This window comes from Lissotriton vulgaris, chromosome 1_2 (genome assembly GCF_964263255.1).
Source record: "Lissotriton vulgaris chromosome 1_2, aLisVul1.2, whole genome shotgun sequence".
NCBI lineage: Eukaryota > Metazoa > Chordata > Amphibia > Caudata > Salamandridae > Lissotriton > Lissotriton vulgaris.
Genome location: NC_141686.1, coordinates 366,597,870 through 366,742,048, shown reverse-complemented (window position 1 = coordinate 366,742,048; position 144,179 = coordinate 366,597,870). Strand labels below are relative to the sequence as shown.

The 144,179-nt window shown below is 46.7% G+C and overlaps 1 protein-coding gene across 1 annotated transcript; it reads right to left on the bottom strand.

Moving 5' to 3' along the window:
• Positions 1–27,397: 27,397 nt before the first annotated feature.
• LOC147736903 (uncharacterized) lies at positions 27,398–90,562 on the bottom strand. The gene is given in 4 exon segments (XM_086952721.1): positions 27,398–27,439; positions 33,352–34,182; positions 52,199–53,121; positions 88,942–90,562. Coding segments are annotated over 4 exon segments (3,417 nt in total).
• Positions 90,563–144,179: the final 53,617 nt, after the last annotated feature.

Here is a 144,179-nt window from a genome sequence, read left to right as displayed (position 1 = left end):
GGAGTCATCGAGCCCTCCGACAGCCCCTGGGCCAGCCCAGTCGTACTGGTCCCCAAAGCTGCTGCCCCGGGCACCACCCCGGAGCTACGGTTCTGTGTAGACTATCGGGGTCTGAACGCTGTCACCCGAACCGACGCTTACCCCATTCCCCGGGCAGATGAACTAGTTGACCGTATGGGGGCTGCCCGCTACCTAAGCATCTTCGATCTGACAGCGGGCTACTGGCAGATCGGCCTCACCCCCAGAGCTCAAGAACGATCCGCCTTCTCGACCCCGGATGGCCACTACCATTTCAAAGTGATGCCATTCGGCATGAAAAACGCTCCAGCCACTTTTCAACGACTCGTGAACCAGGTGTTGGCGGGCCTCGAAGAGTTCAGCGCCGCCTACCTAGACGACATCGCTGTATACAGCCGTCACTGGGCAGACCACCTCCACCACCTCCGAGAAGTCCTGCAAGCACTCCAACAGGCTGGCCTTACCATCAAGGCCAGCAAATGCCAGATTGGCCAGGGGTCCGTGACCTACCTCGGACACCAAGTGGGGAGCGGTCTGGTGGCCCCCCTCCAGCTCAAGATCGCTGCCATCCAGTCCTGGCAGCCCCCCGTCACCCAAACCGAGGTCCGAGCCTTCTTGGGGCTCACCGGATACTACCGACGGTTTGTGAAGGACTATGGCAGCATTGTGGGGCCCCTCACAGAACTCACATCCAAGAAGAACCCCAAAACAGTCAACTGGACCCTGGACTGTCAAGCGGCCTTCGAGAAGCTGAAGGCCGCCATGTGCACTGCCCCGGTGCTCCAGGCCCCCGACTACAGCCGGGAATTCATCGTCCAGACGGATGCCTCAGATCAGGGCATTGGGGCGGTCCTCTCCCAACTCAACGCCGAGGGAGTTGACCAGCCAGTGGCTTTCATCAGCCGACGCCTGCTGCCCCGTGAACAACGCTGGAGCACCATCGAGCGGGAGGCCTTCGCCGTAGTGTGGGCCCTCAAAAAGCTCCGGCCCTACCTCTTCGGCACCCATTTCCGGGTACAAACAGATCATAGGCCCCTGCAATGGTTGATGCAGATGCGGGGGGAAATCCAAAACTACTGCGATGGTCCATCTCCCTGCAGGGGATGGGCTTCACTGTGGAGCATCGTCCAGGCCAGGACCACGCCAACGCGGACGGCCTGTCCCGCTTTTTCCGCCTCGACAAGGATAGTACCCAAGAGGATGGGTGACTCTCCCCGCCTTCAGCTGGGGAGGACGCATGTTGGACAGGCCTCGGTGAAGGCCCACTCCCCCCCCGCATGACAGGGCGCGGACACCGGCTCTTCCGATGTCACCAGAAGAACTACACCGTCAACCCGCAGAAACCAACCGCAATCCGTCCCCCCACGGGACGATTGCTCCCGAACATCCCAATATTGGCTGACCTGAACCACCGTCAGCACCATTGCCCAGGGCCAGCCGCCATCTTGGACACTGCACCACGAGGCCGCGTGGCCTCAACTCGACCCCAACCCTGGGCCTGGCCAGGCCCCGACATCGAGGCACCACCATCCACCCAGGAGGTGAACGGACCACTTGGCAGGTCAATGGGAGAGAGGAGTGTCGATGGCTCTCCCCCGCCAGGTGCCGATCGCCCCCAGCCTCCCCGGGCGCTGGCTCCACCCCCCTGCTGGGTGTCTGGACTCCCTCATCCCGGACCTCCCGACCTCCAAGTGCGAGGGTCCGGACATCAAAGGGCGCCAGACCTATAACTGGGGCAGCTCCAGAGCAGGAAGGCAGTTGTATCCTGGAGTCGAGAGACACCTTGAAGAACTCATCCTTGACGGACTGCTGGCGCTGCCGCAGCCCTGCCTTGTGAACCGTCGTATTGCCTGCTGGCGCTGCCGCGGCTTTCTGCAACCTACATCCTCGTCGGGACCTGCTGGCGCTGCCGCAGCCCTCTGCAACCTACATCCTCGTCGGGACCTGCTGGCGCTGCCGCGGCCCTCTGCAACCTACATCTTCGTCGGGACCTGCTGGCGCTGCCGCGGCCCTCTGCAATCTACGGCCTCATCGGGACCTGCTGGCGCTGCCGCGGCCCTCTGCAACCTACATTTTCGTCGGGACCTGCTGGCGCTGCCGCGGCCCTCTGCAATCTACGGCCTCATCGGGACCTGCTGGCGCTGCCGCGGCCCTCTGCAACCTACAGCCTCATCGGGACCTGCTGGCGCTGCCGCGGCCCTTCCTTGTGTGAACTACCATCCGAGCCGCTGGCGCTGCTGCGGCCCACCCTCCCAGAACTTCGAGCTCGAGGATTGTGAGCTATCCATCCTACCACCTCCGTACCGGATCGGTACTAAGACTGTCCCGCTACCCCTCGTGTCCCGATCTCACTGTATCGTTGATATCCTTGCCTCAAGAATCGTATATAAAGAGTGTTGACCTCATCCTTGTGTGGTGCCCATCTGTGGGGGGGAAGTTACTTGTCTGTACGATCGCTGGAGACGGCCCTCTCTGGAGGCCTCTCCCCTTGTCCTCGGCCGACCCTCCAGGTCCCCGTCTAACATCAGGTCCGTGGAATTTTTTTTTAGCCCAAGATCCGCCGAGGCGGGGAATTGAACCCTGGTATCGGGCTAGATCTCTGCATCAGGGTCTGCCGCTCTAACCATGCAATTCAAACAGGATTGCTACAGGGCCCTGGTAACTGATGAGGCCAAAGAGGCGGGGAGAGACACGTTGGGCAGAATCTACGATTAAGGAGACAAAGCTGGGAAACTGATTGCTTGGCTCAACAAACAAAAACTGGCAAATAGACTGATTCCAGAGCTAATAGATAAAGACGAACACATAATTACAGACCTCCAAGACATAGCAAACACATTTGCCCTACACTTCCAGGAGATATATGCTTCCCACAACCCATACTCAATGCCGCACTCTATTTACCTTCTACGAGACGTAACAATTCCTAAACTCTCAGAGTCAGAGCTTGAGTATCTGGAGGGGGCACTCACACTAGATGAGGTAGCGTCAGCAATCAGAGGTCTCAACTTAGGGAAAGCTTTGGGGCCCAACGGGCTACCGATTGAACTCTATAAACTTGGGACAGATATTGTCGCCCCCCACCTCTGCAATATGTTCAAGGAGAGTAGGGAAATAGGGGAACGGCCAAGGGACCAAAGACTAGCCACTCTGGTGATGATCCACAAAGAAGGTAAAAGCCGGACAGATTGCTCCTCCTATAGGCCGATCTCCCTATTGAACGCCGAACCAAAGATCCTAGCAAAACTCCTTCCTAAAAGGTTAAATAAGGTCATCAATAACCTCGTTCACCCAGATCAATCGGGCTTCATGCCTCAGCGCAACACAGCGCTGAATTTGAGCAGGGTACACGGAGCAATGGGGAGGGCGACTACAATCCAAGAAGGGGCAGACCTGGTCTCGCTGGAAGCCTCTATGGCGTTCGACATGCTTGAATGGAAATACCTATTTGCAGTGCTAGAGAAAATGGGGTTTGGACCCCAATTCATCCAGTAGGTACGACTCCTTTACACTAAACCACTAGCCCAGATAGTGGTAAACAATAAAAAATCGGACGTGTTTGAACTAGGCAGAGGCACGAGGCAGGGTTGCCCGCTCTCCCCCCTCCTGTTCGCCTTAGCCCTGGAGCCCCTGGCATCCTGGATACGGAGGGATCCGATGATCCGCGGATTCAGATGGGCAGAATCCTGGGAGGACCGCATCTCCCTCTTTGCGGACGACATACTGCTGTTCCGAACTTCTCTGAAGGTCTCGCTCATGGCAGTACTTGACATCTTTGCCACCTTTGGCAGATACTCAGGGTACACCATAAACTGGCTCAAGTCAGTTCTATATGTCCTCAAGGGACCCCTCACAGGCTTACCCAGGGGCTGCTCGATACAAATCACCACTCAAGGCTTCAAATACTTTAGCATCTATATCACCGTTAACCCTGCGGAAAGATTCACGAGGAATCTGCTCCCACCTCTACTGCGACTTGAAAGAGACTCTCACTCTCACTGCTAGGTAGAGCCTCCCTGTTCAAAATGAGGTCCCTGACCCGATTCATATATGTCCTACAAAACCTGCTAGATTTGGTTCCCACCAGCTATTTTAAGGAGATCGAAACCCTACAACACTGTCTGCTATGGAATGGGAAACCGCTCATTGCGCTATCCAAACTCAATCTCACCTGATACGACAGAGGGATCGCTCTCCCTGATCTCAAGAAGTACTATTGGGCTGCCCATCTGGCAGCTATCAACCATGGCACCTCTAGGCAAGCCGGCGACCCGGGCTATTCAATGGATCGCTGGATACCACCGGGAGGGAACTATAACCGGGCGCTTTATTCAAAGACCGAGGGGCACCTTCTAACCGGGCCGACTAAACAATCAGTACAGGTGTGGAAGGAAGCCTCCAGGAGCATGGGATGGGACAATAAAGTAACCCTTGCAACGCCACTCTGGGACTCCGAAAGACTGGGGAACCTATGGTCTACTAAAGGCTTTGACAAATGGGACCTCATAGGCATATCGAGAGTAGGCGACCTATGTGTGAAAGGGGAGGTCAAGTCCTTTTCCACGTTACAACGAGAGTATGAGCTTGCCTCCACAGAACATTTTAGGTATATGCAAGTCCGCCATGCCCTGTACTCCTGTCTTCAGAGGGGAGATGCCCCTCCTGACGCGGCACCCCTCGAAGATAGGCTCCTTGATGGATACTTACTGACAAAGGCAATCTCGCTCACATACAAATAGCTTGTGAATCACACAGGAGACCCCTTAGTGAAATTGCAAGAGAAATGGGAAGGGAATGGCATAATTCTAGATGATGAGGACTGGGTGGCGGCAGTGTCTTCGCCATGAGAGGTAGCCATCGCAGCAAAGTTGAGGCTAGTACAACTTAAAATATTGCACTGCATCTATATCACGGGACCTGGGCTGGTGCTCATGGGTAGGGCAGCTGATGGTAAATGCAGAAGGGGTTGTGGAGGTGAAGGTACGTTACTTCATATACTATGGGACTGCCTGTACGCCCAGAGGTACTGGAAGTCAATATAGGAGACTGAGTGAAGTGTTAGATCAGACACTGGAGGCCAAGAGATGTCTCTTGAACATGTGGGAACCGACAGACCTCAACAACTCTCGTGTCACCTGGGTTACATTGGGGCTTAGGATCGCTAAACGTAACATAGCCCAGAAGTGGGGGGCAGCGCGGACACCGGCTGTGGGTGATTAGAAAAAGGATATGGACTGGTGCATGTTTCGTGAGAAATATGTCTATGTGGCCAGGGGATGTCCCAGGAAGTGGTCCAGAATCTGTGAGGGCTGGAATGAATATAGGGGGAATCTCTGTACCCCGCCGCTGGTGCCAGCTCAAGATGAACCATTGTAGATATGACATGTATCACCAATAACTACATTGGGTATTTGTATACTGCCTTGTGATTGATTCCTATGGTTAATAAAAATAATTTTTAAAAAAACGCTCTACGTATGTGTTGTTATGTACCTTGCTTATTTATTGGGGTGCAGGATAATAACTTGCAATAGTAATATAGGACCCTGGGGCCTTGAGTTTAGGCCCTGGTGGATGCTTGTATGTATTATCATTTTTATGCACTTGCGTTTTTATGGTCTATTGACCACAATAAAGTATTTGAATGGAATAGAATATCAAGTTTCTACTAATTCGCCAAAGTTTCACCAACATTCTGTTTTTCTTGCCTGAAAATATATTGCTCATAATAAAAAATGTGGCATTGGATTGAATTTTATATTGAGCCCCTCTTTGATTTGATGGTAAGAAGCCTCGTTCGCTTGTAATATTTTCTTTATCAGTTGCTTCACTCCTTCACCTGCAAGGTTCTTGAAGTATTTGATTATATTTTTGCTATCTACTTCTTCCAGCGCATCAATGAGATTATCAAACGTTTCAATGCAGGCAGTCCACAATTAGCCAATATTTTGTTTCTTTGCTGTATGAAATGAGGATAAACTAATAATAAACATTGAGTTTGGAGGTAGACGGAAATGGAACCAAGATGATGAAAACAGTCAAAATGACAATGTCTGGTCGTGGTTACCAAACAACTTAAATGGACACACACATGAAAAGGCTGACAAGCTTCCTTTTTAGCAACAGCTCCACTATCGTCTCGTGGAACATAGCGAGTTTAAACCTTGATAAAATATCTCGGTTGCTAGTTATCCAACCTTCAATAGTATGCCTACAGGAAACTTGGTTAGTCGATAATTTTGACCAAAAAAATTACTTTGTCTTCAAAACTCCAGCCATAAGGACCAGACAAGGACATGCAAAGGGAGGCCGGGCTATCCTGTTATCAGAAGAATTAAGCTGGGACAAAGAAATAATTCACCTAACTAGCCCTTATGTACAATGTCTTAACCTAAAGCACTTAGATAAAAATGTTCGTACTAAGTCAATATTTCTGTTTAACATTTTTGTTCCTCCTGGGTTTGAACATGATACAATACTCAAACGGAGTTGGCCTAACGGCTAGGGCGCTCGACCTCGGACCTGGGGATCTGGGTTCGAGTCTCGGTAACAATGCCAAAAACCTCCTGTGATTCTGGGCAAATCACTTAATCTCCCAGTGCCTAAAAATGAATGTGTGTCCGTCCTCATGTAACGTAACTGGTGCTATGTAAAGCGCTCTGATACCTGATTCGGTTCGGGTCTAGTTCGCGCTATATAAAACTCTGAAAAAAAAAACGTATTCAACCAAATAAATATCACCCTAGGTTCAAATGAAAATGCACAGATACTCCTAACGGGTGATTTTAAGGCAAAATTTCTAATTCTTTACTGCATGCATTTCGGAATTCCGCCTGCTCTATTCCAGTGGCAGTTTTCCTAGACGATATCAAAACTAATAAAAGAAGGAAAATCATATTGGAACGAATCAATGAAATCAACAGGATAATTTTAAACAGAAGAACGAGAGGAGATGTGCTAGGTTCATATATGCGGAAGGGTCCATCAGGGCTATCCAGATTGGACTATATTGTCAGCAGTTACGACTTATTCAATACATTTTGCAGTTTATCAACACATTTTGTCCAAAGCAGTGACCACGCAATACTTCGTCTGGAAATAGACCTCTGTCTTCAGACAGTTTCTACATGGTCTCTATCACATGGTAAAGGAGAGGTATTATTTAAAGCCAGCCCGAATATTTTGGAGAAGCAAGAATTTGAACCAAATTAACAAAGACATGAGTAGGATAATTGAGTTCCTGTCGCTTGAGCAAACCAACGAGAGAGCCAATCAACCTCCTAGTTTGAAAGCACTAAAATCTTGATATCGATTACTGTGCAGAGGAAGTCTATTCCCATTAAAAATAGTCCCTTAAAAAAGAAAGGCTCGATAATAAACCTCCTTTCTAGGAAAGTAAATAAGCTAACCAGGCTGCAATTTACAAATTTCTCTCCGGCTAGGAAGGCCAAAATTTCCACCCTGAAGGAAAGACGAAAAAGGCTCTGCATGAAAGAAAATAGGTAGAAGAATGGACAGATACTGGGTAGACCTGCAAGATGCCTTTTAACGTAACATAACTTACGCCTCCCTCTCCGAGTAGGGGTGGTAGTGGAGGTGACTCGGGTATTTGAGGGCAGGTTCACGGCTCTGAGTCTGAAAGGGCTTTCTTCGGTCTGCCAGGTCCAAGCCAATTCTAGGGTGTCAAAGAAATACGTATTATCCTGAAAGACAATGCGTAGCCACGCCGAGATGAGCCGTCAATATTGTAGGTTAAGAGTGCACAACTTTTGCTTGACTTCCATGTACGAACGTCTTTGGGTCTGTGTTGGACTTGGCCCTTCTTGCAGGTTCACCCCTAAACTTTTTGCTTTTGGTATGAGACCTGGTGTTAGTGATTTTTGGTTTCTGCACACTTTACCACTGTGTCCAAGTGTAAAGTGAGATTGGCCTGCCCTCCCATAGGAATGCATGGGGAATGTATGTGTCCATGTTAGTTCCTGATGCGCGGGGAGTGCAGGCTCGAGTTTGGTATGTGCGGACTCGTGTGATTAAATGCTGCGCGATGATGTGTGCGGCGTTATTTTGTCTAGTGTGGAAGTGCCACTTCTAGAAGTTGGCATGTCTGTGTAATTTATGTGAATTGGCTGTCTGGCTTGTGATTGGCTGGAGCTGGCTGGTGTGCCTGGCTCCAGTAGTCAGGATGGGTCTGCCCCGGTGGTGAGTGGAGAGATCTGCATGATTGATGTGAGGGAGGGGTGCACCTGGGACCTGAATAGGGCTGGGCTTTCCCACACAATGCTCGCTCCGCCCCCTGTGGTGCGACTGATGTCCCTAGCCTGGCCAGTGAATGAGAAGAGTGGCTGGGCACAACAAAGTGCTCCAAAACCAGTTGCATCTGGTTTTTCCCCCACCCTACAGACACAGACAAAGGCTTTCTGTGTATCAAAAGAGGCTGTGACCTCTTGTAAAATGTTCTCTTGCTGATCCTAACTTGGAGGGGGCCTGCTGCTGCTGGGCAGAGGACCCTGTGAGCTGGCCCCTGAGCCCAGCCTTTGCCCCCCCCCCCCACCTCCTACAAGAGTTTCCTGGACTTCCTTCTGCCCCTAGCGCCTGGAGCGCTTTGCTTTTCATCCTAGGAGGATTTGGGTGGCCTGCCAGTGCTGGCCTCCCCCTCAAAACAGCGCGTTGCGCCGCTGGGGCAGAGAGCCCTACATCGAGGGATGTAAATGTAAATGTGAATGTAAATGTGTTGTATTTGTATAGCGCGAACAGTAACCCGTAAGCATCCCGGCGCTTGTACTCCTACCACAAGGGAACCCCTCCTGGCTTTTCCTTGTGAGGTGTCCACTCCTGGGCATCCCATGGTGAAACCAGGCATCCCTTGTGTATCGGGGGCCGTTGTGGAGACTAAGCAAGCTATTGCCCAGAGTTGCAGCGTGGGGCCCATGCTTAGATTCGGCGCTGAGGCGAGAATATCCGGTCAGAGGAATTTAAGCCCGATCCCGCCGAGGCGGGAATCGAACCCTGGTCCCTGGCCAGCGCTCTGCATCAAGGTCTGCCGCTCTAACCATTGAGCCACACTTCTCCACTCCCCCGTGGGGATCCCCCCTATTCTTGCTTTATCTCCGAGCAGGTGCCCACCCTGCCGGATTGCTGCTGTTTCGATATCTGGGAGGCCCGGGAGCCACCCCCGCCAGGAATTTTCTATTTTTATTATAACGGGAGCCTACCCCGTGTTAAAATCATCCCCGAGGCCGAGTCCTCCCCGGAGAAAGCAGCCGCCGGCGTCACCCTAAGGCCGCGCTGGGATTGGTCCCAACCGGCCGATCCTCCTACTGCGTCATTGGTGGGAGCCCAGTGATTGGTCCGCCCCCGGGAGGGCTAACCCACATTCCCAACCCGGAAGCCCAGCCAGGGAGAAGCTGTGCTGAGCCTTGCAGGCTCACTAGGTAAAGTCCCGGTCCCAGGAGAGGGACCGGTGAAGGCGCTGGTGCAGTAGCATGAGGCGGCTGTTCGGCGGTGCTCCCGTGGTCAAGGGAGCGCCCCGTGCGCCGCCCAGAACCCCGCCGAGAAGCAGTACGGAAGAGGAATGTTTTTTTATGCATCATGTGTGAAGCTTCTGCTTGTTCTATGTTCTAAGTGCTAGTTCTACCAAGTGCTTATTCCTGACAGTGGACCAGGTGGCCCTGTCCTATTTGTACATAATCCCCTGTACATTCTGCCCGTGCCAGTGGCACAGTGTAAATTGTGTGTTACTTCTCTAATGTGTTTTGTATAATACAAAGGCTATTTTTATATAACCTTGTGTGGAGTTCCTTTTGTGGGGGTCCTGGGATGTTATTGTTGGTGGATGCGTAAGCAAATACTTAACTTACATTGCCTCCGGGATAAGCCTTACTGCAGTTGTCACGTTACCAAGGGGGTACACAGTGTTGTAATTTAACAGCGATTAGATTGAGCATTAGTGAAAGACATCTTAGTTCTGGCCGTTATCTTGACATTTAGCGGACTCCATTTTGTATTCACGGCAGCCATTTTGTCTGCTACATGCTGCGTCGTGTCGACCATGTGCTTTGTCCTATCTTCCTGTTCATGGTGCTTGAATCTGCCCAGCAACAGGCTATTATTAGCGTCCCCTACTTTGCTGCTGACCGTTAGGGTTCACATCTGGTAGTGATTAGCTCTAGATTGGAATGTGTTTGTCAAGCCCCCAAGACTGTTAGCTCCTCCCACTGATCGATTGCGCCTCTCGATATTACCTTATATGTACATTAAATGTGCTCTTGTGCTTTGTACCGCCTTCTTTTGAGCCCCTGTGCGGGTATAAATAAACCATGCATTCTTAGCTCGTGGTGCTACTTCTTGCAATGATGAAGGGTACTATTTGAACCATAGCACCACCTCATGAGGTTTAATAAATGTTACGTTTTCTATTTCCAGTTTCTGTGCCAACTTCTTTCTATTTGGTCTGAGGACTTCGTGCAGAGAAGGGCAAACCCCTTGCACTAGCGGGTCTGGCTGAGGCCTGCACGACAAATTGGCGCCCGACACGTGGGGCTCATTGGCGACTCGGATGCCCGAAGGATTGCTCGTGATGAAGGTTTGGAACCTCGCTGAGGACGCAATCGCTACCAGAAGAGACCCGAGTCTTGGCACCCAAGGCGTTTCTTCCCTTCTTTCTGATCTGACCATCCAGGCGGCGCCGGTCTTCGACTGAGATCCTTCTGTTGGTTCGGCGTGCTGTGACCGTTTGGTCGAATTTAGAACTTGGCAGTTGGAATCTGGACACCCTATGATTGGTAAGAGCCGTTTTGCGGGTTTCGGATGCCCTTGTATGGTAAGGTAGTTTTAGGAACACTTACTGTGGCATATTTGTATTTGGAAAAGACTAGTCTAATTTATATTTGAAATTTGGTATATATATGTGTTGCAACCCATTTAGGCAGGCAATGTGAATATTTTTCTTCAATTATTTGATTTGAACGGCGCAACGTACTAAAGGTACTTTAAGTGCTATTTTGTGTATAATACTGCATATTTTGCATTATTTCTGGCATGCCTGTTTTTAGCGCACTTCGAAAGTTGTGTTGCTTTTGTAATGGTACCAGTCTGCGACTTGAGGAATCGCAGCTGGCTCCCACAGAGGGGACGCCTAATAGAGACATGTACATAAAATGTGGTCTTTCTGCCATAATGTACAGCACGTTGTGGCATAAATATACCAAAAAGGATCCTGAGTTACGTTGGCCAATGCATGGGTCATTTGATGCACGGAAGATTAAGTATGTGGAGCGATGTATGTTTAAGCGGATGTCTAGACGTGATATGTTTGAATGCGTGTGTATGTGGGAGAAAGAAGTACGACAACAAGAGGAGCGTGAGCAAGCGTTGATTGAGAAAGAACAGCGAAAGAATGTGTATGATAAAGCGCTGGAATTGAGAAAGAAAGAAGTGAAGGAGTTAAAAGAGAGAGAGGAGAAAGAACATAGGTTGCAGGTATTTGGTCAATATCATGTTCGACAGCCTCTCTATCCTGTCCTTAATAAACCGCAAGATGATTTTTTGTTACTAGATCGACCTCCACCTCCGTATGCCGTTCCGTCCGCTCCGGCCGAAGGCGACGAGGATTCTGACACAGAGCAACACAAAGCGCGGGACACTCGATCCATGTTGTCTGCTGAGCGTGCATCCCAAATCAGACAAGCTGCTCATAAAGCATTACAAAGTACTGATTCTGCTTCCGATCTTTTAGCTAGTATACAGGGATGGTCGGAAAAGGAGCAGCTATATTTCACTGTGACATTTGCTACAGAAGTTGTAGAATATTTTGGAAAATTCTCTCCAATAATAGAACCTGATGATGTAGCAGCTGATTGTAAATCCATGCATGATGGTCTTTTTCTTTTCTCTCAGGTGCCTGACACGATTAGACGGTTGGTTAAATTACGAACTGACGTGTTTCATTTGAAGGAGAAGAAAAAGCTTGCGGATGCAGCTATGCAGCCCAATCCGTCTGGAGTGTCGCAGTCTCCTATCTTCGGAACAGATAAGATAATACCAGTCAATATGAGGCCTATGAGGGAAGCCGCGCCCTTGTATGTTCCTCCTAAAGGAGCGGGTGACAGCGATGATAAAAATTCTACTGATGCTAAAGGATATTTTGTTTATAATTGAGTGTACACTCCTTGGAATAGAGCAGATGTAATGGCGCTTAAAGCAGCATTACCCGATCCGCGTAAAAATCCAGCTGCTTTCTATGAGGAAGATGAAGGCGCTTTAAATTCCTGTACTATGACCCTATGTGATATAGATTTATTTTTCGGCCTAATCTTACCGCCAGATATGTGGCGGAATGTTCGTAAAATCGATGATCGGGCTATTCTTGGTGCCGAATGGAAGGATTTAGAACAATTAGATTTGGATAGGGAGCCCGCTAAAAAGCCACATCGGTTAATATTAGATCTCCCCGCAGCAATTTTAACTAAGCTTAAAACAGTTATTCCCCCTAAAAAGATAGATTGGACTGTTTTAGCATTGTGTAAACAAAAGGTAGATGAATCGGTTTCTGATTTCTTTACACGATTTGCGGAAGCTTTTCATGATTTTAGCGGTCAGTCTTTGACGGATGATACAGGCAGACATTTGTTTGTCGATAAATATGTTACGAATCTGTTGCCAGGGATAGCTAGCCGCTTAAAAGCCAGTGAAAGTTCTTGGACTACATCCTCTCCAGCATATGTTTTAACGTTGGCTCAATATTATGAGCGTTAAGAATTAGAAGCAAAAGGTAATGAAGAAAAAAAATCTAAAGATTTGAAAACGAAAGTCATGTTAGCGCAAGTCTATGGTCCACCCTCTACAGGCTATGATAGAGGCTACGATAGAAGTTACGATAGAGGCGGACGTGGATCTTTCAATACCCCCTATACTCGTATGAATCTGTCTATCAATAAATGTGCGTATTGTAAGCAATTTGGTCATTGGATGGCTGATTGCCCAGTGTTGCTTGCCCAACAGAATTCACGAGGGCGGGGACAAATGAGAAATCGTTCAGGTTTTTCAGGGCCTAGGGGAAATACGAATGATCGTGCTCGATTTGATACTAATGTACGAGCACAGAATGGACCAAATGCTTTTGATAGACGAAATCAATATCAAATGTCTGATTATGTTCAGCCTGACCTTTACGATTCTGTTCATGCATAGGATTGCCTAGGATGGGGTAAGGAATCAGTTGAAGTTCCAGTAGATCAGACGGGTCCTTATGTTACAGCACATGTTTTGGGTTCTAATGATCGGTTTCTGGTTGATACAGGAGCTACTCGTAGCGCTTTGTCTAAACAATTGGTTCAGAGGGCTCCAAAACCACTTGCATTTCATGTCGATAAATTTAGTGCTCCATGTCCATTTGTTCTTTCCCCAAAACACACCAGATGATATTGTGGGTCTTGATATGCTGAAGTATTTCAGAGCCACAATACAATGTTCTCCTGAAGGAGTGCGTGTCATTTTGAATGATAATCATTCTGAGCCTGAAAGAGTTTGTCTTGTTAAAGAAGATATTGCATTAGCTTCGCTTCCTAAAACTTTGTGGGCTACCTCAGACACTGATGTGGGTCAAATGGTTATCCCGCCAGTGCACATTAGTGTCAAGGAGGGGGCTGTGTTACCACGCTTGTCACAATATAGGATTTCACAGGAGGGTGAAGAAGCACTCATACGAATTGTACAAGATCTTATTCGAGTTGGGGTTGTTGAGGAAGTTCCATATAATGTTTGTAACAGCCCGATTCTTCCAATTCTGAAAAGAGACACTGACACTCGAGTTAACAGATTCATCATAGACTTGAGGGTGGTAAACAAGATTGTTGTACCGCAGTATCCTGTGGTTTCTGACATCACAACACTTCTTACTTTGGTCCCTCCGACTGCTACTACGTTTTCTGTAATAGACTTGAAGAATGCTTTCTTTTCGATCCCTATTCATCCTGACAGCCGATACTTGTTTGGTTTCACTTTGAATAATCGATCGTATAGAGTTTGTTGAGTTCCTCAAGGCTATACTGAGAGTCCGAGTATTTACAGTCAAGCATTAAAAAGAGAACTTGATTCTTTTGCGTTGCCCGAAGGTGTGGCTCTCATATGGTATGTTTATGACATCTTGCTGGCAGCCGACACCCCAGAACAGTGTGAATAGTGTACTTTGTCTTTGCTTTCTTTTCTTGCTTCACATCATCGCTAGTGTCGAGAAAGAAGCTGCAATGTTGTATACAAAAGGTAACCTACTTAGGTCACCTTTTGTCTAAGAGGGATGTGCATTGACATCAGATCGTATACAAGCAATTTTAGACACGCCAGTACCTACTACACAGAAAGGAGTACGTGCATTTCTGGGTCTTACTTCCTTTTGCAGTCAATTGATTTTGGGGTTTTCACATATTGTTAAGCCTTTGTTAGCACTTTTGACGAAAGACACTCCCGTACCCCTTCCATGGACAGATGAATGTGAAAATGCTTTTCGACAGTTACGACAAGCCCTTTGTTCAGCACCAGTGTTAGGTACACCAGATTACACAAAGCTTTTTACACTTTACGTGCACGAGAAAGATGGATGTGCATTGTTGGTTTTAGTCCAGTTACATGACGATAAGCAACGTCCTTGTGCTTATTTTTCAGCAGTTCTTGATCCTGTTGCTAGAGCATTACTTGGGTGTTTTCGCTCAGTAGCAGAAACAGCTGTGTCAATACGACAGAGTGAGGGAATAGTTTTGGCACATTAGCTATTAGTGTTGGTACCCCATGCGGTTGATGCCCTTTTGAATCAAAGACGCAGCACTTAACTAGCGCTCGTCTGACAGGATATGAACTGACATTGCTAGCTCCTCACATTACATTGAAGAGATGTGCAACTTTGAACCCAGCTACTTTGTTGCCGTATCCAGTGACTCAGCCTCAGTCACAAGAAACGCATGATTGTATATTCCTGACTGAGGAACAGACAAAGGGTCACATTGATTTGCAAGATACGCCCCTTCCAGAAGTGGATGGTCAATTGTGGGTTGACGGGTCTTGTTTGAAATTACCAGATGGTACGACCTCAGCCGGATATGCAATCACCACGCTTGAAACAATAGTGGAGACAGCTCGCATACCACAGAAATCAGCTCAAGCAGTAGGCCTGGGCGAAGCACTACGCTACGCTCGTGGAGTTTGCGAAGTTTGCGCAACTTCGCACTACGCGAGCTGCACGTAGCACAGTGCGAACACGCGTAGTGCAGCGTAGCGTAGTGCAGTGCTCATTTTTTGCTTGTTCGCGGTCCTGAACGTCAAGTTCGCGACCGCGAGCAAGCAAAATGACATTCCGACGAGATTCTCAACGCGGGAAGGTAAGGTTTCTCATTGTGAGTGGTTGCGCATGCTCGCGACCGCTCTCAATGAGAAACTACCAGTTCACGTTGAGAAAGCTGCAGCTCGAGTAATAATCTACTCGAGCAGCAGAAAACTACAGCTCGCACTGTGCAAGATGCCGTTTTCAATGATTGCACAGTGCCGGATGCTTGTCCGCACTGTGCAATCATTGAAAACACATCTTGCACAGTGCGAACATGCTACTACGCAGCTCGCGTAGTGGTACTTCGCGTAGCTTCGCGTAGCGCTACTTCGCGAACTACGCCCACCCTTATCAAGCAGCTGAATTGATAGCTTTAACGCGAGCATGTGAGCTTAGTACTGATTTGTGTGTGAACGTTTACACAGATAGCCGCTATGCTTTTGGAGTAGCGCATGATTTTGGCCTACTCTGGAAGGAAAGAGGCTTTCTTACATCTCACGGAATGCAAATAATGCACGGAGAATTAGTGCATAATCTTTTGATTGCATTGACATGCCCAGAGAAAGTAGCCATAGCGAAGTGTAGTGCGCACATGAAAGTGACAGATAAGATTGGACAAGGTAATGCCTTTGCAGATCGTGTGGCACGTGAAACTGCGACGCAAAGAAACACTACTCCCATGTATGTAGTGAAGTCACAAGCTGAGAGATGGCATGATGCTAGGCAAGAAGTACGAGAGATACAGAGGACAGTCTCTGACAAAGAACGTGAACAATGGTCTAAAGAAGGAGAGTTAGATGATGAAGGTTGTTGGCGGAATAAGCAGATGGATAGATGGAAGCTGCCTATAGCTTTCGTACAACCTATGGTTCAGATGGCATATGGGCTAGCACATGTTGGAGCTTCCGCAATAACGAAAATGCTTACGCAAGTTTGGGAGCATCCAGAGATTGCTAGCACAGCTAAGAGAGTAGTACAGTCTTGCTTGATCTGTTTACAATATAATCCTGGAAAAGGAACGCGAGTTCCATCTGGAGGTTTTGCTACACCAACTGCACCTTTCGAAGTCTTGCAAATAGATTACATCCAACTTGAGCGTTGTAATAACTTAAAGTATGTTCTAGTGGTGGTTTGTGCCTTCAGTAAATGGATTGAGGCATACCCCACAAAGGACAATACTGCTATTACTAATGCTAAGGTGTTACTGAAGGAATTCTTCCCGAGGTTTGGTGTTTGCAGATTCCTATGGAATGATAACGGACCTCATTTTGTTGGGGAAGTTATCAAGTATGTCTTGCAGTGTTCCATCCACAATCAGCAGGATTGGTGGAAAGGTATAATGCTTCTCTGAAGCTGAAAATTGCGAAAATTCAAGCTTCTATACACTTGACCTGGCCAGATGCGTTGCCATTGGCATTGTTGTCCATCAGATCAGTACCACATTCTAGAACGGGTCTCACCCCGTACGAAGTGGTATTTGGATGGCCTATGAATATTTGGGGAGTTCCAAAACCGAGTTCTGTGTATGATGTACCATGTGTTATGTTATGTTATGTTAATATATATTTATTAAGCGCTCGTACGCCCAGGGGCTTCATGGCGCTATCGAAAAGGAACACAACACAGATATAAAGTAAAATACAACTCAGCAGTAGGCCTGCATGAACAACCAGGTTTTAAGAGAGTGTCTGAAGCTGAGAAGGTCTCCACTCAATTTCAATTGTAAAGGAAGCGAATTCCAGAAGGTGGCTGCAAGATTGTCAAAGCAGCAGCCACCAAGACGTTTCTTTTTGAAAGATGGAACAATCAATAAAGATTTTTGAGCAGAACGAAGATTTAATGATGGGTTGTATCTAGAAACAAGGTCTTTTATAAACTTCGGGGCCGTGTTTTGTAAGGTTTTAAAAATAATACACCCAGTTTTAAATGCAATTCGCTGCGCAACAGGTAACCAATGCAATTGTTTCAGACCAGGTCTAATAGATTGCCACTTTGTAAGTCCAAGAATAAGTCTAGCGGCTTGATTCTGGACCAGCTGAAGTCTTTTTTGCATGCCCGCTGGGAGTCCCAAATAGAGACTATTTGAGAAATCCAGTCGAGACAGAACAAGGGCGATGATGACCTTAGTGAGGGCGGCCTGTGTAAGAAAATGAGCTATTTTCCTTATTATTTTAAGTTGAAAAAAACTGGCCGACACTACAGTACCTACTTGTCTTTTCAAAGAAAGATCCTCACTTAATGTTACACCTAGGCTTTTAACCGAGGACGATCTCGTAGGTGGAGCCCCCATGCTAGAAGGCCAGAAGCATGGACTCCAACTTAATTCACTTTGCCCAGGCAAGACCAATTCAGTCTTGCCTGGGTTAAGTTTCAGATGATTAAGACTCATCCATCCCTGAATGTGAGTCATGGTGTTATAAAATTCTACCACGGAGTCCTTGGTGTTCAGAGGAAAGATGAGTTGTAGATTGTCCGCGTAGTTATAGATGGTAACTTTAGCATTCCTTAGGGAGTACAGTAGTGGGCGGAGGTACAAATTAAAAAGTAAAGGTGATAAAGATGAGCCTTAGGGTACTCCACATGTGGTGGGAATAGTGGGAGCTGTAAAAGGGCCCAATCTTACTGATTGCCTACGGCCTGTGATAAAGGAACTAATCCAGCTCAAAGCGGGCCCCCTAAGGCCCGATTGTTCGACACGGTTGACCAGAATGGAATAGTCAACCGTGTCGAATGCTGCCGAAAGATCGAGAAGTACCAGGGCCTGGTGGATGCCTTTATCAGCATTCCGCCTTAAAGTATTTTGTACCGCCAATATTACAGCTTCCGTTGAATCACGAACGGAAGCCTGCCTGATTGGGTTCAAGATATTCCGTTTGTTCTATGAAGTTAGACACGTTTGCACAGACGTAGGCTTCCAGTAATTTAGATGTATAAGGAAACAATGATATAGGCTTATAGTTTAACGGATCAAGCGGATCTGCTCCTACTTTCTTGATCAGAGGGATAAGCAAGGCCTTCTTAAGGCAGCTAGGGACTTTACCCTGTGAAACTGATCAATTTAGCAGAGGAAGCACGCCCTTAGGAAAGGATGTCCCCACCTCTCTCAGGATGTGCGGAGGGCAGGTATCATCAGGTGAGCCAGATTTAACCCTTGCGAAAATGTCAGACAAAATCTTTTCATCAATAGGGGGGAAGGTTTCTAATGTGTGAGGATTATAGTAAGCATCATCCAAAGGAGGGGGAGGTAGGGAATTTAAGATGCTCTGTTTTATAGTGCAAATTTTGTTGAAGAAAAAAGCATTCAGTGAGTTACAGAGATCCTGGGTGGGGGTGACCGATGGAGCGGTTCTGTCACTACTGCTAAGATCATTCACAATATTGAACAGATCTTTCGTCTTATTTTGAGAGTTCAGTATTTTTTCAGAAAAATAGTCAGTTTTTTGTTTTAGAACAAGTTTTTGGTAATCTTTACGGGCCTTGCAATAATTGACTTTATCTTGTGTTAAATACCCAATTCTCCACTTCCTCTCTTTTTGATGCACTTCCAACCACTTATGTGCGTCATTAGGGCGGGAGCGGGGAAAGTTTATGCAAGGAGCGTAGACGTCAGCTGCCTGACGTAACCAATTAGAGTAGGCTTCTTCAGTGGCATCGATGTCTTTGGCCATGGGAGGGAGGGACAAAGCCTAAGTGTCCAAAAAGGCTGATGTGTCTATGTCCTTCCATTTTCTAATTTTCCCACCTGTTTGCTTTTTGCCCTTCTCAACGATAAGTGTAAAATGTATAAGAAAATGGTCTGACCAGATACAAGGAGTTATAGAGGAGATGGAGAGAGGGATATTCTGGGACCATATTTGGTCTAGGCTGTGCCCTTTTTCATGAGTAGGCTTGTGTGTCTTGATGAATGACTATTTGGCACAGTTAACCGCAGTTTGGTTTCTATTCATCAACAGGTTCGAGAAGCACTTCCAGACAGATCTACAGGTGAAGGCCATGAACTCTGCCCTGGTGACCTTGTGATGGTTAAAGCGTTTGAGAGGTTAAGCAGCTTGGAGCCGAGATGGCGTGGACCAGAACAGGTGCTCCTTGCCACGAGAACAGTGGGTCGAGTCACCAACAAGAAAAACTGGGTGCATAGTACCCATTGTCGGAAAGTATCGTCGACCTTGGTGGAACCTGCTGTGCTGACTGATCATCGAGAGATCTTGACCACAGAAAAAGGCCCTGCTGTATCACCTGACGAATGTGCGGAGTTCTTCCCGGACCAGACGATTTCTGGAGCAACGCAATACAACTTGAGACCGAGGAAAGAGTCTTAAGTTTTTTGAGAGAGACAGGTTGAGCAACCGCCCTGGGTAGTGGAAATGGAATGCCGATATGACAAGGGAGGGGGACCAGCCCTGCGTAGTGTAGTGACACCTGTCTTGATCTGCGGTGAAGAAAACAACGTCCACCCACGGGAGAAGAGCTCCTACGAAAATTTTTGTTTTGTTGTTTTGTTCTGTTTTTTGAGAAAGTTGATTTTGTTGCTATGATGAACAATAAGAAAAAGTTATTAGGAGTTATAGGTGTTTTTGCTGCTCTGACAATTATAGTAGTTATCACCTGGTCTATTGAAATGATGGCTCCTGTTCATGAGTTTTTTGTGGTTACTACTCCAGTTCCAGAAGAACACCAGCATTTCACTCTTCCGTATCATGAGCAGAAGCATCGAGAATCTTATCTTAATAATATGTTTGTCTAGGCTTGCAGCATGCCGAGCTAGAAGTGCAGCCCGGGAGCTCCCGGCCGACGAATTCATAATCCGACTCTTATATGCTAAACACACACTCGAGAACATCGGAAAACGTGTACGGGCCCGCCAGAGCGATCGGAACCGTGGAAACGAAGTTTGTCTGACCGGCCGGCGAGAGAACAAAGGGAGCAAGATGGCGGCACCGGCGCGGATCTAGGGCCGGACGGGCAGCAAGGAACCTAGAGGGACCCGCGACAGCGGGATTGGACATTGGCGGACACCGAGAGGCATCAGGGCAGTTGTGGTGAGCCCGGTAACCCGATCCCCAGGCGCGGGCGGTTCCGACACCCGGCCGCACTTCGGCAAGACGGCGGCGTGAGGCGGACGGAGCAGTCAGGAGCCAGAAACAGGGAGGCGAGGACACGACGTGAAGCGGATCCCGTATGGAGCCTGAGATCCCTTGAGACAGCCGCCCGGATGGGCCCAGGACCGGAGGTGAGAGTACCCCAAATTCAGGCCAACCTTCACCAAGATGGCGGCATAATCTATCGGTGGACCTCGGGGGTCGATTAGAGGACCCCGTCTGGAGCAGGAGGGAGAGCGCGGCCCAGGGGGGAACCCGCACTGCCACTGGGGAGCCTGCGGAGTGGGGAGCGGCCACTGGAACAGTACACACCCAGCCGCCCTTTACCAACATGGCGGCGGGGTGAAGAGGGTCCGCTACAGTAGGCGGAAAGTACGCGACGGAGCCTGGGCGCCCGAGAGGGCAGGGTGGGGCGCCACCAACAGTGGCTAAAGCTGGGAACCGGGAGCAGAGGATCCTGCGGGTGCTTGTAAGATCGTGGCACTGAGCATCCAACAGGAGGAAGGTGACCGCATCCGAACAGGCTGAGAAGTCGGGTGAGGGTGGACCAAATAGCGGCGGCTGCAGGGAGTCCCAGCGGTGTGTGAGCAGCAGACACGGACTCGAGGTGGCACTCGTGGTTGGGACAGCAGGCGGGTTGCTAAGGGAAACTCACCCTGATCCCTGGCATAGATGATCAACAGATGCCGCGTCCCTGACTACACAAACCTAACAGTGCAATTAGCGAGAGGCTGAGTTCTGACGAACTACAGCACATGGGGGTGGCCCCCTGCTAGAACATTACCCGGAGATCGGCCAGACCACCTGGGAGCATTTGTGACCACAGACTGGGGATTCAGGCTGGCAGTGGGCGCACCACGGAGCGGCGACGACACACGGTAAAAGGCCAGCACCGCGGCGGCGTCATTGATACTTGGCAGTCCTAAGGGAGACGGAGGTTGGCAGCTAGAGGATGCACCAGGCTGAGCAACGGTCGCGACTGATGGTGGAGAATACAGTAAAGCGGCACTTGAACAGAACTGACCTGAAACGGCCAATCATGGGGAAGAAAGATGCATTACCCAAACCTCTGAAACAAGGCTCAATGGATAACTTTGCGACATCTCGCCCAGGCAGAGAGAACCCCAACACAGCGCAGGAGGGGCCAATAGACACTGGTAGGCTTCTAGCAGCTATTCAAGCCTCAAGATCGGACATTCAGGAATCCCGAGCGGCCCTAGAGGTCAAAATCGGAGAGGTGGGGTCGGAGGTCACTCTCCTGCGACAAGACTTCAGGAACCTGTCGGCAAGAGTCACAGAGACGGAAACGCGAATCGGGGAGGCAGAAGACTCGCTCACCATGCTCCTGCTGGTGGAACTCCAAGCCTCGCATAGACAACTATTGTGGAAGGTGGACGATGCAGAAAACAGGGCACGCCGCAACAACCTGCGCTTTGTGGGGTTTAGAGAAGGAATCGAGGGGAATGACATGGCGGCGTTCCTTCGCACATGGCTGTCTGCTACTTTCCCAACGGCACACTTCTCTGCGTGCTTTATCATTGAAAGAGCACATAGAGCACTGCTAGCAAAACCCCCGGAAGGTGCGAGACCTAGGCCGGTGATTGCACGCTTTCTGAACTTTGCGGACAGGGACCTGATATTACGGGAAGTAAGGAAACTGGGAGAGATTCGATTAGAGAACACGAACATCATGATCTTCCCGGATTACAGCCAGGAGGTGCAGAAACAGAGACGCTCCTTCGACACGGTGAAGGCGAAACTCAGGGCAATGAAGATCACCTACATGCTGCTCTTCCCGGCAAAACTTAAAGTCATATACAAAGAAAAATCAATATTCTTTAACCACCCTGAAGACGCATGGCAGTGGCTCGAAGAGAGACCGATCCTAAATAGCAGAGAAGCGGCAGGCGCCAGGAAGTAGACAGGTCCCTAAGGGAGAAGGCACAGTGGGGGCTTCCGAAACCCCAAAGACGGAAATCTAGAAGGCTACATTCCCGCACGCCTGGCACACCATACCAGGCACTCACTTCCGCTGGTGTAAGGAGAGGGCGATCGGAGTCGCCAGCTGAATCATCCACAGCGGGCTCCAGAAGACAGGTTCTTCGTCAGCCAGTACGGTCAGAAGGAGAGGAAGAAGACCACGCAGACGATGGAGTTTCAGACCCCGAGGAGGATGAGCAGGGAGAGGAACAGAACTCAATGCATCCATTGGTGAAGGAGATTCGCCATCTAGAACAGGACTCCTCCGACAAGAATAGCGGGACTGACTCAGCTACACAAGATTCACATTCATGAACAATGATTGAGTGGATTACCAGAGATGACGGCCGGGGTGACCGGAGACACGCAAGTTGACACTACCCCTTGTTATTTATCTTCTAAATAGTTTGTGTGTTTCTTTGAGTTGGGTTGGTTGTTCGACTAGGCGCGGAACTTGGCCTAGTAACCTCACAGCATTCCACTTTGGGGGGAAGGGTGAGGGGAAGCTAAACAAGGGGAGGGCAAGGGTGGGCGACAAACCGGCTCCCGCTGAAAGCTCTGTCCTATACTGGGATGAGTCTGGAAGGGGAGGGTGGTGGGGAGGCGGGGGGAGCAAGGGGGTGCAGCGTTACAACAAGTTGGGGAGGGGGGGAGCGAAGTTGGGGTGGAACAGTAGGGGGAGAGTCACAAACATACACTTTGACACACCGGCCCATGCATCCACCACCGGTACCGACGGTAGATGAGAATCGGTCCACACAATGGCAGGTACATTAGCCGCACCGCAAAGGGAGGACATGGGAGCCTCCATTTTAACGTGGAATGTGAATGGCCTGGGGTCCAAAATTAAACGGGGATTAGTAAATGCGTACCTTAAGAGAACAGCACGGACATCATTCTGTTGCAAGAAACACACCTTAGAGGGGATAAGTGTACATTCATAGCGAGAGGTCGACACAAGGGTTTGGCTCATGCTGGGTACACCTCAGACTCCAGAGGAGTAGCGGTCCTAATTAAAAAGTCGTTCCCATTCTGTACCACACGCACATGGAGTGACCCTCAAGGGACGTATGTGGGAGTGCAAGGGACGTGGAGGAGGCATAGATACACTATAATATCGGTCTATGCACCACCGAAGCTCCAAGCACGCACGCTCAAGGCAATCACGTCCATTCTCTTAGACACAGCGGATACCATACAAATAGTGGGGGGCGATTTCAATGATGTGATGTCCGACGAACTAGACCCTACGGGGCAAACACGTAGAGGGGGAGCGCAGACAGCTCTGTCACAACTGATGACTACTATAGGACTCACAGACATATGGCGATGGCGACATCCTACACAAACTGCTTACTCCTTCTACTCCGGGGCACATAAGGTCTTTTCCAGACTCGACTATATTTTCGTAGCGAGGCAACACCTAACGGCAGATGATGTGGTAGAATACAAAGCGAGGGGAATTTCGGACCACTCACCCCTATATGCAAAAATAGGAAATGTGAGGGGGAGGAGAGGTGCTGAATGGCGCCTGGCGGCATGGGATCTCCAGACACCGGAGATCGCACGCGGCATTAGGGCTGACATTAAGGTGTATGTAGCGGAGAATGAAGGATCAATCTCTTCTGGGATAATCTTCTGGGAGGCGATGAAACCGGTGCTACGGGATAGAATACAGAGGAGGCTGGGGGAGGAGAGACTGAAACAACGAGCGGAGGTGGCAGACTTGGAGGCCACTATCTTGAAACTGGAGGAGGAATATCAAGCACACAAGGGTCCAGACACTCTGCGACAACTGCTCGATACTCAACAGAAATATAGAGAGGTGGTCTCGAATGAGGCGAGGACACAATCCCTGGCAACGCTCCATCGTCTATACGATGTGGGGGATAAATCGGGTAGGCTCCTGGCTTGGCTGAGTAGGAAAGAAAAGGCGGCAAGTTGGTTGGAACAAATTAAGTCGGAGGACGGGGGAATGGTGAGCAATGATGAGGAGATAGCAGAGGCATTCGCGACCCACTACGAACGCTTCTATGAAACCAAAGCCTTGGGAGACTCCGACGTGGCGCTACAGTATATGGAACAGACGGAGATACCAGCACTGTCTTCCGAAACCTTTACGGCGCTGGAAACGGATATCACGTTAGACGAGATATCGGAAGCCATAGCCAAATTGAAAACGGGTAAGACGCTGGGTCCAAACGGGTTCCCAGCGGAATACTTTAAAAAGGCTGCCGATCTTCTGACGCGACACCTTAAAACCCTCTTTACTGAATCGTACCAGGAGGGGACTCTGTCACCAGACCTCGCACTGGCCACCATTGTGCCCATATAAAACGAGGGCTAACCTAAAGATGAATGTGCCTCCTACCGCCCCATCTCTCTCCTTAATATGGAGGTGAAGATTATTGCGACTATCTTAGCAAATCGCCTGAGATCGGTAATCCCAGACCTCGTCCATTTGGACGAGTCGGGGTTTCTCCCGGATAGAGCTACCAAATTAAACCTCAGGCGCACACACAACTGGTTGCAGGAAGTCAAGGGGAGGGGTGAACCACACTGGTTCCTTTCACTCGACGCCGAAAAAGCGTTCGATGCGGTGCATTGGCCCTTTCTCATGGCGGCGCTTCAAAGGTTTGGCCTCGGCCCAAAACTGCGGGGCTGGATACAGCTCCTATACACTGCCCGAGAGCGCGAGTGAGAGTGAATGGGAGACTATCCCGTGAATTCCAAGTTGAAAGGGGTACACGCCAGGGATGCCCGTTATCCCCCCTCCTATTCACACTTACCATCGAAATCTTGGCACTAAGGATAAGACGGAACCCGGGTATTCAGGGCTTTTCGCGAGAACCCTCAGTGGCAGTGCAGGAAAAAATATCACTCTATGCCGACGATGTCCTGCTGTACATCACTAAACCCGACAGTACGGTGCCGGAGTTATTTAGGGAACTAGACAGTTTTGGAGCGAGAGCAGGCCATACCATAAACTGGCACAAGTCGGTTCTATATGATTCACAGGGGAGGGAGCAGTGGGGGAACGTGCCTGAGCGCCTAGTCACTACCTCCACAGGCTTCCAGTATCTGGGCATATATATTACCCTAGACAGGAAAAATATAGAACGGATCATGGGGGACGCAGTACTGGACATGAACAGATGGAAGCAGTTGCCGTACAAAATGATTACCTTACCTAAGTTCCTCTACGCGCTTCAAAATGAATATTACCCACTCCCGACCACTACGATACCGAAGATATATGCGGATTTTCGCACCTTTCTATGGCTAGGAAAGCAACCGCGGATAGCCCCTCAGACACTCCAAAGACACCAATACAATGGGGGGATCTCTCTACCCAACCTAGAGGCCTACTATTGGGCGGAACATTTGACCCTGTTAAATGACTTGATCCATGTCCCGGCGAACCACCCGACATATGCACTCGAAAGGTACAAAATGTCACCCAATAACATACTATACTATCTATACGGTGGTAAGGCGAGGAAGTCGCTCCTACCGGCGACGGTAATCACACTGAGAGAGTGGCTTAATGCTATGAAACGTATGGGATGGGAAGGGAAACCTACCAGACAAACGCCGTTATGGCACTGCCAATGGCTAAAAGAACTCTGTAAGCTGCGGGGCTTTCAAAGGTGGGACGACATCGGTATATCGAACATAGGTGACGTGATCTCCAGGGGAGAACTGAAGTCATTCCAGGCACTTCGGACGGAGTTTGGGCTACACCACCCACAAATGTTCAAATACACACAGCTGAGACATGCTATGAGGGCACAAAATATCACGCTCACGGAAATGCCAGAATACGCGCCACTGGAGGGCAGACTCCTCCAGGAACAGATAATGGGCAAGGCGGTCTCCCTCACATACAAAACGCTGACTAATAACATGCTAGGTGACTTGACAAAACTTAGGGGCATATGGGAGGCAGATGTGGGGGTGATGGAAGACCTGGACTGGGAGATCATCCTCATGCACCCCCGAGAAGTAGCGATCAAATCTAGGCTACGTCTCATTCAGTTAAACGTGCTCCACAGGATGTATTTCGATAGAATACGACTCCTTAAAATGGGGAAAATAAGCGACCCGGCATGCATTCGGTGCCGCCAACAACAAGGGGACTTCTACCATACCATATGGGCGTGCACAAACATACAAACCTACTGGTCACACATTTTCACTGAACTGGGGGAAGTCTTAGGGGTGGAATTAACACTGGAGCCTAAGTTGGCCCTACTGGGCATGGCGAATGAGGTGGACCTGCCACACCCACTGCTCATCTTCTTGGTGCTAGCGTTGGTAGTTGCCAAAAGAGATATAGCGAAATACTGGGGGGCCACAGAGACGCCTGACATTGAGGAATGGAGAAGGGGGCTAGATCTTTATATGGCAGCAGAAAGGGTGACCTATAAGGCGAGAGGCTGCCCCAAAAAAATCCGCAGAGTGTGGGCCAAGTGGAGACAGTATCATGGATTGGAAGGGGGGCAGTAAAAGAGCACACCAGAGGGGAGGGGGGAGCGAAACCGCAAATATAATCTGGAATGGAACTGTAAGGACTATAAAGCCTTATGCAAAATCCTTCGAGGACTGGAGAGCGGGACGAGGAACAGAGAATCTGAAGAATAAGGTTATGTGTTGGGGGGGTGGACGGGGGAAGACGGGCTGCACATTAGTATGCATATATATCCGGAGGAAATATCACGAACGCAGCCTAAAGTGTAGGATGTGGCTCAGCACATGATTGTAGCACTCGTTGCAGTCAAGTTGAACAGTTTGGGGAGGGGGGGAGTTGGGGTTAAGAGGAACAAAAAAGGAAAAAATGCAGATGATCAATAAGACTTTGAATGCCTACACTAGTTCTGATGGTGTGCCTTCAGCGTGCGATACACAAATGCCGCCCGACCTCCGGGGTATGGGCTGAATGGCCTTGTGACACTATACTATTCATTATGACTCTTCCTAATATGGGTCAGCTGAAGTATGCCTTGCAAGCTGGTGTTTTTCTATGTCTCTGCAATAAAAATATTTAACAAAAAAATTTTAAAAAAATTATACGTTTGTCCAGATGCTTCACTACACCCATAATGCAACGAACACCACTAATTGTTGGATATGTGGTATGCTTCCAGCACATCAAAAGAAAGGAGGAACCCCTTTTATTCCACTTCCTTTCTCGCATAATGGTTCTTGTCGAGCCTGGTACACTCTTTTGTTTGCAACTAGGAAACCTACAGTAGGTGGACTTCTTTTTCATTTGAATAAAGAGTGTTATCAAGACAAACTTGGGTATCCTCAAGCAAATGGAACTATATGGGAATGGGAGGAATACCGACCGGACAATGCTTCTACGCCATATGTTTTCACCCACACAAGAGACTTTACCACAGGCAACCAATCTGTAATTACTGTTACAAGGACTAAAGCAGACTTGTGTGTACAGAGTACTGAACGAATCCCAGTTGGAATTAGTGATTGTGTTACTGTATTAAATATAGATGGAATAAATAAGAGCTCGTTGTTCGCTTCACATAACACATATCTAGTATGTGGAAGTCATGGATATCATAAACTACCAGTAGGGTGGTCAGGTGTTTCTTTTCTTTTCTATTGCCTCCTGTTTTCCTAGCACCTGCTTCATACCACCGAGATTTTAAACTGTTTAGGAATATTTCAATGAATAGTTATAAGAGGACAATAAGTACTGATGATGTGGATCAGACAGAAACTAGTCTGCAGCAATATGTTGATTTTAATTTGGGCCCGTTTCCTTTAGTGGGCGCTGCATTAAATAGCTGAAAAGTGCGACGATTGACTAGAGTTGTGGAAGCTGTCACTAATCAAACTGCTATAGCTCTTGGAAATATTACTGAGGAGTTACAAATTGCTAGAATTGTAGCTCTCCATAACAGAATGATGTTAGATGTTTTTTTTTTAAAAACCTTTATTTCAACAAAGTAGTACAAATACAGACCTACAACCACCGGGGCCGGCCAGCAGCAGTGGATATAGAAATCAAAAAATAATACACAGCTCATCAGCTGACAACCCGGGGGTTCGGCAGCGATACAGTATGCCCATGCGGCGTTCTTGTGATGATGGGAGGATAAATGAAAGGTTTCACATTTTATATTTTTAAAAGAAAAAACTAAACATAACAACACAATTCCGAGGTGACATTTATAATGTATGTGGCTGTCTCAGATAGCAGGGGGAGTGACCCAGTTAATGGCAGATGTAAAAAGGATATGGAAACACGAGGAGGGAATGTAGGGGCCAGGAGCAAACAAGCAAGTAAAGGACAATAGGATAAAGGCATATAGGATGTCCGGTCATGGGGACAGAGGAATATCATTGGTTTCTACAAATGGGGGGGGGTGCAAATCTCTCCACGATATGAGTTCCATTGACCCCATATCATCCCCCATTTCTTAGGTCTTCCACGGGTGATGTATACAGTTTTTTCTCTGAACATGCACCAATCCATGTTTTCCTCCCAGGTGGAAACCAAAGGTGCCCTTTGAGACCCCCACAGCTGGGCTATGTCTGGTTTCGCAATCATGTTGCCGAGGGTGGCCCATTGAGTCTGCGCTACACTATAATCGTTCGGCTCCCACACGTTCAACAGACACCTTCTGGCCTTAGGCAATAACGAAACACCCGTAACCTCTTCCATAACCTCATGCACTTGTCTCCAATACACCACCACGTCCGGACATGCCGACAAAATATGAAGAAAAGTGGCAAGCATACCACAGCCGCGCCTACACAGCCCATCCATAGAGTAACCCATGCGCATCAGGCGTGGACCCGTGACATACACACAGTGTAAAACCTTCAATTGTACCAGCCGGAGACGCGCCGGAATCGCGACTTCCTAAGGGGATGATATCGCGGCCTGCCAATCTTCGTCATCCAGCTCTAGCCCGTCACCGGTCCAGGCTCCACGAAGTTGTACAAGAAGATCCGAGCGGTCATTGATGAGCTTTTTATAAATGAGGGAGATGGTACTATCAGGGACATACCCGTCAAGCACCCTGTCTTCCAAGGGAGAGGACTCTGGGATAGCGGTACCGATCTGGAAGACGGATTCAAGTGCATGGCGAACCTGCAGATACCGGAAGTGCTCTCTATCGCCCAATTTATACTCTTGTTAAAGTTCCATGAAGGATTTGATCCTATCCTTGACCCAGAGGTCTCCTACCCTACTAATGCCAATAAGATCCCATTTGTCAAATCCCTTCGTCGTCCAAAGACAGCCCAGTCTTTCCGCCGCATAAAGCGGAGTGGCTCTGGTCAGCCTGTCTGTCCATCACGTGGCAGCAGTCGCAGCGCCCCACACTTGTACCGCAACCACAGTGGGACCAGTAAGATTTTTCCCCGCCGATCTAGAATAGAGCGCCCTATTGTAGTCCCCTCCCGGCAGCTGCCATTTATCCATCTCGAATGCCGGATTCGGGACCGGACCATTCATTGCGTGGTTGATAGCACTCAGTTGCGACGCCCAATAGTACCGTTTTATATCGGGCAACGCTATCCCGCCGTCGTACCAGGGCAGAGTCAATTTCGCCAGCGCAATGCGAGGTCGCCCACCCCATACCACCTTTCTCTGGGGGCCCTCGATCTCCTGGAAATAACTAGCAGGCACCAAGTCAAGCGTGTTTTGGAGGGCGTACACAAATCAAGGGAGGGACATCATCTTAAACAGGGCCGCTCTCCCAACCGGGGACAGCGGCAAACCGCACCACGCTGTGACGTCGGACCGAAGCCGGCGGAGTGGCGGAAGCAGATTCCTCTCATACCGTATGGCCGAGTCCAAGGAAATATAAATCCCTAAGTATTTAAAGCCGTCGCGCGATACCGGTATTGGACAGACACGAGCCAACAGTGGCATTTCCGCAGTGAGCGGGTAAATGCAGGACTTAGACCAATTGATGGCCAAACCCGAGTTCCTCCCAAAGGAGCGTAACACGTCAAACAACACTCCTAGTGACTTACGAGGGGAAGTATAACAGAATATCATCGGCGTACAACGATATACGGTCCTCGAAGTCGGAGGACCAACTAATCCCCTTAAGCGACGGCTCCCACCTAAGCCATGCAGCAAGGGGCTCAAGAGCAAGCACGAAGAGGAGCGGTGATAACGGACAGCCCTGTCGCGTGCCTCTTCCTAGGACGAAAGGCTCCGAAGCCCTACCATTGACAACCACTTGGGCCATTGGTTGTTCATAAAGAAGTCTGACCCATCCAATAAAATTAGGACCAAAACCGAATTTTGCGAGGGCCGCCCACAAATATGGCCATTCTATTGTGTCGAAGGCCATCAAAGCATCTAATGAAACCATAACGGCCGACTCACGAAGTGACCCCGCCCTTGCCAGTACACCATGAAGGCGGCAAAGATTGAGAGCCGTATTCCGATGAGGAATGAACCCTGACTGGTCAGGGTGTATCAAATCACCGATAACCATGATCAAACGATTCGCCAAGAGTTTCGCCAAACTTTTGGGCTCAACATTCAGAAGTGAGATCGGCCTATATGAAGAACATTGATTACGAGGCTTCCCATCTTTGTGAATGGCAACAATGGACGCCAATCTCTGATCTCAGGTAAGAACCCCGAGATTTCGCAATTCCAAAAACATTTGACGATGGTGTGGCGCCATCTTGTCTGGACACAATTTGTACAGTTCTATCGGGATACCATTGGGGCCGGAGGCCTTCCCTGAGCGAAGGGAGCGGATAGCAAGCGCTATTTCATCAGTAGAAAAATCCACCTCCATAAGCTCCCTATCTGACTCCGAAAGGCTAGGCAGCGCGATATCCCTGAGTAGCAAATGTGAATCCTCCTCTGGCCTGTCCGAGACCGGCGCGTAGACCTTCTGAAAGTGCTGTGCGAACACCGCGACTATCTCATCTGGGTCCACAACCCGCTCACTGTCCTCTCTTACCACAACAGGCACCACACGATTCAACCTTTCTCTCTTATCCAGCCACGCAATCAACTTCCCGGCCTTATCACCAACATCATACAAACGCCCCTGCTGCTCACGACTCATCATCCTCGTCGCATCCGTCACCAGCGCTTTGTAATCGGCCTGCTTAAGGGCCAAAACATGCAACCCCTCGGGTGTGACCCCAGATTCCAGCTCTTCTTCCAGAGACGTGATTTCAGTCTCCAATCTCACCACTTCCTCATTCTTGCTTTTCCTCGCGCTAGCGATCAGGGAAAGGGCCTGACCCCGGATAACTGTCTTAAAGGCCTCCCACAGGGAAACAGAAGAAGACACAGACCCAACATTCTCCACAAAGTAGTGGTCCACACATTTAACCACCTCAGCCCTGGTTTTCGGATGACGTAGGTGCCAGGGGTTAATTGGGGCAACCCGGCCCGCGGCTTCCAGTTGGACATCAATCGTGAGCCAGAGAGGAGAGTGGTCCGAGATCCCCCGAGCAAGGTGTCGAATTTCCCTCACAGAGACCATCTGCACCGCTGGCACCAGGATATAATCGAGCCTCGAGAGACTACCATGTGCTCCCGAATGGAAGGTATATTGTGCCTGCCCAGGGTACAGGTGCCTCCAGCAATCCACTAAACCCAGCGCATCCAGGAAGTTGCTCATCCATAACTGTGACCTCAAGAGAGTCCGGAGGGGGGTGACGATCCTCACTACCACAAACAACTGAGTAAAATCCCCCCAACCACCAACATGCCCAGAGGGAAGTTCAGCACCGCTCTACCCAAATCAGAAAATGTGACGGACTGTAAACCCGGTGGGACATACACAGAACGAACAGAGATCGTCTTCCCCTCCCAGCGACCAGTAATGGCCACGTACCGGCCTCTATCATCTAACACAGTACCATCTATCTCCAAGGGGAGGGAACTCCTGACCAGGACACCCACCCCCCTCGACCCAGTAGTGAATCCTGAATGTGCCACCAAACGGTATCCCCTTCTATTCAGTGCATGGCAAGCATTTCCTATCAAATGTGTCTCCTGCAGTAACACTATATCAGGCGAAAGACGTTTAAGATACTGTAAAACAATCCCCCGCTTGATCCTATCGCCCAGACCATTGACATTCCAACTCAGCACCCGCAGCCCCCTACCCCCCATTCCAAGAACATGAGCTGTGCTCCCCCCATAGAGAAACAGGCACAGTGGTTAAAGCGTGTAACAAAATAGAACCTCTGGATGAATAAAGAAACGAAAAGCCCCCCCTCCACCCACAGGAAAACCCATGAAACACCCCCACCCACCCTGCACCCCTGCGTTAGACCCGAGAGCCACCCCAACGTGCAGTGTGCCTGTCGCCCCATTAAACTAATCTACGAAAAGAGAGAAAAAGACCCCTTAGAGGAGGAAGAATCCCGAGCCCTCCCACCCCCGGGTAATCAACAGGTCATGCACATAGTAATAGTCAAACCCCTGCTGCAAGTCCGTATAGGTGGCACGCCGGTAGGGACTCACTCCGCCCGTTCCTCCGGGCCACCCTCAGCTCGCATCGATTGTTCCTGTCGATCACGGTGTGCCGGCAAAGTATCGATCCAGTCACTGGCAACCTCCGGGCGATCAAAGAAGAGCACACACTCCTCGTATTCGATCCTCAAGCGAGCCGGGAACAGCATGGCGTACTTTAGTCCCTTGTTTCTTAGACGCCTTTTCACACCAGTGAAGCCCATGCATTGTTTTTGCACCGCTTGCGTAAAGTCTGGGTAAAAACTGACCGACGCATTGTCAAATTTAGTGGGTCCATTGGTGCGTGATGCTTGCAGGATAGCGTCTCTGTCTCGAAAATTAAAAATCCTGGCAATTATAGGTCTTGGTGCGGCGCCCAGTTTAGGCCTACCACCTGGGACTCTGTGGGCACGCTCCATGGTAAAAAAGTTGCTGAGTCCCTTAGGTGCAAGATGATGCAGCACAAGATCCTCCACCAAAAGATCGGTGGAGAGCTCCGAGGAACTTTCCGGAACACCGATGATGCGGACGTTGTTGCGCCTAGCCCGGCTTTCAAAGTCGTCCAGCTGACGGGCGAACAAGTCATTTGATGATCGAAGATTACGAACCTCCGCCTGTAGATCAGAGACATCCGTTGTGAGGCTTGCGGTCTTAATGTCCAGCGACTTGACCCGCTCGTTAGTCTTTGCGAGGTCCTTTCTGATAAGGTTGACTTCAATCGCAACCGTGTCTATTTTTGAAACCAGGGTCTCATACTGCTGACCCATCGAGGTCTTAACACCGGCAATGACGCCCATGACATCCCGCAATGTCAAGTCTTCCGTCACAGGAGAGCCATCTCCAGTCTCATCCAAAACTTTACCCGCTCCACCAGGGGATCCCTTCGGACGGGCGAAGCGATCAATAGTGTTGGATTGGGCAACACCCCCTCGGAATGCACCCCTGGCGGCTCTCTTCTCACTATCCGACCTGCCCGCCATTTTGGGTAGCGAGCCCAGTCGGGCCGTTCGAGATCTGGTGAGAATGGCTCCCCGCAGAACCGACCAGTAAAGACAGGGATGAGGGCGAAAGAAGAAGAGGTGCAGGGCCAGCAGCAGGTCAAGGCCAGCAGTCGCAGCAGACAGCGAGACACAGTAGATGATGACCAAAAACGAAACCGAAAGTACCCCAGGGGTGGCAGAATGGTCCCAGTGACCGTTGTTGTTTAATTGCCACCCGGGTACTTCATAGACTCGAGGCTGCGGAGATTCGTCGGTGTAGGCCACAAAGTTCCAAGATGCAGAGAGTCCGGTTCCCTGCGGCCAAATCAATTTCTGAAAAGAGATATCATGCCAGCAGGGCGTCAGCTAATAGAACCCGTCGTCCAAATCAGGATATGTGGCAGGATAGATGGGGGAGGTGGAAAGAGTCTCGGGAGCCCTGTGCTCACGCGTCCATCTTGGATCCGCGCGTAGCTCCTCCAAGATGTTTTTTTGAATTTTTTTATTTATTTTTTATTTCCACAGTTGTACCAAGTGACAGTACCTATTAAATTCATTCAATTAATACAATTACATACAAAGAAAAAAGTATTGATTCAGGAATTAATTAACATTTAAATAACAGATGATAATTCACTCATCACTCCGCCATATGGTCTTTGATGACGCCCCAAATTAACATGCCTAGATGTTTTTTTCCGACAGCCTTCAATGCATACAAACTCCATTCCGTTTCATATATATTATAGAGCTTGGCTCTCCAAAATTCAAATGTAGGTGCCTCCGGTTGGAGCCATTGAGTTGCGATACATAAACGCGCTACGGTCATAGCCATAAATAAGAAATATTTATACTTAAATAATACATTATCATTTCCAAGATTTTGCCCTCCTCCTAATAACATGAGCGCAGGCGAAATTCTAAATGGATTGTGTAAAACGTTTGTAATAACATTTTCTATACTAGTCAAAAAATGTATTAGCTTAGGGCAATTAAAGAATATATGCAGAATATCTGCATCTGCCCCACCACAGCGGAAGCATTTACCATCATATTGTGTGCCCCAGGTTGCCATCCGTTTTGGAGTATAATATAACCTGAACACTGTCTTGTATACTTGAGCCTTTAGATTAGCAGACAAGCATACCTCTTTAGCCATCACTATAGTTTTTTGAATGTCAAGTTCTGATTCCCCAAACTGATTCTGCCATTACGAGTTATATTTCTGTAAATCATCATTTCTATACTCCACCAAAATCTGATATAACGTACCAATCCTTTTCCTTAAGCGAATACCTTACACTAATTTATTAGGGGCGGGTTTGATTTGCTTCCTTAAATAAAAATCGCGAATTTGGAGATATTTAAAAAAAGAGGATTGGGGCAACTTATATTTAGCAACTAAATTTCCGTAGGTAGCGAATATCACATCAGTTTCATATAAGTCCCCTATTTTACCTAAACCTTCCTTTGACCACTCCTTTGCCCCTCTATCCCAGAACACAGAAGGAAGTAATTTATTAGCACTAAAGGGGGTATAATATGTGATTCTATCAAGCTTTATACATTTCTGTACCCTTCTCTATACTTTAAAGGCAGAATCTAATACCTTAAAGCGTGTATGTTTGTAATAATTCACCTCTAGCTCCTTTCATAAACAACCCTTTGCATGCTCCCCTAATAACAAAAAAAATATCGATGGAGCTTCCGCTTCTTCCTCAATTGTCTCCCCTGTCACCATAAATCTCATTCTTTGCAAAAAGTAAACATAATAATAAAATACAAAGTCCGGTATCCCTCGCCCGCCCCGTTCCTCTGGTAGTGTTAGCTATTTCATTGCACGCCTGATTTTCCCCAGAGCCCAAAAACATTTCGAGCATAGATACTGAAGTTGTTGTATATATTTCTATGGAAATTCCAGTGGGACACTGCGAAATAGATATAGTATCTTGGCCAAAACATTCATTTTAATGATATTCCCTCTGCCAATTATGGATAGCTGCAAGCGCCCCACCTCTCAAGTGCTTGCTTTACTTGTTGGGTTGTCTCTTGCCAATTAATGTCGATTATCTCTTGCATTTGGGTTCTGATTTTTATGCCTAAATATATTACTTCAGCAGTTACCATTGGGTCGTTGAATTGTATAGTATCTGTGCACAGCACTTTAGTCTTTTCTGAATTATTATAGCCAGAGATTGCACCAAAATCGCTGGCTAATTGCTCAATCTCCGCTATTGCCCCCCCAGGATCAATTGTAGTAATGGCAATATCATCAGCATAGGCAAATACTGAATGAGCAATATTTTTGACCATGAATGGTTTGTAATGAGGTGAGTTTAGCAAATTAGTAATAAAAGGATTTATAAATAAAGCAAAAAGCAATGGGGAGCACGGACACCCTTGTCGTGTCCCTCTAGTTATTATGATCTTTTCAGATCTCTTACCCATGGCCACTATTCTTGCATTTGGTGACTTATATAAGACCTGAATTGTTGTCAAAAAATCCTTTCCAAATCCCATCCTTGTCATCACTTCCCATAGATATTGCCACTCAACGCGATCGAACGCCTTCTCGGCGTCAAGCACTATAAGCGCCAGATCTCTTTTTTCCGCTTCTGCTATATCAAATAAGGTGATAACCTTATTGATATGTGTGACCGTGCCCCTGTTTGGAATAAACCCATGTTGATTTATTGAGACAAGCGGTGTAATAACTTTAGATAAACGGTTCGCTATCATTTTGGAATATGGAGCGGATGGTGTTAGATGTTGTGTTAGCAGAGAGAGGAGGTGCATGTAAAGTTATCGGTAGTAGTTGCTGCGTTTTTATCCCTGATAATTCGCCCTCAGTGTATGATGCAATTCTTAAACTGCATAAGATAGCTGCAGATATTCATTCTAAAAATGGCAGTTGGACTTTTGCTGGTTGGTTTTGGGCTCTAGTTTCTGCTTGGGGTTGGAAATTACTGACTGTTCTCTGTATTGCAATTGCAGCAATTTTCACCTGCTGTATGTGTATCCACTGTGGCCCAATGATATGTTCTATGTGCATAACTGCTTGTATACCATCCAAGAAGATACTGTGAATGTAAAAGCACAACATACATTAGATAAAGAAGTAGCTGATATAATGCGTATAGATATACAGGATGAATGTTTAGAATATCCCAAAAGAGCATATGTCTTTAGCTAATGCTAAAAGGGTCGTCTGTTGTAATTTAACAGCGATTAGATTGAGCATTAGTGAAAGACATCTTAGTTCTGGCCGTTATCTTGACATTTACCGGACTCCATTTTGTATTCACGGCAGCCATTTTGTCTGCTACATGCTGCCTCGTGTCGACCATGTGCTTTGTCCTATCTTCCTGTTCATGGTGCTTGAATCTGCCCAGCAACAGGCTATTATTAGCATCCCCTACTTTGCCGCTGACCGTTAGGGTTCACATCTAGTAGTGATTAGCTCTAGATTGCAATGTGTTTGTCAAGCCCCCAAGACTGTTAGCTCCTCCCACTGATCGATTGTGCTTCTTGATATTACCTTATATGTACATAAAATGTGCTCTTGTGCTTTGTACCGCCTTCTTTTGAGCCGCTGTGCGGGTATAAATAAACCATGCATTCTTAGCTCATGGTGCTACTTCTTGCAATGCCGAAGGGTACTGTTTGAACTGTAGCACCACCTCATGAGGTGTAATAAATGTTACGTTTTCTGTTTCCAGTTTCTGTGCCAACTTCTTTCTATTTGGTCTGAGGACTTCGTGCAGAGAAGGGCGAACCCCTTGCACTAGCTGGTCTGGCAGAGGCCTGCACGACAGCAGGGGTTATCTTGGCGTGTAACTCCCTTGCCCTGACTAGAGTGGTGGTTTCTGCCTGGTTTTGGTGCCAGCCTTAGCCAACCAGAAATCCCACACTCTGGACCTCCCTTTTGTAGTCTGGGAATATCATAATAGTATGGTTTTGGTAGGATAGGGTTTTCTGAATGCGGGTCTGTCGTAAGATCGAGTGTCTGTCTCTGAAATTTAGGCTCCTGGCAATGATGGGCCAGTGCAGGGCACCCGGAGGGGTTTGATGCCAGGGAACGGTGGGCCCGTTCTACTACAAACTAAGATGATAAAGCGTCTTTGGGCATTAATGAGGTGATCAATTGCTGAACAAAGGACTCCACAGGGCCTTGTTCTTAGCCCTCTGGAAATCCCATCAGGTGCAGATTGTTGCATCCAGATCTGTTCTCAGCCCGTTTATGTAGTTCCTTGGCTTCGGTTTGTAGTTGGGTCATCTGTTTTTCAGTCTCTGGGTGTAGTCTTCAACCGAGGAGATGCGGGATTCAGTTTCAGTAATGCGGGCCGTCGCATTGCGGTGATCCTGTCGTGCTGTCGGAGCAGGACCTTATCTACCTGAACCTCCCCGATCTTATTGCCAACCGAGGCCTCGGTGGCACTAATGGCTTACAGGATCGTATTAAGTTCGTATCCTGCCGGAGCGGGCCTTCCGGCGGTCCCGGACAGGGGCCTAGCATCGTTGCCAGTGTATTGGTCGATTTTGGTCTGTGTTGCAGGAGGTTTTGGACCGCAGTCTTTCCCCATGGTTCGCGGAAAAGAAGAGCAGGCAATGGATATTGTTGAGGCTACTTAGAGTCGGGTGGTCTTTACAGTGATTCCTGTGGTTGGTTTTGTCCAGGCATCTTGTGGGTTCACGTGAGTCCTTGCTGGACTTTCGGGCGGTGGGGGGGGGTCCCGGTATTGCCCAGGTGGGGCCGCGTGGTGGTGCTGAGATAGGTCCCAACGTCAGGCAGAGCGGGTCCTCACTGTCGATGCCACAATAAGGATGGAGGTAGGCAAGTCCTTGGGATATGGCAACTTCATCCCGAAGTTTCACTAGATTCTCCGATACTTGAAGTGCAAGGCTGATTGGGTTGGCTGGGGAAAGACAAAGTCCTGGAAGAGCTTGTGCCAGGGGTTGCCGCCGTCGTCATTGTGTGCGTTTCTCTTCAGGGCTGAGCTGCCAGTGGCCGGGCCCGAGGGGCATCGCCAGGGGTGGTGGTGGGGGGAATTGGACCAATTTCATTCAATATCGGACCTTCCCCACTCAGCACCCCGTGCCTCCCCCCACCGCCAGCAGTCAGGGCGGTCCAGATCAGTCTGGTGACAGCTGCACACCCGGCACAGGATGCGGTTTCTGGAGGCCAGGTGCTCCCAGGGCCAAGTCAGGGGTTCGCCCCCCAGTCTGCTCTGCTGGTGTCTGCTGCCTGTAGGATGCGGGTGTAAGGGGTAAGGTCCTCAGCCTGTAGGGCGCAGAAGGGATGTACTCTGTTCCCCTCGGGTATCCAGAGTTGGGTTGGGGTTTTCCGGTTGGAATAATGGAGGGGATAGTGAGCATTAGCTAGGTGAGAATGCCAGAATGCAGAATCTTGGGAGGTTGAGGGGGGGGGTTCCGGCCCTGTTGCTCAATGGGGAAGGGAGGGGAGACAGAGGTCCACCGCTGCATGAGCTAGCAGCCGATCTCCCATACCTGGAGGCAGTCAGGTGTCATCCTGCGTCGCTGCACAGTAGGATGACGAGGCCAGCTCTTCTCCTCTGGCGGTGTCGAAGCACTGGCTCTCCAACCTAGGGCTCACCAGCCCCTCAGGCCCAGGGCGAGTGCCCCCTCCCAGGAGGACCCCCAGTCAAGGAAGAGGGGCTCCCATCAGGATCCGAGCTTCCCAGAGCAGGAGGCGGCAGCAGCCGAGGAGTCCCAAGGAGATTCGACAGTCAGGAGAGATAGAGGGGGGTGTCTCCACCTGAGGCCTGACTGCGCTACCACCGCAGCCGATCCTTGGCCTTCAATAGGTGCGGGTGGGTAAGTCTTCAGTCCCAATCTCCCTCAGGGTCAGCTCCGGCGCACGATCGGGCACCAAGGGTTTGGAGGCAGGCGGTCTATACGGATCCTCAGATGTGATCGCTCCAGTCATGACAAGCTCCGGCCAGCAGAGCCCCTTCTCCGGAATGTGTGTAGGGCCCCATCACTCACAGGTCCGTAAGAGAGTTGGCGCCAGGTGAGGGGCTCCTGCGTCGCACCAGACCGGGACCAGGACACGGGCATGCCCGCGGGGCAGAGCGCGCTTCTGGGCCCACCTCGCGGGTCGGAGGACTTAATTTGTATTTTTTGTATTTGTATTTGTTTTTATATCGCGCATAGTTCACCCGTTAGGTCTCGTAGCGCTGACAGATGGATAAAGACAAAACAGAACCAGTATGTATGGGAAGTGGATGACTAAGGTTTGAAGAGCAGAGTTTTTAGGTTCTTACGAAAAATGATCAGGTTAGGTTCTGCTCTCAGATCTAAGGGAAGTGAGTTCCAGAAAGAGGGACCGATTTTTGAGAAGCATCTGTCCCCGTTCCTCACTGTGCGGACTCTAGGCGTCTTTAGCAGTAGTTGGTTGGAGGAGCGAAGATTTCTCATTGGGCTGTATCGGTGCAATTTGTCTTTGATATATGCTGGTCCATGTCCGTTTAAGGATTTGTGGACTAGGCAGCAGACCTTGAATTTTATGCGTCTGTTGACTGGTAGCCAGTGTAATTGATTCAGACAGGGGGCAGACGGGGTTCTTGGTGTGAGACCCAATGCTAGCCTGGCTAGCATTGGGTTGTGCCCCAGGTACTCCCGGGCCTCCGATTGCTGCTTATGTTTGATGCGGGGCCTGAGGAATGTGTTGGGCCACATCTACGTCGCTGTGAGGCGGGAGGGTGATCTCTGGCGTTTATGATTTGGTGTGGTGAGTGCCAGCCGCCATTTTGTCAGGGGTGCAGTCGTGAGGCCCGGGGCAGATCCGACTGCTGCACCTCGAGTTTCTTGGGTCTGCTCCATGCCAATATCCACTCCTCATCATCCACATCAAGAATAATAATTCAAGATAGGGTATTGCTACTTATTCGCAGTTTTATTTTATAGAAATTCAACGTTCATTACATAATTTATCTTTTCATAAAAAAGAGAAGCATTAGAAAAATCCAGGACACATCATACTACATTCGATAGAAACTTCAATCATCCCAAAACCTCAATCATGTCACAGTCAAAAGCATTCAACCCATTCATACCTGAATGACATCACACATACCACATACTGATACTACAGTGAAAAAGAAATACAAACTGGATCTGCAGAAGTTATACACTAATTCAGTACAAATATTTGAAAACAGTACAATCCAATGAATCTGTCGAATTTTGCACCATTCATTTGAGATTAATACAATGATAGGTAATGTACAAGAAATAATAAGGGATCCAGGAGTGGTAATAGCTCCTAGATGCTCAAGCAGACCAGTGAAGACATGGCCTACGCGTTTCGAATCCCCATGTATTTGTGAGGGATTCTCATCAGGGCCTCAAACACTGCAAAAGTGAAGAGAGAAAAAACATAAAGAGAATTTTTAGAACAGAAAAAGTGAAGTATTACTACTGTGTGAAAAGTGGTTGATTCTGAGAACACATCAGGAGTCTCACTTAATAGCAATACACTTGTAATAGGCTGGCGCTGAACTATGATTGTAACTATGTGGTAGAGTGGTCTACAGAAAACCCTACTAAGAACCAGATGGTTTATAGTGCTGGGGGGGTTAACTTTCCTTGTCAAAGATTGCATGAAAAGGGCAAGATGGACCCCTCGAGAAACACTCTTGGAGCAAAAAAAGAAACCAGAAAAAAAACTTAAGGTCTGTGTAACCAATTTTTGTCCTACTGCCAATCAGTTGAAACGCATTATCGGGCATAATTGGCACTTGGTGAAGAATCTAGACGAAAGTCTCAGAGACCCACCATTGTTTGCATTTAAAAGAGAGAACAGTGTTGCAAACCATTTGGTGAGAGCCGCCATGCCAACGCAAATCCAACCATCCCTCCGCCAGATGATGGGATTGGCTCCTATATTGGGGCACCACAAATGTGGCACATGCCTTTGTTGCGAAACCACCATACAGGGCAATGTTTTCCAGCATAAGGGCATCTCTTGGAAGCACGAGGTATTTAGTAACTGTAAATCCAAATTTGTAGTCTATGGGATTAAGTGCCCGTGCGACCGCTTGTACATTGGCAAAACCGAGCAAGAAGTGCGCCAACGCATATCACAGCATAAGTCCAGACTGAAAAGAAACGTTGAGAATGCTCCGTTGGTAAACCACTGGACTAGGATGCGACACGGGCTCAATGAGTTTAAATGGACAGTCATCTCCAGGATAGAAAAAGATCCACGGGGGGCGACTTGAGCCTCAAACTATCCAAAAGGGAGGCACTTTTGATTGTTAAGTTTGACACGGCTGTGTCAGGCCTGAATGAACTATCAGAGATATTCAAACTATGACCACTGGTAGTGGAGGTGCCATATTTTATGGCACACAGGGATAGAGCAATTCTTTTTACTTGACACGTGCTTTTTCCACTGTTTATTTTATTCATACTGATTTTTTTGAAGTATCGATTTGTCCCTGGTATAAGTGATCCATCACGTATCCCACTCGAGCCCAGTGCCTTGAATTGGAAGTCGCTCTAGTGCGTCTTCCCACTTTAGAGGTAGTGGTTCGGCATTGCGCATGCTCCATTGAATAGCATCGGGAGTACAACACTCTCCTCTACGATGCCGATAACAAAACCCTCCCTCCCCTCCTCCGCCTTTTAGACCTATTAGATCAGGTAGCAGCCCTCGGACCGCCCCAAACTACGAGGCATCAGTCGAATCTCCTTGTTATAAAGGAGAGAGCTGGACGGCAGGGGAACGCGCCTGCGCGGGAAGCTAGTGCCAAGTGAGACGCTGACGAACCCAAGCCTGCTGGTAAGAAGTGCTGCCGGGGGACCCCCTGGTTTAAGCTTTTGTCTTGGCCCCTTTTATGTTTTTATAATGTCCCCAGTTCTGGCTCCTACCAAGTAGAATTGCGAGTAATCGCGCCTTTCTCTGTCATCTTTTCTCAGCACTCGCGAAGAAGCAGGATGTGCTGACGCTGCCCAACCTGGTATTCCTACGGAGATAATTCCCGTTCAAACTTCTATGCCAAAAAACCTCTATTTAAAGGTGATGCAAGCACGTGACCGCTTTTTCGATTTTTTCACATTAATTTTAACATTACTTTGGGGCCCCGTGCTATTGGCTCATTAATAGGGTACCAAGCTTTTCATTCTTCTCCCCCATTGCAGGAAAACCTCGCTTTTTCGCCCAGCGCTGCACTCGGTCCATAAAGAAAATTGCCAGATACGTTCCGCTGTGGGATTTATTCCACATGAGGTATTTCACTTCTATTCATTAATTTTTTCACTCAGTTAGTTCGAACCCCGTGTAGCGTCGTAGACTAATTTGCCTCATATTAAGGGTCTTCTCATTCCAATCCTCTGTGTAGGTGCATCCATTATTCGTTCAGCGTCACCAGCTGATTCCCTCGAGCCACTTACGTTTACATTTTTCCCTTCAGTGGTAAGACCTTTTGCTTTTATCAGCCATGCAAATTGCTTAGTTTTCACCTCAGATGCCAGAGTCAATCCTGTCAATTTTTTATTTCCAGGCTTTGTTATTCCAGAGAAGCCTATCCCTACCTGACCCCCCTGTGACCAATTTTTTCATCAATTGGGTGGTAAGTATTTGGTAAAATCTAGTGTCAAATTTAGGTACTGTCTCTATCCCGAGGAATCTAGATCTAGGAAAGTTAACCCCCCTAGCACTGTAAACCATCTGGTTCTTAGTAGGGTTTTCTGTAGACCACTCTACCACATAGTTACAATCATAGTTCAGCGCCAGCCTATTACAAGTGTATTGCTATTAAGTGAGACTCCTGATGTGTTCTCAGAATCAACCACTTTTCACACAGTAGTAATACTTCACTTTTTCTGTTCTAAAAATTCTCTTTATGTTTTTTCTCTCTTCACTTTTGCAGTGTTTGAGGCCCTGATGAGAATCCCTCACGAATACATGGGGATTCGAAACGCGTAGGCCATGTCTTCACTGGTCTGCTTGAGCATCTAGGAGCTATTACCACTCCTGGATCCCTTATTATTTCTTGTACATTACCTATCATTGTATTAATCTCAAATGAATGGTGCAAAATTCGACAGATTCATTGGATTGTACTGTTTTCAAATATTTGTACTGAATTAGTGTATAACTTCTGCAGATCCAGTTTGTATTTCTTTTTCACTGTAGTATCAGTATGTGGTATGTGTGATGTCATTCAGGTATGAATGGGTTGAATGCTTTTGACTGTGACATGATTGAGGTTTTGGGGTGATTGAAGTTTCTATCGAATGTAGTATGATGTGTCCTTGATTTTTCTAATGCTTCTCTTTTTTATGAAAAGATAAATTATGTAATGAACGCTGAATTTCTATAAAATAAAACTGCGAATAAGTAGCAATACCCTATCTTGAATTATTATTCTTGATGTGGATGATGAGTCTAACCTTTGAAATAATGTTATCAGTATTGGCAATTTCCTTTGTTATTTGATATGTAGGCTCAGCCTTGCTGATTAGAGCCAACCCCATTTTGTTTTACAAAATCCACTCCTGACTGCGGTTAGTTGGGTGTCTCCGCTGGAAGGGGAGGACAGCAGCTGATGGTGGCGGATACTCGGAGCGGATGACATAGGGGTCCGGAGCACTCTCAGAATGCGACCGCTATCTTGACGCTCCAAGCCACACACTCCGAGAAATTTTGATCAAGAATAAATGTCTCCAAAACAAAATAGTACCGTTTAATCTACTTACATTTATTTAGGGAGAGTTTTCTCCCAGTCTATTGGAACTGCCTGGCATTTTCAATGGACTGAATTCAAAATAGTATCCCATGCAAGTGCTATAAACAAGTTTCATTCATCTACTGGGAGGCAACATTTTTCAGCCCTCTTGGAAATTTATCGAACAAAGATTATCCCTATTTTAACGTATGGTTTGGAATATATTTCTATAAAATCGTTTTCTTTTTTTTAAAATCTCAAGGAGGGAAAACTCTTACGTATGCTTACACTACAAGTCAATCCACTCCTGTTCACGCACTCCGACTGGAATTAGGGGTAGTGAGTGCATATACAAGAGCCTTGGCAAACCTTGTCAGGTGAGCTTATAACATATTGCACGCACCTGAAGGTACATTGAGAGCAATTATATGTCAAGAAACTTTAAGGCTGGGCCAGGAATAAATATGTTTAAGGAAATTTAGAGATTGCTTTGGAGCTCTCCCAGTGCTCCAAGAATCTTTTACAAAGTTGTTCTCCAGTACTTCTACATTTTTTTCAGAAAAAATCTACTCAGAGCTTGAGATATGAAATGAATAAATGTTATTGTCAACAGTTATCGCAATATAAGCGATCACTAGCCATGGTGGAGTATAAAGAGATCTGTGAGCTAGGCCGATAATCTGAATCCCTGCTCACTTATCCTCTCCTTGTTGCTGTATCTGTCAGAAGCGCCTAGAGACCTGACGTTGATTTGGCGCTATACAAAATCCAGATAACAATAACAATAACAATATTTAAGTTTTACACTGGACCATAAGGTTAGGCATTGCATCCTGAAGCTAAGACTGAGGACATTACCGCTAAAAGATATAACAAAAAAATGGGGCAGTAATTTTGATAAAACCAGCCAATGTGATTTGTGTAGCGGAGGAATCCAAGATTTGGTACATGTCCTATTTGTCTGTCCAAATAGCAGCTTGGTCGATGCCCACAATCGATTCTTAAAACCGATTTGCACAAATTATAATATTTTTAGAACAATGGATCTGCCTGAGCTTATAGGACCCCCACCAGATGAATTTGCATGTCACAAAGTTTAATTATTTGAAAGCGTTTCTCCCGCTATTTTGGAGATGTTTAAATTAAGAAGAAGAATCTCTTTTATATATAATGTATTTTGTGATATATCGTGGTACTATGGAATTGGAAATATGTATAAACTATTTTAACATATTCTGGATCTCGGAAGAGTTCTATACCAATTAAATTACATTTAATTTCACTAACACTCCCTCAACTCTCCTGATATTGTGACACCTCTTATACGATCCCACTCCATTCCCCTTCATCATTACCGCTGGCCGTCTCATACCACTGCTGGCCTGGACGACCCCATGAGCCTCTGCAGTCTCTTCACAGCTTTGACCCACCTAGGCTTTAAAACTTTATGTTTATGCTTTTAACTTAATTTCTCAGAGATGACGTAAAAACCCTAACGCCCCCCAGGTCAGCAGAGCAGTCCCCGTTCACATTTCACATGCTTTCATCCATCTTGCATTTCCTAAGAGAAAATCATGTTTTCAGATGATGGGTTTCTGTGTCTTTATTGTCATACAACATATGACTCTAATGTGTTACAAATTGTGAAGTCGTCCCCCTCAGGTCTGGGTGAGCTCAGACTGTGGTTGGGTGTTTATGATGGGCACGATTGAGATCCTGGAGACTGAAGGGTCGACAGGTTTCTCACAGAGCCTGCCAATGGCACATTCAGACTGAATGCAAAGTTTGTGAATGTATAGGGTGGGTGGGATCCATAACGGGGTTGGTATTGTCTAATTTGTTTTGTTAGGTAGAAGTGTGTATGTTGACAATTTGGCTACTCATAACTGCACAGCACACAAAGCACTGAGATCATGGAAGATACAAGAAAAGTTTATATCGGGGGGATGGTTATATCAAAGCATTCAGGGGTACTGAAATCCCCCCAGAGTAGGTGAACACTCCTAGAAAAAGAAATATCAGAGCTAGAAACGAAACATCAAATGTTGGGAGATAAACAAACATTAAGGTACATCCAGGTTAGACTAGAAGAGTACAATGAAATAGTAGCCCAGGAGTTTCAGCATATGGGACAGTATGCGGTAGCTAGAGCATACGGAGAAGGGTAACACCCAGGGGCAACGCTAGGGGCATTGGTGCGCCCTATGAGATAGGTAGAGACTCTGTTGGAAGAGTTAGATGAAGATGACAAACCCCTACATGAGCCCCAACATTTAGCAGAGAGATTTGGCAAATACTATGCTGAGTTAAATAGGTCTTGAATAACCCCGGATGAGGCAGCCATGAATGACCATTTGGAGCACATTAAAATGACGTGGGAGCATCTGGACCCGGAGGGGATCCGTGCAGCACTGGCTTGCAAAAACAAGATCTTGCTAGACAGGGAGCCTACATCATTTGCTGCCACAAACTCTGCTCTGCTGCTACTGACGCACTAAATTCGCTGTTATGGCAAGACATACAAAGCAGGGACGTATCTCAGCCAAGAACTTACCTGCAGGCAGCATTGGAAGACACTAAACTATCTGCGATCTGGGACATGCAACTCGGGCATAACCCGTTTAAAAAACTAGTCTGGAAAAACGTCAAATCTCTTTCCTTACTAGAGGCCTTTGTAAAAAGAAATCACGCATGATGACCCTCAATTCATATAAATCCCTGACACCACAATCGTATTTTAGTCCGGGCTATCCAAAAGCTACAAAATTGAGGTTTTTGAAACACAGACTAGGGATTCTGCCCAGCAGAGAGCATCTTCCACCATGGCTTAGGAGTAGCGGCTATGAAGCCTGCCCGCTCTGCAACCTAGATAAGGGCGACATCCTCCATATGACCTGTCTTTGTGAAGAGCTTTGGCAAGCCCGCCAACAGCTCTTAAAGGACCAGTTCAAGCAGATAGGGATCAGCACTAGAAGGCAAGCGGTGCTCGCCTGCTTGAATCCTGCAAACACTAAAGTGAACTGCAGATATGTCAGATTCCTTGCGATGATCGACCAAAGACTGTTAAAACTTCCAAAATCGGTGATCATTGACACAGGTAACAAGAAGGCGGACATCAGGTCGCAAGAGAACACGCTGTCCCGGCCTCAGGAAAATGTTCTTGGACAATTACACTGGGCCTTTTAACTGTATGCTAATAATGAACAAATTCTTTTATGACATTTTAAGATCTTTTTGTAAAATGTTTTTGCACTGGTTTTAATTAACTATGCATAATAAACTTTACCTTACCTTACCTTACCGTGCAGCACTGGCAGGTATGCAACCTGGGAAAGCGCCGGGGATGGATGGCCTAACTGTGGCTTTTTATAAAGCATATCAAGATGTCCTGATACCACACTTAGTCACGCTCTATGAAGAAATGGTACAGACCGGACGAATGCCCCCTTTGATGCACGAGGCCCTCAAAGTTGCAATACCTAAACCTGGTAAACCTCCCAATGTGTGCTTTTCCTGTGGGCCTTTATCGTTATTAAATGTTGACGTGAAAATATACGCTAAAGTACTTGCCAATAGGCTGGCGTTGATATTACCAAGGGTGGTGGGGCCAGAGCAGTCGGGATTTGTCCCAGGTCGGAGTCTGAATACTAATATTAGGATGCTGTTGGATGCAGTACAGATCCTGGACCCAGAAACAGAAGCGGCCGCAGTCTTTTTGGATGCGGCAAAGGCATTTGACTCAGTCGAGTGGGTATTCATGAGAGCAAACTTGAGACGAATTGGAGTGGGAGAAGTATTTCAACCATTGGCTACGACACTGCACAAAAAACTGGTGGCACATATTCGTATTGGTGCAATAACCTTGCCCCAAAGTTCGATTACAAGAGGCACCCGTTAGGGCTGCCCATTATCGCCCCTGCTATACGCTCTCATAGTGGAGCTGCTGGCGTGCTTGCTCCGAGAATATCATGATCACAGAGGGCTGTGATTCCCGAGCTACAAACTAGTCAAATCAGCATACCCTGACAACATTTTGCTGTATGTTCGGGAACCAGGGAAGAATCTTACGCCTATGCTAAGAGAAGTGGCATGATTTGGGGGTCTTTCAGGGCTAAAGGTTAACTGGGATAAGTCCATCATTTTTCCACTTACCCCATCCACAACGCCACCAGTATTGGAATTTCCCTTACGATAGACGACAGAAGCAGAACGATATTTGGGAATACAGATTCATACAGACCCAGCAATAGTCATACTTGAGAACTACGGTAAGGCAATACAAATGTTAGAAGAAGATGTGAACCGCTGGGTCAAACTACCACTCTCTCTCATTGGGCGCATAGCTCTTATGGAAATGGTAGTCCTCCCTAGGTTTCTGTTTCTGAACATACCTATTCTCCTGTCTAAAGCAATTTTTGCCACATTATGCAGTTTTCTGACAAAATTAGCTTGGGTGGGAAAGCAGCCAAAGGTTCGGTGGGAGGTCCTCACTCTACCTTATGATATGGGGGGTCTTAATGCGACAGACCTAGAATTGTACTATAAAGTGGTGCAAAGCTCCTTCGCCTACTACTGGCTTCATGGCCCACACGATCTGCCTAATCAGTGCCTGGAGAGAGACGCCGCACACCCCCACACACTCCCACAGAAACTTTCGAGGCTCCAACCCGCCAAATTGGAGTCTTGGATCTACAGAACACTACATCACATGCAAGGTGGAGCTTGTGAGATAAACAAGGGGCACACTCTTGTATTCCCGCATGTTAAACTGGAGCGGTGCACCTGGCTCTCGTAAGTACTGGTAACAAGCACGAGAACTGCCCTGCAAACGCAAGGGGTAACAAAGATGGGAGATCTTTTTCACAAAGTAAAGGTTGGGAATTGGAGGAATATCCCTGAGCAAAGCACCCGCCATCAGCCCTGACTCGATATCACTGCCATGAATTTGGAGAACTATTAGGACAAGACTTGCAAGAGCCACCAGACATGCCGGCACGTTCTGCCCTGAAACTGAAGAAGCCCCAGACAAGCTAGTAAGAGTGCTCTATGCTTACGCACAGGCAGGGGCAGATCCAGTGTGACTAAAGCATTCATTCAAGCAAGCTTTATTCGACAAAAGTCACAAAAGCATAAGATACATACAATTAATCTCAAATGTTAAAAAGCTTAAAATACATAATATCTAAAGTGCAATTCATGTTAAAATCGGCATAAAATTCATAATAGCTAAAATATACAATATACCACAAAATACCACATAAGCACAATATGGCCAAATTACCCCTTCAACATTTTACTCCTAATAGTCCAAGACCACCCTAGGAACTTTGCCACTGCTACATATACAGGAGGGTTAGTACTTGGCAAATCTTTGGGATGGTTATGATTCCTAATAGGTCTCAAATTGCAACCTACCTCACTAATATGCATGAGGTAGGTCTATTTGAATCTCGCTAGCAATCGCTATTGAAACTCAAAAGAGTTGCTTTTATACATTAGGAATTTCGATTTCTAAATTGCGACTCATAGAGAATCGCAAATAGGAAATCGATATTCCTGACGCTAGTACATCCTGCCCTAAGTCTTGTTGTATTTTGCATACTTCGAATGAGATAAGCAAAAAAGAACTGGGATGAAAAAAGAAATATAAAAAAATCAGTCTGGACACAGTACTTACTCCTTACAATAGGTAAATCAAGTTATACCTGGCGGCACTCATAGATAAGGGGCTGCTCAGTGGGTTAGCTGCTTTGCAGTTGGTTACGGCAGCACTCTTCACTACCGAAGCCTGAGCGCTGTAGAGCTTACAGAGTGACAAAAAAATAAATGTAAGCCCTATAGGAGGGGATCTTAAATGCACAGAATGCTGACTCGAGCCCATTGTAATGCAAGATACAGAAGGATTTATTGAGGAAAAGAGGTCTACATACATCTGCAATAACTACAGTTCAACTACTAACTCTTAAACATATGTGATAAAAGGTATGATGGGAAGGGAAAAGAGCCCACGTTTCTTTCTGCAGCTCCAACGGTAATCACACACCACAAAGAGCGAGCAGCACCTGGGCTGAAGATGGACGCAAGTCCGTTCCGAGAGGCGAGTAGGGACTTTAGCATCTGTGAATAGAGGGCTGTGCTGAGAGCCCTAGCTGTGTGCTAAAAGTTGTTGTGACGTGTAAGTAGTAGTTTAGTGTGTGTTTTGTAAGACGGTGTGATAGGATTGCGGCTGTGCCCTCATGTAATGGCATGAGCGACGTGGTAAATGAATCCTATATTCGGTTGGTACAAAAGAAACAACTCGCAGTGAGAAAGACTCAGAACATTTATAAAGAAATAACACAAGGATGTGATTGGTTACCAATCATATCTCCTTACATTCTTGTATGGCTGCTCACAATCACGCTTCACAGGTGACCAGAGCTGCAATTACGGAGCCCAGGTCTAGGCCAGGAAATGACTCATCTTAATGATGCTGCCTCACTGGGGGCACATATGCCTTAGCATGCTTGCGGCAGGGTCAGAAATGACTTCTCTGAATAAGTTTAGCACAGGCATACCATTATGCACTGAGTGCTTGCCTTTTGAACACTTTTAGCTGGGACTTAACCATCAGTATGCCGTACATAGTGCCCTTAAATACCGAACAATGCTAATTAGTGCATGAACTTTTAAAATAAATTAATATGCAAGGCGCGGATCATGCCTGAACAGCCACTGCTGCATGTAAAGCCCGGCAGCCTCTCTCAGAAACTAGTGCAGCAAACGATATGCGAAGAAGAAATATACTGCACAACTTGTGACCCTCGGCAATCCGATACACTGCAGTTTAAGAGTCACGCTGCTCCTTCTCCCCTCTTCCACGGTGGTATGTTGCTAGGCCCAAGATCTGCTCTCTGTGCTCCTTCACGCAAGAGATCTTTTTTTCCACACTGCTCGCTTTTTAAAAGCAAGAGCTGCAAATGGTGCCTCAGTGATGTATGAAGTGTATGCGCTTCACAACGGAGTTTGTGCACTCAGGGTTATTACACTAAATGCACGTACCCTACAGGGAACACTGGCCATTAGAAATTTATGACTATAAGCCCTCACTAAGTTACAACATTCCAGTAAAACGTACTTTGGAGTAAGCAGGACATAAGATACAGTGAAAATGGATCTAGTTTGTATTTATTGATGTTGTAGAAACGTTCATTTTGAGTGAAGTTCCTGGCATAAACTGTGCAGTGATAGGGTTCAGTTTAGTGTGTATTATTTGGTGCCGTTGCATTTGTGCCTTTCGAGTAAAGCTCTTCTCACACCCAGTGCAGCGATGAGGCCTCTCACTGGAGTGTAAACTTCAGAGCCGTAGAAGATGTGTCTTACCAGTAAATCTCTTCCCACACACTGTGCAGTCATAAGGCCTCTTTCCTGTGTATGCACATCTGAAAGAAACAGGTTAGTATTAGATTCCTTACCGTGGAGCCGCAGGGGACGCCTGCAGACGACGCCTACCGACGCGCAGGGGTACTGCTACGCAAAAGTTTCCGGATCCAGACTGTCGCCTGGGGATATTCTAAGGTAAGGAATCTAATACTAACTACTGTTTCTTACAGATATATCGTTACCGAAGGTAAGTAACTTGTTCTTTGATGCCGTACATGGCCTTTCTTGCTGAGAATAGCGCTTGGAAGACACTTTGCAGTGATAAGGTTTCTCTCCAGTGTGTTTGGTGTTACAAGACTTGACTTTTGATTTAAGCTCGTCTCGCACACAGTGCAGTGAAAAGGCTTCTCTCAAGTGTGTACGCTTTGATGCCGTACAAGGGATCCCTGATAAGCAAAGCACTTGGAACACTTAATGCATAGATAAGGCCTCTCTACTGTGTGTGTTCTTTGATGCAGTACAAGGGTTGCCTTCTGAGAAAAGGTTTTTGAACACACAGTACAGTGATGAGGCCTCAATCTTGTGTGTACGCTTTGATGCTGTACAAGGGTCGCCTTACGAGTAAAGCGCTTTGAACACTCAGTGCAGTGATAAGGCCGCTCTCCTGTGTGTGTTCTTTGGTGCTGTAGTAGATTTGCCTTTTGACTGAAGCTCTTCTCACACATGGTGCAGTGATAGGGCTTTTCTCCTGTGTGTATGTGTTGATGCTTATGAAGAATGTTCTTTCGAGTGAAGCTCTTGGCACATACAGTACAGTGATAAGGCCTCTCTCCTGTGTGTACACTTTGATGCCGTACAAGGCTATTCTTATGAGCAAAGCGCTTGGAACACTCTGTGCAGTCATACAGCCTCTCTCCAGTGTGTGTTCTTTGATGCTGTAAAAAAGTTGCCTTTTGACTGAAACACTTTTTACACATTTTGCAGAGATATGGCCTGAGGCTGGTGTGTCCTTTTTTGTGCCTCATAAGAAGTGTCTCATTGATAAATTCTTTGTCACACACATTACAAGCAAAGCGTCTCTCCTTCATGTGCATTCTGCGCCGTTTCCTTAAGTAGATATTTTGAGTAAAATTCATCTTGCCTCCGGAACATTTATGACTTTCTTTCCCATTCATATTTTCCAGATGTGATTGTTGTTCTGCAAAATAGGAAAAACATTGAAAATTACATGAAGAAAATATTTTTTTAAAAAGCTGCATTGATATAATATGGAGAAGTGAACAGTTACAATTCAGGGGAAAAAAATGTATGTTCTAGGAAAAAGAGTCACTTTCCTTTGAGACACAAATGGTGGCTAGTCCTCCTACACAAAGTGCGTTGACCTGGTCCTGCAGCAGGAGCATGCTGGGAAATCAAGTGATTCACAAGAACCACTGTTCGACATGGGGTTTCTGGTTGGCTAGGGTAGGCACCTAAGCCAGGCAGAATCCACCACTCTAGTCAGGGTAAGCCAGATACACACCTGAGATAACCTGTGCTCACCCTCTGGTAGCTTGGCACAGAGCAGTCGGGCTAGTTTAAAGATGCAATGTGCAGAGCATTTGTGCAACACACTAGTGCAGCAACACAGTGAGTAAATCACAAAAGGGAATCCACGCAGGATTAAGTAAAAATAGATTCTATATTACACACTTATTTTTATCTTCGTGTTGCAAGTCGTCACAAAATGATTCGCTTTACCACAGTCTATGCATATCTGTCCAATGGCGGGACATTTACCTTTGTGTGGAAATGACAGTCCGTATCTGTAACACGTTTTGTATTTCTGTGGATACAGGACCTTGTGCCCCTCGGCCTTGTACCGTGGCTTACTTTTCGTGCTCATGACAGACGCACTTTGGCCACCTACGGCCTCCATGTCAGTCACTTGGCGATAAGTACGCTTGTCAGCGCAAGCAGCCTTGAGGACTTGATACAAGCTCAGTTTCCATCAGCATTCGTCGTTGAAATGCTTACGATAGACATCCATTGATCACTCTGAGGAAGATAGCCTCCTCATCATAAATTAATTGAATTTAGAGTGCTTTACCAAACATTCAGTCTTTCAACAAACTCATCAATGGTCTTACCTGGTCTCTGGATGAAGATATATCTTTTATAATTCACATTTGGCACTGGCTTAAACTTGACATTAAAGGCCTTTTCGATTTGCTCATATGTCTTTTCACCTTCTTGTAAATTCTTTTTCATGGTTTCTTTCACTCCTTCATCGGCTATGTTTCTCAAGATACTTTATACTCTTTTTCATCTATTGCATCTATGAACTCTTCAAAAGTCTCTATCCATCCATCTATCGCCGATAAATATCAAACACAGTTGGCAGTTTTAAGAATGCAGCAGCCGTATATACATTGGAGGACAGTAGTGGTCTCTCAGGCACTCCCTGTGGATCTTGATCAGACAGAGCTTCTCTAGCGCCTCGTGATGTGCTGGCTTCGGGGTCAGCCTTAATGGCTGTTAGAGCTTGGATCTCGCCCTGGCTCTCCATCGGAGCTCTGTATGTTATGGCTGTCTATGGAGTTGTTCTGGGCCCCTTATGCAGCAGCTTTGGTGGTGGGCCGCTTCGTCTGGGGAAACTCGTCAAACCCAACCCGATCTTCTTTCTGGGACTGCTCTCCAGCATGTTGTGAGACAATGATTTGTTGATGGTTAAGAGAAGGAAATAAATCTTTGTACACTACAAGTACATGAAAGCAGATAACACTGGTCGATTTTGTGCTTAAATGTTTCTTCACAAACACCTGGTTAATCTCTGCTTCATAGCATGTGAATTTCAGTGTAATGTGAACTGAACTATTTCTGTGTTCTTTCTTTGTCCATCTTTAGTTTTCTTACTCCACATAGCGTAATCGTATTAATTTGCGTAATGGCGTCATATATTCTATTAGAAGCTGTTTCGTTCAGTTCCTGTCCAGCGACATGTAGACTTTCAGTGTCGCTGTCTTTATCTTTAAGCATTTTATTCAGGCTGGCACTGTGCTGAGACTCCACCAGTGCCAGGATCCATTCTGCACTTCAACTGAGGCACACGTGGCACGCAGGAGCAGTGTGCTTGACCACGGCAAACTCTCCGGAAGAGCGCTTTTAGTGTACGGGCTTCGTATCCCCTATCTTGTCACCAGTTATAGCTTCCTTCCAGCCCAGATACTCACCAATAACCAAGCCACACATGGAGAGTAGTTGAACACATCTTGATTACACTGCGTGTACGTCAGAACTCAACCTTTTACACCGGCCTTTAACTCATCTCTCCAGCGCTTACAGCCTTACCAATGATATACCTTGGAAGTCACTCATGAAGGATCGATGCTCCTATTGCAAGAATAAGCTTGTTAGTTGCACTGAACAAAACAGCTATTGAATTTGGTAGACATGGCCCCTCTCTACAGGGTCACCCCCAAACTGGTGCCTTCACCCTTCCTATTATTGTTGAATTTGTTTCTGTTGGCCTTAGGACACCCTCCTGTTCTACGCCACTGTGAACCCATGTGGTACCCTTTGTAAAAACTCTCAGGACCAACTAGGCTACCCCACTGGTACTTCCTAGCTGCCCGCGGCCAGGACCAGGCCCTAGGCCACTCAGATGCCACTGGTCCTTGCCCATCCACAGAGTGGGGGTAGTTACCCCTGGCACATAGTACTCATTTTCCACTCTTCCCCTCATCAGGGCAGTTCTAGACGGCCACTGATCCTCCAGCCTAGGGTCCGCACCCTCAGGCTGACCAGAAGTCGTGGGCGAGGCTTTCCTCCCCCTACTTCTTCTCCTAGGGTTCAGCACTCTCCTCCTTTGAGAGGCCCCCCCAGAACACAACTCTCCCACGAGTTCAGGACCTCTCTCCAGAAACTGGTCTCCCAACCTAGGGTCTAAACCCTCAGGTTGCAGCGGGGTCAGAGGCAAGGGCTACCTCCCTCTGCACCCCTTTCCAGAGTTCTGCACCTTCCCAACTGGAGCGGTAACCCTGGAAGCCAAACTGGTCAAGACACTGGTTACAGATGTCCCTCTCTCCAGGTCAGACAGATCCTGAAACTGTCCTCCCAACCCAGGGACCAACCCCTGCAGTTGAACACTTAACTGGTACGCCATGTCTTCTGGGGGCGCACACAGCCTCAACCCATGAGGGTAACACATGACTCATGTGTCGTGTGAAAGTCTGCCTGGCGCAGATCTCCCGACCTCTGTTCATCTGACAGCAGGGGAAGATCCCCCAGGACAGAAGTGGTGTCACCATTGCCATTCAATGGTGACTCAGTCCTTCTGGCTGGCCCCTGACCCACTGGTCCTTTCACTGGGGAACACATCCCACACTCACCCCTCAATCCGGACTTCTGCACCCTCCCAACTGGAGCGATACTGCCAGACACCAGAACCACTGGAGCTCCGTTTACAGATGCTCCAGGGTCACTTAACACTAGGAGATCCCCCTCAAATGGCTTCCTAGTAAAGCCTAGGCCCTCAACCTGGTGTTCCCTTTAGGGAACCCTCCAGGCCCTGAGACTGGGTTTCGGGCACCTGGGAACACACAGTCCTACACTCACTCCTACTCCACTGAGACAGGACGTGAGCCCCTAAACCCCTCCCACTACATTGGGACCTAGCTGGGCTACACTGAACCTCTTCCCCCACACAGGACTGGAAGATACCCAAGCCGCTACTTTTGAATCACTCTCCAAAACTGGCAGAACTTCGGGAACTTACCCAGAAGTGTGCCTCCTGTGTAAGTTCCCATGCCTCGTCGCCGCCAGATCCCGGTTATCCTTAGCACCAGTAGAACCCTGAACACCACTCGCCCTCCCAGGCGGCCTACCCAAATAACAACCATCCAACCCTGTCAGCCTGGTCCAAGACCACTACCTACGTGTTGCTGCATGTTACTAAACTGTCAGTCAGCAGTCAAGCATGCCACTCAAATAGCCGAAACCATCCTAGGACACAAAATTGACTTCTGCTTTCCAACTGAAACCCAGATGAACGACCACTCATCCTATTTTATCAATTTCCTCAACCCACAGGGCTTCTCAATCATCCATACGACCGCTAAGATCGTATTGGCGGTGGATTAACCATTATACACAAAAACTATCTTTGCTTAACTTCATTCCTCAACACGAAATACCCTACCTTTGAATATATAGGAGTTCAACTCTCGTCCAAAGGCCCCAACTCTATCAAAATTCATGTCATCTATCACCCTCCTGGTGAAAATGACAAATCTTTGAGGACTAAAAAAACCTATTAACGCAAAACTACCTTAAAGGCAGCGCAGACGTTCTACTAGGACACATAAATCTGCACTTGAACAATGCCGATGATCCAACAGTACAAGCCCTATCCACCCTCCTGGAAGCGAACGATCTCACCCAACACTGCAATAAACAAACTCATACCAAGGGCTCTTTCCTTGAGTTGTATATGACTCTAGGACCCTAGTGTAATTATCCCGATTCATGCCCATATATAGTTATACATTACTCTATCCTTATATAAGCATAGAAATCATAACCATATTTAGACTTAGCCTATGCAGCCCAAATACAGCATGGCTACTTTCACTAGTTCTGAGAATCCACAACGATTTCCTGGAAAAACCCGCCTTCAGCAGTTAGGGACTTCCCCTTGCTTGAATACTAATTTATTGAAGAAATCATGGAGTTTTCAAAGAACTGAGTCTTTGATGACGTTATTATGTCCAACCGTACGTCAAACTTGCCACCTTCAAGGTATAAATATGCCCACATTTGCCCAGACAAACACACAGTGGTTTGGAGCAGTTTGAATATCTACTTGTCCGACGCATCACTCCGCAGCAAGTGCCGAAGGAAGCCGACCCTCCAACAGACGCACTGAGAGACGCGGTCTTTTCTCTGGCCTAGAAATCCAGCTCCAGTGTTTCCAGGGTACCCTTGCGGGTTGCTGGGAAATCGAGTCCTGAGAGAGAGAGATACAAGACCTCCTTCATTCTAAACCAAGGTTCAGAGCTGATTAGACTAAAAAAGGTGGAGGTGTCCCAAAGAACGAAATCCCCCGTGGGGTTGAAAACTGGAAAATACTAACACCCACTGCACTATTTTACTGCACAACCACCAAGTGTGTATCTAACATTTCAACATTTCTGTAAGACCTAAACAAAATGACAGTAAATTTGAACATTCACAGCTTCTTAAAGTACTACAAGAGATACATTTTGCATAAAATTGCACATGATTTTATTACATTTGATGGTTAAAAAGATTTTTTACAATTATCAAGTAATATCCAGAGAAATTACAAAAAATCGGTACACAGTATACAATATATTGCACAAAGAAATTAAAATGGTTCAAAGGAACAATAGTCTATGGAGACTATACAATAAACAAACAATTAAAAATATTCTTGAAAGCAAAGGTTGACGCGGCGTTTCGGTTAAAAACCTTCTTCAGGACAGTTTCTATAAGAAAACACAAAATTACTTAAGCAATACTAACAACATACGTGCAATGTCTTTAAACAGGTATAAACAATCTGACTGTTGTGCACTCGCATATCGAGAAAATTCTATGCAAAAAGAAGCTTTATGCTCACAAAGTGCCTCCCTAATAATTGTTATTGTCTAGGTTTTATCAAAAGAGCACTATGTCATGCATAAATAGTAGAATGACTGTACAGCTGTAGCCAACTGGATGGAATGTATTTTTGCAGGCTAGTCAAATCTAAGAAATACATCCTTTACTTTATATTGGTGGTTGTGCCAGTAGACAAGTGGGATATCACACTATCGGGAAAACTCATTTAGAAAATCGCACGCAAGGACTACAGTGCTAATACGCAAATAAAAGGAGGAGAAGTTAATCAATAAGGTAAGGCTCTCTTACCTTAAAACAGAATTTCTTTGTCATACTCAGGATAATGATAACTGAGATCAAGTATTAAAATGGTGTCCTGATATAGGTCCACACTTAAGACGACAACTTGCCCAAATGATAGGGCTGGATCTAGTTGTACTTGATAGTGTCTATAAAATCGAAAAAGCAAAGGAGTATATTTGAATTTGTCTCATATATCGTACATGTTTATGCTCCTATCTTATTCATTTAATCACAATTACATAAGGATATATCTTATAAACAGATCAGTTAGGTCCGTGCTACGTCGGAGGGGCCACAGATTGTTATTAGTGTTACTAGTATTCATTCTGTAAATAAAAAGAGGCTCACATAACTCTTATACATCTGCACATGCAGGTCTTAATGGGTCGTACTTATCCTTTAAGACTAACCAAGAAAGGGAGCTCAGTCAATCCCTGTAGCTGCGTGCTGGATATGCCTCGTCAGCTCTTGCTAGATATCGGAAAATCCTCGCGGTATGGGGACTTGTTTGTACAGCCTAACAGAGCGAGAGGAGCGAGGATCACCAGACCTACCCGGATTCTTTCCTGCTACTTGTTCCACTGTTCGCCGGTCCCGCTTTGCGGGACCCGCTTCACCAGGTCAGCCAGGGAGTGCGGGCTGCGTAGGCTGAATGGGGCTGCGAGCAAAAGTGCAGGGACTCCATTGCCCAGGAGTCCCTGCGAGGCCAATCAGAGTCACCTGGGCAGCTCTCCCAGGAAGCCACGCCCACAGCGCCTGGACCCTTGAATACTGGCCGTTGCCTGCTCACTGGTGGGACTTGTTTGTACAGCCTAACAGAGCGAGAGGAGCGAGGATCACCAGACCTACCCGGATTCTTTCCTGCTACTTGTTCCACTGTTCGCCAGGTCAGCGAGGGAGCGCGGGCTGCGTAGGCTGAACGGGGCTGCGAGCAAAAGTGCAGGGACTCCATTGCCCAGGAGTCCCTGCGAGGCCAATCAGAGTCACCTGGCCAGCTCTCCCCGGAAGCCACGCCCCCAGCGCCTACGTTAACAATCGACACCTTCCCCGCGCCCGCAGGACGCGCGCGGGACAAAGTGTGGAGCGAAGACCGGGCAAAGAGCGGGCCGTTTTAGGCCGTTAGAGGCCAATTAGGGCTGGGCTGGGCCACCCCCCTAACTCCTAGTTTAAAATAAACCTCATAACACCTCTTAATTTGTTAGCATGTCTCTTAGAGGAACCAGAAGTAAGACCGCAGCAAAAAAAGGGCAACTTACTGGCCCTATAGATAGTTTCATAACAAAGGCAAACTCTTTTATAGACCAGAGTATTTCACTTATTGAACGTAGAGTATCCCAAGAACTTTTAGAAGCTAGAAGATCCTCTATGGGTCACCTGGCAACTGCAAGAACGCCGGTTCCCCATAAGGATCAAAGACAGAGTGAGGGTGGGAATAACAAAAGACAGAGCCTTCCAAACATAGTTGACCTATCGGTCTCGCAACTGTCGCAACTCTCGGAATCCCAACTAACATCAGACTTAGATTTAGAAAAAACCCCAGACTTAGTCCCGCACCCCACCCCTGAAGAGGTAAGACAGGCAAGAGGGAGGAAGAAGAAACATGTAGCGACAAGTAAAACACCAATAAGTAAACCAACTCCACCTATAGCAGAAGAACACATTTAGTTCCCCTTTGCTGGAAAACCAGAATAGGCATACCGCGATGATACACCACGTACATGATGTTTCACCTTCTACAAACTTAGTGATAGCATCTGAGGTCTCGCCAACAAAGGAACCCGATCATAATTATAATATAGATTTATTAGCAAAAATCGGAGACCTTTTACAACAAACCCTTACACCCATACAAGCCACATTAACAAACTTAGAAAAAGCAATAGCTGAACTCTCAGCTCTGATGAAAACTAAGCATAACCCTAACCGTACCCAAGAGCCACAAAAAGCACAAAAGCCAGGGGCGGCTAAGCCGTCCAATCTAACCCTTGTGGCTCAAGCTAAAAGCTCGACCCCTGCACCTACTGTAGCATCTAAGCCCACAAGTACGATAGTGACCAAGAAAAAAGTAGTAGACACCCTACCCGCAAACACCTTACCTGAAAAAAATAATACCCCTTGTGACACCATCAGCACAGCCATGAAAACTAAACAACCCCAAATACATAGAGAGAGGGAGAGACAACAACCGGGCGAAACACGCCCAGTAACCCTTCCGCCAGAAGCGAGCCCATTTGTTGTCATTCTGACGGGTGTTCCAGAACTGGTGGACCAAAAACCCGAACCAAACTGGTCATTAAAAAACAAGATACAACATTGGCTTAGTATAAATCGCCCCCCCCCCCACACCCCTATTGCTATACCAGAATTCTAATGGTTAGAAGAGCTCCCTGGGTTGGTCATGGTAGAAAAACAATACAGGGTGACTGTATCTTAATCACCTTTGAAGACCCTAGAATAGTGGAGTACATCTGCTCAGGGGAGGATTTAAATGTACATGGGGGGATTGGCACAAAGCGCCTCTCTTTCTTTTATCCACCAAGATTCCCGGATGGTCCCTCCCAAAGTGATGGACCCTGGTACACAGTGGGCCCTCGCTACCGGGGAAGAGAAAGGGAAGAGTGGAGAGGGCAAGAACAGAGGAGAAATTACAGAGAACCATCCCGTTGGGAGGGCTGGAATGGAATACCACTAACGAATATGTATAGTGTCTTAGAGTGTGTGGACTGACCATCACAGCCAGAAGACCAGGGCCTCCTAATTCCAGATAACCCCCTAACCCTAGATAATCCCTCAACTCTTGATGACCCTGATATTCTTTGTAATTCACAAATCGATAATATCCCCAAGAATGAACCTCCACCTCTGACCATGATCTCCTGGAACATCGCGGGATTACGGCCAAAAGTTGAGGATGGGAGTAACATGCACCCTGTACACAGACACCAAATAGTCTGCCTACAGGAGACATGGTCGCCAATAGAACTCCATCTACTGGGATACAAGACGTACTTTTCTCCTGCGCTGGTGGGACAAAAGGGCAGGCCAAAGGGAGGACTAAACATCTACATAGCGAACAGCATCCAAAAAATTAAAATAAACACTATTGAACTGGATCACAATTTCCAGATCATTTGTCTCTCCCTACCCAAAAACGAGTCTGTTGTCCTCATTCATTTCTATAATAATCTCGAGGAACCAAAGCTCCAGAGAGTGCTGGTACACTTACACGAGAAACTAACTACCCTAAGGCAGAAACGAGGAGGAAAGGGCCCAGCATCTATAATATGGGCAGGGGACTTCAATTTACATTATTGTACCCATCCAGAGAAAAAATGTGCAGGTATGGTGACAGAGGAAGGTAATTCTCTTACTCACTTTTGTCATAATAATATCGGTGGAATAATGAACGATCTTCTATCAGATCTGGACCTCCAAGTAGTAAACATCCCAGATGGTAGAACTAAATCTCTAGAACCGACTTATGTGGGAAGGGGATTTAATACAACGGTTGACTATATTTTAATATCGGCTAGCTTGCAAACTAGAGTTAACCATTTTGAAGTCATACCCAAAACCTTAAGTGATCATTCAATCCTCAAATTGGAAATGAATTTAATCCACCAACAATCCCTACCTTTGACAATAGCAAATGCACTGAGCAAGGATAATATAAATCCGGGCCAATTAAATGGGTACACAATAAAGTGGGGGAAGATAAACCCCTGGGAACTTACCAAAGAGCTGATAAAATCGGCATATCCTCAAATCAAGAAATGTTTAGACATAATGACAGAAGATGAGGAACTCCTTAGCAACTTCTCACAAATCATGAAAAAAATCAAATCCCTACTCACAGCAAAACATAAAACTGGCCCCCATCGAAATAAACGATGGTTCAATCATGAATGCGCTCAGGCTCACTCCAAGCTTAAAATAGCACTAAATAAAGACGAAAGAGATCCTCACATCATATCTACATTAAGAAAGGAATACTTTGCTATCAGAAAAAAGAGAAAGGCGGAGTTAAAGCAAGCTCTGTGGGATGAACTCCACTCCAGCGCTCAAGCAAAAAATAGCCAAGCATTCTGGAGAGTAGTGAGAGCCCCATTTTTGGTTGATGAAAAAACTCCAAAAATCGAAGTTGCCATAGATGAGTCAGAATGGGTATCACATTTCTCAAAAATATTCCAAAATCAAACAATAGAACAGGAAATTGAAGGTAGAAATTTAGCAGTCCCATCTTACCCCATCCAAATAGACTTTGAAATCTCCGAAGTCCTTCTGGCCCTGAAATCAAGCAAAAACGGAAAAGCTCCAGGACCGGACGGAGTCCCGGTAGACTTTTTTAAGCATAATACAGATCTCTGGGCCCCTATTATTACTAGGGTATGCACGGCAGCTGCAAAGAAAGGAATCCTGGAGTTACTGCCAATAAGAAACTACTGATTGTGTCTTACAATCAATATATGCTTGTTTTGCTAATCAATATACACTTGTTTTGCTAACTATACTCATTCATTTGAGCCGTTGACGCTATTCTATATCTCTGTATCGATCTCATCATTAGGGTATTAAGAACTACTCGTTTATTTCACCAGAGTAGACTCATACTCAGTAATTACAGTTATGCGTCCATAAGGATACTACAGCTAAAGAGACTGCCAATAGCATACCATCTAATGATCAAATACGCCCGTTAATAACATTTGGCAATCTAACATTGTTACAGGCTAATATATCCTCTCTTGAAAACCAGAAGGCATTAACTATCTGAAACTCAGAAAACGCCTTGCTGACACACCATCCATCGTGTGCTTACCGTATGAAAAAGGACTGGCCTCCCTGCTCCTCCGATCACAGCGTCCGGGATTCTGCTGTTTTAAATTGAAAGCATTCCCTGCACTCCGAGACTTGTTTAAATACAAAGGGCTTTCCTATTGGTCTCTGCAAGATATCACGTTATTGGCTGATGTGCTGTCACATGATCGCGGTTTCCTAAATAAGCCCTCGTTGTAATCTTTTTTCTATATGGGAGTGTGTTTAAACTTCCATGCAGATATTTAATTATTTATGGGGATTATTAATGATTCTTCTTCTTACTTTAGAGTATACTTGTTATTGCCGCATTGTAGTGACTAGGGTTGACATATTCAGCCATACCTTCTTCTTTTCAGTATTACTTTAACAAAATTAAAAAAGGGACTATATAAAATTACAGCGATTTACTTATACAATACGTAGGCGAATGCATTAGTATTGTATAACTGCCTTTGGTATGCCGTAATCATAACGATTATATCTGCTGTCCTCATCAGTAGTTACCTAACTCTAAAAGAATTTAAAAAAAATTAGAAACATTTTTTGTCAACAAGGAAAACTTTATTGACGGTAGTTGGTTAGTGGATGGATGTTAATAAAGTCCAGCTTACTGTTGGGACAGTCTTTGTTCATTCAACTAATGTTGCGTTCCCAATCTTCCAGACTATTCAGTCCCAGTCTGACACTATTTAGCCTTGACATAAAGTACTGCTCGTGTTTTTTACGTTTTTGGTTTAAGTCTCCCCCTCTGGTCTTCATGGTGACTGCTTCTAGACAGCACCATTGGAACTCTTTGATGTCATGGCCCATTGTTTGCCAATGGTCTGTTAAAGGTGCACCTTTTTTTTGGGTCCTTATTGCTGATTTATGTTCATTCATACGAATGCGTACCTCACGTGACGTCTCACCTATATAAATCAGGTCACATGGGCAGCGGATCATGTAAATGACATTTTTGGAATGACAGTTCATAAAACTTTTTATTGCAACAGAGTTATTCTTATTTTTGATATTATTGCCTTTGATGATATCTTTACAGTTGGAGCATCCTGCGCAGGGGAGGTGTGAGGTTCCGTGGAATCTGAACCCGTTTTATAAAGGTCGGTGTATCATGACGATTTTGGTATCAGCAGACCGCAAATGATGAGTGCGGCATGTACGAGTGTTTTCGTCATGATCGATCAATGGAAACACTATGTATTCAGGGATTTTGTTTGAACCTTTGGGTTCCATTTTGTGTATGGCAGCCATTTTGTGTGGTTGCCCTCACATAGGCTGATGACTTCGGCCGAACAAGTCCTTGTGACGCGTACATCCTCAGTTGACTTCTTCGTGACCTGAGCAAGTTGGCTCGCTAGCCCGAGGCTGACCTCGTTGAACCAGTTCCTAGTTAAACAGCTGGTCAGATAAAGATCAAAGAGTAGGACATGGCTGAATTTACGATACATGCACACACCCTTCTATCTTGTTTCTCATCTGTTTCTGTTCCTTCCTTTATGGCTTAATCACTGATGTGGGTTAAGGTCTTTATGATGGGTTTGTTCAGCCCGTCCGAACAGGAATGTTGGTCTTTGCTTGGTCATGCCTGGTGGGCTGGACAACGGAAAGTGGGATTGTCGTCATGCGATATGTTTTGAAATGTCACTATTTCATTGGTCAGTTTGTATGTAACTGATGCTAGCCAGGAATGTTGCCTGAAGCATGAATTTTGGCAAAAAAGACGATGCTCCGCGCTATGACGGTGTGCAGTCTCTGGCGAACCACCCGTGTTGTGCTTCGTAGATCTCTGTTCCTGGTTGCAACCAATAAACTTGGTCTTTGACGTCATCAAGAAGTGTCCCGTGTCTCTGTTTGCCAAGGCAGGGGAACTCGAAGACATCGGGCGTTATCCCTGGCGCCGCTGGGTTCTGAAAAACCCGGTTCCTTAGTTGGCGCCCAACGTCGGGCGACTTCAGCGGTACTGGTCCAAGCCTGAAGATCGTGAGGAGCTTCGTGTGAAAATTCTGGAGGAAGCCTGCCACTTCATCGACCCCTGTATGTCATCGTGGTCCGAAAGTCTTTGCTGGGAGGTTTCCCGCTTTCCGACGGCTACGAAGGACTGTCGCCCTGTCTTGGAAGCCGTTTGATGATTTGTATAGCGAGACAATAGACGGGTCTTCTGGTGACGCCATCGACATTTCAGTTAAGTATGAGTGGAGCGTCTCCCAGTCCTTAGTTTTGTTTTGGTATCTTTCGGGATCGCTTTGATTTGGGTCTTGCAAGTTCCAAAGCCGAGGGACTCGTGTATTCACGAGGCTATCGTGTTCGATATTCCCTTGAAGTTTGAAGCTAGACTAGTGAGCGAAGATGCCTGGTCTTAGCAGATTTGGAAAAATATTTTGTTGTAGTTATAATAGGGATTCCTGATTGGAGGATTCATGTCCGGTTCCTCCGATTGGAACTCCGACCTATGAGCTTTACGTGAAACACGGCGTAGGCCCTATTACGTATAATAAACTATGGATAAAGTATACTAGAAAAGACGGTGTCCTACAGTGGCCCCGTTATGGTAGCTTAGAAACGGAGATTTTAGACAATCTCGAAGTTAAATTGTTCAAGAAGAAAGCCAGGCCGGCGATGTTTGACTCTTTCCGCCTATGGCGAACGGAAGCCAAACAGAAAGAAATTAAATTAGCGAAAAGAAATAAAAGAGAGAAGGGTATCTCGATAATGCAAGCTGCTATACAGTTTAAAGATAATGAAGAAGAACAGGAAAATTAGCAGTTGAACAGGCAACGTAAACTGGCGATTGATAAATGCTATCCAGCTTTACCTAAATTGCAAAACGAAAAGCAGGACCTTGAGAAAGATCCTTTGATGTCCCATTTGTTAAATTCGCCGCCACCTTATGCACAAAGTGCTACAGCACCTCCGCAACATTTAGTTGCGCAACATGCGCAGCCTCCGCAACCTCCGGTTGTTTTACCCCCTGTTATTGTACCACCGCCAGCTCCTCTTCAGTTGGCTCCTATGCCTTTGGCGCAGCCTTCTCAAGGGTTGCCGACTTTTCTACCCCCTTCATCTGCGACTCCTACTACTGTGTTGTCCACTTCTTCTGCTATTGCTCCTACTTTGGTTTCCTCTCAGTCTGCTTTGTCTCCTGTCCTTCTATCAACTTCTCCTTCTGTTCGACAAAGGATGACAGCTACTGTTACTAGTCTTCTGTCTCCTCTTTTTGGGTCACTAGGTATAACCCCTGTTTTAGAGCGTAAACAACTACGTATCCATTTGCCTGGTTCCGAAGAGCGAACAGCGTTGGATAACTTAGCACGCAAATGGGTTACTAATACTTCAAGGTATGATCTAGAGTCTGTTATGGATCTTTTCCGACAATGGGAAGAACCGAAGCAGAGATATGTCTTTGGGGTGATGTGTACTTTCCTTCGTGAAGAATGGGAAGATGGTGATTTGGGACAGACCCCGCCAGAGTTGTTCCGTGTACAATCCGAGTTTGCAAAAGGTACGATTGTAGGTCCCAATGTTGAAAGGGCAGTAGCGACACTGCTTTCGTTCAGGAGTGAGTCTCCTTCACAGCAGTTATTTGAGCCTGATCCTTCCGTTGGGAGGGAAGTGCGACAGTATCCAATGAGGGAGGTTCCTCCGGTGTGGAGAGACGCGGTAGCTGCTGGTGCGGGTAATAATCCACCAGCTATACCGGCTCATTTTCAGCGTGTTTGGGTGCATGTTCCGTGGAAGCGAGCTGAAGTCTTGGCCCTTAAACAGACTTTACCTGATCCTCGTAAAAATCCTGCAGGGTACTACAAGGAGTTATCGCAGACTGCAGGTTCATGTATCATGAATCTGGCCGATATAGACATGTTGTTTGGGAATGTGGTTCCACAACCATTATGGGCAAAGATTTGTCATGAGAACCATGCACCTGAGTTAGGTGATACATGGGTTAATCTTGCTGCTGCAGATGGTCGACAAACTGGTGGTGCTAAACCTGAGCCCATAATTACAGAACTCCCTGGTAGAATTATTGACTACATGAAGACTTTAATGCCCGCTATGCGAGTAAATTGGGACAAATTGTCTGCGTGCAAGCAAAAGAAAGACGAAACTGTGTCCGACTTTTTCACGAGGTTCGAAGAGACATTTGTAGACCACAGTGGTCAAGACATGAGTACTGAGGGTGGTCAACAGTTGTTCGTTGATAAGTTTGTACATAATTTGCTTCCCGAGTTGTGTACTAAGTTGAAGGATTCAGAAAGTTCTTGGGCAGTTTCGTCGTCAGCGCAGATATAGGCTACTGCGCAATACTATGAAAATAGGGATAAGGATGAAAGAGATAGAGCCGACAAGAAGACTAAAGATCTGAAAACGAAGGTTCTTTTGCAGCAAGCGTATCCGCCTCATAGTAATCAGCGCGATTCTCAGCCACCTCAGCAATATCAGAGAAACTCGCAAAGGTTCGAGTCTTCTCAACAGCGTTTTCCTGTAGGCCCTAATCAGTGTGCGTATTGTAAAGAAAAGGGTCACTTCAAGAGTAGTTGTCCGGTTTTGATGCAACGTACGAATGGTGTTTCTGGTATGAGAGATCGAGGTTTTCAACAAGCTCCTAGAGGTAGGGGACGTGGTGCGTTCCCCCAGAATGCGCGTTCCTTTCCACCACAGACTTCTATGAATTGTTTTGATCAGCAGAATGGTGCAGCTGGTAGGACGACTCAGTATTATGCTGACGACTACTACGTCGAGGGTGAGAATATGAACGGTAATGATTGCTAGGATAGCCATAGACAAAGAGAGGGAGTCATTTCAGTTCCAGTAGATCAGAGTGGACCTTATGTTGAAGTGATTGCATCAGGTGTGTCAGAGCCTTTTCTGTTGGACACTGGTGCTGCGAAGAGTTCTATCATACACTCTAAACTCCCTGGCGCACCTTTGTCTGGCTTTACGAATGTTTGAGTAGGTTTTTCTGGCGCCCCAGTTAGTAATCCGATCTCTAGTCCTTTGTCTCTTTCTGTTGGACCTTGCGATCTTGAAGCACCCCTCATTTTGACAACAGGGTGTGGTGAAAATTTATTGGGATTGGACTTGTTGAAAAGATTGTATGCGACTTTATATTGTTCTCCTTCAGGAGTACAGCTTACATTGGGTAAGAGAGTGATCTCTCCGATGTATTTGTCTAAAGATCGACTTCCAGCTGAATTGTCTTCTCCCACTGATTCTCTTTGGGCTACTGGTCCTAACGACGTGGGTCTTTTGGAGATCCCGCCGTACGTTGTGACGTTGAAAGCGAATGCTAGGTTGCCACGTATTCCGCAGTATAGGATTTCAAGTGATGGTGAAAGAGCGCTCTTGGCGATCATCTATGATTTAATTGAAAAAGGCGTGATTGAGGAAACGAGAGGTAATGTGTGCAATAGTCCGGTTTTGCCTGTTCTGAAAAGAACTGATTCTTCACAACCTCCTGTATAAAGGTTTGTGATCGATCTCCGCGAGGTGAACAAGATTGTAGTTCCGCAGTTTCCTGTTGTGCCTGATATCACCGCTTTACTGACTTTGATCCCGGCTACCTGACCCCAGAAAGAATTCAAGCTATTGTGAAAATTAGTGTGCCTACGACACAGAGAGAAGTGCGTGCTTTACTAGGTATTATGTCCTATTGTAGACAGTGGATTCCGAATTTTTCGCTCCTTGCGAAACCTTTGATAGCTCTTACTGTTAAGGATACTCCAAATCCTATTCCTTGGGCTGACGAATGTCAGAAGAGTTTTTCCGAATTGCGCGATGCGTTGTGTTCGGCTCCTGTGTTGGGTACCCCCGACTACAACAAGCCCTTCACATTGTATGTCCACGAAAGCGAGGGATGTGCATTGTCAGTCCTGACTCAACAGTTTGGAGACAAGCAACGTCCATGTGCGTATTTTTCGTCGACTTTGGATCCGGTAGCTAGGGCATTGCCGAGTTGTTTGAGAGCTACGGCGGCAGCGGCTGCTTCTATTCGACAGTCTGCTGGTTTGGCAATGGACAATACATTAATTGTGATGGTTCCACATGCAGTGGATACCTTATTGAATCGTACCAAGACACAGCACTTAACTAGTGCTCGGTTGTTGGGTTACGAATTGACCTTGTTAGCGAGCCATGTACATATAAAGAGATGCAACACGTTGAACCCAGCTACGTTGTTGCCAATTTCAGTTGAGACGGGTGTTTGTGAACAGCATGATTGCTTCCTTAGAACAGAGGAAGAAACGAAAGGGAGGATAGACCTTAGGGATACTCCTCTTTCAGAATGTGATGGTACTCTATTGGTTGATGGTTCGTGTTTTAAGCTTCCGAATGGTGATACGACTGCGGCATATGCTGTTACGACTTTGCATACGATTGTTGAAGCTGCACGTATTTCACATAATTTAGCGCAAGCTGCAGAATTGATTGCATTGACAAGAGCGTTTGAGTTATCGAAAGGGAAGCGAGTGACTGTGTATACCGACAGTCAGTGTGCTTTTGGTGTGGCTCATAGTTTTGGACGACTGTGGAAAGAACGTGGGTTCCTGACTTCGCATGGGACTAAGATTCAGCATGGTCAATTGGTGAATGAACTCCTCGAGTCACTTATTTTGCCGTTGCAAGTTGCGATCGTGAAGTGCAGTGCGCATAAGAAAGTTACTGATGATGTTGGTTGTGGTAATGCGTTTGCAGACGAATTTGCGAAAGAAACTGCAAGTGATGGGTCAAATGTATGTTGCGGGTCCAGCAAGATGGGTCCCGGATATAGGTATGTATGAAGATACGATTGAGAGCGTGAAGTCCATTCAAGCTGAAGCTTCGGAGAAAGAATTGAGCGTATGGAGAGAGCGTGCGGGTAAATTGGACTCGAATGGTTGTTGGATTGATTTGTCAGAGCATCAGCGATGGTTGTTACCCGATGCGTATGTGCTTCCAGTGGTTACAATGGCTCATGGAATGGCTCATATCAGTGCGAAAGGGATTTGTACGTTGTTGGCTCCAGTATGGCAGAATGCTGGAATTCCCAAGTGTGCAGAAAATTTGGTCAAAACTTGTATGGTGTGTCTGAGATACAATCCTGGTAAGGGAACTCCAACTCCAGCTGGTCATTTTGCTCCTCCAACGTACCAGTTTGAGGCTTTGCAGCTAGACTGCATCCACATGGAGAGGTGCAACAACTTGAAGTATGTGTTAGTGGTTGTTTGCTCTTTTTCTAGATGGGTAGAAGTTTCCCCTTTGAAGGATAACACTGCCTTATCCACAGCGAAAGCCCTTATTAAAGAATTTTTCCCTAGATACGGTTTGCCGAGAATGATCTGGAGTGACAATGGAAGTGAATTTGTGGGGCAAGTGATGAAGAGAGTATGTGACGGATTAGGAATAAGGCAGAAGTTCCACGCTGCAAATCACCCCCAATCAGCTGGTTTAGTGGAGTGCTACAATGGCACGCTTAAATTGAAACTAGCCAAGATACAGGCGAGCTCTGGTTTACTATGGCCAGATGCTTTGCCATTACCCCTTCTGTCCACTAGAATGACTGTGCATTCACAAATGGGTTTGAGTCCGTATGAGGTTGTGTTTGGTCGCCCGGCAAATATTTGGGGAGTGCCGCGGCCGACAAAATTTAGCGAGATCGAACATCCTGTAGTACTTGACTATTAGTACGATTTGACGGCTAAATTGCGTGTTTTGCATCAACAGGTTCATAATCCACTGTCACAAGCATCTGAAGATCTAGGACATGCTATCGAACCTGGTTCCTGGGTCCTAATTAAAAACTTCCAGCGGACAAAGAACGATCAGCCCTGCTGGAACGGACCCTATCAAGTATTGTTGTCTACGCGATCTGCAGTGCGAGTTCAGGGAAAGAAAAACTGGATTCACTGTGTACACTGCAAGAGGGCCCCTTTGTCTCTGCCGTACGACCAGTGGTTCCAGAAAGGACTTCCTGACTCTGAGACTGAGACCGTGCCCCGTTTTATGCCTTTTAGCGATGCACGTTTGATTGGAACGAACTCTGAACGAGAAAGCGACAATCTTCTGCAAGAAGCTGTGCCTCCGTCGAGTCGTTTGGATACTTCTGAACCTGAACTGCTATTCAGAGAACAGACATTGCTGGGCAAAGAACGTTATAATTTGCGACCAAGAGTCGCGGGACTAATAAAAAAATTTATTCTTATTTTTTTTAAGGTCAACTCTCCTCCGAGGAACTACTTTGATTTTTGTTTTTTGAACCGCCATCCTGGTTCAGCTGTAGGGTCGCGGTTGCCGAAGTCTTTGGAGTGCAGCCGAAGACGTTAGGTCGACGGTTCTGGTTGGTTTAAGGGAGTTGCCTTGGACTGACAGAAGCATTCCTTAGCATAGAACACCCTACCACCGCGAGCAGCCATTAGAGAGGATGGAGTTTTTCGAGATCAAGAGACCTGTTGAAAGAATAAGCTTCAAGAGCAAAATTTGTACAGTTATGAGTAGAAAATGTTTTGTAATATTGTGTTTATTTATGCTGTTTAGTGTAATGACGTTTTTCATTGGATATGTGACATTCTCTTTTCAAGTGGCGTTTGCACCCACTGCACAACCTATACCTGCTTCGACTGTTCTTCACATTCTTTTCACCCTTTGCCCGAACATGAAACTGTTAGGAGAATGGAATTTGCTAATAATTCCTTTGTTCAGCTTCTGCATCAACACCAGCTAGTAGTGACACAACTAATTGTTGGGTGTGTGGTCTTATGCCCCATACTACAGATAAGGGTATTCCATACTTGGTCTTACCATTCAGCTACAATGGTTCTTTGTGGGCGTTTCAGACGATGTTCATATATGCCATCGAACCATATCCCCCACGTTCCACAAGAGATAACTCGAGCACCAAGGCATTGGTAGTGGGAATCACAAATATGAGCAGAAACATTGACTCGTATAGAACTATTCCCAGGGATGAGTTACAGGCATATGACAGATGGAACTTAACTGGATATGGAGTTAGTTTGAGCATTAGTCAACGAGCAAAGAGATCAACTCCGATTTGGATAGTGCCCCAGCAGGCTCATTATTGTCTGGAAGGTAATGGCAGGAATCCGAGAGCTCCGTTGGGGAAGAGCGTCTGTACTGAGACGTATGTCTTCACGTCCCGGAATTCTCCGTTGTTTCTGGCAGCTAAGGGTACCTATTTTGTCTGTTACGATAGATCGTATACATGGTTGCCCCCTGACTTCTTGGGCACATGTTTCGTTTCGTTCCTGTTGCCTCCCACATATACAGCTGCGGCAGATTACCACTAGACGAGAGTTGTTAGAGGTGTCGTCAGTAAGGATGACACCGCTGGACAAGAATTGGGAGATTTCTTGAAGGGTTTCCTGCCGTTTTGGGGACCTATGGTTAACAGCAGGAACATATGGCAATTAACAAGAGTGGTTGAGTCCACCATAGTTGAAACTGACGGTGCCCTTAGTAACTTGACTGCTGAGCTCCAGTTGGATCGCCTTATGACTCTTCAGAACAGAGTTGCGATAGATGTCATACTTGCAGATAGAGGAGGAGTTTGTAAACTGATCCAATCAAGCTGTTGTGTTTTCATCCCAGACAACGCTCCGACAGTCTTCCAAGCCATTTCCAAGTTATATAAGATCTCCGAGTCTATACATACGGACGAAGGAGATTGGTCATTGATGGGATGGTTATGGGGATTGTTATCCACATGGGGATGGAAGATTCTGATGATCATCGGGATGGTATTAGCAATTCTTTTCCTGTTCTGTCTTTGCGTACAGTGTACTCCTACTATATGTAGCCTCTGTGCTACTTCATGTGCAAGGAGACCTGTCCAGAGAGAGTTGCTAAGTACTAGGATAATGCTACAACAACATCTCGATGATCTGATGAGTATAGACCTGGATTCAGACTGACATGAGTTTAGGTTATTGCCTATGTAAGGGCAAAAGGAGGATCTGAGGTTCCGTGGATTCTGAACCCGTTTTATAAAGGTCGTTGTATCATGACGATTTTGGTATCAGCAGACCGCAAATGATGAGTGCGGTGTGTACAAGTGTTTTCATCATGATCGATCAATGGAAACACTATGTATTCAGGGATTTTGTTTGAACCTTCGGGTTCCATTTTGTGTACAGCAGCCATTTTGTGTGGTTGCCCTCACATAGGCTGATGACTTCGGCCGAACAAGTCCTTGTGACACGTACATCCTCAGTTGACTTCTTCGTGACCTGAGCAAGTTGGCTCGCTAGCCCGAGGCTGACCTCGTTGAGCCAGTTCCATGTTAAACAGCTGGTCAGATAAAGATCAAAGAGTAGGACATGGCTGAATTTACAATACATGCACACACCCTTCTATCTTGTTTCTCATCTGTTTCTGTTCCTTCCTTTATGGCTTAATCACTGATGTGGGTTAAGGTCTTTATGATGGGTTTGTTCGGCCCGTCCGAACAGGAATTTGGTCTTTGCTTGGTCATGCCTGGTGGGCTGGACAATGGAAAGTGGGATTGTCGTCATGCGATATGTTTTGAAATGTCACTATTTCATTGGTCAGTTTGTATGTAACTGATGCTAGCCAGGAATGTTGCCTGAGCATGAATTTTGGCATAAAAGATGATGCTCCGCGCTATGACGGTGTGCAGTCTCTGGCAAACACCCGTGTTGCGCTTCGTAGATCTCTGTTCCTGGTTGCAACCAATAAACTTGGTCTTTGACGTCATCAAGAAGTGTCCCGTGTCTCTGTTTGCCAAGGCAGGGGAACTCGAAGACATCGGGCGTTATCCCTGGCGCCGCTGGGTTCTGAAAAACCCGGTTCTTCAGGTGCCAGTGGGTAGTGGCACTTTATCAATACTCTGTTGCAAGAAATTGCTGGTGTCTCTATATATATGCACTATGCTGTTACGGATAGTGCGATTCCTACGATACGAGAACATTGGTTTAGGGAGATTGTTATGTTGTTTGTCATTAATAAGGTGCCAATTTCTATTAATGATGTTTTTGATTTTGTTGCTCGCTGAGCTATAGTTAGTGACAAAGATGAGAGGTTGGGAGTTGGTATCTGTTTTTTGCTTGGTGCTGAGCAGGCTGTCCCTATCATAGTATTTTGCCCGTTTATAAGCGTGTCTCACCATACGTTTAGGATATCCTCTATCTAAGAACTTTTGTTTGAAGATCGTAGCGTGTCTGTCAAAATCTTGGGTTGTTGTACAATTACGTTTGAGACGCAAAAACTGACCAAAGGGGATGTTATTGACTTGACAGGGAGGATGATTACTCGTAAAATGGAGCATCGTGTTTTTATCGGTTGGTTTAGTAAATAGCTCTACATTTATCTGTCCATCTACATGTTTAATGATTAAATCAAGAAATTCACATTGTAGTCTGTCAAAATGGGAGGTGAATTTAAGGTTGTCATCTCCTTGATTTAACCAACTGATGAATTCCTCCAGTATTTCTGAAGGCCCCGTCCAAATAAAGAAAACATCGTCAATATAACGGGACCAGTTGGTGATATTTTCAAAAAATGGTGCAAGACTGTTAAAAATGTGATATTCTTCAAATCTGGAAACATAAAGGCATGCCAGACTAGGAGCACAGGTTGCTCCTATGCTGGTACCTTTGATTTGTTTATATAGGTCTTTGTTAAATAAAAAAATGTTGTTTTTAAGCACTAGGGATACACAATCAATAATGAAAACTTCATGGGAATTTAAGTCTCTCTCTTCTGTGCTGAGCATGGATTTAATCATTTCAATGGTGGCGTCCTGCAGGATATTAGTATATAACGCCTCGATATCCAATGTAACCAAGAACTGAGTTTTTGGATTGAATTCGAGACCTTCCAATTTTTGTATAATAGATGTGGTGTCTTTAATATAAGCCTTTTGAGCCACAAGAAGAGGCTGTAAAAATACATCTACATACTTGCTCAAAGGCTCAGTAAGAGAGCCAATGCTGGAAACTATTGGACGCATAGGTGGGATTAATCATACTTTTGTGGACCTTAGGGAGTCCATATAATACTGGGGTAGTGGGATTAATATTGTTGAGGAAGGTGTATTCCTCATCACATATTACCTCATCTTCTTTTGCATGTAGTAATAGAGTATGGATTGTTGTTTTAAGAAGGGTCCATTCATTGAGGTTAGATGGTTTGTAATGTTCTTTATTGTGTAATAAGGAGTACATCCTGTTATTATAGTCTGTGGTATCCATGACTACGATACCTCCGTCCTTATCGGCTGGTTTAATTGTTAGGTCAAAATTATTCTGTAAGGCTGAGAGTGCAGCTGCCTCGTCTTTGGTAAGATTATGTTTAGTCCATTGTTTCTGATTTAACAGATCATCTACACTAGTGGTTCCCAAACTTTTGACTCCTGAGGACCCCCATTGAGTAACCACTGGAAGCCGGGGACCCCCAAAAAATGTGTGTGATTTAAATTTCAAACATTAAAACAGTAATGGATACCACAGACTATAATAACAGGATGTTCTCCTTATTACACAATAAAGAACATTACAAACCATCTAACCTCAATGAATGGACCCTTCTTAAAACAACAATCCATACTCTATTACAACATGCAAAAGAAGATGAGGTAATATGTGATGAGGAATACACCTTCCTCAACAATATTAATCCCACTACCCCAGTATTATATGGACTCCCTAAGGTCCACAAAAGTATGATTAATCCACCTATGCGTCCAATAGTTTTCAGCATTGGCTCTCTTACTGAGCCTTTGAGCAAGTATGTAGATGTATTTTTACAGCCTCTTCTTGTGGCTCAAAAGGCTTATATTAAAGACACCACATCTATTATACAAAAATTGGAAGGTCTCAAATTCAATCCAAAAACTCCGTTCTTGGTTACATTGGATATCGAGGCGTTATATACTAATATCCCGCAGGACGCCACCATTGAAATGATTAAATCCATGCTCAGCACAGAAGAGAGAGACTTAAATGCCCATGAACTTTTCATTATTTATTGTGTATCCCTAGTGCTTAAAAACTATTTTTTTTTATTTAACAAAGACCTATATAAACAAATCAAAGGAACCAGCATGGGAGCAACCTGTGCTCCTAGTCTGGCATGCCTTTATGTTTCCAGATTTGAGGAATATCACATTTTTAACAGTCTTGCACCATTTTTTGAAAATATCACCAACTGGTCCCGTTATATTGACGATGTTTTCTTTATTTGGACGGGGCCTTCAGAAATACTGGAGGAATTCATCAGTTGGTTAAATCTAGGAGATGACAACCTTAAATTCACCTCCCATTTTGACAGACTACAATGTGAATTTCTTGATTTAATCATTAAACATGTAGATGGACAGATAAATGTAGAGCTATTTACTAAACCAACCGATAAAAACACGATGCTCCATTTTACGAGTAATCATCCTCCCTGTCAAGTCAATAGCATCCCCTTTGGTCAGTTTTCGCGTCTCAAACGTAATTGTACAACAACCCAAGATTTTGACAGACACGCTACGATCCTCAAACAAAAGTTCTTAGATAGAGGATATTCTAAACGTATGGTGAGACACGCTTATAAACGGGCAAAATACTTTGATAGGGACAGCCTGCTCAGCACCAAGCAAAAAACAGATACCAACACCCAACCTCTCATCTTTGTCACTAACTATAGCTCAGCGAGCAACAAAATCAAAAACATCATTAATAGAAATTGGCACCTTATTAATGACAAACAACATAACAATCTCCCTAAACCAATGTTCTCATATCGTAGGAATCGTACTATCTGTAACAGCATAGTGCATACATATAGAGACACCAGCAATTTCTTGCAACAGAGTATTGATAAAGCGCCCCTACCCACTGGCACCGTCCCCTGCGCAGGATGCTCCAACTGTAAAGATATCATCAAAGGCAATAATATCAAAAATAAGAATAACTCTGTTGCAATAAAAAGTTTTATGAACTGTCGTTCTAAAAATTTCATTTACATGATCCGCTGCCCATGTGACTTGATTTATATAGGTGAGACGTCATGTGAGGTACGCATTCGTATGAATGAACATAAATCAGCAATAAGGACCCAAAAAAAAGGTGCACCTTTAACAGACCATTGGCAAACAATGGGTCATGACATCAAAGAGTTCCAATGGTGCTGTCTAGAAGCAGTCACCATGAAGACCAGAGGGGGAGACTTAAACCAAAAACGTAAAAAACGCGAGCAGTACTTTATGTCAAGGCTAAATAGTGTCAGACTGGGACTGAATAGCCGGGAAGATTGGGAACGCAACATTAGTTGAATGAACAAAGACTGTCCCAACAGTAAGCTGGACTTTATTAACATCCATCCACTAACCAACTACCGTCAATAAAGTTTTCCTTGTTGACAAAACATTTTCTAATTTTTTTTAAATTCTTTTAGAGTTAGGTAACTACTGATGAGGACAGCAGATATAATCGTTATGATTACGGCATACCAAAGGCAGTTATACAATACCAATGCATTCGCCTACGTATTGTATAAGTAAATCGCTGTAATTTTATATAGTCCCTTTTTTTTAATTTTGTTAAAGTAATACTGAAAAGAATAAGGTATGGCTGAATATGTCAACCCTAGTCACTACGATGCGGCAATAACAACTATACTTTAAAGTAAGAAGAAGAATCATTAATAATCCCCATAAATAATTAAATATCTGCATGGAAGTTTAAACACACTCCCATATAGAAAAAAGATTACAACAAGGGTTTATTTAGGAAACCGCAATCACGTGACAGCACATCAGCCAATAAGCAGAGACCAATAGGAAAGCCCTTTGTATTTAAACAAGTCTCGGCGTGCAGGGAATGCTTTCAATTTAAAACAGCTGAATCCCGGACGCTGTGATCGGAGGAGCATGGAGGCCGGTCCTTTTTAATACGGTAAGCACACGATGGATGGTGTGCCAGCAAGGCGTTTTCTGAGTTTTAGATAGTTAATGCCTTCCGGTTTTCGAGAGAGGATATATTAGCCTGTAACAATGTTAGATTGCCAAATGTTATTAACGGGCGTATTTGATCATTAGATGGTATGCTATTGGCAGTCTCTTTAGCTGTAGTATCCTTATGGACGCATAACTGTAATGACTGAGTATGAGTCTACTCTGGCGAAATAAACGAGTAGTTCTTAATACCCTAATGATGAGATCGATACAGAGATCTAGAATAGCGTCAACGGCTCAAATGAATGAGTATAGTTAGCAAAACAAGTGTATATTGATTAGCAAAACAAGCGTATATTGATTGTAAGACACAATCAGTAGTTTCTTATTGGCAGTAATATTAAGCTACAAGACCACAGATTAAATAAACATATAGAAGTAAAAGAAAGAAAGATTAAAAGCTCACAGGGAATTATGCATATCTCTACATAAGTTTCTAGATACCGCAAGGATTTTCCGATATCTAGCTAGAGCTGACGAGGCATATCCAGCACTGGGCTACAGGGATTGACTGAGCTCCCTTTCTTGGTGAGTCTTAAAGGATAAGTACGACCCATTAAGACCTGCATGTGCAGATGTATAAGAGTTATGTGAGCCTGGCCTCTCCGACGCAGCACGGACCTAACTGATCTGTTTATAAGGTATATCCTTATGTAATTGTGATTAAATGAATAAGAAAGGAACTTAACCATGTACGATATATGAGACAAATTCAAATATACTCCTTTGCTTTTTCGATTTTATAGACACTATCAAGTACATCTAGATCCAGCCCTATCATTTGGGCAAGTTGTCGTCTTTAGTGTGGACCTCTATCAGGACACCATTTTAATACTTGAGCTCAGTTATCATTAACCTGAGTATGACAAAGAAATTCTGTTTTAAGGTAAGAGAGCCTTACCTTATTGATTTATTGATTACATTCTCCTCCTTTTATTTGCGTATTAGCACCGTAGTCCTTGCGTGTGATTTTCTAAATGAGTTTTGCCGATAGTGTGATATCTCACTTGTCTACTGGCACAACCACCAATATAAAATAAAGGATGTATTTCTTAGATTTGACTAGCCTGCAAAAATAGATTCCATCCAGTTGGCTGCACCTGTACAGTCATTCTAATATTTATGCATGACATAGTGCTCTTTTGATAAAACCTAGACAATAACAATTATTAGGGAGGTACTTTGTGAGCATAAAGCTTCTTTTTGCATAGAATTTTCTCGATATGCGAGTGCACGACAGTCAGATTGTTTATACCTGTTTAAAGACATTGCACGTATGTTGTTAGTATTGCTTAAGTAATTTTGTGTTTTATGATAGAAACTGTCCTGAAGAAGGATTTTAACCGAAACGCAGCGTCGACTTTTGCTTTCAAGAATATTTTTAATTGTTTGTTTATTGTATAGTCTCCATAGACTATTGTTCCTTTGAACCATTTTAATTTCTTTGTGCAATATATTGTATACTGTGTACCGATTTTTTTTAATTTCTCTGGATATTACTTGATAATTGTAAAAAAACTTTTTTAACCATCAAATGTAATAAAATCATGTGCAATTTTATGCAAAATGTATCTCTTGTAGTACTTTAAGAAGCTGTGAATGTTCAAATTTACTGTCATCTTGTTTAGGTCTTACAGAAATGTTGAAATGTTAGCTACACACTTGGTGGTTGTGCAGTAAAATAGTGCAGTGGGTGTTAGTATTTTCTAGTTTTCAACCCCACGGGGGATTTCGTTCTTTGGGACACCTCCACCTTTTTTAGCTTATTCCCCTGGTCCCTGAATCTTCATATCAGGGGCCTCCTATATTTTCTGTCAGAGCTGATTAGACCCTTAGAGAATTCTTGGAATAGATTCTTGGCAAAAAGAATACTGAAACTAAGCTACACCTCACTTACTTCTTCCCTTGTACTAGACCTAGGTTAGGTCCACCGGGGTAGGCGTATTTTAGAAGCACCAGTTGAGTACTTTTAGTCATTATTTATTAATGTATGTATTTTATGTTATTTTATATGGCTTAGACACCATACAATGCTTTTACAGTACTACTTTATAATACTCTTCGTATTATATGCCGTGTACTTTATAACCAGTATTACGATTGTAGCAGTTCATTTCTTGTGCTTGAGAAAGAAGACTGTTCAATAAATACTTTTATTGAAAACGCCCGTCTCTCTATTTTCTCGATTTACAAAAAGGGGGTAGTGATGAACAGAGTGTCTGAATTAAGCAGACCACTCTTACCCAGTCCAAAGATCAGGGCTTGATCCATCACCGTTATTTATCTCACTGCCCCATCCCAGCTCAGAACCTGGCTATATGCAAATCAGTCTGTCCCTGGCCCAGTGCATCATGGGAACAGGGCAGACTAAACTACCAAGCCAATTTTTCACCAGAAAGGAGACAAGCTACCGGGGACCGGTTTCTGGCATTTCAGCCTTCTTCGGCCCGGCTTGCTTGAATCCTGATGGAGCAGTGAGAAAGGGACTCATGTCTGAGTATACCCTGCCACACCTATAGTGGCCAAAAACGATTTACAAAAAGGGGGTGGTGATGAACAGAGTGTCTGAGTTAAACAGACCACTCTTACCCAGTCCAAAGATCAGGGCTTGATCCATCACCGTTATTTATCTCACTGCCCCATCCCAGCTCAGAACCTGGCTATATGCAAATCAGTCTGTCCCTGGCCCAGTGCATCATGGGAACAGGGCAGACTAAACTACCAAGCCAATTCTTCACCAGAAAGGAGACAAGCTACCGGGGACTGGTTTCTGGTATTTCAGCCTTCTTCGGCCCGGCTTGCTTGAATCCTGATGGAGCAGTGAGAAAGGGACTCATGTCTGAGTATACCCTGCCACACCTATAGTGGCCAAAACCGATTTACAAAAAGGGGGTGGTGATGAACAGAGTGTCTGAGTTAAACAGACCACTCTTACCCAGTCCAAAGATCAGGGCTTGATCCATCACCGTTATTTATCTCACTGCCCCATCCCAGCTCAGAACCTGGCTATATGCAAATCAGTCTGTCCCTGGCCCAGTGCATCATGGGAACAGGGCAGACTAAACTACCAAGCCAATTCTTCACCAGAAAGGAGACAAGCTACCGGGGACCGGTTTCTGGCATTTCAGCCTTCTTCGGCCCGGCTTGCTTGAATCCTGATGGAGCAGTGAGAAAGGGACTCATGTCTGAGTATACCCTGCCACACCTATAGTGGCCAAAAACGATTTACAAAAAGGGGGTGGTGATGAACAGAGTGTCTGAGTTAAACAGACCACTCTTACCCAGTCCAAAGATCAGGGCTTGATCCATCACCGTTATTTATCTCACTGCCCCATCCCAGCTCAGAACCTGGCTATATGCAAATCAGTCTGTCCCTGGCCCAGTGCATCATGGGAACAGGGCAGACTAAACTACCAAGCCAATTCTTCACCAGAAAGGAGACAAGCTACGTGAAACGAAGCATGCACGATTGACTGAGTGAAATAACTATCTATTGTTTCCGCGACTCTAGAGATTGATTTCTTTTTCTTGCGAAACAAAGTTGTCATGTTTATGTGGTTGTCAGAAACTAATCCCTTCTTGTCTATTCGAGAAAGTTTCTAGTGACCTCTGAGCTAGCTGGCACTCACAATTAAGTCCAATATATTCAACAGAGACCTAGTAGACCTCAGTCCTATGTCTAAACTATAGTATATGTTATTCCAATGCGCAGAGCCTATTGGGAATATAGGAACTACACTACACTTGATGCAATCATCTCTAAGCAGAACACCTTATCCCTCCATTCTATCCTACCCACCGACTGGACTTACCACCACCTAATTCTTTTCAATCTCAATGCCATCCAACCAAAGGCCCACCCCAAAAATACCTGGCACAAGCACTGAGCGAGGAACATACACTGAATCTCCCAGGCAGAGTTAGAAGCGTTAGTCAGTTCCCAAATTCCAAGGCAATGATCTCACTGCCCACTACAACAGAAACATGGGAGAACTCCTCGACATAGACGCCTCTTTGAAACTCAAGAAATCAAGAAGTATCCCTTCCAGATTTTGGGTTAACAAAGACCTTAACAAAGAGGCAACAACTCCGGTTGGCTGAAAGAAACTGGAGACAACAACCCTTGTTAACACATCTAGCGATATCGGGAGCTAAACGCATAAAATACAAAACACACATCTTCAGAGAAAATCCCCCTTCTTCTGAGCCCAACTTGACCGTTCTAGGAACAGACCTAAAGATCTTCTCAACATCATCAAACAGCAAACCTCCTCTTTCCCTCAACACTCAATAAATGCCTCTACCATGCGCTGCAAAGAGTTTGCAACATTCTTCTCTGAAAAAATATCTAACATTGAAATCTCTCTTGACCCACCCATCTCTCCGTCCTACACCAAAGATGACCCCCCTAACAAAGAGGGTCTACCCAAGGCCCTACCTCCAACTAATGGTCGTCTCGCCAAACTCACCCTATGCCAGTTGGACTGAATTCGCCGATGTGCCTTAAGAAGAAGTGCTCCAATTACTCGCTTGCATGAAACCAACATCGCTCATTTCTGATCCCCTCCCTCCTGAGCGTGTCAATAATCACAGTCACATCATATCTCGCCTGCATGGACCAAAATCATCAACTCCTCCTTTTCAAGAAGCTCCATGCCAACCTCCCTCAAACTCGGCCAAGTCACCCCCCTCATCAAACAACGCAGATGCCGACTAGAACAACCTTAACAATTATAGACCTATATTAATTCTCATTTACCTTCAGAAGCATGTCTCATCAAAGGACAAGAGTGCCTGACGAACTTAGAAGTCCATAGGCTGGTACTTTTTAGACTGGATTATTGGACCTCTTTCCTGTCTGGCCTTCCCCGAGAAAATTAGCATCACTGAGAAAAATGCTTCATACAGTTATCCACTTTGTGACAGGTCACAACGTTTTTAAATCACATTTCTTCTATACTTTGCATCCTATAATGGCTTCCAATTGAAGCAACGGACCAATGTAACACTGAAGGCATCACCCACAAAGCCCTCCACAACTCCACACCCAAACTCAAAATCTCTGTATCTAAACAAGGATCGAGAATTCGTAAAGTCCTCCTGCTGGAACAAGCGACATTCAGGCAAGAACGCTTTATAAAGCTCGTCTTCTCTGCCAGCGCTACAAGGATCTGGAACTCCCCAACCACCTTGAACAACCACAAGTCTTGCCACAATTATAAACTCAAAATCCTCCTACTTGAGAGATGCTCTGAATAATAAATCTGCGATCGCTTTTCTGCATCCACTTTTCCAATGTATCCTGTATTAACTTTCTCCCCTGACGTGATCTGTGGGATTAGTCTATTGCTTATCTGTTATTTTATGGCACATCTAATCTGCATTTTGGTCTTTCTTCTTTAGAAAAGTGCTTCAATGCCCTTCGGTCAAGATTGTACTATATAAAACCACAAAAATAAACACATTTGGTATAATAAAGAGAAACCAGAAAAAACCTCTTTTTGAAAAGTTTGTGCAGATATGTCAAAAGATTCCAAAATTATTAGCAAAGAAATAATTGCTTTTCAATAGAAACTCTTATAACCACAAACTACGTGGGAGGGAAAGAAAGAAGAGAGAGAGAAAGAAAGAAAGAGTGATAGAGAGAAGGAGAGAGAGAGAGACAAAGATAGAGAGAAAGAGAGAAGGATAGAAAGAAAGAGAAACAGAGAAAGAGAGGGAGAGAGAGAGAGAGAGAGAGAGAGAGAGAGAGAGAGAGACTATGGTTTAAGTGAGTTGCAAATAATTTTTAAAAATAAATTAAGATGTTAAAAGCAATCCCAATAACAAACTTCAACGTGACCTGTGTGCTTTTGATCCAAGACTACCAGACAGCGCTAAAGACATCGTGGGGATATTCAGGAAGCATCAGTGGGAATACATTCCACCCATTCCTTACCATTGGATTTGTGGTTTGTAATTCACATCCGTCCCTCCCTTGTTTACTGTATTCTTCCACAAACACGCTTTCTTTAAAAAGGCCTTTAAATCTTGTTTTTATCTGGTCACATTTGCTGTGCATTCAAAGACAGAGGTCAAATGTCAAGCTCTCTCTTTGAGAAAGCTTGGTGTTTACTTCAAAATGAAAGAATGTATGTGACAAATCTGCTGAGTATCCATACAAGAGGAGAAGGTGTAAGATTTTATTCCTAGCACACAACAAAAAACAAGCACTGGCAAAGCCAATTGGTCTTGCCTTGCGAACCTACTGACTTTGCAAATGACTTTTAGCAGTGTCCCACACCATCAGTCGAAAAAGAAATATCCTACTGCATTTTGCCTGGTTACAAAGATTGACACGTAGTTACTGTGGCCTACCCTTTGAATTTCAATCAAATGTGGTGGATATGATTAATGAAAATAGAATGCCGGGAACAGAGAGTTATTACTGTGTCATCAATAAGCTCCTTCGGTGCTGCACCTAAAAATGCTGATATTACATTTTTTTCTGGACACCGGGAAAGGGGACTATTAGTCTGATAAGAAGCTACAAATGGTTGCTCTCTGTTGCAGGGAATCCCAGGCACCAATCAGAGCCTGAGAAGTCTCTCCCCAGTGTGAGTATGTTCTTTTTGAAAAGTAGTTTTGGCCTCGCCGCCGGTATTTTATTATTTTCCTCAAGATACCACTAGCAAAGTGCCCAATAATTTCCAAATCAGCCTACGGGCTTGCCATCTTTCACGGTATTGGGTGTAAATGCCTGAGATGTCCTGCTGGTTTTCTGCTTCAATATGGCCACCACGCAGGCAGCATCGAGGGTGCTGGCATTGCAGGGCATGAATGTAATTTTTCAGCCCTCACACACCTTCAGAGCACGCACTCAGGTGTGTTATTCATTTATTAATTCAGTGTTTTATATAGTGCCAACATGACCCAACTGGGTATCAGAGTGCTTCACGATTCTATAGCATTGTACTTCTGAGATTTGGTTTGATTAGTCCTTTAAACAAACTACCAAGTATATATATTCAATTTTAAGTGGAAAGCATTTCTACTTTACAAATAATACATGCCCTAAACATTACTAGAGATCAACTTGCATTACAATAGTATGTGTCCTAAATATTACAACATGAGACATTTTAGAAATACATGTACTAAGAATACCTCATATCATTTAGTACAGTGGATTGTACGTAGCAAACAGACTGGTTACAGAATATATAGATATTATCCTATACTGCTTTCAAGCCGGACACGTTGACAGATGGGGCAGGGTCGCGTCATGATGCTGCTGGTGAGAGCTGCCACAAGATGCTTCAATGGCACGGCCTTCTGTACATGCCAATGTCCCCTCCACCCCAAGCCGTCCTTCCCTTACCTTAGGTGCCAACTTTACATTCGGCGGTGAAGTTTCTGGTCAGCAGCAGTAGACATGAGCACTTTAGTTGAAACGGCTGCTACCATTATGCGAAGGGGAGGTGGTGAAGGCAAGAAAATGAAGTAATTTGCTTTTATACATTACAAGCAAGGAGAGGCAAGCAGCGATGAGTGAGATGGTAAGGAACTGGCTCTCTTACATTGAAGTCCGAGAAAGAACAGACTTTTTAGGGGAAACATCATCTGACATTTGATCTCGGTCTGTGAATGAACAGCAAATGTGACGAGATATGAACAAGAATTACAGCCGTTTACAAAAAAAAAGCTTGGAGTGAGTGAAAAAAGTGCTCATATGAAGTGCTCTTAGGCAAAGAAAAAAGAAAAAGTGCCTAAAGCAGTTGATAATATGGGACCATTGCAAGGATACAAGTAACGGGACGGTGATCCGTGGGAGGGAACAATCTACAAAAAGGAGGGACAAGTAGGAAAGATTAGCCATTTGGAAGGCAGGCTGTTTAAAGGAGATTCGAAGAAACAAATAAAAAGCAATGGGTGAGCAATAAGCCCACAAAGTTAAGCGCTGTTGCGGCAAGACAAATGTGTTGTCTGTAATGGCAGTGCGCTACCACACCAAGTATACTCCACACTACGCCACTCAACTCCACACCATTCCACTCCAATCTATGCCACACACCCCATGAAACAACACTCCACTCCACACTCCTCTATTCCACACCACTTACCCCACTCCAATCTATCCCACTCCAATCCACCCCATTCCAATCTATCCATTCCCAATTTACCCACCACAATCTACCCCACTCTAACTCAATCTACCCCATTCCAATCCAATCTACCCTAATACACTCAATTTATTTATTTATTTATTTATTGACATTTGTAGAGCGCGGCGAATACCCGTGGGCGTCTCGGCGCTAGTTAAGGGATGGATCAGCAACTGGGGTAAAGAAGATATACAAGGCTATTGGTCAAATAACCACGTCTTTAGCTGTTTGCGGAATGTGAACAGGGAGGGACTTGCTCGGATATGTGCAGGAAGGGTGTTCCAGAGTCTAGGGGCGGCAACCAGGAAACGCCTGTCGCCCCAGGTGACTGTTCTAGTGCAAGGCACAGCCAAGAAGTTCTGAATAGAGGAACGAAGAGATCGGGTTGGGACATGATGGAGAAGATTCTGTTTGAGAAAGTGGGGACCTTGATTATTGAGTGACTTGTAAACAATACACAGCGATTTGAATTTGATACGGCTGCGTATCGGGAGCCAATGGAGATCCCTAATGATGTTTGTAACTGGTGCGAACTTGGGGATCCCAGCCAGCATTCGTGCGGCTGCATTTTGGATTGACTGCATCTTATTTGTCACTCGGACTTGGGCATTTAAGAATAGAGCGTTACAATAGTCCAAGGAGGACAGGACTAGTGAGCTGACCAGTGTTTTCCCGGCCGTGTTCGGTAGGAAAGGTAGTATTTTCCTAATCCTTCTCAATTTCATATGAGCTGAAGCCGCAGTTTTATTCGCATGTGCCATAAAATTGAGGCCAGCATCGAAGATGACGCCTAGATTTCTCACTCTGCTAGCTGGACTGGGCGGGGGACCGAAAGATGGTGGCCACCAGACAGGTGACCAGCCCGGGGAGAGGTCAATCTAACCCAATCTACCCGACTCCACCCCAATCTATCACACTCCACTCAGATTTACCCACTCTGCTCCAACAGACCCCAGTCTATCCCACTCCACTTCAATCTACCCCAACTCTAATCTACTTGAATCTAACTGACTTCACCCCAATATACCTCACTCTACTTCAGTCCAATTTACCCAACTCCATTTCAAAGGATCCCACTGCAATCTATCCAACTAATCTACACTCCTATCACAATCTACCCACTTCAAACTACCACAATCTACCCCACTCCAAACTACCACAATCTACCCACTCCAATGTACCATAATCTAATGCACTCCACTGTAATCTACCCCACTTCATCCAATGTACCCCACTCAATCCAATCTACCCCACTTCATCCAAACCACCCCACTACAATCCACCCCATTCCACTACACCCTAATCTACCCCACAACACTCCACTCCAATCTATCCAATTCCACTCCACCCCACGAAGCATAATTGAAGCAACAAACAGAACTTTGCTTTTATTACTTCTGCTGTATGTTACTAGCTTACTATGAGAAGCAGAGGGAATATCTTTATTAGTTTCCTTAGATAAAGGAAGGGTGGAATCTTTCTGCAGGTTTCTACACTTTCTGAGCTACTGCAGCTTTTTTAAACGGCCTTTTATTGACCTGTTTCTAACATCTTTTTCCAACAAATATCTCACAGTTTTTATGTTTATTTTTGCACAAGAGGTTGTGTATCTGTCTATCATGAGGTGGTGTGCACTCCAGGAGAACCCTGCAGTGACAACAACATCCCTGGTCGGCCCTGCTGCTGAGGCCGAATACAGACTAGGATTTTTATATCAGGACCTGGAGACGACTGCGTCTTACCCAATGTAACTGTGCAACTGGAAACACAGTTTCCTCTCCAGACTGCGCATGTCTGCTATTCTCAATGAACACCACATCACTTGCATCCGACTATTACGTGCGATTCTGGCCAGTAAATCCTCCCATGACTGGCGCTATTTCCAGTTCCTCAGCCTGGAATGGGGACGAACAAGGAACAACAAGAGCTACTGGACTATTTGTCTCATGCAGAGTCCCATTACCAGGCCTGTTTCTGCACAGGAAGGATGCAGTCTTGTATAGAACCAGAGGAGGAGAATGCAGGGAAACATCTGCACCCTGTGTACTCATACTCTGGGGGTCAGTATCGCTCAGGGGGTTCCACCGAATCCCAAATGATCCCCTTGGAAACTTTCTAAAATCTGCCCATACGCATTTTGAAGAGGTTACATGTGCTAGTATGCACTCCAAGAGTTCATTTATAGTAAAACACATACCTGGGGTAGCTTCGAACAGCAATAAATGTGATTTTGTATTTCCTCTCTCCATTGAGTCTTCATCTGCAGTATTTGTATCCAGTCCTAGGAATGATGGGGGCACAGGCTGACCCCGTTCATCAGGACAGAGCAGTTCTGCCTTGCAGTTCTGATGTTGATCCTGTGATTCAGGGTGCAGTGGTTCCACCGTGTAGTTCTGATCTGGTTTCTGTGCTTCTCGAAGCACTGACTCTAGCTCTCGGTCCTGTGCCGCAGTGTGCAGTGGATCTAGCTTGTAATTCTGATCTGAACCATGTGCATCAGTACAGGCCGGTTCTAGATTGTCATTTTGATCTGGTTCCTGTGCTTCAGGAAGCGCTGACTCTAGCTCTCGGTCTTGGTCCGCAGTGTGCAGTGGTTCTTGCTTGTACTTTTGATCTGAACCATGTGCATCACTACAGGCTGGTTCTAGATTGTCATGTTTGTCTGGTTCCTGTGCTTCAGTGCACATAGATTCCAGCTCGCAGTTCACGTTTGGATCCTGCGCATAAGGAAGTTCCTGCTTCAAGCATAGGTGTTGCTGTAGACGCTGGGTTTGTTGTGACCCCAACTCATCAAAGGACAACAGCCCAGACTCCAAGTATTCGTCTGATGACATCCCATCAGGTGACACGGGTTGTAGGCACTGGTTCTCCTGGGGATCTTGGAAATCAGAACACATCAATGCTTCCTCCAAGGGATCATCAGGTCTGTTCCCATCTGGTAGAGCGGGTTGTATACAGTGGTTTTGCTGTGGTTCGTGTCCTTCAGGAAATAGTGGATATGGGCAGAGGTTCTGTTGTTGGTCCCAGCTATTAGTAGACAATGGGGATGGTTCTTGCTTCAGGGGCTCATCTGGCTCCCACTCTTCTGGGAACGCCGTCTGTATACTCTGGTCTTGCTCTGGTGTCTGCCCATCAGCAAATTCTGAGTGAAGACACAGCTTTGCCTCCAGTGATCTGCCTGGAGGATCTGTCTGAGGGCACCTGGATACAGTACAATCCTGCTGTACTCCATTTCTACCTAGAAACCCAGGTTGCACCCACTGGTCCTGCTGTGGGTGATGTCGATCTGGAAACATTGGCTGTAGACAAAGGTTTGGCTCCTCTGGACGCACTTGAACATCAGTTGGTGAGGAGAGGGTACAGTCCTGCTCTGGTGCATGCCCATCAGAAAACACTGGCTGAAGACACAAGCTCGGTTCCCCTGGCCTGTCCAGTTGAGGTGTTGTAGGAGACCGGCTAATAGCACAATCTCTAATGCTCGCCGGACAGATCATCTCCAAAGACACTGCACCATTATCTAGGTAACCTTGATCCTTTTCTATACAGATTTTCTTAATCAGCCCAGAGACTTTAGAAGGTATGCCTTCCACAGTATTCAGCAAGTTATCCAGTTTGGCTTCCAACTCCTCCAGCATGGATAGAAGGATAATGTGCGGCAGGTTTTCCGAAAGCGGTTCCAGCTCATTGTCCCTCTGAGTATCTTTTCGAGATCTTGAAGCTGAGACGTCCTGAAGAGGATAAGATGGGACTGTGGCTCTTACGGATTCATGTGAACACTGCGCTGTCACTTTCTTTCCTGGAGCCCGCCTTCTACCCATTCCGGTAAATTGATGTTCAAGTCTCAATGTCTGCAGAGGAGAGGAAAAGAGAAAAGACAACACGTTATCACAGGACAGTTAGGTCAAAATACTCCTTCCTGTCTCACCAACCCCAGTGTGATCAGAGAACATCGCTCATTTCTAAAACCAGAAAAAAATGAATCATTAAAATGTCACAATACCCGCAACATAGTTCATATATTATGAAAGGCACGGATTTGAAATGTTTCCAACACTATGTCTGTTCCTTGGTCTGCTCAAATTGTACACTGTGCTACCACAAAAAATGAACACTGTAACAGCCTTGCTGCAATCGAAGGTTTATAATACCCTGGCAGACATGACTGCGCTATCATCCTCCCTTGAACTGTACACCTCTCTTTTGCAATATTCAGTTCAGTGACTGAAGCACACACCAACACACCAAACCTCTACAGGATCTACAAAACGTGTTATGTCATTGCATATAGAGAGATCATGTTCAACCTAGGGTTTCTTGGAACTGAATCAGAAATACATAAAAGAGGAGACAACCAATCAGACCCGGAAGAATCGTGCATGAATAGGTTTGTGGGTTGTCAGATTTCTGGGAAAACACTTGAAGTTAGTTTGAAATGGATTTAGCCGGTAGAGAGATCCCAATGGAAGGAGCTTGTACCAAAGCTGCGTCCACCTGATCTGATCCTCTGTAATTTTGGAATAGAAAGTAAATTCAAGTGAGGCGATCTCTGGTTTTGTACGGGTTTATGCATTTCCACTTGGTTTGCAATGAAGTGAGGAGCTAGACCTCTTGACCATTTAGGGCTGAGGCAGAGGGTCTTAGAGTGGATTTGTTATTTCAATATAGGTGTGGCGTGTGCCCACCTCTGAAGATGATGTAGTAAACAAGCTGTGTCGCTGTGAATAACTTGTAGTCTATGAATGGTGTTTTTGGGTATTCTTACATATACTCGGTTGGCATAATGCGATCTAGATAGGACTGCGGCCACCACTATTGCTTTTCTTGCCTTAAGTGGGAGGAGTGGGGTTATTCTCTTAAGTAGTTTCAGTATAAATCTGTATTTAGATCCTACTGCTCCAGCCTGCTGGTTCTTGTTAATGTTAATGTAATGTTAAGCTGCATTTATAAAGCGCACTGACACCGGAGGTTTCCTGGCGCTAAGATTACTATTGATTATCACTCAGAGGCTTTTAGCTGTGGGTTTAAGCTCCGGTAACAATCTCATTTTTGTTAGAGAGTAAAGTTGGTTCTAAAGATTGGTCTTATTCTTTAGAATTACAATCTCAGTTTTATCAATATTCAGTTTTAGTTGATTCAACCTCATGAAGTAATCATCAAATTGCATCATATTTTGAATCTGGAATGGTGAGGCGGACATTCTATTGATAAGAATTATCTGAGAGCTGATGTATTTATAAAGCCTGGAACCTCTTGAAGACAGTTCTCTGACCAATAGTTTTTGCAGGTTAAGGGAGCAGAGGTATTGCCCTATAATTCTTGGTTATATCCGGGACTTCTCCTTGGTTTTTCAGTATCGTGAGCTCTACAGCATTTTGAAACACACTTGGAACGAAAGCTTGAGCTGCTGAATTGATGAAAACGCTCTGCAGGGGGCTGCTCAAGACCTGGCTTTTCGACCGAGACGCAGCACCCTCAGCGCCAAGACATCATTGGGGTGCACTTTATAAATGCTGATTGATTGAATGATGAGGTCAGAGATTCCATGACTGCTGGAGGGCAAGGGTCAGTTGGGGAACCCGGATTTGACCTTGATCACAAATTCATGGAGCTTGTTTATTTCTTCAAACAAGGATAAGGAGAGTAGAGTTCTTTTCAGACTCAACTTCAGAATTACTGCTGCTGTAATAGTTTATACTATCTTTAAAGAATGTTTTTGTTAAGTATTTAGATTGTCACAGAATGTCTCGATAGGAGTCAGGGAAGTTCTCATTTCATCTGGGGGAGACAAATCATTCAGGTTGAAAAAAAAAGTATTTTATTATTTGTCTATTAAGAGGACTTTGCATGCAACGGTGTGCCTTTAAATTCTACAAGCTCAATTTAAAAATGTGATTTTGCTCTCTTCAGCATCCCTTTCCCGGCAGTGTCGACGCAATGCAGGTTTCGCCTCCTTTAACTCTGGCTTGTACCAGGGCACTGGTCTGGTGCGGTTTATAACACGCTGTTGGATTTGAGGGGTGTTGGTCACTACCATGCCCGAGCCACAGAGTGGGTTATTTTTCTTTGGAGAGAATGTCTTCAATTGATGGGAAGAGGGGGGAAGGGTTTGAAAGTGTTGATAACACTGGCTCTGTATTATTGTATCGCCATGTGTATATGGTTTCATTTCCTGCTTGTGGATCAAGTTAGAAAGATCTACCGGAATACAAACGCTGATCAAATACTGATTGGACTGTATGCAAGAAAGGATGATTATATTCAGTCAATTCGAATTATACGCCCAGATCAGATCTAAGGGGTTTCGTTTTATGTGATCCGAGCATGTAATGTGTTGGTGTACATTCAACATCATTAAATCAGCAAATTCATTATCTTTAGGGACCGAGTTGTCGTCATCAACTCGAAACTTGAGAAAGGAAAGCAGATCTACCCCTTCAGTTTGAGTAATTTGTTTCAGAGATGTGTGAATCCACTGGTGAATAATTGCTGCTATCTCACTCCTTCCTCTGAGCTTGTTCTCTTTTGGTCATCTTCGGGTATGGCTTCTGGAGATCTGGAGTAGATTCCTCAGACAACCAGGTTTCAGTTAAGAACAGGATATCCGGCTAAGAAGATTCTAATAATTTGAGTATTTCCACCTCATCTTTGCCTAGGGAGGGTGGGTTTAGTAAAGCCGCTTTTAACAACTCCTCAATCTGAGGATGTAGAAGAGGTTTATTGTTTGTTGGTCCGAAATGAGGGCTGTTTAGTACTAGATTACTCTATGTGTGGCTGGCATACACACCATTTGCCTCTAAAAACGAGACAAACATGGGGGAGATTCTAAAATCTGTGTAACTGAAAGACTTTAGATCTTATGCAGAATACGAGAAATATTGAGTATACTATCTTACTTCTGGTCCCAGCGGTGGCGGCCAGGTGTGCCTGGGAGCAGACAGGCTTGTCTTTGGCAAAATGCTTGCAACACACACGCCAAATGTTTGCAACAAACACGCACACAAAACAAACTGCTCTTTAAAAAGTCCATTCAATTGTGTACTCACAGATGTGACACAAACTCCAACTCTCACTTGTACAGCCTCACACCTCATTTATAAATGGATTAATGTAACAAACCAGATATCTCTTAACCACATCTTCAATGTTACACAATTACACAGGCATTGTGCTCTGTGGTGCACACACACACATGTGAAACACAATTCATCCCCAGGCACAAAGACCTACACACTGGAAATAAGTAATCAGACGGATCAGTCGTTTACATGCTCATATATAATGTATTCACCCAAGACGACCAATCACAAACAAACACATACACACTGTCTCGCACACACAAATCCCTTCCATACATTTTGTAGTGAAAGGTTAGGCTTCGTCCAAGCCATTCACGGGCATCAACTACTCCGAGATACCTACACACAGGGTGGGCACAGATCTGCACAATCACATGTAACACCTCAAAATGCTCTAACACCTTTCTCAAGTAAAGCTTCAGCAAGTGAGATTACATAGCTGGTGAACAAATGGGGCGAGATTCAGGACCCACGAGTCACTCTGAAATTGCATGCAATGTGTTGGACGAAAAGCTGCCCAATCTGGTGATACATGTTCAGCCTGTAAAGAATGATATGAACCTCTTTAGGGCCTAGCACCCGATGCCCAAAGCCTCAACATGGTTCACCAAGTTGGAGTACTCAACTGTGTGAAGACAGCAGAGAGATCTAATGAGAACAAAGCGTCGGCTCCTGCTCCCATTTCACCTCATCCATAATCGGTAGAGGCACTGTCTCTGTATTGTGTGATGGACAAAATCATACCCTAGTGTCCTTGGGAAAGCGGTTTTGCTACAAACATTTACACCAGCTAAGAGCAAAAGAAAGTAACAATATCTGCAATAACTTTTTTTAAACCAAGGAATCTGCTCCTGGCTTCCAGAACAAGGGATTCGCTGTGGTGTCTTTAAGAGCGGCAGGAACCATACCATTAACAAATAAGTGGGGAGTAATGGCAGAGGCACTGGACCAACTTAGAGATTCAGTTGTTTGAAATTTGTTACTGAACTGATGTTGTTCAGCTAACCAAGTCTAGTCACCTCAAAAGGAAGTTGCAGAAGTCTCAGGGTATAAAGTGGAGAACTCCCTGTGTCAAATAATTCTAGGTGCTGGAGTGGTCTCTACCGGGGAAAGGTACGTGAATCAATCTCCCCATTAAGGTTTTAATTTTATTGTGTCACACAGTTGGTGCAACAGTGTGAGAGTGAATTATAAATTGAAAGTTTCTGTGAAGCTGACATACAAAGGGACACGGATGAGTTGGATGACAAGATGAAGTCATTGTAGGAGGCGACAAACAAACAGATTCTCTGAGCTAGAGCAATAACCCCGCCACATAACTTAGTTGGGGAAAATAAATATAATATTTCAGTAAAGGAGGAGGCCTTAGAGAAGAGGTCCTGAAGGAATAACATCAGGATCGAGGAGTATATATGCGCGAAGAAGGGGAAGACAAGTAAACATGTTAGAGAAATGTTGCATACAATCCTCAACCAGAGATGAAAAGGCCTGGGAATGACGAGGCTATGACACTATGAACAGCTGAAGACAACTGCTTATCATCATGCGGAAAGGACCTTTTAACGGAACCCTAATAGAAAGAGCTGAGATTTCTTAGCTATTGTGCAGAAAGGTTTCTATCCTATTAAGGACACAGATGTAAAGATTATGCATTTCTCTCTTCGTATTATCCAATGAGTCCCATGCTTAGAAAAAACAGCCCTTGCTTCCACGTAAAACAATTGAACAAAAAAATGCCAGTACTGTCTCGATTTTTTAATAATAAATCCTGAGGACCATACGAATTATGCACTATGGTACCGTGACAAAATTATGTCTGAGTAAATCTTTTATTTTATTTTTGGATTTTATCTCAACAAAAGACGTTTGGTTATTAATTCACCAATTCATTGTACATTACAAGACCTCCAATACACAATATATCATTTTACACAATATTTACAAACAGATATTTATACAATTAAAAAACCCAATCGTACTCTCATACACACAGCCATTCATCACTCGGTATACATACACACTGGAATTGAAATATTCACAGTAAGCCATATAAAATACATTCCTATCAATAAAGTTTTGTTGAAAAAAAGTTTTTGTTTTACTCCTTTTACTTAGATGGCATAAATTGTCTATGCGTTTCAAACTCACACGACTGGGGGAGTTCTTATCAGGACAACAAAGCTGTAAAAAAGGGAGAGCAAAAACCTTTCTATTAGGCACATAACTGTAAATATAGTCGCCTAGCTCCAACCAGCATCACTCAAGCTTCCTTCTCTTACCTCTAAAAGCTTTAAAGCTAGTTGTGGGTTATGCAATAGCCCGACGGGACAATGAATTAGTCAACGGACCAAGAGACCTGTGTAGGAGATGCACCCATTAGTGTCAAGTATACTGTATTAATGTGAAACTTAGAGTGGATGAATACTCAAGGACTTACTTGTGATAACGGAGGACTATGTAGCATATATGCAGCCTGTCCTGTAAAAAGTAAGGGGTTGGTCACTGCCTGGTTCAAATCAAAAATGCATAACTCGTAGCTTAGAGGCAAGGATTTCTGCTGCTTACTTGTTATTCAATGGCTGGTGACCGTGAATGAATTATCGAGACAGTACTGGCATTTTCTTGTTTAGTTGTGATTTGTGGCTCAGCCTTGCTGTTTGAAGCCCAGACCCAGTGGTGTTTTTTTGTTCCACGTAAAACAGGCACAAGGCGAAGCACTTCCTCTTTATTTATGCAAAATTCCCTCTCCTTTGCCATTCCTCCACTGGTAATAATGTTGCTGATCAGAGCTTGAAAGGAAAACCCCTTGTGAGTCATGTCATTCGTTGAACCTGTGCCGCCGTGGAATCGTCAACATTGCTCAAAGTATTTCTTACAATCATCAATAGAATTGGAGCAGATTTGTAAAGATCGCTCAATACTAAAGAAATGTACCTATCATCAATGAGCTTCCATTCTCCTTCTCGAGTGGGTACAGTATTAGTTGTACGTAGGGTGGGAAAATCCTCGCCTCCATGACATTAATTGAGTTTAATTTTCTTTCATGACAGCTTGGAAATATGGTTATGTTATGCTACCACAACTTGTAAAGCGCAACAGCTGCCCCAGGGAAGGGGCGTCCCGGCGCTGACAGCAGAGCAACTGACATGTAAGGGTGGGACTGAGGGAAGGACTGTGGTGCAGGGAAAAGGTGAGTTTTAATGGCCTTCCTGAATTCTAGATAGTTGTTAAGGCCACAGATGTGAGCTGGAAGTGCATTCGGGAGGAGGGCCACTCTGCTGCGGAAAGAGCGGCCTCCAGCGCAGACTTTCTCTGTTCGGGGGACCACTACCAGGTGTTGACTCTGTGAGCGAAGACGGCGTGAGGAAACATAAGGCAAGAGGAGGCTGGCCAAGATATTAGGGGACGACAGTCTCAAGGCTTTGAAGGCGATGCATAAAGCCTTGAATTCAAATCGCCTGGCTTCAGGCAACCAGTGAAGGCGCAGGATGGCGTTGGAAACCGGGCAGGACCTGCGCAGACCTAGCAGGGTCCCTGCTGCTGCGTTCTGTGCCCTTTGTAGCCTCAGACTTTCAGCCTTATTGGACCCTACATACAGAGAGCAGGCATAGTCCAGTCTTGACATTACAGACGCCTGAATGATGATCTGTCGTGTGGGTGCATCGAAGAAACCCAATAGGGGTCGAAGCCCCTGAAGTAATCCAAAGTAGGGTCCTGCCACTTTTTTGGTTTGGGCTCGGAATTTGAGAGATGAGTCTATCCACACCGCTAGATTTTTCACAACCTGCTTGGGGGGCAGGGGGGCACTACCAAGGCTTGCAGGCCACCAGCGTACACTTCACTGACCATGGCCTTGCCCACCAGCAGTACCTCCGACTTGCTGGCATTCAGCTGGAGACAGTTGGTGGTCATCCATTCGGCAACTGCTGCTGAAACTTGAGGGCGTCCAGCTCAGTGTTATTCGAGAGCGCCACCACCAACTGTGTATCATCGGCGTAGGAGACCATGGTCAGTCCTCTGCTCTTAGCTACTGTGGCCAGGGGTTGGACATAAAGATTGAATATCAGGGGGCTGAGGAGGAACCCTGTGGCACCCCTTGTTTGATGGGGTGTTCACCTGAGGCATATGGAGGGACTGTTACCACGAACAACCTCTCATGAACAAAAAAAGGAAAGCCACACCACAGCCGGACCAGTGATTCCTGCCTCCTCCAGGCGGCACAGCAGTATGGCATGGGACACAGTGTCAAACGCGGCGCTCCGATAAAGCAGGATCAGCACCAATGTTTTACCGGCGTCTAGTGCGGACCAGAGATGTTCTGTCAAAGCCAGCAGAGCAAACTACTTGATGTGACCTGGTCGGAGGCCGTTCTGGGAGGGGTCCAGCATGTTATTCCTGGTCAGAAAGTCAGATAGGAGGGAGTTAACAACGGCCTCAGTGATCTTTGTCGCCCAGGGGAGCAAGGAAATAGGACGATAGTTCTCTGGCTTGGCAGGGTCGAGGGAAGGTTTTTTAAGCAGGGGTATCACTTTGGCCTGTTTCCATGCCCTAGGAACGGTGGCCGTGGCAAGTGATCCGTTTATCACCTGACCCATGGAGGATAAGATAGTAGGAAGCACTTTCCTGAATTGGTCTGGTATGAGCGGGTCTGCTGGAGATCCAGACTTGACTTTATTACACAGTGTTCGCAGCTGGTTGGCGGGGATAGGCGGAAGAATGTCTAAGGTATTCGCCTTTTGAGGGCCCCCTGCCGCTTACTCGCTACTATGTGTTTGTGGTACTGAAATTCTGGACCCGTGTCATAAACATCGTCGAATTATGATGATTTTAGTATCAATAGACCGAGAATGACAAGTATACTATACACAAGTGTTTTTCGTCATGTTCGAGTGACGTGATCACCCTGAAATCAGAGATTCCGTCCTGAACCCTTGGGTTCCATTTCGCGTACGGCAGCCATTTTAAAGTTGCCCTCACATAGACCAATGACTAAGGCCAAAAGGAGTCTTAAGGACACGTACACCTCTGCTGACTTCTGTGTGACCTGAGCAAGCTGACTCCACTGCCCGGAGCCAAACCTGTTTGGCCAGTTCCTCTCCCAGTGGCCGATCAAGATTGAGATCAAAGCACAACAGACCACGAACCGTTTATTGCACACAACTATGACTAATCTTACACAAACCTGCCTCTGCTACATGCTTTATGACCTGCTTTACCATGAGGAGGTTCCCATTTTTATTAGGGGTCCGACCATCTATCTGATGAAGAGTGTTGGGTTTGGCCAAGTCATTGATGCTGGGCTGGACAAAGAAATATGGGCTTGTCATGAAATGCTTTTATTATACACATGGGATTGGTTTACTGTAAATAAGGAATGTTTGCCTGAAGCGTAATATTTTGTATAAAAAGGGATGGCTGACTTTGTAAGATAGAGCAGTCTCCTGAGAATATACACCGTGTTGTACTTCGAGGATATCTGTTACTGGCTGCAGCCAATAAATTTGATCTTTGAAGTCACCAAGAAAACTCTGTGTTTCTGTAGTCTGAGACAGGAGAACTCAAAGTCTTTGGGTGTGTCCCCTGGCACCGCTGGGTTCTTAAAAACCCAGTACTTCATTTGGCGCCCAACGTAGGGCGATTTCAGCGGTACCGGTCCAAGCCAGAGGTTCGTGAGGAGCTTCGTGTGAAATTTCTGGAGGAAGGCCAACCACTCCATCGACCCCTGTATGTCGTCGTGGTCCGAAAGTCTTTGCTGCGAGGTTCCCCGCTTACCAACGGCTACGAAGGACTGCTGCCCTGACTATCGCCCTGTCTTGGACCCTTTGGTGTTTTTGTAGAGCGAGACGATAGACGAGTCTTCTGGTGACGTCATCGATACCTCAGTTAAGTATGAGTGGAGCGTCTCCCAGTCTTTAGTTTGGTTCTTAGTTTGGGTATCCCCTTGGGATCGCTTTGATTTGGAACTTGCAAGTACCAAAGCCGAGGGACTCGTGTATTCACAAGACTATCGTATTCGATAATCCTTTGAAGTTTGAAGTAGGACTAGTGAGCGAAGATGCCTGGTCTTAGCAGACTTGGAAATTTGTTTTGTCTTGGTTGTAATATGGATTCCCGATTGGAGGACTCGTGTCCGGTTCCTCCAATTGGAACCCCGACCTATGAACTTTATGTGAAACATGGCGTAGGCCCCATCACGTATAATGAAGTATGGATCCGATACACCAGGAAAGATGGTGTTTTAACATGGCCCCAATATGGTAGTTTTGACACGGAGATTTTAGATAATCTAGAGGTCAGACTCTTCAAGATGAAAGCCCGGCCGGCAATGTTTGACTCTTTCCGCCTATGGCGAAAGGAAGCCAAACAGAAAGAAATTAAATCAGCGAAGAAAAATAAGAGGGAAAAGGGTATTTCGATAATGCAAGCTGCTATGCAGTTTAAAGATAATGAAGAAGAGCAGATGAGTGAGCAGTTGCACAAGCAACGTAAAATAGCGATTGATAAATGTTATCCAGTTTTGCCAACTCTCCAGCAAGATGCAGCAAAAGAACTTGAAAAAGATCCTTTAATGTCGCACTTATTGAGTTCGCCACCCCCTTATGCGCAGAGTGCTACAGCACCTCCGCAACCTTTAGTGGCGCAACCTCTGGTTGCCTTGCCCCTTGCTATCCAACAGCCGCCAGCTCCTCTTCAGCTGGCTCCTACTCCTCTGGTGCAGCCTTCTCAAGGGCCACCGACTTTGCTACCTGCTCCGCCTTTAACTCCTGCAACTTTTCCACCTGTTCTTGCTACCTCCCCTACTACTGCTCCTACGTTGACCTTTTCTCAGTCTGCTTTATCTCCCGTCTTGTCGACCTCTCCTTCTGTTCGACAGAGAATGACAAACACTGTTACTAGTCTTCTTCCTCTTTTCTTTGGGTCGCATAGTACGACCCCTGAATCGGAGCGTAAACAGTTGCGTAGCCAACTGCCTGATTCGCGAGAGAAAGAAATATTGGACCGCCTGGCGCGTAAATGGGTCACTCGTCCTTTAAGATATGATGTGGAATCTGTTACGGATGTCTTCCATCAATGGGAGGCACCGAAGCAGAGATATGTTTTCGATAAGGTGTGTACTTTCCTTCGTGAGGAATGGGAAGATGATGATGTGGGGCAGGCTCCTTCCGAATTGGTCAATATACAGTCTGAGTTTGCGAAGGGAACTATTGTGGGTTCCGATGTTGAGAAAGCAGTTGCGACGTTGTTGTCGTTTAGGAGTGAGTCTCCTTCTCAGTCATTGTTTGAGCCTGATCACTCTGTTAGGAGGAAAGCAAGGCAATATCCAATGAGAAAAGTTCCTCCTGTGTGGAAAGAAGCAGTTCAGGCTGATGCCGCTCATAATATTGATGCCGTACCGGCCCACTTTCAGCGTGTTTGGGTACATGTTCCTTGGAAGCGGGCTTAAGTATTGGCCCTTAAGCAGACCTTACCTGACCCTCGCAAAAACCCTGCAGGGTATTACAAGGAGTTATCTCAGACAGCAGACTCGTGTATTATGAATCTAGCTGATATAGACATGTTGTTTGGAAACGAGGTTCCACAGCCTTTGTGGGGTTTGATTCGTCATACGGATCATGCACAGGAGTTAGGTGACACATGGACTAATATTAGCGCTGCAAATGACAGACAAGTTGGTGGTGCTAAACCGGAGCCTTTAGTAGCAGAACTCTCTGGTAAGATCGTTACTTATATGAAAACTTTAATGCCTGCGATGCGTGTAAATTGGGATAAATTGTCTGCATGTAAGCAGAAGAAAGAGGAAACCGTGTCTGATTTCTTCACTAGGTTTGAAGAAACGTTTATCGACCACAGTGGTCAAGATATGAGTACAGAAGGTGGTCAACGGTTGTTCGTTGACAAGTTTGTGCACAATTTGCTTCCCGAGCTGTGTAAGAAATTAAAAGATTCAGAGAGTTCTTGGGCCGTTTCCTCTTCAGCACAGATATTGGCCACAGCACAGTATTATGAAAATAGAGATAAGGATGAGAAGGATAGAGCAGACAAGAAAACTAAAGAGCTGAAAACGAAGGTTCTTTTACAGCAGGCGTATCCGCCTCGTAGTAACCAGCGTAATTATCAGCAGCCTCAGCAGTTTCAGAGAAACTCGCAAAAGACCGAATATCCTCAACAGCGTGTTTTTGTAGGTCCCAATCAGTGTTCATATTGTAAGGAAGAGGGTCATTTCAAGTATAGTTGCCCTATTCTGTTACAACGTATGAATGGTGCTTCTGGTACAAGAGGTCGAGGTATTCAACAAGCACCTAGAGGTAGAGGACGTGGAAATTTCCCCCTCAAAATTCAATGAATAGTTTTGATCAGCAGAATAACGTGTCCGGTAGGACGACTCAATACTATGCTGATGCCTACTATGCAGAGGTTGAGAACATGGAAGGTGATGATTGCTAGGATAGCCATAGACGAAGAGAGGGAGTTGTTTCAGTTCCAGTAGATCAGAGTGGACCTTATGTTGAGGTGATTACATCAGGTGTGTCTGAGCCTTTTCTGTTGGATACTGGTGCTACAAAGAGTTCTATTATGCACTCTAAACTCCCTGGCGCACCTTTGTCTGGCGAGACGAATGTTTCAGTAGTTTTTTCTGGCGCCCCGGTTAGTAACCCGATTTCTAGTCCTATGTCTCTTTCTGTTGGACCTTGTGAATTCGAAGCACCCCATATTCTGACGACAGGTTGTGGGGAAAACCTTTTAGGATTGGATCTGTTGAAAAGATTATATGCAACGTTGTATTGTTCTCCTTCGGGAGTACAACTTACACTAGGCAAGAGAGTGGTCTCCCCGATGTATTTGTCGAAGGATAAACTTCCGACAGAATTGTCTTCTCTTCCGGATATTCTTTGGGCTACTGGTCCTAACCATGTGGGTCTTTTGGAAATACCGCCATATGTTGTGACATTGAAAGCCAATGTTAAAATGCCACGCATTCCCCAATACAAGATCTCTAGTGAAGGTGAAAAAGCGTTGCTAGCGATCATTTATGATTTGATTGAAAAAGATGTATTTGAAGAAACTAGAGGTAACGTTTGCAATAGTCCTGTTCTGCCTGTTTTGAAGCGTACTGACCCTTCTCAGCCACCTGTTTACAGGTTTATGATTGATCTTAGAGAGGTGAATAAAATTGTTGTGCCACAATTTCCAGTTGTTCCTGATATCACTGCCCTATTGACCATGATTCCAGCTTCCGCGACTTGGTTCTCGGTGATTGACTTAAAGAATGCTTTCTTCAGCATCCCGATTGCCGAGGAGAGCAGGGATATTTTCGGCTTCTGTTTAGGAGGTCGAAGCTTCAAGTTCAAACGCGCTCCTCAAGGCTATTGTGAAAGCCCATCGATATATAGTCAGGCTTTAAAAACACAGCTTGATACGATTGTTTTACCTGATGGCGCTACCCTTATTCAGTACGCCGATGATTTATTAGTCGCTGCAGATACTGAGGAAATTTGTAAAGAAGCAACACTGTTGTTGTTGTGTCATTTGTCTGATTTGCATCACAAAGTGTCCCTTTCGAAATTGCAATACTGTCGACAAGAAGTGACCTACTTAGGTCTTCTCTTATCAAAGGAGGGAAGAAAACTGACCCCAGAAAGAATTCAGGCAATCGCAAAATTGAGTGTGCCGACGACACAGAGAGAAGTGCGTGCTTTCTTGGGTATTACATCATATTGCAGACAATGGATACCAAATTTTTCTTTACTGGCCAAACCTTTGGTGGCATTGACCTGCAAAGACACACCGAATCCTCTTCCGTGGTCTGAAGATTGTCAGAAAAGTTTTTCAGAATTGCGTGATGCATTGTGTTCGGCTCCTGTGTTGGGTACCCCCGACTACAGTAAGCCTTTTACGTTGTATGTCCACGAGAGAGAGGGATGTGCGTTGTCAGTGTTGACACAGTCTTTTGGGGACAAGCAACGTCCATGTGCATATTTCTCGGCGACTTTGGATCCGGTAGCTAGAGCGTTGCCGAGCTGTTTGAGAGCCACGGCGGCAGCAGCTGTTTCCATCCGGCAGTCTGCTGGTTTGGTGATGAATAATACGCTGATCGTGATGGTTCCGCATGCAGTAGATACTTTGTTAAATAGAACCAAGACACAGCACTTAACTAGTGCTCGATTGTCAGGTTACGAGTTGACACTCCTAGCGAGTCATGTGCACATAAAGGGATGCAACACGTTGAATCCAGCTACGTTGTTGCCGATTGTAACAGAGACAGATGTTTCTGAACAACATGATTGTTTTCACAGGACAGAAGAAGAAACAAAAGGGAGAGTAGATCTAAAAGACACTCCACTTGTGAAGTGTGATGGTACCTTATGGGTGGATGGTTCGTGCTTCAAGCTTCCGAATGGTGATATGACTGCGGCATATGCTGTTACGACTTTGCATACGATTGTTGAAACTGCACGCATCCCACATAATTCAGCTCAAGCAGCAGAGTTGATTGCACTTACGAGAGCGTGTGTTATCAAAAGGAATGAAAGTGACCATATATACTGACAGTCAGTACGCATTTGGTGTGGCCCATAGTTTTGGACGATTGTGGAAAGAGCGTGGGTTCCTGACTTCGCATGGAGCCAAGATTTAGCATGGTCAGTTGGTGAATGAGCTTCTTGAGTCACTTACTTTGCCATTACAAGTTGCGATTGTGAAATGTAGTGCACACAAAAAGGTTACTGATGATGTTGGTCATGGCAATGCATTTGCTGACGGAGTCGCAAAAGAAACAGCAAGGGATGTGATGAGTCGAATGTATGTTGCAGTCCCTGCAAGATGTGTTGGTGACGTGACCTACTCGTAGGACACACCCTGCGCCGCACGGCCACCAGCTGTCGTGTGTGCCCACGCCTGCCGCTCCTCTCAGCCTCCCTGAGCCTTCCCGCCCTCGGGCCACGCCCCCGCTCAGTGTTTGGCCGCATTTCTGACTTTCTATTGCTACGTTCATTATTGTACTGTACTTTGTGATATACTTTGTTTCCTGTGCTAAGTTTGCTGCCCCCTCTGTGTCCCCTGCACCCACCCGCCCCGCTCCCCGCTTTCCGCTTCCCACCGCTGGGAGTGTGGACACGCCCCCTTCCTCCCCGCTCCCGCCTCCCAGCTGCTCATCCCTCCCTGCACTTCGCCATAAAGCGGGCGCGCCGATTGTGCGCTGAAGGCGCGCCAAAGGTAAGCCCGTCAGCGCCCGTCCGGCCCTGGACCGCGCCCAGTGCCAGGACCCCTGGCTCCCACAGAAGGCAGCCCACCCGCCGGACCTACGACGCCCGCGACCTCTACGCACTCAACTCCGGTCGACTCCCGGACTGCTATCAAGCCACCCCGAGACGCACCCACGGACCCTTCTGCTGCCACTCATGCAAGTTCACCTCCATCCGGACCTGCACTACACCAGCACTGACCAAGCCGAGCACCAGCAGCAACCACCTCAAGTGCATCCTGCTCAACACCCGCTCCGTCCACAGACACGCCGTCGAGCTCTGGAACCTGCTCGACACCACAGCCCCAGACGTCGCCTTCCTCACGGAAACCTGGATGAACGCCTCCTCAGCGGCCGACATCGGCATCGCCATCCCACACGGCTACAAGATCATCCGGAGGGACCGCATCAACCAGATTGGAGGAGGCATCGCCATCATCCACAGGAACACCAACGCCGACGACACCCTCGCCGAACACCTGCACTTCCAGATCCACATCAACCCCAAGACGACCCTCAGAGGAACCCTCATCTACAGACCCCCGGGACCACGCTCTCAATTCAGCGAAGACATCGCCGACTTCATCAGCCCGCACGCCCTCCCCTCCGCTGACGACATCCTCCTCGGGGACCTCAACTTCCACCTGGAGAACAACAACGACCGCAACACCACCACCCTGCTGGACAACCTCGCAAACCTCGGACTCAAGCAGCTGGTGACCACCCCCACCCACTACGCCGGACACACACTCGACCCCGTCTTCTCATCCAGTAAGGACATCACCTTCAGCCACGCCACCGGACTCCACTGGACGGACCACAGCTGCGTCCACTTCAGCTTCAGAAGGACCACGATCACCACCACCAGCAACAGGTTGCACGCAGAAGCTGGAACAAGATCACAGCCGACCAACTCGCGACTTCCCTGAGCAAGAACCCACTCACCAGCGCGACGAACCCCAGCCAAGCAGCCACCAACCTCACGAAGTGGATCAGCGACTGCGCAGACGACCTCGCCCCCCTGAAGACCCCGCCCCGCAGACCCGGCAGCAAGAAAGCCCCATGGCTTACCGACGAACTCAAGAGCTCCAAGAAGAACTGCAGAGCCCTCGAGAAAGCCTGGCGCAGAGACCCAACACCGGACAACATGACTGCCCTCAAGCTCGCCACCCGGAAACACCACCAACTGATCCACGCCACCAAGAAAACTGCATTCAAGGATCGACTGGACAACAACGCACACAACAGCAAGGAACTCTTCAACATCGTTAAAGAGCTCTCCAAACCCAACGCCGGAAACAACGACATCACCCCTTCGCAAGACCTCTGCAACTCCCTCGCCTCCTACTTCCACAACAAGATCGTGGAAATACACAACAGCTTCAGCACTCAACCGACGCACGCCACGAGCGAACCACCACCCCCCACCACCACCCTCCACGCCTGGACCCCGATCAGCACCGAAGACACCGTCCGCACAATGAACTCCATCCCCTCCGGATCCCCGACCGACCCCTGCCCTCACCACGTCTTCAACAAGGCCGACGCTGTCATCGCATCCCACCTGCGGGACATCATCAACACCTCCTTTGTCACCGCCACCTTCCCGGAGAGCTGGAAGCACGCCGAACTCAGCTCTCTACTAAAGAAGCCATCATCCGACCCCACCGACCTCAAGAACTACCACCCCATTTTGCTGCTCCCGTTTCCTGCAAAAGTCATCGAGAAGACCGTCAACAAACAGCTGGCCGCCTTCCTTGAGATGAACGGATCCCTCGACCTCTCACAGTCTGGCTTCCGGGCCAACCACAGCACCGAGACCGCTCTGATCGCAGCAACCGATGACATCCGAGCCCTGCTCAACAACGGAGAAACAGCGGCCCTCATCCTCCTGGACCTCTCCGCGGCCTTCGACACAGTCTGCCACCGTACCCTAGTGCAGCACCTCAGCGACGTCGGAATCCAGGAGAAGGCACTGGAGTGGATCATCTCCTTCCTCGCCGGAAGGACACAGAGAGTCCGCCTCCCCCCGTTCAGCTCAGAAGCCACCGAAGTCATCTGCGGCGTTCCTCAAGGCTCCTCGCTCAGCCCAACCCTCTTCAACGTCTACATGAGCCCCCTCGCAGCCATCGCACGCCAGCACAACCGCAACATCATCTCCTACGCCGAAGACACCCAGCTGATCCTCTCCCTCACCAACGACCCCGCCACCGCCAGAGCCAACCTACACGAAGGGATGAAAGAGGTAGCCGAATGGATGAAGAGCAGCCGCTTGAAACTGAACTCAGACAAGACGGAAGTCCTCATCCTGGGCTCCTCGCCCTCCGCCTGGGACGACTCCTGGTGGCCCCCCGCCCTGGGCACCGCACCCAAACTGACAGACCACGCATGCAACCTGGGCTTCATCCTGGACTCCTCCCTCTCCATGACCAGACAAGTCAACGCCGTCTCCTCGTCGTGCTTCAACATCCTGCGCATGCTACGGAAGATCTTCCAGTGGATCCCCACCGAGACCAGGAAGACGGGCACCCAGGCCCTCGTCACCAGCTGTCTGGACTACGGCAACTCCCTCTACGCCGGAACCACCGCCAAAATCCAGAAGAGACTCCAATGGATCCAGAACGCCTCGGCACAACTCATTCTGGACATCCCCCGCCGCAACCACATCTCAGGACACCTGAGAAACCTGAACTGGCTCCCGGTCAACAAGAGAATCACCTTCCGGCTCCTCACCCACGCACACAAAGCCCTACACAACCAAGGCCCAGGATACCTCAACAGCCGCCTCAATTTCTACGCTCCCAAACCCCAGCTTCGATCGACGGGCCACGCCCTCGCCGCCGTCCCCTGCATCCGAAGAGCCACCACAGGGGGAAGGTCCTTCTCCTACCTCGCCGTCAAGACTTGGAACTCCCTCCCGACCCACCTCCGCCTGACCCAGGACCACCTCGCCTTCAGGAAGCAGCTCAAAACCTGGCTATTCGAGCAGTAGCGGACCCCCCCCTTCCCCTAGCGCCTTGAGACCCTCCAGGTGAGTAGTGCGCTATATAAATGCTTTGATTGAGTGATTGATTGACGTTGGAATGTGTGAAGATACGATAGAGAGTGTGAGATCTATTCAAGCTGAGGCTACAGAGAAAGAGTTGAGTGTGTGGAGAGAGAGAGTACGGGTAAATTGGATGCGAATGGTTGTTGGGTTGAATTGTCAGAGCATCAGCGATGGTTGTTACCTGATGCGTATGTGCTTGCGGTGGTTACAATGGCGCATGGAATGGCTCACATCAGTGTGAAAGGGATTTGCAAGTTGTTGGCTCCAGTATGGCAAAACGCTGGAATTCCTAAGTGTGCAGAGAATGTGGTCAAGAATTGCATGGTGTGTCTGAAATACAATCCTGGTAGGGGGACCCCAACTCCAGCTGGTCATTTTGCTCCTCCTACGTATCCGTTCGAGATTTTGCAGCTAGATTTCATCCACATGGAAAGGTGCAACAACTTGAAATACGTAATTGTGGTTGTTTGTACCTTTTCAAGATGGGTAGAAGCATATCCTCTGAAAGACAACACTGCCTTATCCACAGCTAAAGCCCTTGTCAAAGAATTTTTCCCTAGGTTTGGCTTGCCGAGAATGGTCTGGAGTGATAACGGGAGTGAATTTGTGGGTCACGTGAGGAAGAGAGTGTGTGAAGGATTAGGAATCCGGCAAAAATTTCACGCTGCAAATCACCCCCAATCAGCTGGACTAGTAGAATGCTACAATGGCACTCTAAAACTTAAACTGGCCAAGATACAAGCAAGCTCTGGCCTTAAATGGCCCGATGCTTTACCATTAGCACTTCTATCGACAAGAATGACTGTGCATTCGCGAGTGGGACTTAGTCCATACGAGATTGTGTTCGGCCGCCCGGCCAACTTATGGGGAGTCCCAAGGCCGACGACATTCAGTGAAATTGAACACCCTGTGCTGCTTGAATATTTGTATGATTTGACGGCTAAATTGCGTGTTTTACACCAACAGGTGCACAATACTTTGCCTCAGGCTACTGAAGATCCAAGACATTGATCCCGGCACCTGGATCCTAATCAAGAATTTCCAGCGGACTAAGAATGATCAGCCCCGTTGGACCGGCCCCTATCTAGTCCTGCTATCAACAAGATCCGCAGTACGAGTGCAGGGAAAGAAGAACTGGATCCATGGTGTATACTGCAAGTGGGTTCCTTTGCCTCTGCCGTACGACCGGTGGGTCCAGGAAGGTACTGCTGACTCTGAGACTGAGACTGTGCCTCGTTTTCTGCCTTTTAGCGATGCACGTGTAAAAGGGACAAGTTCTGAACGAGAAAGCGACGATCTTCTGCAAGAAGCTGTGCCATCTTCAGTTCGATTGGACACTACGGAGCCTGAACTTTTGTTCCAAGACCAGACACTATCTGGAAAAAGCCGTTATAATCTGAGGCCGAGAACTATGGACAAATAAATTCCTTTTCTTTGCTATTTTTTGAAAGTGCAGCTCTCTCCTCCGAGGAACTACTTTGATTTTTGTTTTTTCAAACCGCCAACCGGGTTCAGCTGTAGGGTCGTGGTTGCCCAAGTCTTTGGGGTGCAGCCGAAGACGTTAGGTCGACGGTTCTGGTTGGTCTAAGGGAGTTGCCCTGGATTGACAGAAGCATTCCTTAGCATAGAACACCCTACCACCGCGAGCAGCAATTAGAGAGGATGGAGTTTTTCGAGATGGAGAGACCTGCCAAAGAGATGAAATTTAAAGCCAAAATGTGTATAATAATGACCAAGAAATGTTTTTTGATATTATGCATTTTCATGTTGTTTAGTGTAATGACGTTTTTAATAGGATATATTTTATTCTCTTTTCAAGTGACATTTGCACCCACTACACAGCCTGTACCTTCTTCTACCGTTTCCTCACATTCTTTTCATCCTCTGCCTGAACATGAGTCCACTAGAAGATTAGAGTTTATCAATAACTCCTTCATTCAGCTTTTGCACCAACACCAATTAGTAGTGAACACGACTAATTGTTGGGTGTGTGGTCTTATGCCCCATACGACAGATAAGGGTATTCCATACTTGGTCTTACCATTTAGCTACAATGGTTCTTTGTGGGCGTTTCAGACGATGTTCATATATGCCATCGAACCATATCCCCCACGTTCCACGAGAGGTAACTAAAGCAACAAGGCATTGGTAGTGGGAATCACAAATATGAGCAGAGACATTGACTCGTATAGAACGATTCCCAGAGATTAGTTACAAGCTTACGCTAGATGGAACTCGACTGGATATGGAGTTAGTTTGAGCATTAGTCAGCGAACAAAGAGATCCCCTCCAATTTGGATAGTGCCCCAGCAGGGTCGTTATTGTCTACAAGGTAATGGCAGGAATCCGAGAGCTCAGTTGGGGAAGAGCGTCTGTACTGAGATGTATGTCTTTGCGTCCCAGACTTCCCCTTCATTCCTGACAGCTAAGGGTACCTATTTAATTTGTCATGATAGAGCATACACATGGTTGCCCCCTGACTTCTCGGGCACATGTTTTGTTTCGTTCCTGTTGCCTCCCACCTACACAGCTGCGGCAGATTACCACAAGACAAGGATAGTTAGAGGTGTCTTCAGCAAAGAGGACACTGCAGGACAAGAATTGGGAGATTTTTTGAAGGGTTTTCTGCCGTTTTGGGGACCTATGGTTAACAGCAGGAACATACGACAATTGACGAGAGTTGTGGAGTCCACCTTAGTTGAAACTGCCGGTGTCATTAGTAACTTGACTGCTGAGCTCCAGTCGGACCGTCTTATGACTCTTCAGAACAGAGTTGCGTTAGACGTCATACTTGCAGATCGAGGTGGGGTATGTAAAGTGATCCAGTCTAGCTGCTGTGTTTTCATTCCAGACAACACTCAGACAGTGTACCAGGCCATTTCCAAACTGCATAAAATCTCTGAATCTATTCATGTGGATAAAGGAGATTGGTCGTTGATGGGATGGTTCTGAGAGCGGTTATCTGCTTGGGGATGGAAGATTCTAATGGTCATTGGGATGATCTTAGCCATACTTTTCCTGTTCTGTCTGTGCGTACAGTGTGCTCCGACTATATGTGGCCTCTGTGATACATCGTGTGTAAGGAAACCTGTATCGAGGGACGAGCTAAGTAATAGGATGATGCTACAGCAACATATCACCCAACATATCACCCAAGCAGTGCACATGGGCCAGTACCACTCAAAACCCTATCCCACCAGCTGTGGGGTCCCACAAGGGGCCTCGCTGAGCCCCACTCTCTTTAATGTCTATGTTTCATCTCTGGCTGACATTGGAAGAAAGTGGGGCATCGGCATATGCTCCTATGCTGACGATACACAGCTGATGGTAACAATGGGTGAAGAGGCGGAGACAACAAAGAAAAAGCTACATAGCTGTCTCTCCGAAATGGCGGATTGGATGCGCAACCACTGCCTAAAATTAAACGCCGGCAAATCGGAGATACTACTGTTCGGAGGAGCCAAACTCACATGGAACGCCACATGGTGGCCACCATCATTGGGGTCAGCCCCCACCCCAAAACAGCATGCCAGAAATCTGGGTATCATTATGGACGACGCCCTATCCATGAAGGACCACATACGATCACTTTGGGGCAAAGGCTTCGCAATACTTAAACTCCTGGCAAAAATCTTTTCCTGGATACCTCTGGACTGCCGACGTACAGTCACTCAGGCCCTACTGGTCAGCCGCCTGGATTATGGCAATGCCCTGTTCGAAGGGATGAACGAACAACTGTTCTCCCGACTACAGGTCCTACAAAACCAGGCAGCTAAACTGGTCTGTAATAAAGGAAAGCGAGACTCAGCATCCGCATGCCTCAGGAAACTCCACTGGCTACCAATGCGCCAGAGGGCTACTTTCAAAATTCTCTGCCACGCGCACAGAGCTCTTAATAAAACTGGCCCCACTATCCTCCAAGGGAAAATTGAATTCTACACCCCCAACAGGAATTTAAGATCGAACCAACTGGCTCTGGCTAAACCCAAGCGCATTTACAAGGCAAGGACCGGCGGACGCGCCTTCTCATATCTGGTGGAATGAGTTACCTGTAGAACTCAGACATACCACAAACTACCCTCAATTCAGGAAAAAACTAAAAACTCACCTTTTCCCTAAAAACTAACTCCCAGCACAGTCCTCAGCAGTCTCTTCTGTTTACAGCGCCGTGATATCCCTTGGGATGAGTGTCGCGCTTTATAAATACCAGAAATAAATAAATAAATCAATATAGACCTGGACTCAGATTAGCGTGAGTGTAGGTTAATTGCCTATGTAAGAGCAAAAGGAGGGTCTGTGGTACTGAAATTCTGGACCCGTGTCATAAACATCGTCGAAATATGACGATTTTAGTATCAATAGACCGAGAATGACAAGTATACTATACACAAGTGTTTTTCGTCATGTTTGAGTGACGTGATCACCCTGAAATCAGAGATTCTGTCCTGAACCCTTGGGTTCCATTTCGCGTATGGCAGCCATTTTAAAGTTGCCCTCACATAGGCCAATGACTAAGGCCAAAACGAGTCTTAAGGACACGTACACCTCTGCTGACTTCTGTGTGACCTGAGCAAGCTGACTCCACTGCCCGGAGCCAAACCTGTTTGGCCAGTTCCTCTCCCAGTGGCCGATCAAGATTGAGATCAAAGCACAACAGACCACGAACCGTTTATTGCACACAACTATGACTAATCTTACACACACCTGCCTCTGCTACATGCTTTATGATGACCTGCTTTACGATGAGGAGGTTCCCATTTTTATTAGGGGTCCGACCATCTATCTGATGAAGAGTGTTGGGTTTTGCCAAGTCATTGATGGTGGGCTGGACAAAGAAATATGGGCTTGTCATGAAATGCTTTTATTATACACATGGGATTGGTTTACTGTAAATAAGGAATGTTTGCCTGAAGCGTAATATTTTGTATAAAAAGGGATGGCTGGCTTTGTAAGATAGAGCAGTCTCCTGAGAATATACACTGTGTTGTACTTCTAGGATATCTGTTACTGGCTGCAGCCAATAAATTTGATCTTTGAAGTCACCAAGAAAACTCTGCGTTTCTGTAGTCTGAGACAGGAGAACTCAAAGTCTTTGGGTGTGTTCCCTGGCACCGCTGGGTTCTTAAAAACCCAGTACTTCATGTTGTTGGGAAGGACCTATAGATGTTATCCACCTTCCTGGCAAGGTCCTCACACCTCTCATTGCACTTTGATGATTGGCCCAGCGGCAGTCCGCTGGGATTGAAGGCAAGAGAGTATTGAGAACGCGCTCTTTGCGGATTTTATTGGCGTAAAATGCCGCTCGGGCCAACTGAATGGCCTTGTGGTACCTCTTAATCGCCGCCCGGTAAAAGCTCTTCGTGGCGGGATTGAAATGCCTTCTCCATATACGCACCAGCCTCTTGCAGCTCTTGCGCATATTGCCCAAGTTGCCTTTGTACCATGGTCTAGTTTTAGATTTGCAGTTAATATACCATTTCTCAGGGATTAGGCTGTCTAACGGACACCTGATCCAGTCGGAGAATAACCTGTATGCCTTGTTGGCGTCAACCAGCAGCCTCGGGCAGGTAACAGAGAGGCATGCGTCAAATTGTTCCCAGTTCAATTTGTGCCATGGACGTTTGAGGGAGACCGAACGATCAGTACTCCGTACTGGGGTTATACCCTGGAGTGACATACAGATTAGGTAGTGGTCTGACCATCCCATGGGGATGAGCGTGTGCACTGTAAGTGAGGGTATGTTCGTGAAGACTGGGTATAACAGGTGGCTGGCAATGTGCGTCGGACCCGATACCAATTGCACAAGCTGACAACCCGCGAGATCGGCTACAAAGTTAGCTATGTCTGTGTCATCATAATTATCCAGATGGAGGTTCAAATCCCCAGAGACGGTAAAGTTGGTGGAGTTAACTGCTAATACACTGACCGTCTCCATGAGGGCAGTCCTAAAGTCAGTGGATGGCCCAGGGGGCCGGTATACCAGGAGCCCTGACATCGTGTAGTTGGGGCTCAGTGAGATCTTAGAGTGTGAACATTCGCATCCGGTGACGACCTGTTTTACAAAAGTACATGCATAGCAAGATTTAAAATTAATTGCGATGCCCCCACCTCTGGACTCCCTATTTAAAGTAAGGATGCAGTAGCCAGAAGGGAGCGCAAGGCCTGGCTCGGCTATCATGGCATCAGAGAGCCACGTCTCGGTAAGGAAGAGCACGTCAGGGGAGGTGTCCTCTAATATGTCATGGATATCAGCGAAGTGTTTGGCTAAGGAGCGACAGTTCAGATTGAGGATTCTAAGATGCTTACTGGGATGGGGGAGGTAGCATCAGCATGGGATGGGGCTAGTACAGTAATGATGCCGCATTGCATACAGCAGAAAGGGCCCTCAATGGTGTCCCCATAGAACTGGCTACAATTGCTCACCGCGTTCCTGATTTTTAGGAGGTCATTCCGAGAGTAGAAGACCCTATCTCTAGTGGGGGAGGCAGCATGCCTGGCGACTAACTGGCGTGGACGGGCGCTACGGCCTTGCCTTTGGCGCACCTGCTGCGCGCTTTCACTGGGCTGGTGCCGAGTTTTGAGCAACTAGATCGTCTCCTCACCCAAAATGGCAGAGGATCGCGGCACACCGGAAGTGGGTATCCGCCACTCTCAACTCCCTCCAAAGAAACAGCCCGCTAATGGCTGGTAGTGGACCGGGGAGGGATTGGCGAATTTCAAGTCTCCGGTGAGTGCAGATAGGGAGAAAGCAGCGAGTAATTTGTGCAATTTGCGTACTTTTTAAGAGACAGATTGTAAGAAATGGGGTTGCCACTTCCACGGGGGTAGCACGGAACCGAGCGGGCAGGCCAAACTTCGGAGGACATGTGAAGCTTCCACGCAATACCCACATACGACGCACCAGGCACACCACAAAAGAGGCACAACACCAGCTTGAGTTGTTAAAATTATAAGTTCTCTATTGTCTCCAACCTGCAAAGGTAAACATAACATAGGCCGTAATCACAACAGGGCGCTAGCGAGCGCCAGGGCAATATATACCCAGGGGGGATTATTTACAAGGTCATTGGGAACAAGGCTGAAACTGTAAATAAGTCCAAATTGTCAAGCTGAAATATAAAAAGGTTAGCACTTGGCATGTAACGTCAGTGTCATCAATATGAGGGAAGAAAACACTTGGCGTGGAAGCCCATTAAGCATCAAATCAAACGTTAGGGGTAAGAACCCAAAATAGCTGGCATTGGCGTCTCCTGCAAAAAGAATAGGAATCACCAAGCGTTAACATCAAGCAGGAACACCTGTAATAGAAGGCACATCAAGGTTTCCTCGTTGGCAGGGAGCATAACCATGGGCATGGAACCTTCCCTAGGCATCAGGCAGCACGTTGGCATCACCATCAGTATCAAACATCAGGGTGTAAATAACAGCCCACCCTTTGCATGGAGATAGACATGATACATACCCATTATGGTGTGTCGTTAGGCATTAAACCATGGGCACGTCAACACTGGTGCATTATTCCCGAGCACTACCATGGGCATCCAAAACATTAGCAACAGGTAAAAATGTGCATTTCTCTGAACCTATCACTTGGCTATGCATATCGAACCTTTCCCTGGGGGCCACTACAACATTCTACCTTTCCCACGTGGCCTTATGATGAGCAGGGGTCTCTGTAGGCAGTTCAGTGGGGCCTAACTGGCATCCGGTGGTTAACTAATCCCCCAGCGGTCACTAGCGGCTTTTACCCGTGTTCTGGGCACTCGGGCCCTTATCAGTCAACAAGGGGGGGGGCGGACACCAACCCTGTGTCCCGTTGCCCTCTCTACCCCCCACACAGTTTGCTTAAGGTCCCACTCACGGGGCACCTGATGTCTTTCCGGCGTCTTCAGGGGCTCTGGCTTCTCTGTACAAGCGGGGTGCGGCTCTCCTCACAAGATGGGAGCCCCCCTCTGGAGTGCAGACTTCCTCTGGCCGGCTACCCTTCTGACGAGGCTCCTCCACGCGATGGCAGGGCTCCCCCTCCACACGGAGCCCTGCAGGCGGGGCAGTCTTGCGGCCGGCTTCACTTCTTCACCCGGGTCCCTCAGGTAGACCTCACGCGACCTCCACTCAATCTCAGGCCCTCCAGGGCCTGGCCTGGCGGATGGGGGTTCTCTGGCTGCTTTAAGCCCTCCGGCGAGGATACCCGGCTGTCCCCGCTTCTGCCCTCACAGGGCGGGACTTCTGCTCACGCCACGCCTGGGGCCCAATCCCAGTGCGGCTCTCCATCTTCACCCGGGCCCCTCCTTCCTCACGGGGACCCGGGGCTTCCGTCGGCCACGCTACTCACAGCCCGGGGGCACTCACCAGATCACAGGGGCAATCGGGGCACCCTCTTCCACACGGGAGCCCCACAACACCGCCGGCTGGGTTCTTCCGGCCTTCTCGGGCTGCCCGGGCGGCAGCCAATCCCTGCGCGGCGACTGGGGGGGGTGATGTCGCGTCTCCCTCGTCACGTGACACGGGCCCGGACGGCTTCAGGGCCTCGCGCGGCCCCCTTCAGACTCTGGCGGCCCTCTTCCGGTACTGGGGGCCGCAGCACCGATGCCCACAACAGCGGGGGTCTCCTTAGCAGCACCGGGCCGCGGCTGTGATTTCCGGCCCCAGGCACAATCTTCAGGCAGCGCCACAGTCTCCTCGGCGCCCGGGCTGCGACGGTGATTTTCGGCGGCAGTAAGGGGTAGGCTCCCTTTTATTTAATTATTTACCACCCCATCAGCGCAGACTCCACGCGCTCTAGAATGGAGGCAGTTCCCTCAGGCCGCACGGTGCTTCGGCGCTTCCAACACACAGCGCCATGCAGGGCACAGTTCGAGATTCTAGCGCTTCACACACACAGCGCTTCTTCCAAGTTATAGCGCTTGACAGGCAGTGCCTCACAGCATCAGCACTTCCAAAGGGGCCACAGCTTCCTTGGGGGCACCAACCTCCCCAAAACAGCGCTTTTGCAGCACAGCGTCTAGCAGGCACACCTCACAGGGGGCGAACAGTTCCACAGCCAGCCCCAAGGGCTTCTTTCACGCAGCGCTGGCGTGGTTCACGGTCCCCCACAGTGCCAGGGATCTAGGGGGGGGCCCTCCTTCGGCAGGGGCCCTGGGGACAGTAGAGGGGGGGTTGAATGGTGGCAGGGCCCAGCACACAGGCCCAAGTGGCGGTAACACCTTGCAGCAGGTCACCTCACGTTCCTGTCCCAGCTCTGTGTCTCTATGTGTCATCCCCTCTCTTATACCCTCCTCCCAGTCAGTGCCAGACCTTCTAGAATGTTAGGGGCAACTGGTCTAAACTGGCTCAAGGGGAGGGGTTGAGCTCCCAAAAGCTAGGGGTGGCTGGGTAATAATATCTAGACCGCTGACCTACGGCAGTCAGGTGGCAAAACCCATGGCCATGGCATCCATTTTAAATACAGAACATTTCAGTCAGGTGCATTTCTGAAATGGGGGGGATATTTCCTGCACACCATTTCGTGACATTACATTTTAAAACAGGGCAACTCAGTAGTTCTAAAAAATAAGTATCTTTATATATAGACTTAACACAAGACCAATAACGGTAAAAAGCCACAATACTGAAAAATGGGGGTACTCTTGGAAAGCTGGAAAAAGAGTTCAAAGTGTTCAAATAGGGGTTCAGTTCAAAGCAGGGGTCTCTGCGACCCTTTTACTTAGAAAGTACCTGAATTTCGTAGCAATACAAGCAAAATGTCGCAAACGAGCTGTAGCAATGATTTTCCCCAAGCTAGGCTGGCGATGCGTTGAATCCTTGCAGCAAATGAGGATGATGCGCCGGTCTGCGGGTGCTTGCGGGACAAAGCGACAGACTATACGCTAGGCCAGCGATGCGTTGAATCCTTGCCACAAGGGAGGATGATGCGCTGATCCTGCTGTGTGTGCGATCTTGTTGCGATGAAAGAAAATGGTGCCCCACGAGGGAGCGACGATCCGGGTGCGATGCAAGGAAAATGGCAGAAGTATGGAGCCTGCTGTGCGATGTCGTGATGCGATGACCTAGGTGCGACGGTCCGCGGTTAGCGAACCTTCGAAAAGCCCGCAAATGTGCGATGCGATGATCTCTGGGGTTAGCGAGCACTTTGTGGCCCGCAAGCGTGCGATGGTATGATCTTTGGTTTGCGAGCGCTCAGCGGCAGCAGCGTGATGATTTTTCTTACGCTCTTTAGCTGCGGTGGCTCGCAAACGGGCGTTAGCTACGATTTCAGCACTCTCCTCTCTGTCGGAGAACTAGAGGTCCTGGAACTCACAGGGGCCTCACCTGCAGATAGAAATCCTCGCTGGGAGGAATCAGGAGGCTGGTGGAGGAGTCAGATGGGCATGTGACTCCAGCAGGAGGCTAGCTCTCTTCTAGCCCTTGGGTGATTGCTTAGTAAAATAAATGTATCTCAAAAGTCCTTTTCCCTCTTCTCTCAAGTCCAAGGGGAACTACTGCAGGCCAATCCAAGAAACAGCACACAAGCACAAGGACTGTTCTCTCCTGCAGATTCCTTCAGTAACACAGACAGAGCTTCCTCTTGACATCCAGGAGCAATATCAAAATCAGGGGTTTGGGCACAGATATTTATACCCCAAAAGTCTTTGTTCTCAAAAGTCTCTCCACATGCATAAACGCGCCACATCACTTACATACCGGAATATACTCAATAACCTGCCAGACCCCACGGTTACACTACGGGGGAAATGGGTGACAGAGGTGGGAGACATGGATGATTCTGAATGGCTAGAAGCCCTGGCGCCACCCAAAGAGGTAGGAATCTCTGCTAAGCTTAGGCTAGTACAGCTTAAAATCCTGCATCGCATATACTACACCAGGACCACCTTACACTACAAAGGACACAACATCCATATTGCCTTCGAGGGTGCGGGGAAGAGGGCACTTTTATCCACACCATAGGGGAATATCCAGCAATACTAAATTATTGGCGTCAGGTATTGCGCACAATATCACAAGCAATGGAGGTATCCCTTCTGCCAGAACCGCGAAGATGTCTACTAAATGTATGGGAGCCCAACGACCTCACACGCCACGGACAAACATGGGTCACATTGGGCCTCATGATTGCTAAAAGGGTTATTGCACAGAAATGGGGAGCAGCAGAGTTGCCCTCACTGACAGCCTGGTGCAGAAACAGGGATCTTGCTATGATCACCGAACCCACAGTGTACGCAACTAGAGGGAGCCCACGTAAATGGACTAAAATCTGGACGGCCTGGAACACTTACCGAGGGGACATTTGTGATCCGCTGCCGGAGTCTGACACAGAAAGCTCAGATGAAGAGTGAAAGGGTGGGTGGAAACAGGAAAAGGAACGAGATATAGAAGGAACTGCTAAGAGGTGTAAAGTGTTCAATTGCTTTTGTACAGAATTTAAGTTTGAACATATGTAAATTAACCAAGCGAAATGATTGTCTGATAACTGTCAGTATTGCCAATTTGATGATTGTCTTTAATAAAAACATTCAAAAACAAAAAAACAAAACAAAAAAAGTCTCTAGTCACTGAACCCAGCCAGAACCAGTTCTGCTCAGGCCTGGAGCACTTTGTTTACCAGGCTGCATCCTTCCTTTCAGGAAGAGGGGGGTCTGCCATCAGACGCACAGTAGGAGGTGGAGCCAGCATTCACCTTGCCAGGCACAGTCCTATTTAGGTCAAGGAGCTACCCCTCCCCAGTACTCAATGCAGATTTCACTATTCAACCCAGGTCTGACTCAGCCTGCCTTGCCCCTCTAAACTCAGACAGTCAATACACATAACAGCAGAGCACACTGGAAGGTTTAGGCAAGAAAATACCTACTTTCTAAAAGTGGTATTTTCAAACACAGAATATTAAAACCAACTTTGCTAAAAGATGTGATGGAAATGGGATTCCCAGTTGGCTGGGGTTTGCACCGAAGCCAAGCAGGAACCCCCACTCCCAAGGAAAGGGGGGAGGTAGCCTCCCGAAATAACCCCTGTTCACCCTTATGGTAACGTAGCACGAGCAGACAGGCTAACTTCAGAGGCAGTGTATAAAGCATTTACGACCACATACAGTAATACAAGAGACCCACTACAGATGGACACTACACAGGTTTTATGTAAAAATATCTGTTTCTTTATATATGTTTATCACAAGACCAATCACGTTAATGACAATCCACAATATTAAAAAGGGGTTGGAGTCATATACAAAAAAATGCTTAGGTTGGTTTAGTTCAGGTCAGGGTAGGGTAAGTCTTTAAGCAGCGCCACTTGTACTCACAGTGTCCTAAGATAACTGGGGAATAACTGAGAACCAGGTCCCTTCAGCTGGGGTGACGTTGAACACAAGACCAGGCCCCTTTAGCTGGGGTGACGTTGAACAAATGACCAGGCCCCTTCAGCTGGGGTGACGTAGAACAAATGACCAGGCCCCTTCAGCTGGGGCGACGTTGAACACAAGACCAGGCCCCTTCAGCTGGGGCGACGTTGAACACAAGACCAGGCCCCTTCAGCTGGGGTGACGTTGAACAAATGACCAGGCCCCTTTAGCTGGGGTGACGTTGAACAAATGACCAGGCCCCTTCAGCTGGGGCGACGTTGAACAAATGACCAGGCCCCTTCAGATGGGGTGAAGTTGAACCAAATGACCAGGCCCCTTCAGCTGGGGCGACGTTGAACCAAATGACCAGGCCCCTTCAGCTGGGGCGACGTTGAACACAAGACCAGGCCCCTTCAGCTGGGGTGACGTTGAACAAATGACCAGGCCCCTTCAGCTGGGGCGACGTTGAACAAATGACCAGGCCCCTTCAGCTGGGGTGACGTTGAATAAATGACCAGGCCCCTTTAGCTGGGGTGAAGTTGAAAAAAAGACCAGGCCCCTTCAGCTGGGGCGACGTTGAACCAAAGACCAGGCCCCTTCAGCTGGGGCGACGTTGAACAAATGACCAGGCCCCTTCAGCTGGGGCGACGTTGAACAAATGACCAGGCCCCTTCAGCTGGGGCGACGTTGAATAAATGACCAGGCCCCTTTAGCTGGGGTGAAGTTGAAAAAAAGACCAGGCCCCTTCAGCTGGGGCGACGTTGAACCAAAGACCAGGCCCCTTCAGCTGGGGCGACGTTGAATAAATGACCAGGCCCCCTCAGCTGGGGTGACGTTGAACCAAAGACCAGGCCCCTTCAGCTGGGGCGACGTTGAACAAATGACCAGGCCCCTTCAGCTGGGGCGACGTTGAACAAATGGCCAGGCCCCTTCAGCTGGGGCGACGTTGAACAAATGACCAGGCCCCTTCAGCTGGGGTGACGTTGAACAAATGACCAGGCCCCTTCAGCTGGGGCGACGTTGAAGAAATGACCAGGCCCCTTTAGCTGAGGTGACGTTGAACACAAGACCAGGCCCCTTCAGCTGGGGTGACGTTGAACAAATGACCAGGCCCCTTCAGCTGGGGCGACGTTGAACCAAAGACCAGGTCCCTTCAGCTGGGACGACGTTGAACAAATGACCAGGCCCCCTCAGCTGGGGCGACGTTGAACAAATGACCAGGCCCCTTCAGCTGGGGTGACGTTGAACCAAAGACAAGGCCCCTTCAGCTGGGGCGACGTTGAACCAAAGACCAGGCCCCTTCAGCTGGGGCGACGTTGAACAAATGGCCAGGCCCCTTCAGCTGGGGCGACGTTGAACAAATGACCAGGCCCCTTTAGCTGGGGTGACGTTGAACAAATGACCCGTCCCCTTCAGCTGGGGCGGCATTGAACAAAAGACCAGGCCCCTTCAGCTGGGGCGACGTTGAACAAATGACCAGGCCCCTTTAGCTGGGGTGACGTTGAACAAATGACCCGTCCCCTTCAGCTGGGGCGGCATTGAACAAATGACCAGGCCCCTTCAGCTGGGGCGACATTGAACAAATGACCAGGCCCCTTCAGCTGGGGCGACGTTGAACAAATGGCCAGGCCCCTTCAGCTGGGGCGACGTTGAACAAATGACCAGGCCCCTTTAGCTGGGGCGACATTAAACACAAGACCAGGCCCTTCAGCTGGGGTGACGTTGAACAAATGACCAGGCCCCTTCAGCTGGGGTGACGTTGAATAAATGACCAGGCCCCTTTAGCTGGGGCGACGTTGAACAAATGACCAGGCCCCTTCAGCTGGGGTGACGTTGAACAAATGACCAGGCCCCTTCAGCTGGGGCGACATTAAACAAAAGACCAGGCCCCTTCAGCTGGAGTGACGTTGAATAAATGACCAGGCCCCTTTAGCTGGGGTGACGTTGAACAAATGACCAGGCCCCTTCAGCTGGGGTGACGTTGAACAAATGACCAGGCCCCTTCAGCTGGGGCGACATTGAACAAAAGACCAGGCCCCTTCAGCTGGAGTGACGTTGAATAAAAGACCAGGCCCCTTTAGCTGGGGTGAAGTTAAACAAATGACCAGGCCCCTTCAGCTGGGGTGACGTTGAACACAAGACCAGGCCCCTTCAGCTGGGGCGACGTTGAACCAAAGACCAGGCCCCTTCAGCTGGGGCGACGTTGAACAAAAGACCAGGCCCCCTCAGCTGGGGCGACGTTGAACAAATGACCAGGCCCCTTCAGCTGGGGCGACGTTGAACAAATGACCAGGCCCCTTCAGCTGGGGCGACGTTGAACCAAATGACCAGGCCCCCTCAGCTGGGGTGACGTTGAACCAAAGACCAGGCCCCTTCAGCTGGGGCGACGTTGAACAAATGACCAGGCCCCTTCAGCTGGGGCGACGTTGAACAAATGACTAGGCCCCTTCAGCTGGGGCGACGTTGAACAAATGGCCAGGCCCCTTCAGCTGGGGCGACGTTGAAAGGCAAGGCTGCATACAACTTGTGCGGGTGGCCGGTACGAGGCGTACCGGCCGATCAGGTTAAATACGATGTGCACCAGCTGGGGAGTGTAGACAGTACGAGGCAAACTCAATGCTGTTTGAAAGCTGCAGTACGAAGTGCACCACCTGGCGCGTGCAACGAGTACGAGGCGTACTCGATGCTGTTTGGTAAGGTGCAGTGCGCATGCTAAACCTTGTGAGGCATTGAAGGTACGGGGTACGGTTGTGGTGATGTGCGAAGCGCACGCTGATACTTGTAATTCACGGTGGAAACAACGTGCTTGAGCTGCGACGAGGTCAGCAGGGTCCTTGAAGTTGCGTGGACATGGAGCCACGACAAGGTCAGCAGAGCTCTTGATGTTGCATGGACAAGGAGCCGCGACGAGGTCAGCAGGGCTCTTGAAGTTGCGTGGACATGGAGCCGCGACGAGGTCAGCAGGGCTCTTGAAGTTGAGTGGACATGGAGCCGCAACGAGGTCAGCATGGCTCTTGAAGTTGAGTGGATATGGAGTCGCGACGAGGTCAGCAGGGCTCTTGAAGTTGCGTGGACATGGAGCCGCGACAAGGTCAGCAGGGCTCTTGAAGTTGCGTGTACATGGAGCCTGGACATGGAGCCGCGACGAGGTCAGCAGGCTCTTGAAGTTGCGTGGACATGGAGCCGCGACGAGGTCAGCAAGGCTCTTGAAGTTGCGTGGACATGGAGCCGCGACGAGGTCAGCAAGGGTCTTGAAGTTGCGTGGACATAGAGCCGCGACGAGGTCAGCAGGGCTCTTGAAGTTGCGTGGACATGGAGCCTGGACATGGAGCCGCGACGAGGTCAGCAGGCTCTTGAAGTTGCGTGGTCATGGAGCCGCGACGAGGTCAGCAGGCTCTTGAAGTTGCGTGGACATGGAGCCGCGACGAGGTCAGCAGGCTCTTGAAGTTGCGTGGACATGGAGACGCGACGAGGTCAGCAGGGCTCTTGAAGTTGCGTGGTCATGGAGCCGCGACGAGGTCAGCAGGCTCTTGAAGTTGCGTGGACATGGAGCCGCGACGAGGTCAGCAGGGCTCTTGAAGTTGCGTGGACATGGAGCCGCATCGAGGTCAGCAGGGCTCTTGAAGTTGCGTGGACATGGAGCCGCATCGAGGTCAGCAGGGCTGTTGAAGTTGTGTTCGGCGCTTCCAGTCTGCCAGTGACGAGGGGTCACCGGAAAGTGCTCAAGCGGCGGCTGGCACTCCAAACCCACAGCAAGGGGTTTCAGGGGAAGGCAGGAAGGTGAAGTCTACTGCTCCTGAGACTTCAGTCAGGGGGCCAGCTCAGTTCCAGGCCCTTGGAGATCTTTCTTTCCTCAAGTCTTGATGCAAAGTCCTTTTCCTTAAAGTTCTCTCCTTCTGCAGTCCAGCAGGCTTCTTGAGTTTTTCCAAAGGTAGTCTGCCTCTAGTGCGAGGGTCTTTTCTTTATACCAAAAATTGCCTTTGATGTCTTTGAAGTAGGCAGGGAGTTCCCCTCCCCAGATCCTGGTTGTGGGTGTCTCCCGTCATGGGACACCTCTCTCTTTGAAGCAGGAAGGCAGGGTCATCAGCCGCCCAGCAGGACGGGGCGTCAGCATTGTGGAGGACAGGACACAGCCCAGAAACCACTCCTCCCCCTAATCTAAACAGCAGACAACTAACACCAGATGCTGGAGTTTCCCCAGGCCCTGTCACTATCTCCAGACGGGGAATACACATTCCAGCAGCAGCACACAGCAAGATTGGATGAGGAAACAGTCACTTCCTAGAAGTAATACTTCAAACTTAGAATACTAGAAATCATCCATCCTAAAGAAGGTATTAATTAATACGGATTTCAGGGCCGCTAGCCTTATATCTTTACCAGGTTCTCTGGGTCAGATAGATCATCCGATGTAATAATCAAACCTGCCCATTCTGGTCTATTGGAGGCAGGTATCCTTACAGTGATAAAACGAAAATGGCTGTAATTCATTACTAGTTCAGAGAAACAAATGTAAATGTGAAGCAAAAAGCTCAGGGGTCATCCTTTAAGGAGGGCCAGGTCCAATAAGATGTATTTTATTATTCTGAGCTCAGGCATACTAAACTCGAATTTCTACCATGTTCCCTGAGTCAGATAGGACTATAAGATGTAATAGCCAGTCTGCCCATTCTAGCCTATGGAAAACAAGTAGCCTTGCAGCAGTGAAAAACAAAATGGAGGGTGATTCACTACCAGGACATGCTACACATATCAAGCCATGTCCTACCTTACGCACACACTGCACCTACCATAGGGGTGATTGACATGTTGCTAAGGGAAGGTTCAGGGGCTGGGAAGTGTGGGCACTTCACAGTCAAGATGGCAGTTCTGGACTGCACGCAGACACTGCAGTGGCAGGCCTAGGAACACTTTACCAGCTGCTTCTGCGGGTGGCACAAACCAGCGCTGCAGGCCCACCAGCAGCATTTGGGTTACCAGCCCTGGGCACACACAGGCCACACTACTAGGGACTAATAGGTAAACCAAATAAGCCAATCCATATACCAATTCACAGTCATATTTACACAGGGAGTATTTGCGCTGTGGCACTGGATGGCAGTGGCACAGCGGCGAGAGCAGCTGATACCAGAAAAAACAGAGGAGACAACAGCGAAAAATGGAAGGGAGACCCATGCCAATGGTGCACAGATTATGGCAGCGAGATAATACAGGGCAAGCACAGACTCTGATGCCAAAGATTTAAAAAGCGCTCAAGGTCACACACACACACACACACACGTTAAAACAGCACAGCTTCCTGCAACTGGGCAGTCCTGCACGTCAATTACACGCTGCGAGCAATAATTACATTCCTTGTTAGGACCGTAGACTCTGATTATGCAAGTTTAACGCTTATTAACCACCAGTGGTGCCACCACCATCACTAGTTTGAAGCAGAATTTCATAAAAGGTGGAGTCCAAGGACCAGGCTGCCGCCCTCAAACTATCCTCAAGACGGGTACCCAAGGTATAGGCTTTTGATGCCATCGGACCCCTCACCGAGTGCAACCAAAAGATGGAGACACCGATTCCATCCTTGGTCATAATCCACCGAAACAATTGTGCATTTGTTGCTGGGGGAACCGGCTTGAATGGTTTCTTGATTGCAGTGAGCAGCTGTTTTGTCCCAAGGAGTCTCACCTCCACTGGTATGGTCTCATAACCTCGTAAACAACATACCATGCACAAGTTACGCACAATTTAGGATTGCCTGACAATGCGATTTGGAATTTCTTAACACTGTGAAGGTAACTCCTTCCAGGGTGTACACTCTGAAAGAAATATCCAGGGCTCTGACATCAGAGACCCATTTACCTGATATAAGACACGACAAACTAGCTATTTTATTCAACAATTACTTTCTGGAAATAAATTGGTTGTCCTGCCAAGATTCCAAGAAGTGCAGAACCACATTCATGTCCTACAATTGTGAATATCTAGGTTAGGGGAGGAAGTGAAAGTCTGATTTCTCTGAGAAGTCTACATACCAGAGGATGAGTTCCCTGTAACCTTCCTTGCCATGAAGTGGAGAATGACCTTCTCTACCAAGAGGTGGCAGTTTCCGTGGACATCCCGTAGAATGTTTTGAGACTGGGGAACACGGATTGGAGAATCCAAAGAAAGGTCAAGAAGAACTGGAAACCGAGCTTGCAATCTCCAAACCAGTGTCCATGACAACAGGTTCATCTTCTGTCGCCTGACCTGTGCCATAAGCTTCACGAGCATGGAGAACAGGGGACATGCATAATTAAGCGCCTGCCTCCAGTCTTGACAGAACACATCAGTTGCCTCTGCTAAAGGGTCCGGTCTACAGCTTAAAAACAGAGGAACAGGCGATCCAGTCTCGATGTAAACAGGCCTATGTGGCATGGTCTCCACCTAGTCATTATCAAGTGATCGAAAAACAAAGGGGCCTCGATCAACAACGGGTTCACCGGGCCTTGGCTGTGCCGCGATCTAACGTTGGCCCAAATCCACTCAAACCCCTTTACAGTCAGAGCAAATAAGAGAACTGTGAGTGTGGAGTGCATCCTGGGCTCCGGGCCTCTCCGCTCAGGTACCAGGTGGGCAGATCAAACTCGAACAAGCATGAAGACTCGATCCCTAGAGGTCTGGGCTAGCCCTGGAGTCTGGCAACCAGCAGGCCCTGAACAAGCAACGAGTGTCACTCATCACCTGCCCCTCAACAAACCCCCGATAAGCAGTGAGTGCAGCGCGTCTGTAGGGCTGTATTGCGCTGGTAGCCCATACCTAGAACTGCATCTGCCCAATAAAATACAGGTACAAATAGAACTGGCACCAGCGCACTCCAATAGTAGTGGTGACTCGTGAGTAAGGCCGCACCACCCTATAGTGACCTTGTTGCTTTTTTCTGGGGACTATCCGGCAAGTTACCTCACACTGCTTGCAAGGTGCAAAGACGCTGAAAATTACAAGTGAAAGAAGGTGACACTGATAATCACCTCTTCAATCACGCCCTTGCATAACCAAAGATGGGACGTACAGGGGGAAACAACCAGACCCACTCTCATCGGGGAGCAGAACATAATGAGCAGAACGTCGCAGTCCAAGTACCTGATCCAGACTGCCTTCCGCCAACCGCCACCGAAGACCCTGAAGATAAACTAGATATTATCCTACAGGAAGTCCGGGAATCAAGGAAGGTGATTGAGCAACAAATGAGCACACTAACAACAGGCTTCACGCTCCTAATGGCGGATCATGACAAAACAGCTTAGACTGTGAAAAACAATAAAATGTTCCTCACTGAAATGGTACCACAACACAAAGCCCGCGCAGAACAGATAGAACAACTGCGGTGCCAGGTGTCCAACCTGCAAGATAGGGTGGACGATGCCGAAGGCCGTTCACGGCACAACAATGTGAGAATAGTGGGGCTTCCAGAACGAAGTGAAGGAACAAACCCAATGCAATTAGTGGAACAGTGGCTACAAGACACGATCGCCCGTAGCGACTAAACGAATCCTTCAGAGGGGAAAGGGCACACAGAATCCCCAAGAGACCACAGATAGCCGGGGCACAACCCAGGTCAATAATTGTGTGAATACTTAATTATAAAGATTGGGACACTTTAGTTAGAGCTGCTAGGGAAAAGGCCTCAATTCAATTTGAGAACAAACAAATCTCGCTATACCCAGACTTTACGTTGGCAGTTCAGTACCAAAGAGCCTCCTTCCAGGAGGTCAAAAAGATGCTCAGAGCTCACAATCTCAAATATGCCCTCCTATTCCCGGCCCGACTAAAAGTGATATATGAACAGAATTCTTATTTCTTTGAAAACCCAGAGACGGCTGTGGAATGAACGTAGGTCACACTGGCACCTGACACATTGCAGGTGTCGGCACGGTCCCACAAACAGAAATCACAAAAGTCACACGAATCACGTTAAGAAAGATCAGGGCGCAGAAAAGCATTCTGTACAGACAAAAGACAAGCCCATCTCCAGAACAAGTAATATAAAGCCTAAAATCAGCACTAATAACAGCACTTGACGACCAAGATAGTCTCTCCCTGGCTGAGTCAATCGAATCACCCAAAGATACTAACCTGCATTCAGACTCTGAGAACAGTAGGGCTCTTTTCCCATCCATCACCCCACAATTTTTAAACGATTACCTTGGATGAATAACTTGACTCGAGGTCAATCAGGCCTTAGAAAAATACCGTAAGGTCGACGAGACACTGAGCTATATGCTCTCTTGGCCTTGCAATATATTCACAACATTACAAAAGTCCTGTGCCCAGCCAGCTGTATGGCAGCTGAGGGAACTCCGCCCATAGAAACATAGCAAACTATGGAAACCATCTCCCCCATTGTGACTGCACCAAAGTTCAAATTGTACTATAGTCAACTTTGATTTGCAGTTTGGTCCACCATAGTTCTTCGGACAGACCTTGTATTGGGTAATGTTAAGGGTACTCATACAGTTGACGCACTCCTAGGTAAGTCCACCATGTATACATGCTTTCAAGGAATGACAAGTCGTAAGACTAAACATACACAAAAGTATGGCTACGTTAGGAAAGCACACAATAACAACCTGGAATGTTAGATGAAAGAGATCTGTGCATAAGCCACCACACACTACGAACACGCCTCCACGACGCCGGAATCCAAGAGAAGGCCCTGGACTGGACCAGCTCCTTCCTCTCCAGCAGAACACAGAGCGTTCGCCTCCCCCTTCCGCTCCGAAGCCACCGAGATGATCTGCGGCGTACCCCAAGGCTCATCCCAACACTGTTCAACATCTACATGGCACCACTCGCCCACGTCGCACAACGGCATGACCTCAACATCATCTCCTACGCCGACGACACCCAGCTGATCCTCTCCCATACCCAAGACCTCACACCGCCAAAACCAACCTCCACGAAGGAATGAAGGCCGTCACCGACTCGATGAGAAACAGCCGACTGAAGCTGAACTCAGACAAGACGAGGTCCTCATCCTCGGATCCACCCTTTCGACCTGGTGGCCGACTGCACTAGGAGCACCCCCCACACCCACCAACCACGCACGCAACCTAGGGGTCATCCTCAACTCCACCCTCTCCATGACGAAGCAGGTCAATGCTGTCTCCTCCTCCTGCTTCAACACCCTCCGCATGCTTCGCAGAATCTTAAAGTGGATCCCCACCGAAACTAGAAGGACGGTCACCCAGGCCCTCGTCAGCAGTAGACTGGACTATAGCAACGCACTCTATGCAGCAGCCCCGGGCCAAACTCCTGAAGCGGCTCCAACGCATCCAGAACGCCTCTACACACCTGATCCTCGACATTCCCCGCCGCAGCCACATCACACCCCACCTGAGAGACCTGCACTGGCTCCCCATCAGCAAGAGGACAACCTTCAAACTCCTCACCCACGCATACAAGGCACTCCACAACACCGGACCAGCGTACCTCAACAGCCGACTCAGCCCCTACACCCCAACCTGCCAGCTCCGCTCCGCAGACCGCAGCCTCGCCACCGTCCACCGCATCCGAAGAGTGACCGCCAGCGGCAGACCATTCTCCCACTGATTGTTTAATTGATTAAGCGTCACAGAATATATGCTCAATTGAATAGGTGGAAGTCACATATTGTTTTAATGAAAGAGACACGCCTCACTAACTCAGAGGCCACCAAGCTACAGAAAAAGTGGAGGGGTCAAATATACATTCAACATACTCTGCCTTTGCAAGGGGAGCTGCTGTATGGCTCAGAAACGGCACTCCCTTTGTTGCATTAGACCAAAGAGTGGATGTGAACGGTAGATATGTATTGATCCACTGTACACTAGACGATATGCATATAGTGATTGGCAGCATATGCGCCCCAAATGCAGAGCAGGATACCTTCTTAGGTACCCATAACAATATCCTAGCTGATTGGGTAGAATCCCCCAGGTTTCTGGGAGGGGATTCCAATGCAGTCCTTGATATAGACCTTGATCGCTCTCACCCTCCATTGCAGGGAGCAGGAGCCAAGAAGCAAGCAGCCTCTCTACATAGATGGGTGAAGGGATGGGCACTAACGGATGCTTGGCGCACTAAAAACCCGAGCGGCTGGGAGTATTCATTTTACTCTCCCTCATATTTGTTACATACACGAATAGAAAGGATATTTTGCTCTTTGCACCTAGTTGCATAAATTGACCAAACCACATACTTCGGCAAAACGCTGTCGGACCACAAATCCCTAGAGGTAACATTTTCCTGGGGGGAAATTCCTACTTCAATCCCAACATGGAAACTGCAGCCCCAAAAACTAGAAGACTCTGTATTTCGCACCACCCTAGCCACAGCTATTTCGAATTACTTCTCAGAAAATGCAGATACTACAGAATCACGTCAAGTAGAATGGGAAGGCATTTGAGGCAGTTATTGGAGGGGTATTTTATTTTTTTATTTAAAACATTTGTATAGCGCGGCTGTCACCTTGCAGGTATCCTGGCGCTGGAAATAACTCCTACGGTGGAAGGCAGTGGAGGAACAAGAGTAGGGTAACCAGGGTTTAACATTTGGGGAAAAGCCAGGTTTTGATCCGTTTCCTGAAAGGAAGAAGATCAGTTGTTTGGCGAATATCAAGGGGCAGGCTATTTCAAAGTTTTGCTGCTGCAACTCTGAAAGATCCCCCCCAGTCCTGACCTTGTTGAATCTTGGTACTGTGACAAGACAGGCTGTGGAGGAGCGGAGGGCTCTGGTTGGGATGTACCAGGTGAACATGGATTGCAGGGAGCTAGGCCCGACTCCATGCAGTGCTTTAAAAACATGACAGAGTGATTTAAAAGCCACTCGCTGTTTCATAGGGAGCCAGTGAAGCTCGGCCAAAGCCGCAGTGGCCGAAGATCTCCTAGTCCAGCCGAGGGCCAGTTTGGCAGCGGCAGTTTGAACTCTTTGGAGTCGGTCTAGCAGTACAGCTGGGGCCTCGAGCAGCAGCGCATTACAATAGTCAAGGCGACTAAGCATAGTACACCTGACTATTAACGCCCGGGCCTGTGAGGGGAGAAGTGGCATGATCTTGCGTAGAGAGCGCAAGAGGGCCGAGCAGGTGGAAACTGTTTTCGCAACCTGAGTTTCCATGCTGAGTTTGTTGTCCATCATGACACCCAGATTGCGGACGATGGTAACCGGCTGTGGCTTTTCCGGGGCTTCAGGGGGCCAAAATTCGGCTGGGAACAGGCGTGGGATCCGGCTTCCGGCACAAAACAGAACCTCGGTTTTGGAGGTGTTAAACTGCAGGGAATTTTTGTGCAGCCAACCAGCTGTATCTCTCAGACAGTCGTGAAACGATTCCAGAGGGGTCGATTCTTCACCCTCCCAAGAGAGGATGAGCCGAGTGTCATCAGCATAGTTTATGGCTTTAAGCCTATGGGATTTTATTAACGTGATCAAAGGTTTAAGGTAGACGTTAAATAAAATAGGGCTGATGGACGGGCCTTGAGACACCCCATGGGGTACTGGGGAGAAGGCAGATTGAAACGGGGGAATGGACACAGCCTGCTTCCTATCCCGCAGGAAGGAATGAAACCAGAGCAGGGCGGTGCCGTCAACCCCTAGCTATCAGCACAATAGTGGGAGCCCGACAAACGATGAATAGAGAGCTAAAAGAAATAGAAAGTAGACTGGAGCAGACAACAATCACTGAGACCTCAAAGGAACCGGCCCCACAAGAGGCTCACATCACACATGCTGGACTCTTAAAGTGACCAAGAGTCATAGATTATCGAACATATACACAAAAACAACATGCAGAGGCAGATCAGGCTGGCTCTCTCCTGGCCAGGACTTTGAAAGATGCTCCAACCCCCATACAAGAGAGCAATACGTTTGAGGGAACCACAGTAAACACGCAATTGGACATAAATACAGCATTTATGAAGTATTATGAAACCATGAAATGATATGCATCACCTAGCGATCCCAATGAAGATGCATTGGAGGCGTTCCTATATGGTCTCGTATTACCTCAATTACTTGAAGCGCACCAAAAAGAGTTAGCAGAACTGTTGGACTTGGCCCTTCTGGCAGGTTCACCCCTGAACTTTTTGCCTTTTAGTGTACCATAATTAGAATGATTTCTGATCTTTGCGCACTTTAGCACTGTGGCGCAGTGTAAAGTGCGTGCGCTCTCTGAGTGCGTGTGTGAGAATGGCCTGCCCTCCCATAGGAATACATGGGGAATGTGAGTGTCCATGGTAATTCCTGATGCGTGGGGAGTGCAGGTGCGAGTTTGGTATATGCGGACTCGTGTGATTAAATGCTGCGCGATGATGTGTGCGGCGTTCATGTGTCTAGAGTGGAAAGTGCCACTTCTAGAAGTTGGCCTGTCTGTGCAGTGAACATGCTGGCTTGTGATTGGCTGGAGCTGGCTGGTGTGCCAGGCTCCTGGAGTCTGGGTGGGTCTGCCCCGGTGGTGAATGGGGAGATCTGCATGTTGATGGCAGGGAGGGGCTGCACCTGGGACCTGAATAGGGCTGGGCGTTCCCCACACAATGCTGGCTCCGCCCCCTGTGGTGTATCTAATGACCCTAGCCTGGCCAGTGAATAGTGAGAGGGGCTGAGCCCATCAGAGTGCTCCCAAACCAGCTGCTTCTGGTTTTGCCCCCACCTTACACCCTGGAGACAAAGGGATTTTGTGTATAAAAAGACTATGACCTCTAGTTAAAGGTTCTTGTGTTCCTACTTGAATCTACCAGGGGCGTGCTGCTGCTGGGGCCCAGGTAAAGGCTTGCCTCCCTGGGCCCTGCCCAGCCCCTGGATGCCCTGGATGCTGGATAACTGGGAGCTTGCTTTGCTGGGAGCTGCCTGCTCCTTTTCCTTACTCCTGGACCCCTTTTTGACTTTCTTCCTTGCCCACAGGCCTTTTGAAAGCCTTTTGCAGCATGAGAGAGCTGTATTTTCCTTTGGGAATGCTGGCCTGTTGAGCGCTTGGTTTTTCCCTCTCGGAGCGCGCCATGGGAACCCTGCAGCGCTGGGCTGCGTTGTGTGTGAGGGAGCCCCCCTGCCTGGGGACCCCCCCCTCTTTGTGCCCTTCGCAGGTGCCCACCCTGCATGATGGCCGCCGTGCGATATTATTCTCCTTGCCCGTGTGCTTATTTAAATTAACACGGGTGCCACCCCGTTTAGGTGTGCCTTAGCGAGTGCCCACCTCGCTTCTACATTTTATGTGCCTACCGAGGATGCCCACCCCTCATTTCCGAGTCTCCCCGCCGTGGCCGAGCTGCGTTAAGAAGGCCGCCGCGGCCCGCCTGGTTGTGGGCGTGCCGCCGAATGGAAGTGACGCTGGCACCAGGAAGAAGCAGCCGGGAGGGAGGGTTTCTCGCGGCCCGGGGCTCCGGTGAGTTATAGAGAGTCCTGGGGCCGCCAACAAGGGAAAGTGAAGCAGGTGCTTTGCAGAGGCGGGGCTCCCGTGTGGAGAGAGCCCGGCAGAGTGCCGCCGCATAGATGCCCCAGCCGCCGGAGAAGGAAAGAGCAGCCCGGTGAGTGTACAGTGCGGGGGGAGAGGAAGCAAAACGAAGGCACGATGTCGGTGCCTCCCTCAGGGCAGCCCCGCATGGCCTCAGTATTAGGCGACTATGCCGCGTATTGACTTCTACAACTGCGGATAACACTGAAGTTGGTTAAATATCCCCTGACCTGAGGCAAGCTTTTGACACACTAAGCTGGAAATACATGCTAACTGCCCTTTTGAAATTTTTTATCCAGAGGGAGTTGGTGAGATGGGTTAACTAATTATACAGGGCACCTACTGCACGGGCCCGCACGGGTGCCCACATTTCACAAGCTTATGCGGTAGCCTGTGGCACACGTCAGGGATGCCCTCTGTCTCCGCTTTTGTTCATATTAGCACTCGAACCATTAGCCATCAAACTACGCAACAGAAAGGGGTATTAAGATCGGAAACCAACCATATTCTCTCATCATACGCAGATGATATTATTCTTTATTTAAACAACCTACAGGGTGATATTGAGCCCATCTCAATATCATTCGTTCCCTTCCAAAGTCTTTCAGGCCTTTCCATGAATGAGTCCAAATCGTATGCCTACTATTTCAAAGACACAAACGGGTAGAGCCGATCCACTTTGGCCCTTGGGCATTCCCAGTTGAGCCTACTACTTTCAAATATCTCGGCATACAAATATATAGGGGAACACAGGAACTACTGGATGGTAACCTATTACGTGCAACTAAGGCACTTAAAATCAGATCGCATTCTGGACCTCATTACCACTTTCGGTGGCGGGGAGAGTTGCCATTTCAAAAACAGTTATGCTCTCAAGACTGCTATATTATTTCACAAATCTGCCCATAGCAGTAGTACCAAAAACCCTCTTCAAGACCTTGAACATGCTGCTTTCAGAATTAATATGGGGTGGGGCTGCAGGAGAGGGGGGCTCTTGAAAATTCAGCTGAGTACTGACCAGGGAGGCTTGGGGGTCCCAGACTTTAAGGCACACTGCTATGCGAGTCAACTTCAATGGCTAACATACTGGACTGCAGGTCATAACCTCCATGAGACAGGGATGACGCAACAGACACCAGACCAGAGGACCCTCCATGCCCTGTTATTGCCTGGAGGAAGGACCCCAACAGGGGCTCCTCCTTTGCTGAAAACAGCCTTCAGGTATTGAAAAAAAATAATCCAATACACTAAGAGGTTACTTCCCTGCGCCCCTAATGTTCCATGGTTAGGGATCCCCACACAAACAAGAGTAATAAAAACTAGACGCATCTCCAGATGGACATGAGAAGGTGTGAACACTGTTGGGATGCTGTTCACTGACAGTATTTTATTAGACAATGCAAACCTTGTTAGAAAGCAAGGGGTACCAAATTCACTTTACATTCTACATGCGGCATCAGCAGGTCCATTAGACGGAAGTGGGCACCAGATAGCAGAGAGCCCCCACACCTTATGGGCAATGGAAGGCATTTAACACCATGGCTGTACAAGGGAATTCACTCCCACGTGCAGTTTCACTGGAGGCGCTCAGAGAAAAGTGGAGCACTGATATAGGTAAAGAAACAATGACAAAGAATTGGACATCATATTAGAATACCCCAACAAAGTATCCTGCAATGCCAAATTAATACTTTTTCAACACATGGTGTTACAAAGGGCCTAGCTTACACCGCACCGATTAAAAAAGATGAACCCGGAGGTGGGGGATCACTGTCCCCAATGCTTTGCACAGACTGCTGATCTGCTACATATGTTATGGGCTTGTCCTCGATCGGTCCTCTTCTGGGCAAATGTGATGAAGGTCTAAGGAACTGTTATGAACATAATAGGGGTACACACCGCAGAATACTGTATACTAGGACTGCGCCGTGAATGCAAGAAACAAACAGTGCAACCCGATCTGCGAACTTAGCCCTAGTATTGGGAAAACCCTCAATTACTATGAGGTGGAAATCCGATTGCCCCCTGCAATGCTCACCTGGCATGGAGAAGTAGTCAGATAGGGAAGGGCCGACAGCATGGCAATAAGGAGGGAGGAAACCAGGGGATTAAGAAAGACCCCTATTTCACTAGAATGGGACGCAGTGTTTGAACTCTTTATATCCTCTGAAGCTTCATTACATTCAGACGCTGTCGTTTAGATACTCGCCCACCAATACAAAACCTAGAAAACCAAAAGCAGATCCCCCCCAGACATTAACAAACCAGATACACGCACAGCTTTAAACCGATTAATTGGAAATATACATACGAACAGGGAATAAACCAATTATTTATCGGCTCATGGGAGGACAGGAGGGAGTCTAGGGAAGGGAGGGGTGGGAATGTTTATGTTGTAAGTTATAGGAAGGCGGGGGTATGTTAAGTTGATGTAGAATGAATGAATATACCAGTAATACCAGCACTGCTACTACGAGTTACAACACTGTCACTGCATCTTCTATGGTGGTAACACCTCTTTACAGAATATAAGTACGTTGTAATGATCGCCCTCTGATTACAGTAGGAAACTCCTATATGTATTTTGTTACATATGATTCGCTGTCTCGCTGGATTGTTCAGCATAAAAATCAATAAAATATGTTTTTTCAAGCAGAGAAGCATGGGAACTTTTGATAGTACATTTGCGATGACGGTTGTCTGGCTGAAGAATGTTATAAACTAATCCCTCTCCTGCAGTAGATAGCAACACATGATATGTGGTCTCAGAGAATCCTAGAGATGTAGGGGTATCATACATGCATCTTAAACAGGAAGCTGTTCATGTGCATTGGAGTGTATGCCATAATTGAACATTTAAAGGGCTTTCTGCGAGTTGAAAACTGTTCACGCACACCGGAGAGTATGCCATAATTGAATATTTAAAGGGCTTTCTGTGAGCTGGATATTGTTCATATCACTGGAGTGAACAACGTAATAGAAGATTTAGAAGGATAAAAGGTTTAGCAAGTTTTGTGTCAAGAACTATCAATTCTATTAACTATACGAAGGTGAGGATTATGCTTCTCATTCTTTGCTGCAATATTCACAGCGGCCATTAAGACAGTCAAACACGAAAACTACATTTATCATCAATTCAGTGACTAATCAGCGCATACATGTCCCTTCATCAATCAGAGGCACCTAAACTACTCCTCTCTCTTTGTTCAAACAACCAAAAGATCAACAACGTGGAACTTCCCTTCCAGAAGAACGAAAAGTCACTGTAATGAAACAGAATTGTAACAATCCGGAATTCCACTATAGAGCAGAACCCTCCAGGAGGTCATGGAAGTGAAACTTTTGTCACTAAAGACAGCAACTCCAGATGAATCACAGATCCAACCTGTTAAAGGCGCAATGCCTATAAGACCTGGCCACTTCCTAAAGAGGCCTTTTCTGCCCTCTGCTCAGTACATCAAACAAGGTAAGGTCCAACCCAAAACAGAACATTCAAAGAATAGAGAGGGACTTCAAATGAATAAATTCAAACCAGCCACAATTATGGAATATACGATTATGGGTTTGATTTACTGCTTGGAGCAAGGCTTGCAGTTTTGCCAAGGGAACGGAATATATTACTTCATACCCATGGTGCAGAGCCGTCCACCTAATTTATAAATGAACACCAAGCAGGCAGTCCTTTATCAAAATATGTCGGCGGTTCCTGGCAATGTGTATTACTCTCTTCTACGGGGATGTACCAGCACGACGCAGCCCTGTAGCATGGAATAATTGTTTTTGTTTGTAAAAAGAAAATCCTGAAACTAGATTTTACACCCCTGGACTCACCTCCCTGCTCGCCCCTGGACTCACCTCCTCTCTACACCCCTGGATTCACCTCCCCTCTACACCACTGGACTCACCTCCCCTCTATAACCCTGGACTCACCTCCCCTCTCCCACCTGGACTCAACTCCCCTCTCCCACCTGGACTCACCTCCTCTCTACACCCCTGGACTCACCTCCCCTCTCCCCCCTGGACTCACCTGCCCTCTCCTCTACACCCCTGGACTCACCTCCTCCCTACACCCCTGGACTCACCTCCTCCCTACACCCCTGGACTCACCTCCCCTCCACACCCCTGGACTCACCTCCCCTCCACACCCCTGGACTCACCTCCCCTCCCCCCCTGGACTCACCTCCCCTCTACACCCCAAGATTCACATCCCCTCCACACCCCTGGACTCACCTCCCCTCCCCCCCTGGACTCACGTCCCCTCTACACCCCTGGATTCACCTTCCCTTTACACCCCTGGACTCACCTCCCATGCACCCCTGGACTCACCTCCCCTCTCCCACCACTGGACTCACCTCCTCTCTACGCTCCTGGGTGAACCTCCACTCTGCCACCCCTGGACTCACCTCCTCTCTACACCCCTGGACTCACCTCCTCTCTACACCCCTGGACTCACCTCCTCTCTACACCCCTGGACTCAACTCCCCTATGTACCCCTGGACTCACCTCCCCTCTACACCCCTGGACACACCTCCCCTCTACACCCCTGTGAAGTACTGGGATTTTTAGTCTCAGGGAATACTTACTAATATAACAAAGAACTTGGCACAGAAGCTGAAATATGAAAAAGACATCTTTATTAAACACAATAAGTGAGGCTACGTCACCCAACTGCCTTAGCAATTGAATGAGGCAGTCTAAGGAATACAGAGGACAGAGGCCTTTTATATGTTTTAGTGTTACATGACTCAGTACAAAAAGTAAGGGGCAGTCCTAGCTTTTGCAAGGATGCAAAAACCCAAACATTCCTTCTTACACAAGCTGCACAAACCCATAATAAAAACGGGCACATCCCCATCGTAAACAGGCCATAAAGAAAGGAGCAGAGACAGGTGTGAGTAAGATAAGACATAGTTGTGTGCAATAAAGGTTTATGATGTCCTGTACCTTGATGCTTAAACTTCATCAGCTACTGGGAAAAGAACTGGCCTAACAGGTTTGGATTCAGGCAGGAGGGTCCCTTCGCTCGGGTCATTCAGAAGTCAGCTAAAGTCATCAGCCTATGTGAGGGCAACTACAAAATGGCTGCCATGCACAAAATGGAACCCAAGGATTCAGAACGAAATTCCATATTTCATGGTGAATCCATCACTCGAACATGACGAAAACACTCGCACATATTATACTCATCATTTGCGGTCTGCTGATACCAAAATCGTCATGATATGACGACGTTTATGACACGGGTCCAGAATCCACGGAACCACAGACCCTCCTTTTGCCCTTACATAGGCAATAACCTAAACCCATGTCAGTCTGAATCTAGGTCTATACTCATCAGATCATCAAGGTGTTGCTGTAGTATCATCTTATTACTTAGCACGTCTCTAGATGCAGGTCTCCTTACGCACGATGTAGCACAAAGGCCATATATGGCAGGACCAAATAGGGAATACCTCTATCTGTAGCATGTGGTATAAGACCACACACCCAACAATTAGTGATGTTCACTTATTAACTGGTGTTGATGAAGAAACTGTACAAAAGGAATTATCAGTAAACTCTGACCTAACCAGTTCATGTTCAGGTAAAATATGGAAAGAATGCAAAGGAGTAATAGTAGGAAGAGACATAGGTTGGGAGGTGGGTACAGATGTCAATTGGGTAGCAACAAAAACAATCCCACCCATAAAAGACAATGTCATGTTTAAAAACACTAGAAAACACGTTGTTAAGAACATATAGACAACAGGAGAAGGTAGTGACCACTATTACAAACGAAATTATAATTTTTCACAACCCTAAGCAGAAAGCAAATCCTAGAATTATCTAATAACATTTTTATGGCTCCTATGCATTTCAGTAATTTATCATATGTTCAGGTGAAACAGTGGTGATCCTCATCAATGCTCTCAGATGAAAAGGGATACTCTTCCACAGAGAATGGACTTTATTCTGCTTTTACTAAACAGAATACTACTTTAAAATAATGCCAGCAGAACAATAAGAATCATTCTCCTAACACTTAGTCTATACAATCACACGGAAACCTCTTGTGAAACCAACTATGCCCAGAGTCCATTCAAAAAGCCTCTCTGGCAGGCTTCTATTGTCCATCAAGTCTGCTCCCGTTGTTGCATGGGCCTTTGGATTCAGGCCTCCCATGGAAAAAATGCTCAGTATCTGTTGGAGTGCCCTCCTGGCAAACACTCATAGCTCATTCAAAAAGTCTCAATGTCTCAAGGCAGTGCACCGTATCTCTCCTCTGCGTCAGACACTCAGATATTGTGCTCTTCATTGGTCATGGGCACAAATCATCTTGTGCAGACCCGGGACCATTTTCAGACTCCAACACTCATCATTCTGTGTCAGAGGACGCTCAGGCTGCTTCTTTCATGGGCACCAGAATGGAGTGCCTTTTGCCACTCTTGGATCCTCCGGTACACTGCACTTCAGTTGAAGCAAAGGAAAAAGGGTGTGTGTGTGTGTGTGGCCAAAACTCAGGCCAAGGGGCTCAAGGGACTGCACACTGTCAGAGGTTAACCAGCACATGACAGACACTCTTTTGCACTGCTCAGGGGACTGCACACTGTCAGAGGTTAACCAGCACATGATAGGCGCTCTTTTGCAGCAAAACGAGCTCCTCTTTTGATGTTGAGCGCCTTCTGATGAAGCAAGAGCGATGCTTTAAACAGTTCATTGTATAACAAAAGGACTGAAAACAGGTGGCCTGCAATCTTCAAAGGAGTGGCCACACGCCATGGGACAATTTTGGTCTAGAATACACTGTTATTTTCAAAAAGCAATTCAAACATAAAGGCAGTAGGCAAAACAGTGCCTCTAGGCTTTTCAATTGGGTTTCCATGTGAGAGCATATCCTCCATCATCTAAGGGTAGATAACTACACGAGAATTCTATCTAAATGGATGTCTTCACACATAGTGGCATCGTCTAATGGGGTAAACACATTTTTTTCCAATGATTACATATAGGTGTTCCTAAATTCCTTATCTAGAACACTTCAAAGCGAATACAGATTATCAGGGACATGTAGACAAAGGCTAATTATCAAAATGTGGAAACAAAAGACAAGAACTAGAGAGTCCTGGTGTTTCCATTATTAAACACATCTAGTCCATCAAAAAATTAAAGCAGCAGAAAAAGAACTGAGAACCAAATTAGAATAGGCATTGAATTTGTCATATTCAAAAAACGTAAGGTGTCTCCTATTGAGGTGGAAAGCTTATTTTACTATAGTATTGAGTCAGGAAAAGAGAAATGGGACTAGGACACAGCTAAAATCCCCAATAACTAGGCATGATGTGCTTGGGTGACAGTCAGGCATGTGACACAATACCAAGAGTATGGGTGATACACAAAAAAAATCACAATAGTATACAAATTTAACTCTACCGCTGGCCGCTACACCATATACGGTAATCTCATCTAATGTTCCAGTTCCTTCTTCAGGGAAAAATGAAACCTGGTTTCCTTTACGGTCCAAAGCCATATACTACTTAGGAAGCAGAATAAAACTGACTAATGTAATATAGAAATTAGGTCACCATGTACAAGAGTCACAAATCTATAATTTATCTTTACGTCCAATCAGGATATATAATTTTAGGGCTGCCTGTTCCTTACAGGAAAGGGCAGTATAGTGACTACAGATGACACAATTTGCTGTTTATTTTTCTTCAATACTTATAGCCAAATTTGACATACACTGGTGAAGTGTTGTCTGTCTGGTTCACAATATGAAAAAAAAATCATATCTGTGAAATTTAGTATCAGCGAAAATGTTACCCAACTGTTGTACAGCGACACGCACCGTCATACATGTCCCCTCACAACAACACAGGTGAATTTCTTAAGCAGCAACATAAAACAAAAACAACATATGTCAAGCCATCAGATATACATGCAGTATACCAAGCACAAAAAAACATAGACAAATTACAATAGCACATATAAATAAGCGGTAACGCATGCATTCATGCAGCCCAAAACCCAAAATCCAGGCCTGATTAATTTGTCAGGCTTAAAATCAAAATCATAATTACACCAAAATTACACTTTTATTTACTCTCACCCTGCTTTTGACAGTAGATCACCAGTAGTGGATATCTGCTACACACAAGAGAGACATTTCTGATAGCAAGCGAAAATCAATTATAACTTTTAATCAGAAGACAAAACATGATACACATTAAGAAACTCAAAAATAAATTTCCATTACTTAACTGTTACCATCTTGTCAGTCACCTTGCAACATGAAGCCCTTTTAACTTTTCCAAAGGTAAAATCCTTTCACTGACCCTGCATGTTAGCCTTGTGCCACAGTCTCCACGATAAAAAATTATTCTTGATTGGCAAATCGTTCTTACTTATTCATGTAAGCTTCAAAATTTTAGTCAAAGGCTGCATCTTATTTATTTTGTCTAAGACTTAATGGAACACTTCGTTTTTTGTCAAATAAAAGTGACTAGCAGACATTATTTTTTAGAGCAGAAATACAAATGTCATGATGTTGGGACTTTTAAAGAAACCTTTGTTATATTTCCCTTTAGAATTAAGTTCTGTAATTGTATTGATGTTCTTATGGAGAAACCAGAAATTCCACCTTTCAGAGGTTGGTTTAGCAAAGTCATTCTGCATTTCACAGAGACAAGGCTCGAATTTAAAAGGTCACAAATGTCAACATGACAGACTCCTCCATTGTTTACAGGAAAACTAAAGATAGCATCTTAGCGCAACTTGAGCAGCCTGTTCTCCTAGCCCACAGGTTCTGCTCATTCTGAGGGTGACAAAGTCAGAAGGCCTACTATATTTACTGTGAATGATTCACAGAACCTAAAAACACACATACCAGTTTTTAGAACAAATGCTTGCTACCACCCTATGCAATGGTACTCATTTCAGCAACCTAACATGGATGAACGTCCAAATGGGCCCCATTAAAGTTAGAACCTTCAACCCTAATATTAAACACAAACCTCTGCACCAGGCACATTGGCTCACTGAGCTATGAAAAACAGCCTCAATAACAACCCACAAGTTTGTATTATACACAAATGTATGCATTTACTGAAGCCAGAGACACTTTCAAGCCATTGTAAATGACAAGAATGCTGTGTTAAAAAATCCATTTAACTCAATTTCGACTTTTATCTTTGGGGCACTTAAAAATAAAAATCCTACAATTATATTACTTATTAATCATCCTCAGAATGTGCTTTACAGACTGCAAAGATTGGACATTAAGCATATCACATCTAATTCCTTTGAAAAATGAGCCTTTACGCCTGCGCCAAGTGAAAACTAACATGCAAATTACCTAATTATACAGTAACACATAACTTAAATCAAATTTTAATGCTAGGAGGTCATAGTATGTGTATTAAGCTTTATAAATATAAAAAAACGATTTTAAAAAACACTTATTTTTTTCTCAAATAATTTTTCCATAATTAATAATTTTTCGTTCAGTGAAACCAATTATCTGTTTTTATGATAATTCCACATATAAAGGTAAGCTGCATTCCTTGCCTATCATTTTTAGATGCTTTCATTTATGTGCCTAAGCACAAAAGCCTAACTTAAAACATGACATTTTTCGTGCCACCTTTTAAAAGGACAATCAGTATTTAGCAACAGAACCACAAATATACTTTGAAAAAAATGTTTAAAGAGAGGAAAACCGCAATTGAAATGTCTTCCAGTGATACAAAATGATGACCCTTATTTTTGTAACCCTCTAAAACACTATTCTGAAATGAAAAAGTCCAACTGTGATTAACTAACGGCTAAGTCCTGGGCTAAATAAACATTACAATACTATTCATGGCCTTTGAAAAACAACATCTGCTGCCTTGACGGCAGGAAAGGCCCTGCACAGTGCTGAAAACTGAGCACGCCTTCAGTCTTACTGAAAACAGACATTTCAAGTTTTAAAAATGCGCATGCAATAAGATGCATTTAAATCTAGCAAAAATTCACTTTAGCTGAAGTGTTTGCCTTTTACATGTACCACAATGCATGTAAGTAAAAAAATGCTATAAATTCGTTTTGCTACAAAACACACAATTTATTTTTGAGGCCCTTCATATTCCTAGTGAATGTGAATTTTAACTTTATCTATTTTAAGCATTTAACAGTTTGCACATATGCGTTTTCGCTTAGTCTGTAAATTAAATAGCAACATATAGCGATTTTAGCATGTGACATAGTAAATTGCTGGAGTGTTATTTAGTTTCTACGTAATATTAATTAATCTGACATTTTACT